The sequence below is a fragment of the Equus asinus genome, chromosome 3 (genome assembly GCF_041296235.1).
Source record: "Equus asinus isolate D_3611 breed Donkey chromosome 3, EquAss-T2T_v2, whole genome shotgun sequence".
NCBI lineage: Eukaryota > Metazoa > Chordata > Mammalia > Perissodactyla > Equidae > Equus > Equus asinus.
In genome coordinates this window covers 13,945,162-14,089,340 of record NC_091792.1, presented here as the reverse complement: position 1 = coordinate 14,089,340, position 144,179 = coordinate 13,945,162, and the positions used below count along the sequence as shown (strand labels likewise).

Genomic DNA, 144,179 nt, shown 5'->3' with positions numbered 1-144,179 from the left:
AAAGACACAGCACATTTCTTGTCATTGTGCTGGTTGTCCATTCTCTTAACACTATAATAAAATACATGGAAGAATCATGTGGAACCATGCCGCAGAATTTTTCTCTTGTCCTCTGTCACTTTTCGTATGTTTCAATTTAAGGTAAAGTCCTTTAACAATATGGCACCAAGATAACGCAAATTCCTACATGAAGCAATTGACACTTGGTTCCTACTATTTTCTCAAAGAACAGGTAAAAGTTTCCTTGGAAATGACAGGCAGCATTGTCTTGTAAAGCGGGTGATAAAGTGAAGACTGACTTCCTGCATCCTCAGTATCTTCCTAGAGGAATTTCCCCCGAGTTAGATCCAGTGAAACAGGGGTCAAATAACCAGAAGATTCCTAGAATCATTGGGCCTCTCCTGGAAATCCCACCACTGTGGAGTTAAGCTGTTGTGGATAGCTGCCACGGGTAGCATCAAACTGCAGTTGGGACCAGGATGGATCTGGATTATGTCTCCAGATCTCTCTTGCCAACTAGATGCATAGGTCCAACAGGCAATTCACAAATCTTGCATACTGTGATCCCACATTTTAATCTTGACTTTTTAAAAGCTTCACCTGTCCACTTATGGCAAGATTTTATTATCGTAAGTAAAAGACATCTCTTACAGCTCAGATGATCTCATAATAATGGTAACTTTTGTTTAAACCAGTTAAGAATTTATATTAATTTATTAAAGAATTTGAGTAGTCTACTTCATTTAAGTATAGTTGTAAAGAATGGAAGAGACAGACCAAAAAGCCTACAATACTTTCCCACATCATTTCTTTTTCTAAATAAGAATAAAGCAGGGGCTGGCCCCCTCACCTAGTGGTTAAGTTTAGCATACTCCACTTCAGCGGCTTGGGTTAGTGGGTTTGGATCCCAGGTGTGGACCTACACCACTTATCAGCCATGCTGTGGTGGTGACCCACATGTAAAATAAAGGAAGACTGGCAGCAGATGTTAGCTCAGGGTTAATCTTCCTCAACAAAAAAGAAGAAGAAGAAGAAAGCAAATTTTAGAAAATAAATATCTTTCCTGATTACAGGAACATTTCTCAATACACAAGTTAATTTGCTACAATTTTAATTGCAAATCCAAGTGTGCTTGCCAAGTTTTCCATGCTGCAGTGAGGAACAGGGACATCTGTGGTTCAAGCACTGTGTCCTTTGGGTGCTCTGGACCACAATCACAGTACTGTTTCCATTCTGACACATAGGACACTAGCAAGACTCCTTATTATAGCCAGTGTTAGAGCCTGCTAATATCTGGAGTGCTAATTTCAGTCAGTAGATTGGTTGATATCTGTTATATGCCATCACTTTCCAATCCTCCAGTACAAATCTCATTAATGTTATAAGGTTCAAAATATGATGTAAGTACAAAAAAAGTTGATTTTTTTTTTCCATAAACTACCTAACTTCCCCTACAAGTTTTGTCCCCTTAAAAAGAATCATGAGTGCTGGCCCGGTGACGCAGCAGTTGAGTTCGCATGTTCCGCTTCCTTGCGGCCCAGGGTTCACCAGTTAGGGTCCCAGGTGCAGACATGGCACCGTTTGGCAAAAGCCATGCTGTGGTAGACATCTCATGTATAAAGTAAAGGAAGATGGGCATGGATGTTAGCTCAGGGCCAGTCTTCCTCAGCAAAAAGAGGAGGATTGGCAGCAGATGTTAGCTCAGGGCTAATCTTCCTCAAAAAAAAGAAAATGGGTTGGGAGGAATGGGAGTGAAGGGGGAAAGGAATTGGGTGAAGGTGGATAAGGTATAAACTTCCAGTTATAAGGTAAATACTTTCAGGAGATATAATGTTCAGCATGATGACTATGGTTAATAATAGTGTATCGTATATTTGAAAGTTGTTGTGAGAGTTGATCTTAAAATTCTCATCACAAGAAAAAAAATGTAACTATGTGAAGTGGTGGATGTTACCTAAACTTATGGTGGTAATCGTTTCACAAATCAAATCATTGTGTTGTGTGCCTTAAACTTATACAATGCGATATGTCAATTATATCTCAATAAAACTGAGGGACAAAATCATGAGTCCACCACCATATTCCTCTGAACAGCCCTTTGAAAGAAGCTCTGTCTACTCAGACTAATACATATTGCTTGGATTTTCATCTTTGCTTGCTTATGGCAACTTTGCCCATACAGTGTGTGGGTTTAAGAAAGCACAGAACACCGTGGATAGCATGAATAAGGCTAAGTGTCACTAAAAATATCTTTGCTAGCAACGGAAAGATCAGTAACTATAAATTCAAATTCTATGCAAACTCAATTCCTTTTACTCATTTACTCTTAACTCCTTTTAATCAAATTGGACTGAGAGATAAATATTAAGTAAATATGCAAATTTACATAACAAGTTTTCTCAGTTTTGTCTTCTGTAGTGAAAAGCCGTGAACCACAGAGAGGGCATCTTCCTCTTTTTCTGTCCCCTCTCTCCAGTTTGGGTGGGAGGGACACTGCATTTTTCATGACAACCATGCATATTCCACTCTTGACCCAATTGATTATTTTCGTTATCACCAAAAAATATAACCATAAAACCCCTCTACACCACTTCAAGTTTTTTGTTCTGCAAATAAAAGTGGAAGGAAATTGTTTGAGTTCCCTATTTGCTCATGACTTAGATTTGGTCTTTGGAAAACCTTCCCAAAGATTCTCGTATCTTCAAGGATGTGGCAGCCCATAAACTGTAGATATCAGCCTTCACTGAAAGTTCTTTCTTAGACACACAGAGTAGTTAGAGTACTTACACCTGGTTTTGTCCAGGGAAATAGTAATAAAAAAAAAAAAAAAAGTCCTGGAAATTCACTTGAAGATATCAATACAAATGTAAATAACAAGGAAAAAAATATCTTCTTAGCCACATTCCAAAAGTTTCCCCTTAGGGGAGGTTCCATTTTGGAGTTAATGCTTTGACAAGCCTGTTTGGAGCTTCCAGGGCTGTAGGTTGGCTAACACTGGAGACGGTTGGAGAGGGATGAGAGAGAGCGCTACCATTGTGCTTAGAAGAATGTCGGGAGAGATCTGAGACTTCACGAGGGAAGGGTGGCTAGAGGGAGCCCCAGAAGCCGGCAATCAAGAAGAGAGACCGAGAAAAATTGAATGTGGCTCTGGAGTGAAATACTGTGTGTAGTGTGATGCAAGTTCTTTCAAAGACTCCTCTACAAGATCAGTAGTAAATTTACATTGCCCACTCAAGCTTTATAGGGAAGAATTCCTTTTGGGGGAAACTGAAGAAGCACAGAATCCAGCTTCAAAGCTGGTATGAGGCAAGAGCAGCTGTCCACAGAACAGACTACCTATGAGATGACAAAGGATTTCAGCGACAGGATTTTTGATGAGGATCAAGGCTGCCCTAGGGAGAGAAGCCCAAGGCGTCCTGCCCTACATACCGATCTATATCATCCTCTGGGAAGCATAGGACTTCCTGACCTGATCCAACCTGATTTCTAGCCAAAGTTATAGGACCACCCAATAAACAGACCCCACCTGCACTGATACCATTTTAACAATTTTTTTCATGATCCTTTTTTGTCTTGTAAAGAAATAACTCATATATCTATGCCTTATAAATTTAGCCCTGTCCTCAACCCATTGCAGCTCTTCACTGCCCATGGGTCCTGTCCCCATGCCTGCAGCTCTTTACTGCCCATGGGTCCTGTCCCCATGCTACTCCATCCTATTCTCTGAATAAAAGAGCACTACTGCCAGACCTTGAGAGTCCAAGAAATCCTTCTTTAGACTCCTCCTCTTGCCGAGCCCGCATCATTTCCAAGCTAAAGAATCACTTCCTTATCTAAGTGAGACCCTGCATCTCTCATAGTTCATACGGAAAGAACAGAATGTTGGGTTTTCTGATAAAAAGTCTTTATAGCATTTTGAAGAGACTACTTAGTGTGTACCACCCTGGGTTTGTCAGGGAACAAGGACTTGAAGACAAGAATATATAAGCATGGTGCCTCAAATGTCTTAGACCTCTAGAATTTTAAATTTCATAAACCAGTTGGTTTAGGTTGGTTTCGTCTGGATTTCTGTCACTTGCAATAAAAAATCTCCTGCCTTTCACGCAAACAGCAATTCTGGTTAGCATCAGAAGATCAGTCAAGACAAGGAGGGTGATAGGAACAAGAGAGCCCAGGTATAGTTAAAGAGAAAGAATCTGGTAGCTGAGGCAATTTGCTATCCTATCTTCCTGTGTATGATCGGTATCCACACTCTAATTTCAGCACTAGGTTTGGCCCAGAGGAAGAAATCAAAGGGCTCTTCAATAAGAGAAACTTTCTATATCAAACTTCAGCCATTCCTTGGCTGTTGAGGAGCTAGTCAGCTGCCAAGTTGGATGTGGAGGATTAGTTATGGAGAAAGTTCTTTATGGCTGGGATTGCCTTGGATGAGAAGGAAAGAAGTGAGTATTCCACATCAAAGTACACAACGAATTACTAAAGTGACTTGTGGTCTAGAGATCTGGGCCTCACTCCTGAACTAACATTGATCTCTCCTCCTTGGCCGTGCTTCAGCCAGTTTTTCCCACCTAGATGCACCTACTTCTCATTCACTACCCTGGTTGCAGCCACCTACTCCATCTTTGACCCTGTTAGCCAAGTCCTTCCTCTCATGTGGCTCCCTGGAGATTGCCTGAATCTTTTACCCATCGGGCTGACCATGCCTCCCTACCTAGCTGTGTTTGTGGTTGTGGGTTTGGACTCCTGCTATCTGTTCCCGTCTGACACAGGCCTGTAATGGCCTCATAGGTTTTATCAGGGCACCAACTTTGGCACTTTTGGGCTTTTGATCTCATTTGCTACTGTGAAAGTCCCACATGGAGGCTTGTGGGTGGCAATAACTGAATGCTTCAGTCCAGAGCAAAGTATAAGGGCAGAAGGAAGACACAGCATGGAAGAGAGTGGAAAAGCAAAATTAAAGAGGTTTAATAATATTGATTTTTACTTTCTCTCCGTTTTTTAAAAATCTCTGTTGTGCTTTATTCTATTTCCCAAAATTAGTGGAAGAGTTCTAGTCATGATTCACCAGGGGTTCTGGGTGAGTTGCCATGCTGGTTTCTACTCTTTGACGTCTGGCCCTTTGGGGCCTGAGTGAAAGGAGGTCAATCAGACAGCAGAATACCAGGTTAGTACTAAAACTCGCTTCAACTCCCAAACTTCCATTTGTTTTCTGTAACTCCTTCCAGCCTGGCCTTCGCCTCAACCCTCCAACAAAACAGGTCTTGTCAAGGTCGCCAAATAAACTCTACTTTTTGAAACCCAGTGGGAAATTCTCAAGCAGCTAATTTGACTTGTCAGGAGCATTTGCACAGCAGGTCTCTTTCCTCCTGGATCTGTTTCTGTCGCTTGGCTTCCAGGGCACCACACGCTCTGATCATCCTCTTAAGTAGGTGTTCTTCCGAGTCTTTTCTTCTGATTCCTCCTCTTCTCCATTCTTTTAACATTGGAGCACCCTGGGGCTCCATCACTGAGTTTTTTCTTTTCTCCACTCACTCACTGTGTTGGTGATGTCTCCTCTAGTCTCAGGGCTTTGAGCACCATCTATAGGCAAATGCTTCCCAAATCAGTATATCCCACCGGGACTCCCCTGCTTAACTCCCGGCTAATATGTACACCCACCTACTCACTGGCTCTACTTGGATGCCTAACTTGCATCTTAACTGTAACATATCACAAACTGAATTCTAGGTCTTCCTCTTTAAACCTCCAACCTCCTTCTCACACAAGCTTCCTCACCTCAGGAAAGGGCAACAGAATCCATCCACTCAGTTGCTCACAGCAGAATCCTTGAGGTCGTCCTTGAATCCTCTTTGTCTGATACCTCACATCCATTTCACCAGTGAATCCCATGGGGTCTGACTTCAGATTACACTCTACCAACACTACCCTGGTCTAAGACAGCAGAATCTTTTGTCCTAAGTAGCCTCCTAACTGGTCTCTGGTTTGTACCTTTATTCCCTTAGCAACCAGAAAGCGTCTTTTGAAAACAAAGTCAGATTATGTTATTCCCCTGCTCAAAACTATCCGGTGTCTTTCAGTGTCCTACAGAGCACAAGTCAGTGGCTTTTTAAAGGCCAAGAAGCCCCATATAATCTTCCCCTTTTTACTCCTCTGACCTCTACTCTTCTCTGCCTTCAGCACACTCCCTGCCCAGGGCCTTTGCTCTTGCTGGTCCCTCTGCCTGGAACACTCTCCTCCAGACATCCACAGGCTCCCTTTCTCACCTCCTCTGTATCTTGGCTTCAATATCACCTTGCCGTTGGGGCCTTCTCCAATTACGAATCCCAAACCCCTGCCCATTCTAGGTTTTATGTTTCTGCCTATCATTTACCACCCTCTGACATATTCGCTGTGTTACTTGTCTGTTACTGTTCTCCCTCTCTGTTTAATCTTATGTTCCACCAGGACATGAAATTTTGTTTTGTTCACTTCTGGTCCCCACTTGGAACAGTGCCTGACACAGAACAGGTGCTCAGTGGAAACTGGCTGAGTGAATGAATGAACGAATGACAAGGAATAAATTGGTATTTCTACTCTATGACTTTTCCCCTCCCCCCAAAGAGAGAAATTTCATTAATAATGCTACTCTGTAGGCAGTTTTAATGACACGGTTTTTTCCCCACTCATTTGTATGCATCATGGTTTTACTTTGCATGTTTCAAGACATTTAAGTATTTAAAATAAACATGGCTGATGAGGAAAAAGAGCTGATGAGAGCAAAGTTTTCCAGCATATTAAATATAAACAAAAAAAATTTTAAATATACAATGATTGTAAAAGATTTTGGGAAAGATCACATTTAGGGGATATAAATGTCAAAGCAAACATTTAAAAAATTTTAAACAGGTAGATTAGACGTGTTTTTAAAAATTGAAGCCAGACGGCAAATTTGCGTTCCTGTTGTTGATCTGCCATGAAATCTTTAGATTATAGATGATATAGTAATTCGGAGCCAAGAGAGTCTCTACTTTAGTGGAGAAATCCTGTACTTCATCTGCATTATAGCAATTGCAAAAGTTCTGAGACAATTACAGTGACATTCACTAGCCTCTGACCGACTTTAACAAAGTGTGATAATATGTCTGAAATGCTCACCATTTTTCTGATAAAACATTAACGATATGTAAGCCAAGGCTTTGAGCAAAGGGAAAGTTCAGTATTAAGTGGGGAAATTCCATTAAAGTATCATTTTAATCAATGGAGACATGAAGTCTTACTTTGTTGTATTAAAATTAGTTAAGGGGGTATATTTTGTCAACAATTTACCTATCCATGAGTTAAACCAATCTGAGATTTTCAAATATGATTTTGTAAAATGCAGCCTAGAGATTTTTTCTTTCACAAAAGGAGCATTTCAGATTATCCTCAAAGGACTAGTTTTCAATAATTTGAGATTGATGCTGGCAATCCCAGAGGCTGAGATGGTTGAATGTAGGTTTAGGTTTGCTAATAATGACTAGGAACAGAGAGGGGAAGATGTCAGATAAACCAGAGGGTGACATCCTCAAATGTCCTGGTTCCTTTTGACTGCCAGATCTGTTGCGGGGTTATACCGTCTACCAACCTCAGAGGCTCCCAAGAACTCAAAATACTCCAGAAACAGATGAGGCAGTGTCCTACTTCCCCTTGTTTACTTCCATTGTCTCACCCTTGGCCTACCCTCCTATCACCTTTTCCTTCCCTGTCTCACTGGAGTCATAGCCTTCCAGAAGCACTCTTAGTTAAACAGACACGCAAGCATTTTATACATGGCAACCCCCTCACACACACATGTGCATACACACAAACATCCTATCCTATGTTTATATATATACATTTTATACTACATTTATATATGGTGCTTCTATAATCATCAATACCAACAAACGAGTTTATAGATCTTAAGACCAACATTGACAAAAGCTGAAAAATGAAATGTTAAATCAACATATATCATAATTTTGTCAATTTTACCTCCGTAAAGCTGGAAAAAAATAAAATAAAGTACAAATTTTTCAGATTGAGGAATCAATCAATCAACATAAGATTTTTTAATTATATACAATTTATTAATGCCAAATCATTGAAGAAATGTTACTATATGCTAGGACATGAAAATAAATGAGACACTATAATCTGCTTGAGAATATTAATTGTTGAAATTATTTTTTTATGAAAGGTTTAAACTTCCTTTATCTTATGAATTTGGTTAATAGGATTTTTTTTCCTCTTTTTCCTTTGAATGTCTCCCCTGTCTCCCGGAAATTGTAGAAATTTATGTTCTACTCAATCTACTTACATTAGGAGCTTTTTAGAATATACTTTGTGAAAGAAAGGGGAGACTCACAGGGGGAAGTTTACATGAGAGTATGTGTGTTTCCCTGAAGCCACATTTGGGGCAGCTTCTCAGCTCAGCACGGGCTGAATACCAATTCTGTGTCATTGTCCTTGTTCTATGAGAACTATACCCCAAATGAACATCCTCACCCCTCAAAGGAAGTATAGACAGATATTTTCATATCTAACCATCAGGCTCATTTCTCACGTCAGGTTTTTATAAAATTGCTTGCATTTTAATTGCCCAAATTAAAGGGTTAGAACATAGTCATAATAAAAAAGTTTCCCACAAAATCATCAGTCATTCTTAACTTTTTCATTCATCAGAATGGGAGTTTGGCAGCCTTGTCTAAGTCTCCAAAGTTCTAGAACTGTCCTTGATACATGAACTAGTATATGTATAGCTTAAGTAGATTATGTTCATTTCTGTCGTCTAAATGTCTTCTGTTCCTTGAAACTCTTTATAACCACTTTTGAGTGTTTTCCACACGGTGGCCAATTTCGAAAGACCTTTTCTTTTTAAATACTTTTTTTAGAGGAAGCATAAATGTAATAGCCATCAAAATTCTCTGTCTCTGCAAAGGATTGAATTCAGAGAGTTAAGTGAAGTACTTCATCCAGAAAGTGCTGCTATGATGTGGACTAAATGAAATGAAAGCAATGAGATACAATGAGAAAACTCCAGCCCCAAAGAAGTCTTATAAATGCTTACTAGTTAAGTCTTTAAACTATGAGTCATGGCCCATGATTAGTGAAGTATTCCTCCTCAGTTTTCAGTAACCATGAAGGTAGTTTTTATAAAAGTAGTTTTTACCCTACCCGTAGTGATAGCTAGAAAAGATAAACTCCTACACAACGTGGTGGTGGGGGCTGCGGGGGAGGAGGTTACGATCTGTGTGGGAAGCTGTAGGTTGTCAGGGACGCTTCATAGTCCAAGATGGGTGCCCACTCATCTAGCTTTAGTAGTTACCAGCTACTTCTTAGTTGCTTGGTTGGTCTGTTCTATGCTCTCTCCCTCCCTGCCTCCTTCTCACTCTCTCTCCAATACAATACATAGGTTCAAAATACAGCTTGTAGTTCTTATTAAAACAACACACACTTATATCAAATTGCACCAGCAAATGGAATAAATTATTAAGATCTTTGTTTTTCAAGGTATGCTTTTTGGGGGCGGGGGGCAGGGGGAGGGGTGGGGGAAGGATGAGGAAGGTTGGCCCTGAGCTGACATCTGTTGCCAACCTTCCTCTTTGTTTTCCTCCCCAAAGCCCCAGCACATAGTTGTATATCCTAGTTGTAGGTCCTTCTAGTTCTTCTGTGTGGGACACCACCCCAGCACGGCTTTATGAGCAGTGTGTAGGTCTGCACCCAGGATCCAAACTGGTGAACCCTGGGCCACTCAAGCAGAGTGCATGAACTTAACCACTATGCCACCAGGCTGGCCCCAAATTATTCAGATCTTATTCACACATATTTTATCATTCAAGCCATGTGTTCCTGTAAGTGTCTTATTGAGTTGTTCCATTGAAAAATAAAGATGTTGTGTCATTCAATATATCAAATTCAGCATGTCATTTAAATTCTCCAAGGTGTTGGGTCACACTGTTCACAGTTTGTAGTTCATAGTTATTTTCACCAAGAAAATAGCTTCTATCTTTGTATCATTTAATTTAAGATTTATGACACAAAATTACCTTCGTAGAGAATGCACTCCCCCACAGAAGTGCTTACCAAACAGGAATTGATATTCTGAATTTCTTTTTTTTCTCATAAAATGGAGTGAATTAACTTTCAAATCTGTATACAAAATTTTTTAATTAGATTTATTTTATCAAAGACTAAACAACCTCAAAGTTCCATATTATACATGTTTTGTATAATATGTTTATATTGTTTATATGTATATCTCTGTCTGTGTATAGACCTGCGTATGTGTATAAACACACACTTATGCTCATATATTGAAAGGTAAATGAAATGAAAAATAAAACAAAGTCACAGCAACACATTACATTTTCACAACCTCTCTGTTATTTTTACAATCCTACCACCACCTAAAAAGGTCTCTGGTGGGCAACGCTAATCTGAAAATCCATAGTTTCCCTGACGAGCTTTGCAATGAGGTGAAGGCATGCCTCTCCAGCACTTTAGGAGCTCTTCTGCTCCTCACTAATACGGGCATTAAACCAAGTGCCATCCTTTCTTCTCCAGTCTCAACCGCCTCTCACCACAACCTGAGGAGGGGCTTCCTCTTTATCCACAATTTTGGTACAAGCTTCCTGGACCTAATTAACTCCTCTCAAATTATCACCCCAGTTATTTCTGAGAGCCCAGGGGAACCATATCATATAGCCTCCAGGAAAAAGGCCTCAGGTTTTCAGGTTCCAGCAGAACTGTCCTATAGTCACTCAACTGCTGTGTAAGCTGACCCTCGCAACTTGCAGTCCTCTGAGAACACCACCCTCCAGTGTGACTCTGCCAGTGCTCCCTTGATGGCCTTGGGGAGTATCACTGTTCTACCTAATTTCCATAGCACGGCTAACACCAGGATGTAATTTTTATCAAGAATCTCCTGAAGGATTGAAGATAACAGATACACAACCCAGAAAGTAGCTCACAATTGTTATTAGAGAGCCAAAGATAGCCCTTTATAACTCCAGGTAGCCTGAGCTCGAAGACAGCATATCCCCCGACTCATGGGAAGCTTCATAAATCCACACCTTAGGGTCCAGGCTCCACTGAGAGGAAATGTTCTCTGCTGCCCACGCTGCTTGACAGAATGCCCGCTGCATTCTGGCTACTTCATATGCAGCTTCTTCAATCCTCACAACAACTCTATGATAATGACAACGGTAATAACAACCACCATAACAATCCTCTTCACAGATGAGAAAAATAAGGCCCAAAGAGGCTAAAAGTCATCGTGCTCAAGATCACAAAGCCAAGATTTGAAAACCAAAAGTATCTGACTCTCTCATGTCAGGAATCTAAAGGCAACTAAAGCTCTGGTGCTGTTCAGAGCACTAACCTCAAACATGATTTAATGAAATTCTGACAGATTCTTGGGAGAACGAGCTGAAGGACAAGTGGCCATGAGGAAGGAGCCAGGCAAAGGAGAGCAGCAGCTCCTATTCAGGAGAGGCTAGGAGGAACAGCTGACTCTGAAATAGCACCTACTATGTTGGCCCTCCCATCTTTAGCGGTGTTACAGTTTATGCACTCAGAGTCCAAAGGAAAAGATGGTCCTCCAGCGGCACAACTGCCACAGCTCCTCACCTTGCACAGGAATCCCAACAGATCCTAACACTGCATGCTCAATATCATGTGCAGTAGGGAGGAAAAGAGAGAGAGATGATGTTATTCCTATTGTCCTTTGGGAGGTTTCCTTCCTATTCCAAAGACAATCCATATCTTACATGTATGCATCAGTTAAGCCATGAGTCATCTGATGTCTTGGACTATGAAGGTAAATATATATATATATATATATATATATATATATATATATATATATATACACACACACAGCTTGCAGTTACAATACTGTCTTGTAGAGTTGTGGAGCGTTATGTGGCCATCATAGAGCCAAAAACCACAACCTAGGACCTAAAAGCCAAGGCTACTCATCAGTGAGCCCGGCAAAATGCAAGTTCTACTCCTCAAAAATATGGACCGCAATTTGTAGTTGCACCTGCTTGACATAATTAAAATCACTGCAGATGGTATAATTCTTTGCATTGTCATGTACATTTTATAACTACTCTAAGACTATAGCAATTTTAATAGCCCATTAATTCCCTGTATCTGCTGTCTCAAATTATTTGATGCAACAGCTTCGTCTTTAGTCATAGCACTTACATTCAAGAATCTGCAAGCTCTCACCCACAACTACAGTGACAACAATTGCTGTAGAATGTATGAAGTGTGTGCTCAAATTGAAGTCTGAGCTGAGAAAGTGGAATGCCTTTATGAGATTTTGTTGCCGAAATCTCTATGCTAACAACATCATACCATATTTAAGGTGATTAATACAGGATGAGGATAGCACAGTTTTTCCCCAGTCAGGGTAGCAACATGATTACCAAAGATGTACAAATATTCTAAACAGCATATTTTAGCTCTACCCTCTAAGTATAACTAAACTTGACTTCGCAATCCTAAATTCTCAGACTGGCAGCTGGAGAGCACCTTTTAAACAGAGAATTTCCAGAGTTGCTCAAGCGTCACCAGCCAAGCAGCTGTTCTGTTGAGAGAACAGTGTCTGTATGTCCACTAGATTCTGTTCTACCTAAAACAACCTTCCCCTGGAAGTTACATTTTACTGAACTTTCCAGACTCTGACCCAATACAATTTAGAGCTTCTGTTCAACCGCACATCGTACATGATCTTGAGTCATCCTTTAATTGGTCAAGATTACTAACAAATGGCAAATGAACACAATCCTATTCACTGAGGGAACTTCTCCAGGTCAGAGATTAACTATTGTTCTCAATCCACTCCTGTCTCTTTTTTTAAATAATTTCCCATAAGTACACAATTATTTCATAGATTCATTCCAAGTATTTTTAAGCCTATTTTATTGTAACTGCCACATTTATGTTTACCTTGATCTCTCTTCTTTTTGTCCAGCTTAGTTTTGCTGTCTACTATAACCATCACTGCAAAGAAACAGAAAGAATTTTCTGCCCAGGCCAAGACCTTGGCTCTCCAACATGTCTGCTCCACGCCTGTGATGATGTGGACCCGAAGAAAGGCCCTGGGATGGGATGGTTACACTGAGGGCCTTTGACCTTTCCACCTTCTGCTGCTCATACTCAACAAGCCTATGCCTCACCTTACTCCCCACCTGGGGTTCTCCTAACGGTGGGGCAGGGACACACTGTCTAAATCTGTACAACCTTCCCCCCAGGCAGATACAGACCCCTTTTAGGAAGAAAAGAATCAAGTAAGATATTTTAGTGTCTCATCTCAAAGGGCTCTGGGTACAATGTTTCTTACTCCTGACCCTCATAGCTGATTCCAAGGTGTGATAACTGACTCGGACCCAGCTCGCTATCTGAATACGTTAGCTTGTTTACCCTTTGGCTTTTGTTCCTGAATTTCTCCAGTAACCTAATATCCTAATTCACAGTTTTAACTGAGTTTTCTGTACCAACTGGCAAGTCAGAACTCCTGGCCTCCCACAGGGAGCGCCTGATGCCCACAGTGCACCACACAGCACGCTCGGAGTGCTGTCAGCTGAAGCTGAACGTATGCTGAGACATTTCCCGTTAAGTTCTAGCAAATACTAGAACAGCTGCTTTCTGATTTCCTCTTGTTTTGGAACTACTTGCTAACTGGAGGGTATTATGTATATTTGTAAAAAATTATCTCCTAACTGTAAATTCTGTTTGCTCGAAGCCTTACCTCACTTTGTTTTTCCCCATTCAGCCTCTTAGTCTGGGTACATTCCTCAGGGATGACTTTGTCACTATGTCCAGAAAAAAGCATGGCCAGCGCCCCACGTGACAATGCAAATGATTCTCACACTCCCAGGCTCCTTGACTTCTACTGATCACCCCTAGAAGAGTTTGCTTAGGTAATGAGGTGGAGACATTTTTCTTTGGAAGATTTTTAGGTTTCTTTGTAAGAAAAGCAATCAGAGTGCAAAAAGAGCTCAGCTTTCCAAGGAGCACGGGCTACCGCTGTCTTTGTGAGCAAGTGAGGATGAGAGGACAGGCAGAGGCAGGTCCCTGGAGTCACGCCCTCAGCAGGCAGAGCAGCACAGCTTTGAGAGTGACAGGAAGAGAGGTGCCTGGGGGGCAGTGGGTTTGGCAGACTGGCTTCTGAACAAGGCAAGAAGGGCTCCAGACCTGCGTGAGGGATTACAGAGCAAACGATGGAGGATTGTTAGTGTTTTTTGGTTTATTTCTCTTGAAAGTGGGGCTGTGAGCTGTGAATTGGATGCCCTTTCATGTTTTTCAAAGGACAAAAATAAACTAGAATTAAATTTGAATATTAAACAGCTCTTGTACATTTTGTAGTAGCTGATAAAGCATTCTATCAGTCTTTGCTGTGTAGCAAATCACTCTAAAACAACCAATTATTTAGCTCACAATTCCGTGGATTGCCAATTTGGGCTGGTCTCAGGGAGGCATTTCTAGTCTCAACGGGACTGACATATATGTTTCCAGTTAGCAGCTGGCCAAGATAGGCAATTATACTTTAGGGGGTTGGTTAGCCATTAACTAGGAGGAGGGCGGGGGAAGAGCACCTGGGACAGACACAGGTCTCTCCTCTTGATGGGAAAAACTGTAAAATCACATTGCTTCTCCTATCAATAGAGGGTGGAGTCTATTTCTCCACTCCCTGAGTCTGGGCTGGCCTTGCAGGTTGCTTTGGCCAATATAGTAAGGAAGCAGAGCTGTATCATTTCTGAGCCTAGACCTCAAGAGGCAAGTTTGCTTCTGCTCTCTTTCTTCACAACTCTACCAGTTACCAATGAAACACTGATGAAATGGCATTGAGATCTGAATTACAATCTGAGGGTGAATGCATGGTTCAAAACTGGCTATTTCAAGTAGAGATCCAAACTTAACTCACTATTGCATTGCTTCAGTAACAAGGAAAATTCAATCTCTCTCTTGTGAAGTTATGAAGCTGTCATGAGTTTTCACCCAGCATCCACAAAGCAATAATTTTCCCGAGAAATGACAAGTATTTAGGTTGGTATCCTCCGTGCTTTGATTGTCACAGACTTAGTGCTCTGTTTCCTAACAGAGGCCAGATTCCTTATGGAGGTGGCTATCACTGTATGACTTGTAATCAAGCAAGCTTCGAACTACGGGCATAAGGTACTTCTACTGTCAACTGGAGAAATTCACAGAGAACGTGCCTCTAAGCTCCTAAGGAGTAGACGTTGTGTCTTGTTATACTATAGCAGTGACATAAGACAGGATGGAAGCCTCAGAGCCTGAGAAAAACCAACAGCCAAATGAGAGGTTTGTGATGTGGTTCATGGACTCAGAGACATACACACCATGTAGAACGACCTTGCCACCTGAAAACAAGTGATCCAGAGTAGACAGTAACATTCTCATGGCTTCCCATTCCAATTGGAAGGCAACCACAACAAATCAATTGGGAAAAGTGACAGGAAGATTCTTGACAAAGGAGAAACAGGCCAGGTCCAAGTGGAATATGTGTATAGCCAAGGATGTCTGAACAATCTTGATATTCACACATTGAGACGAAGTAAGAAAAGTTGAGTTGGCAGTGGCCCTCCAGGAGCTGGACAAACGTGGGAGACCCAATTCCAGAAAATGCAGTAGACTTTGAGAGCTGGGAATAATGCCACAGCTTCTGAAGTCAGACCCAACAAACAAGAAGCTGGTGGTTCTCGAATCAGGTTCTAGATTCAGGTTCCCCAATTCTAATCAGCAAACGCCCTACCCACAATTTACTCTCCGACTCCATATCCTCCAGTCTGCCTGGACTTTAGTTCATGACTACGCTCACTAATTTGACTTCACTGGGATGCGATGGGTCACAAATAGGAGGTTACTTGCCCTTGGTTATTCACAAGCCCTGCCGTAGTTGGGCAATTAAAAGGCTACTTTCTTGGTAATGTCTGCTTCTTGATCAGTGTGCTGGTTACACAAGTATATTCAGTTTTTGAAGATTCATCAGGCTGTATACTTATAATACACACACTATTTCTATGTATTATACATCAATAAAAAGCTTTAAAAAAAAAGGGGGGGATATGTCCTAAATCCTTCCAGCATTGAGGTTTGGACATAGCCCTGACTTTGCTTTGACTGTGTTGAGAAGGAATGTGTAGTCACAGCTTGTAACTGGCAGATGACATTTTTCAGACAAACCAATATTCCTTTTCCCATTACTTGTGGTCACAACCCTAGAAAGGTCGCATCCCTTTCCTCAACTCCTAGGAATGAAAGAAGGAATCCTCCAGACACTGTCGGCTGAACCTGGCACAGTCTCCTGAGAGACATGACACTGACCAGGGAAGAAGGAGAGGATGACGGTCCTGCTGGACTGTGAATGGAAGGACCCGGGGGAGGAAAATGAATATGGACTTCCTCGTTGCAGGAGATGATGTAGATTTTACTGGGGTGTCACCAGAAATACTCCATAATCACTCCTTGTGAGAAGAGCAGTCACAGAAGCAAAATGATTACATTTTCTGCAGAATCTTTGCAGTTAAATTTCCAACCCGTGGAATGTCAGATTCTATCCCTCCTTGGGGGCACAGAGCTTTGTGTCCTTTACTGAGACATCACATTTTGGCTCACTTGGGGCCTGGATAGATTCAGCAGAGGGGTTGGGCAGAGAGGTTAAAGTGAATGAAGAAAGGAATGGGGAGAGGGAAAATAGAAACAGTGAAATCTTTTAAGTTCAGCTTTGGATCCACTTCTCACCCCAACTGACCTTACAAATTTTTGGTTTATTTATGTAACAGTCATAATAATCACTGTGTGGGATAGCGGGAAAAGTATGTGTTTCTGAGACTCACAAGCCCGGGCCGAATCCCAGCTATTTTAATTACTGGCTGGGATAAGGCAGCTTAGACAGGAACTTCAGTTCTTGGCGGCACTGATACTGGATACTTACACCTACTCTTGTTCAGACTTCCACTTTTATTAGCTGGTGCCTGTGTTGAACCAGCTGTCAAATACTTTGAATATCAACTCTGCCCCTCTGAGCTTCATTTTTCCCATGAGAAATAGGAAGGTGGTGATACCTTACTTGCTAGTTCCTGTAAAGTATAAATGAGATAATGCAGCACTTCTCAAACTTTAAGGTTCGCTGGTGAGACTCCCTCTCATACCTGGAGACCTTGTTAAAATGCCGATTTTGATTCATTAAGTCTGAGGTGGGCCCTGAGATTCTGCATTTCTACCAAGTTTCCTGCGGCCCAAAGACTTCACCTTAAGTAGCAAAGAGATAATGTGTGTAAAGCATTTGATACATAATAGTTGGTCAGAAATTATTTCAAGTCGTTATTCCCAACCATCACCATCATCAAACATGAATACGTGAATTGCTTCCATTTATGCTTAATCATGCAACACAACAATGATGATACCTTATTAAACTATCCATGGTAATTTTTATTATAAACTTCGTTTAATTTCATCAGTGGGCTCTGTCCATGTGTTTACTCTTTTTATTACATGGCTCATTTATTCACAATCTTTAAAAACCAGAGAAAATGACAATGAAAGTCTCTTGAATTTATGACATTATTTTTTATTCTCTTCATTTTAATAGATAAAGGAGAGACTATAACTTACCAGACTGGGTGAGGGAGTTCTTAGTTTCACCCAATCAGAAATATTACCGCCAATAGTAAAACTTGTTAGCTTCATCCAGTAACAAAATATTATGCCTAATAATGATAGCCATTATTATGTGTATAGCAAAGAAAAAAATTGGAGGAATATGCACTAAATTTTCTGAAAATGGTTGCCAGCTTTGGAAACCACAGCCTAATATCAGAAGTTGCTTCTCTATATTTTTCTCTTTGCGTATAAAATAGTTTTATACTCAAACTTTGCGTAATTCCTATGTTTGACATTTGTAATTAAAGGAAAAATCATTATTATTTTGGATCCTTGGCTACTCTTTACTTCCCGGAACCCTAGCATCTTTGTAAAATAGAGAAAACTTTCTTAAGTGGGAAGTACTTCCCCTTACTGTCAAATGTTTTTACAGAACAGGAAAGGACATGATGAGAACAGTTTTTCCTAAGGCCTAGTTACCTCTTGGCAGTAAATTAGGCACTCAAAAGTAGATAACCTTTTAATTGTGCTGGAGTCCAACTTTTCCAGGTCTTTGATACTTTAAGAGCTGAAAGAGTTAATATAATTCCATGAGTAGAATCAACTCAAGGGAAACACTGTAGAACAATGTAAGAGTCAGATTTTTGCAATATTTTTTCTCAACTATACAAGAGAACTTAAAAACCATAAAACCAATCAAAATGGAAATGTACTGTTTGCTCTTTGGGGTGACACCAAATTATAGAATCTTTGACCCAGACAGGATTTTTAGGCATGATCTGTCCCAATCTCATTTTTATATTAAGGAACAGGAGCCTTCAGGGTTTAAATGAATCTAATTTGTAATGAAGCTGTTAAAACCAAGGCCACTGGAGAATAATGCATTGGTTTAAATTAAACTTTTATTAACAGATCTCCGGATTTTTCTCCTCCGTGTATAAAACGATTTCCAATATAAGCTTTAAAATGAGTTTGTGAGTTTCAAGGTGCTGGAGGTAAAGTTTTACATTTGTTATGTAATCTTCTGAGTCCTTTGGGATGAAGCAGTGAAGATCCTTTCCACACTTCAGCATAGTAAATGACTTTTCCTTAGAATATCCATAAAGCTGATCACCTTAGTAACTGTTTTTACAGTTTTAAAGTTCCTGTCTATTTCCGAGTGCACGAACCCCACAATGCTATAGATTTGGAGGTAAGATCTGAAGATCACGTGAAGACGACAGGCTGTAAACAAGGGTCATAGAGGGTGGAACTCACAGCTTAAGATCAGAAGTTATTTTTCTGTTTTATATTTTCAACCGAAAACAAGAAACTGCTGTAGGAAAAATGGGCCTTCACGTAGGATGCGTAGGGCTTCTAATACCCAAGCTCGGAGTTCACAAAGTTGGAGAACATGTAAATTACTCAATGTTGGTCTTACAGAATTCAGTCCAAAATACCTGACTTCTAAGTTAATGCTCTTTGGGTGGTAATTCCAGGAAGATAGGAACGATCCAAAGAAAATTTAATGTTGAAAGCAGGTGTGATTCCTGAATGGATGAGAAAATATATTCACGTGTATTGAAAACAGGAATCAATACAGTTATGGTGAGGGTAAAAGTCAACGGGGTTGAGGGTCAATGGGCTCTCCTGGGACGGCTCCACTCTGTCGACACCTGGGGGTGCCTTGTAAAGATCACCACATCTTTAGACCTCGCTTGCAGCGATAACTGGACTTTGCTCCCAAACAGCTGCATTTCTGATTTATCTACATCCAAGATGCATATCCATCCTTTCATCCTCTTTAGAAAGGAGATTTATGCCCCTTTTCCCTCCCAATTGCCTGCCAGATATGTCCCCTTTTTGGAAGAATTTTTCAGAACAAAATTCAGTTCCAGTCCTTAGGAAAAAGCAGAACTGTGATATTTTAATGGTTTAAGTCAAATGCTGTTAAGCACTTTGTTGTCCATATTGGAGTTAAAAAAAAAAAAAAGGCATGCTCGCTCACACGTAATGAGAGAGAACTAAGCAAAAGTGCAGAGAACTACTCCATTCCTTAAAATGACAGTTCTATTGGGGGAAAAAAGAATGGATTAAAAAAATCAAATTTAACCATTATATCCTGAATATAACTGTTCCCAGAGTTTTATGAATGGGTATTCAATTTTGCAAAATGATGACAAACTGTCCATTCTCTATGTCAATTTTCATCCAGATGAAATTTCATCAAATTGTGAAATCATTTATGCTCCTGGTTGTTATGGGAGTTTGAATCTGAAAGAAAAAGAAATGTCATTTTTTTTAATGAAGTAGAAAGCCCAAATTAACACTAAGGTTTGTTCCTAATAAACTAGGCTAGGAGACAGGAGAGCACAAATCATGACATGACCCTTCTAGTTTGGTATCCATCCAGCTGAGGCTCCTGGCACAGCCATCTCCGTTCTTTAAGTAATATTGCAGGTGATGTTCTGAGATTGTAATGGAAATACACTCTCTGTTTTGAATCTCTCATGAAAATAATAAGGACCACAGTTGGCAAGAAGCCATGGCCTCCCTCTTGAAGGACTCTGGAGGGCCATCAGATGTCCCTAATCCACAGAAAGCTCTCACCCAACAGACAGAATCTAGTTTGAACAACTCCCAAGAAAACTGTACTTTGATGGGACCATCATTGCCAGATTAGGTTTACCACATTTCCTAGAAAACCTGATGGTGGTGAAGCCTATGAAAGCAAACTCCTCTACTGTGGCATCTACAGTATTGTCTCTTGAACCTCCATTCTTACCTATAATTTGGAATCTTAGATGTTGGAAGGCTGAGAGGGAAGAGAGCCTGAGTTCACGGCAGAGAGGGAGAGGAGAGGCCTGGAACTGTGCCAGAAAGCAAGCATGTGGAAGCACTCTGCCTGTCTTCCTGAGGATTGAGGATGCCTGTGGACACACAGCCTACACACAAGGCGCAGCTGAGGTCCATGAGAGCCTTATTACCAAATAACATTCAGCCCATCTTTAGAGACAGATTGGATGTTCTCTTTCCCGAGCCTGAAGCTTGGAAATCTCTTACCTTAGGCTCTTCGATACTCTTAATATTACTTCTGGATAAAGGAAGAAACGTTGAATGTAACTTCCTTTCTCCCAAACTCAGCTCTCAATGGGCTTGTCTTACTTCACGGGTCTTATTTTCTCCTTTTTCCCTCTTTTCCCTCAGACGCTTGTACCTTCAACCATATGAAATTAATTTTGGATAAATCACTTTAAGCACTAGTCTTCAAGTTTTATTAAATTTTTTTTCAACTCATTTCCTTATTTTTCCCTGAAGGTAAATCAATAGACAAAATGCTCTCTTTTGAACAGTAAAAATCATTTGGTCGGCAGATAGCCAGCTTTTGCTTCCAATTGATGTGAAGTGGCTTAGATGTAGACTAGAGGTGATACAGTGCTTGATGGACCAGTAATGGCTTTATTTCACTGTGGTGTTCTACAGACAGTCCAGCTTCGCTTTTACAGTTAGAATGATAGGAGGTAGAAATAACAAGATCTGTCCTTGTGTTTTATAGACACTCTTCTCCAGTATTTCCATAAGGTGAATTAAAAATGATGTCTTCTTCCATTTTCCATTGACTAGCATCACTACCCCCACCATCCATCCCATAGTTTTTAACTTGAATAATCTTCCTGCTTAACCTTCAGTAGACTCTGAAACAAACTTCTGTGCTTTCTCCACTGTCTTTAATTTATGTGATTGTCAAATAAAGAGGTGCACAGCTTGAGACAAGACTGGTCCTCAGACACACTTTGGGAACACTTCAAAGTTGTAATAATGGCAATTACATAAGGCATTTGTATAGCACTCAGTAATTTTAAAAGAAATTTCTGAAAAAGGAAGACATTAGTTAGATCTAAAGATTCCAGGTTATAAGAATGGCTTAATTTTCCACTTTCTTGCTGTTGGCTGATGAATTTCTCCTTGCTTTTTTGGTATCACACTAAAATGGCATATTCTCATGAAACATTAAGTAAATCTTTTTCTCACATGAAAAGAAACTAACAGGGTAAATGTCATCTTGTGTTAATTCAAAAGACTTTTTAAAAGACAATCAAAAGACTTAAGGAGATCTTAAAACAACAGTATTTTCATATCAAATATATTTAATAACTCAGATTAAGGATACATTATTTACCTCCTAGTTTCTGTTTACATTTTTTTTTTAGGTTGACTGCATGTGCAAGCTACATTGTGTTATGGACTATTTTTTCTTCTGAAAAATTTTTGAAAATACAAAAAAGCATAAAGAAAAATATAACAAACCTTCATGACTTCACCACCCAGGATTGATATTTATAACATTTTGTCATTTAAAATAAGTTCCCTTTGTGATTCATTGATTTTTCCAAAGCCTGTTTGTAGAAGTGGAATTGCAGAAGTGGGATCATCTTTAACTCAGAGTGTCACTCCATTTTTCTACAGTTCACTTCCTGTTGTCATGACAGCTGAAGTGGACCAAACAAACTCTGATACAATCTATCTTCTCCGGGAGATTGCCAATATGCTATTTGCTGTTTACTTAAATACTGAATACCTCAGTATAAACAAGTGGTGTAAAAATCATTAACGATTACTATTGGGTACTTCATCAGCAATGATTTCATTCCTAAACTGGTACAAATTTCTTTATTACTTCAGAGAGATTTGCCACTGCTAATAAGTACATAGACTATTTTCTAGTATGATGAGAAAAATATACATGCTTCATATACCGTAATGCTGGGGAAGCAATAGAGAGACTATAAATATAATTTCCCCTCTAAATAAGAAAACACTCAGCAACTCCTTTTTTTAAATGTAGTGGGCTTATTTCTAAATTACTTTAAAGGATGAGTGTTTAAATGTTAACCTGGGTGCTAGCTCGCTCAGGGAAAGAAATAGGAAGATGAAGCAGAGGAACATTCCTAGAAATGAGTGTGTGACCTGTGTGGTCCTTACAGTAAATTATGCTAATTCTACATTTATGTTTTTGTGTTGTGGTCCTATTAAGCTGATATAACTTTTCCATTAAGTGGGCAGGTGGATTTCCTGTAGTACCCCCGATTGCCTGAAGAGGTATATTGTTTTCTTATGTTTCCATTACAGCATAGAGACTAAGAGGGAATCCTCTGTGGTATTTTCACATAGGTCGTGAATCTCTTATCTGTAGGTTGTATTTGTATCCGAGAGGTGAATATTAATAGCCAGCAGAGTGACTTTCTTAAAAAAGGGGTTTCCCTGTGCATGGGTGGATTAACCTTTCAAAATACATGTTTCTACTTAAACCACTTAGTTACTGTTTGATTCAAAGAGTCATAAAGACAGCCTCTCCACATCTCTCCTACACCTTGTAGTACGCTTGCCTAGATCTGAGAGGGACTTTCAGTCTAGAACATGGTGAGTAACACAGCGCTCTGCCTTTACTTTCATTTCGCTTCCTTAACGGAGTTTGCTGTAACTTAATTTCTTTTTAAAATGCCTAATGTTTTCCTATTAAAATGGCCTATGGGATTGATTATGAGTTTGGTAGTATTGGCACTTGAGATATGGTTTCATGTATTCCAGGTAGGAAATGAGACAGAACTTACAAAGTGTAATAATGTGCGATGTTCTCCTTTAAAATTTCTATAGGTTGTACCGGTTAGCCCCTTCGACCGCGTCAGATAAAATAAGCTTTTGAAATGACGCAGTTAACTATATGAATGTTATCCTATTTACTTTATTATTTCTAACAATTCTGTAAATAATCACTAAATTGAATATGAATCACTAAATCTCGTAGGAGTGGTTTTACTCTGCTTGCTCTCTTAGGCTATTATTAATTTGCTTAAGCAATGTGCACGGCTGGGGTCCAGGCGGATGTGTCGCTGCTACAGGTGTCCTGCATGGTGCTACATATTCACATTGATGGGAAGCATAAAAAGGTCTAAAAGAATGTATCTGTAAATATAAAGTCACTGGACTGTCTTATTTAAATAGTCAAATTTGCAAAAGGAGATTGGGAAATCAACTTCCCCGGGGATCATTTAAGTATAAGCGATCCGAGTGACATCCAAGGAAGATTCATTTTAAAAGCCAGCAGCGGACGAACGGGGACTAGACACCCCTGAGCAGAGTTACAATGTTTCACTGATCTAGCAACGATAAGTCTCTGGCTTAGCCACAAAATTTCCTGCTGTGAAGTGCTAAGGGACTTCATTCTTCTTGGGAATCTCAGGCAATGCCCTGTTGCAGAAACTCCGAAAGCCCCCTTTTAAATGGCATGGCATCCACGGACCTGCCCCGTGGTGTAAGGCTTCACAGGCCCTTAAAGCTATGGGGGACAAGCAGGTATTTGTAGAATGGGTCAATGTTAACAGATTGTTTTCAGATATCCTCTCCTCAGTTTTTGGAGGCTATTTTTTTTTTTTTTAATGAGAATTGTAATGTACTTTTAAAGTCCAGAAAATAAGGGAAAAGCTGTCCTCTCGTTTTCTCCTTCCCTTTTCACTCTGGCTCTTTCTGTCTCTCTCCCTCTCTCTGTCTCTCTCTCAGCTTGCTTCTGCTCTCTCTCTCTCCACTAAGTTTACACTTTAGTTAGTAAATCATTGGTTTCCAGTACAACTTTTCCATGGAAATTTGCAGCCGCTATACTGTTTTCCAGTTTTCATGAGATAAATGAGGAAGAAATAATCATTTTTAAACATGGGAAACTGAGTATTAAACTCAGTTCCTCCTGTTAAAGGAACCTGAAACACATCGGTGACAAAATGGCCTGTGGAACAGTGTAGAAGAGACAGGCAAGCATCCCATAGGCCTAATCAATCAAGGTCTGATTCCTTGACCATCCTCCTCCACTGGGGTTAGGCGTCTTTATCCAGAGGGGCAGGGGGAGGGGCGGGAGGGAAGATGCTTACTAAGTTCTTCATCAGCTGAATACTTCCTGCTGAGGATAAAACCTTAGACTTCGTTTTGTTGTTAACTTTTAAAATTTGCTCTTTAATGCTCTACTCTTTAGCACGTTATCAATATCTAAACTTTGCTTCCTCATTAAGATGAGATACTGACAAACTCTCAGAGGAAAACCTGTTAGTCACAGTCGTTCTCCCATCTGTTTGGGGTTGTGATAATTTGGATCTTTCAAGCATTGTTTTCATGAGGGTGAAGGATTTAAAATAAAAGAAAGGTGCTTTATAAACATATGTCCTCAAGTCTTCAAGAAAGAAGCAAGGATAAAATCTTTCTACTGAAATCGCACAGAGCATGAGTGAAAAATTAATTATATTTGAAAATACTGCCAAGATTTAAAATCCCCATGGTTTTAAAATAAAAACAACATATGGGTGAAAATTATTCTTGTGGCTGCAAAGCACAGTTCTAACAAACAGATCCCTTGATTGAAGAATGTAAAAAAGCTTGGATAACAGAGAAATAGTTCACGGTGGGGCAGGTAGCACACAGTTAATAGATTATTATGGTAGGTAATCAGAGTTAATTATTCTCTTCTTTCGCTAAGCTGACATGTATAAATTCTGCAAGAAGAAATGAATTAAGCAGTGCAATTCATAGAATACTTTGAAGGTAAATTAGCCCTTTCACAGTTTTAAGTTACATCTTAAATTACAAATATGGTGAAATGTTTTCCTTTGATGTAAATAAATATTGATAAAAGAAGAAGTTATGTCCAGATGACGATAAGACAGATTGTATACTGACAAGGTACATCAGTGTACATAGATTGCCACGTCCATTTTTTTCTTCAGTTTTAGAGAATACGTTATCATTTCACAAACTATCAGGAGAAGCTGTTCAAAAGTCTTCTGGGAAGATAGCTTACATTTTTTGAATTACAAAAGGCAAAATAACAGTAGATTAAAAAAAAGAAAAAAATTGTTCAGCCTAAACAACAGGAAAATGTGCTTACCTTTGAATTTTTCTTGTAGAGAGAAACATAAATTATTGGAACTGTATCAAAGCAAATCAAATTTGATTTATAATTGAAAAAAATGACTAGGAAGACTCTCAACTTTAAAGTGTTTAAGGCAGACAAATTTAATCCTGCCTAAATACACATTGAAAAATAAGATGAGGGGCTGGCCTGGTCGTGTAGTGGTTAAGTTCCCAAGCTTCACTTCAGCGGCCCAGGATTCACAGGTTCAGATCCCCAGGTTAAACCTACACACAGCTCATCAAGCCATGCTGTGGTGTCATCCCACATACAAAATAGAGAAAGATTGGCACAGATGTTAGCTCAGGGCCAATCTTCCTCACACACATAAACAAAAGATGAATTTCCAATTTGAGAATTGTCTGTTGCTTGTTTAAAAACAAGAAAAAGTATCAAAAAATGTAACCATAAACATTAAGGTTAAGATAAGACTAAGGCAGAGACTATAGAATTAGTCTGACAGGATCTTGAATTTAACATGTGAAAAACAAAGGATGAATTCTGTATCTGAAATTCCAGTGCCCAGGGGTCAAGTCTTATCTCAACTTTTCATTTACCCACAGAAAGCGTTTACTGAAATCCCAGGCTGAGCTCAGTAATTATTAATACTCATTATAATTAAACAGTCTTTCATTTATTTTCATTTGAGTCCTGTTAAGATGGCATAGTTCTTTATGTATATGTTTGTTAATCTGGGGATAATCCCCTGGATGTTAAAGTTCCAAGGTAATTTCCATGCCATGTAGTCATAGGTATTTTGATTTATCACAATTGCCTGATTTTAATAATAATAATATATTATTATTATTTTGAAAGTATAGTCTCTGACATGGCTTCTATTGCTAAAAATTTGGTCAGAATACACTCACCTGAAGCATATTCCAATAAGATAAATGATACACCTTTAATCTCACGTTTTCACGCTTATCAGCAAAACAATCAACGTTCTTAAATAATAACACACATTATAACACTCATGTCCCATAAAAATCACTTTTTCTGCAGGCTTTCCAGTAAGTCGTCAATGTTAAACAAGACTTAAATTGCACCATATTTAATGTGGAATATAAACAAGCACACGGACAAAGAAAACAGTTCAGTGGTTACCACAGGAAGGGGCTGGGGGGTAGGCACAGGGAGCGAAGGGGAGCACTTACGTGGTGACAGTCAAGAAATAATGTACAACTGAAATCTCACATTGACGTACACTATTAAGAACTCAATTAAAAAAATAATTGATATAAGAAATAATTAAAATTTAAAGAATAAATTCCACCATATTAATTTAGAGCTTACTATTCACCAGGTAACTCCAGGCAAATCTCGTAGTGCCGGTGAATTGTAAGTGCTTTCAAATGCAACCTCTTATTTAATCTCTGTATTATTCCCTTTGAAGAAAGGACATTATCACTGCACAGGTGAGAAACTCACAGAGTTTAAATAATTTGCCTAAAGTCACATAGCTTGTTGAGTCTAAGAGAGTGATGGGGACCCACGTCTTTGACTCTTAATTCAATCATCTTTCCCATACTGATGCTAAGAAAGGCAAATTTGTAATTTGGGAGACGTTAGTGAAATTCTTCAGTAGAAATCCACAGTACCAGAATATTTCCCAAAATAGAGCTGGATAAAGACCCAGAGTAATCACATGCTTGTCTTGTTGCAGAATGAGGGACCATTCTATGGACAACAATACATTCTTTGCAGGGTAAGAGTTGGCCATTGGTCATATTTCAGTGAGCCTCTAAGACGCAGGCATCGAGAGCAATACTGCCATATTCACAGCACCTAAGTGTGGAAAGGGCTCTTAACCGTTATAAAGTCAATCTCTTGATGGCGATAATCACCTTATCTAGGGAAAGACAAGTTTAATGACAGCCCCGGTGACAGAATCTTGGTTTCCTGCCTCCTGGTTCAGGAACTTTTCCCATTTTAGTCCCCAAATGTCAGTTTTTCATATAGAAGCAGTGCCGGTGCCCTGATGTGATTGAGCAAATCAGGAATCTGTGGTGTTAAGAATTTTACTTTATTGCTATAAAACAAAAAGACTTCTTAGAAGGAAATAGATGATAAAAGTCCCCTGATTTGACACCTTTCTCAGAAACATGAAATGGAAAAAAAAAAGAGCAGTTTTCTTGGGTATTTCTTTCTTTTGGTTTAGCCAAACGATATGTAGCCAAAATCTCTTGCTTATTCTCAATTTCCCTCAAGCCATTACTGTAAATGAGGGTGGTGTGTAATTTTCCTCTCCTCCGATTTCTTCCACACTGCAATCAAAGGGCCTTAAGCACCTGTTAGATACAGGAATCTTATTTGCTAGAGGAAATAAATGAACAAAAACTTAGAATATAGGCTTAAATGTTTTGAATGATATTATTGTATTCTTAAAAGCCTTGAACATTTGCCTAATTTTGCATATAAATGATCTGAAACATTTTAATGGTATCTTAGCTCTGTGCTAACAAATTTAGGTTGGCTTTATAGTCACCTGATAGGCTTTATATTTCCTGTTTCTAGGCTACATGGGTTCCTTTTTCTTTTTAAATTCTTTTGGAGATGCTACGACTATGATAGGGAGCTCTAGGGGTAAAGCTTCTGGAACATACGAACTGGCATAAAGAGTGTCAGACTGAACTAAGGTGTTACTGGGAAACTATATTCAAGATTTTGTATTAAAAATGTTACAGTTCCATGTTCAGGTAAGTGCTGGCGTAATTAATATTCTTCCATTCATGCATTGAATGTTTGTGGAGCATTGCGTGTATTACAGGCAGGCACTAGGTACTGGAGATTCAGCTGTGAACAAAACGGATGTAAAATCACAGAATTTACAGTCTAGGGGAGAAGAATGGCCTTAAGCAAATAATCACTCACACACCAAAATAGTGAAATTACAATTATGATAAACGCTACAAAGGGGACGTGAATACGGTTGTAAGAGTGTATATTAAAAAGAGTGGTATAATATGGGAAGCCAGGGGAGATTTACTTTGAGGGGAACAACATGCTAAGGAGAAGGAACAGCTGCTTCAAAGACTAGCAGAAGGAAGATGGCACCTTCAAAGAACTGACAAAAAGGCTGATGTGTAATAAGAGAAGAGGCTGGAAGGTGCTTCTGGATCAGTGGGGGAGAGGGCAGCATTTTGGTCATAATAATGATTGCCGGCCAGTCACATTAAGCATCTTGCCATATGGGAAGAGTTCTCACAAAACAAAGAAACAGTGCTTCCCACATCCAAATGTGACCCGTTTGAGATGTGCAGAGTCCTTCAGCTATGATAAGGACTTTGGTCACTGTAATGGAAAACTACGAAGGTGTTTTTATTGTGGGGATGGAGAGAGTGGAGATGACCGGATAAAATAACGTATTTCAAAAAGAACACTAGGCCTGCAATGTGGAGAGCAGATAAAAGGGAGCCAAGAATGGGAAGGGGCACACCAGTTAGGACCCTTCTCTAGTGGTCCCGGGATAAGTGAATGGTATGGTCGATGGTTTGCAAGAATTGGAGAGAACCTATAAAATGCTTGAAGTTATTTCTTCCCAGCCAACAGAATAGAACATTAAGCATAAAGAAAGGCTGTTTGACCCTTCAGCTTCCCAGCTCATTTTCCAGTTTTGTACAAGTCATTTCATTCTGTTTTAAGGAGAGCCAAACTTGGAGGACAATAGCACCCTTGTCACCCTGCTGCTTTAAGCATTAACCCAATAGTAATCCTGGTCACCGTCCCGAATGCTGACAGTCAATATTTGGCAGTGATAGTCATAAATTTTAGAATTCAAGGGGTATTAGAGAGAATCCAACCAGGCCTTGATTCTTCAGAAGAGGATTGAAACCTAGAGAAAATAATATGCTCAAGATCACACATTTAGTTAATTTAGGAATCGGGACCAAAAATAAATAAACAAATAAAACAAAAACAAAAAAACTCCTGGTTTCTAATCTGTGGGGGTCCTTTTCCTTCACATTTCTTTCTTACTAGTAATAGCAAAGATCTCAAAACTGTTGTGCATTATTATCTGCATATTGGCAAAAATAAGCTCATGCTATGGAAGTCACAAAAGGCTATGAAAAATAGACTCTTGGTAATTGCTGAAAGTAAACAGAAATTTTTTTTTGTTAAGAACATTGTGTTTTGTTTGTTCACTTTGCTTTTTTGAAAAATTGAATTCTAAAGCTGTTAGGTGGGACATTCAATCCTTATGTGTCCCAATAATGCCACCAATTATGTCAGCCGCCTACCCTGCAGGCATTTTCCCACTCTTGCCTGAAACCACTGCTCTTTTTCCCACCTCCACTTAGCAACTCAGCATGGACGAACCATGCCGTCCCTTCTCTCTGTAAAACAGACAGACCAGCAATCAAGGCACGCTCAATGCTGGCAGCTGAGGGCAGTCACTTATTTCTGTCTCCAAAAGCTGAGTGGGACATTTGCTGAGAGCCAGTCTTCTTTGTTCCCCCAAGCTATTTATGATTATCTTACATTTTCTGCAATTACATAATTTAAATAAAACTTATATAAGCTAATGAAACTTGAGTACAAAAAAGATAGAAACCGTTGTTTCCACGTAAGCTAATTTTGAGTAATTCAGAAATATCCAATAAAGGTGAGTTGACAAATTTAAATTGGGTGAGAATATCAAAGATTGGAAAAATATCGTAAAGATCTCAAAGCATTCTGTTTTCAGACGGCTTTGTAAATATCTTAAAATTTTCATTCCTTTGTAAAGAAACTAAAACTGGAATTCACAGAGGATTCATTGTGGGCCGGAATGTCCACATCAAACAGCATCAGCAGATCGCCACTTGGAAAAGGGGGCTTGGCAACTGATGTGCGCTTATGTATCTTAAGTTATAATAAATTACTATGCTGTTAATGTGTGATTCTTCTTGACTCCCAGGTTTAACAGTTTTTGGATTAACTGACTATAGGTCTCCTATGTGATTGATAAAGTTTTTTATGCATTAGATACCAAATATCATTTCTAAAAAAATCAATACAAGTGCTCTTATATATGTAAGTGTTACATATGTTTTTAAAGCATATTATCTTATAAAATCTTTATTATTTACTACGTATATGAATATAAGGATAATAATTTTCATGATGGTTAGTACTTACCTAGTATACTTCATCCTCAATATGTTGGACCTGGTTAACATTTGATTTTGAATTTTGTAAAGGTGGATACTGGAATGAAACAGAGTTTGTAGGTAAGGATTATGAGTTGTAAATTGTATGCCCCAGACAGACGAGCATTTTATGTAGATAAAAATCAGCTTAAGGTTCTTTCTGGCTTAAGTAAAGCTGTCGTGGCTTTGATTGCACATATATTTTGATGCATTCCAATGCTATAACATAGACTTGACCAACATAACAAACTTATACAATGGTAGAAGAATTCTTTGGTAATTTTTAGCATGACATTCTCAAGGTCTGTAAAACCTATTTTTACAGAGTTTGACTGTGACTGGTAATACTCACACCCTAGCCCTTGAACCTGACTTTAGAAATTCAAGTGTATTCAGAGCTGTCACCACAAACGGCAAAAAGTTCATAAAACTTGGTTTACTTCCAAAAGTAAGTTTATCCTCTAAAGTTGGGTTATTTTGGAACTGTGGATTGTGTAAACTTCTGCTTAAACAATCAAACAGCTTATGATCTTCACTGATGTACTGAAATCCATCCAAGAAGTCAGGACATCTTTTGGTTAAGTTAAACAGAAAGCAACAGCTGCTTCTCGAGCAGTAAGAAACTCCTTAAAAAGAAGAGGAAGCGGAGGAGGAGAGGAAGAGGAAGAAGAAAGTAACCAAATGATGGAAAGAAAGAAATGCTGTCAGCCAGTTAGGTACCCTTACTTCTGTGGTCTTTAATTGTAAATCTTTTGGTTCCCAGAAATTACATGTGGTTTACACTAGCCTTCCCCCTGGAAAAGAAAATTATAAAACACTTGAGGTAAAATTTTAAGCTGTCTTAATTTCAAATTTCCTCGATATAAAAAAAAGGCAAAAATAAAACAATATAAATAATCTAAAAGTATCTGAGGAACTGCTGTCAGCCATAGTTAAGTCTTATTATCCTCAAACTCTTCATTGTCAATACTGTTTATTTTTCATTAAACATCATTTTTCTTTTTGTTTTTCTTTTTTTTTGGGTGAGGAAGATTGGCCCTGAGTTAACATCTGTTGCCAATCTCCCTCTTTGTTTTTTCCTACTGAAAGCCCCCCAGTACCTAGTTGTATATCCTAGTTGTAGGTTCTTCTAGTTCTTCTATGTGGGATGCCGCCTTAGCATGCCAGGTCTGCGCCAAAGATCCAAACTGGCAAACCCTGGGCCACTGAAGTGGAGTGCGGAAACTTAACCACTCGGCCATGGGGCCAGCCCCTAACATCATTTCCCTTATACACTTAGGTATCATTCCTTCATTCTTCTGCTCTTCAAACATTACGTCCTCACTGTTATATTAGGTCCTCACTATGAGCTAGGTACCATGCCAGGTCCTGGGGATATGAAAATAAAAAACACATCTTATTTTCTCAACAAGATGATGAGTTCTTTGAAGGCAAACACCTATTTCTCTACTTGGAATCTTAGAACCATAGAATTTTGAGTCAAAGTGGCTTAGAAGTAATCAGCTATATTAACTCCCCATACACCATGCCATCCCAATATGAGCTCCCTCATTCACCATGAGTCAAGATGGTGAACTGACCACAATTATTTATCTCCTCCCTCCTAAATCTCCATTAAATGACAACCATTAACAATTACAGCGTACTAATTGCGCTCCAGACACTAGTGTATGAATTTTACATATATCAACATATTTAAGCCTCATTACAGTCCTAATAAGACACATACTATTACTATCCTCATCTTACTAAAGAGGAAACAGAGGTACAGAAAGGTTATAACCTCCCCTAAGAGTCACTAAAGGAGCAAAGACTGTACTGTGGCAGTCTTCTTTCCAAGCCTGCTCTTTTTTTTTTTTTTTTTTGAGAGAGATTAGCCCTGAGCTAACATCTGCCAATCCTCCTCTTTTTGCTGAGGAAAACTGGCCATGAGCTAACATCTGTGCCCATCTTCCCCTACTTTATATGTGGGACAACTGCCACAGCCTGACTTGCCAAGCGTTGCCATGTTCGCACCCGGGATTCGAACCAGTGAACCCCGGGCCACCGAAGCAGAACGTATGAAGTTAACTGCCGCACCACCAGGTGGACCCCCCCACCAAGCCTGCTCTTAATTGCTATGCTATCCTGCTTCTGCAGATCTAAAGAAATGTTGTTTTAAAAGTTTACCAATAAGGAAAGGAAGTCAGCTCTATTATTTTTCACCCTACGATGTTTTTTAAACCACTGGTATTCCTTAGCTTTACTTTCTTCACCTTATTTACAAAATTTTAACCTGATAATTTAGGTAACTTCCAAAAATTTTCAAAAGAATGTGCCGTAGATTCCAGAAGTAATTTCAGAAGAGAGATCTCAGTGTTTCGTAGTAGCTTTGTTGGTATAGACTGGTTGTGTTATGGTCCCTCCTCTCATCAACGATCATAGCATGCAAAGGTTCTGTGTCCCGTGGACTACATACATGAACATATCTGGGCAAAATAACGGCTTTCTAGATGACCCTGCGGGGTAAAGTGTAAACCTCACAGACATGAGAGAAAAGAACGATCTGCTGACTTTTACCTAAAAGCTAACAGAAATAGGAGTATAGGAGGCAGACACCACAATCAAGCAGAAAAAACTTGAGTAGTTATATTTTAAGTACTTCAGGATGAAAGATCTGAGAAATTCACCTTGAGTGGGCAAAGGTTAAGAGGGGTCACGTACTCCATCTTTCCTTTGTCTTTCCACTATTTGGTATTCAGATACAATTTGCTTTAATGAAAGTCAACCGTGTTCTTATGTCTCACTTGGTTGTCCCGTTTAGGATCTGATTCAAATGTTTAAAATGTTGTGCAAAGCAAAAATGTTGAATTACACATTTTACAAGAAATTAATCAACCACCATCAAAGGGAACTATAGCGAGCTGCTAGAATTGGGAGTTCTGACCTGTGTCTCCTGGTTTGTTGTAGTGGAAACTTTGCTCTTGCCTGTTTTTATGTCTTCACACCAGCCAATAAAGATCCATACCCCTCCTTCCAGAGTGATTTTGTGCTTTTGTTCAGTGAAAAACTTTTGGAGACAGAACTTCAGTAGAACTGCTTATCTTATGGTTTAATGTCAACTTGACTTGTCATTAGTGGTGATAAAGTTCGGAAAGGCACACAAATGCTTACTAAGTCTTATGAGACTTCTGAAGTTGTCTATTTTTTCTAAGATTAAAAAAAATGAAACAGTAGTATTGAGAAACAAAGGCCCTGTGTCTTCAAGGTTGGCTTAATTTTATTTATTTGCTTCCACTTGAAAGGGAAGCATTTTAATTGCTGAGTATCTTTCCTGATTGTTTACTTTGTTACTGTTCTGTTGGAAAAACATCTCCATTGGTGGAAGTGGATAAACTATTAGAAATTATAATTATGCCTGGGATATCGACTTTTCTGGTTATCACTAGTTGACATTTTGACTTCCTAGATAGAATAGTAAGAAGTGTAAAATTCCAGCCTATAAAAAGGCTATTTAGAAAGGAAATACAATGTCTAGTAAACTAAGACCTTTGAGGCAATACCTCTCTTGTCTGTTCCCAGTGCCTCAGAGGCATTTCTGTGAATCTTATACTATAAAACTTAAGTCTGGAAATTTCCCTCCCCACATGCTGTTTTGGGGGTTTACCACCAGAGTTCAAATAATACAGTGTCATTGCCTAAGAAATGTATTTTCATGAGATTTCATTTATAATGTAAAAATTTTGTATATTACTTTAAAAATATTTTTGTATTAACGTTAGATCTTGCCTTATTTCAAACTTGAAATTTCGTCTGTATAATGTTCAATTATGGAACAACATTAGAAAATTACTGACTAGCAGTCAGATAACTTGATGTCTCATCCTAGATCAACCATTAATTAGTCAAATTATTTGTGCTGTCTGAGCTTCTGTTCCCTCTCTTGTAAAATGACAGTGTCATAATCCTTTGAGTGTTCTCGAGGGTGTCAATTCTATGATTCTCTGATACTCCACGACTCTGTGTGTCATTTCAGATCTGCTGGGGAAAATGCTAAGCATTTTTTAAAAAGTAATTTTTGAAACCATCGGAGACATTTTTTTAAAACTTTACTACAAATTTATTTCATAGTAATTAATTAAAATTTTTAAAAACTCATCTTCCAGAAATTATAATACGGGCACTTACTCCGAGTCACTCATTGTCAGGTGGTACCTCGATTGCCTGCCTCTTTGGTGCATTTGCAGAACTGTGTCACTTTTCCGGGGTGCCACATAAAAGAACTGGGCACTTGTGCAGTTTTGTGTAGTTGAAAGATGGCTGTGCAGGTTGGTGGTCCACTTCCTACCACAGTCCTGGAAGGCATTTGCTTTCATCTAGTCCCCGGCTACCATGGTGGTACAGATGACTTTTAAACAGCTGTCATAAGCTGCAAACAAAACAAAATTAAAAAGCCACCCTCCCACGCTGTGTGCAGACGTCTTGCCAATAGCTGAAACAAATCCTTCTTGGAGCATTTTAACAAACAAACTTTTCTTTTGGTTGTTGTTACCATTAAATCATGAAACTCAGACAAAGCTGGCCTCATGTTTCCCACAGACCTGAACTGCCCACATTTTCTAATGGGATCACAGCAATTAGGGGTTTCCAGATGGATTTGAAATGTGTTAAGTGCCTTCAGGAATTGGCTTTTAAAACAGACACATGTCTTCAAATGCTTCAATCTCAACATTCTACTATAAGCCCCACGAGGTGCTATGAGGTCTGTGTAATGTTTGACCACAATTTGGTGCCTAAGTTGCAATTAATATGAAATAGAGAAAAAAAAAAGGGAAATGAAAAAAATTCTGTGTCTTAAACACAGTTTTTAAAATTTTCCTCCTTCTCTTTTAATGGTCACATTACCAGTTCCCTTGTTGTCCTGAAAATCATGGAAATAATCACTAACTCCTATTGGAGAAAAAGCAGAATGGATGGCGTTCTGGGAAGAAAGCTGTCATGCCGTTGGGTCGTTAAGGACTCCTGGAAAAGTCATTCATGGACTGCCGCTAATTGAAGTACAAACATGTCATTCTGACAACATGAGCAGTTTCTGATTGGAATGTTGGAATGTCCAGCTTTCTTTGACTTGCTCCTGGACAATTTCTCCCTGTCACGAGGCTCTTCCTTTACTGAAAGATGGAGTCTGTGTGTTTATACCCAGTGTTGTACCTTTGACTGAAACTAGGCAGAAGGCACATTTGTGGTCTGTCTTCTCCTAACTGGCAGTGTTGAAAACAAGACAGCAGAACAAAAACATGGCTTTTGATGAAAAATGCATTTAACAGGTGGTTTTCTCCTCCGGCGACTGACGTGGTTATCTTCCCTTGAGACACGTCCACACCTCATGTCATTTATATTTTTTTCTTTTAGATTCCATGTGGACAACTCATAAACAAAAACGAGAAATATGAAGAGAAACTGGTAATGTTCACCAATCAGTCAGAAGATTCTGAAAGGTAATAATGACGTTTATTTAAAGAACGTACACCTCTAATACTAATACTCTAATGATAGCGCTTCTGCTTGATGAGTCTATTAAGACTAGACGAGAACCTATCTAGATAGAACCAAGTAGAGTGAATAAGAAAAGATGGTGGATAACAGCGTGGACCGTGTGAATACATTTTCTTTCATCGCTATCCAAGGGGCAAGAATCATGATAGGTTATTGAGGTTGATTTTTAAAGTATTTGGTAAATATCCTTTGACAAGTTTGGCCCTTAAGATAATTTTTCTTGAATAGCACAAATATTCTCCGAGGAAACAACTCTATTTCATTAATAAAGTGAAGAAGTAATTATATATCTTCTCTCCTGTGTTATTAAATCCTTAGTTCAGGGATTGGAGGAGCAGTTTCCTAGGTTCTTTATCCAAAATCCCTCCCTCAGCCACTTTCCACATTCTATCAACCTTTAATGGCTTCTCTCAAGCTTCACTCTACTCATTGACCCATATAGTTATTTCTTTGACTTCTTACTTGGCACCTTTCACGTGCGAGACATGGTGCTAGCTGCTTGCAGAGGATGAATCAGATACAGACCCTATCCTCTAGCTGCTTGCAGTTTAGAAAAGCTATGCACATACCTAAGCATAATACACATAGGATGTTTTGTGCCGTAGAAGAGACACAGATGAACTGCCCTTGGAAGTCAGAGGAAGGTGAGATTCCTTGTTGTGAGCATAAAGAGATACATGAAGAAGGAGTTGTTTGACCTAATTTCTGTTAAAAAGAAAATGGAGGAAAAGATGGAAAAGGAGAAGGAAAGAGCATTCCAGGCTGACGTCAGAGTGTGCACAAAAATGTCTTCGTAGGAAAGTTGAGGACCTGTGTTGGAATAAGACAGCAGTTCAGTTTGGCTTCCATAACTGGCATGTAATACAAAAGGCATCTTAAGTGAGACTGAATAGCTGAGAACTTATTCTATAGGCCAATGTTTCTCTGTCTTTAAAGGCAAAACTGGTTTCAAGGGAAAGATAATTTAAAGAAATAATAAAACTCAGGTTCTTAAGTCAGTCAGTGTTTCTCAAACTAGGATTCTCATACCTGTTGATTTGGAGACATAGTCTCAGGGTTCTTGGTCTGTGAAAATCTTTTCAGTAAAAGGGGCCCATATGTACTTGCAATATGAGAATCATGACTGTGCACAAGGGGAGCCATCAAGAATTTTCAACAGGGCATTGACAATAGGCTAATTTGGCAACAGTGTTTAAAATTGGCAAGGGAGAAGACTAGAAGCTTGAACAAACAGAAATGTTTGGATTCTCCCACTCCTCTTAACCAGTTATATTCAATGTCCATAAAAAAGCATTTTAGCCTTTAATTGCATAAATTTAGCATTTTATTATTCACCACTCTTTATTATTCTTTAACTGTGCTGTGGGTATAAGCATTGTCTCTTTGATAAGATTGTATCTCTCTCAAGGGAAAGAACTCAGTGTAAAATATTATAACTCACTTTAACAATAGGTCTACAATAAGCATTGATCTATTTCACATAAATTTTTATAAAATGCAAGTAAAATATAAGTTTACATCACAGGAGAAGTTTGAGGATTAACTGATCATATTGACAACCTCTAAGATGCTACAGATATGGGACAGAAGGTAACATATGATGTTGAATGATTGCTAGACAAGAGGATACCCCATTCTCCTTTGGTAGTAGAGGTCCATATCTGGCAAACTTTACCAGTTTTAAACAGGAAGAGTGAAATAAAAGCAAAGAAAAAAAGAGAGAAAGGAAGGAAGGCAGACGAGCAAACTCATGCTTTTTAAAGATATGTCTATCCTTAGCTTTTTCTTCAGTACAGCCGCTCCGCAAAGAGGTAGGATTACCCTCGCCGGCACCCCGCCCCCCAAACACATGCACAGCATAAACCATTTCCCTCCACGTGGAGAATGTAGGAACTCTAAGCTCCTGGGTCCCCTTCTACTGCCTCCTCTCCTCAGCAATGCATATTAATGTTTAGATTCTCTCCATTGACCAATTATGAAAATTACACAGAATTTAATAGCTATATTTTTTTCTGCAGTAGTAAAATATTTGTATTTCTGAGAGAAAGAGAGAGAGGTAGGTCCTTTGGTAGTGATTTAAAAAACTGAGGGGAGAGTTTTCAAGTTAATCTTTAAGGTGTATATGACTTGTGGTCCAGAAGGAAGGATGAGTGGATGAGGCAAATGTTGCAGCCGTTATCTTGTCTCAGGGGAGGTGAGAAAGACGGAAGAGAGATGAGAGGCAACAGGGCAGGGACGCAATAGTGAGTGCTGAGTCATCCTTCTCTCTTTCTCTCCTGAACTGACTCCTTTCTAGTTGAACCATTTTAGGTTCTACAGGGATAAAACTTACCATCTCTTGAAGTATTATGTATTGATATTATGTCTGTCATACCAAGCTTCCTTTCAAAGTACAAGTAAAGAAATGGAGGAAATAACTTTGATCCCAGTAGGGGATTATTAAAGTAAATAGAGTATTTCATAGCTTTTATATTCTCCTTTAACAGAATCTTGAAGCACATTGTTTTAAAAGCAACCCCACTCAACACGTTATGATCCTGGGGTCATCCTTGTTCTGAAGCAGTCTTATAATGCCAGTTCCTCATTTTCATTTTTGTAAAGCAGATGTTTCCCTGTCCTAACGTTTATTTCAAGAAATGTTAAGTACTCTTAAAAATAAATTATGTGTTCAGAAAATTACAATTACAACCTATCAAGGAAACTATTATGATTCATTACAGCCTCAATAGAGCTGATCTCAGAGGAATAAAATGAATGTTAAGTTCTCATCAAGTGTCGCTGTTACCAGGCATTAAACTCGTTTACGTTAGCACTCATTGAAGCTGTGTATTAAACATGATCAAATACAATCTCAGTCATTCATTGCCTTCTGGGAACAATATACTGGTTTCAGATGCACTTAAGGAGCTCCTGTGTCTTTCCCCATATTCAAAGCATTCAAATGTCGTTATGCAAAGCGTCGGTGCACTTTAAGAAAATTAAACAATAGTTTCGGATTTTTTTCCATGTGAAGAGCACACTCTCCTCCAGATGCAGTATTTGGCAGCCCAACAGCTGCTGGCTATTAAACGCCCCTTAAAACTCCATTTTTTGCTCATAAAGGGAAGAGAAGTGTAGGGACGTTTATGGGGTGACAGGCAGATGTTTTCGTTGGAGCAAGACTATGTATGTGGTAAGCAAAAGCTAAAATGATCTCTTTTATGATATCATCAGCATTTTTACAATTGTTTTGGCCTCTTTATTTTTAACCTTCTTCTTACCTGACCCTAAATTAAACTATTCTGGAAAGGCAGAACAAACGGACACTTATATAATCGCTGTCCACATTTCAGAGAAGTTAATGATAGCATCTACTTTTTCAGACAGACATAGATTATCTTGTGTTCATTCATAGTATTTCATCAGGTAGAAGAGAAATTGATCCTGAAGTGCTGAATAAGTATTTTTAATGACTCACAGAACGTCATAGATCATTATCATTTTTTCTCATAAATATTACTAATTCTTAGTCATGCTGTAATCTGGTTTCAATATTAAACTTCTCAAAACAAATTTGTCAGTTTTTCAGAAATTGTAGTTCTTCAAACTAATAAACATCAAAGTCATACTGAGTTTCTGGACAATAGTCTAAGTCTCTTCTCTTTCCAAAATAAGAAAGTAGCGTTTCAACCATGTGTTTATGTATAATATATTAAATAAAATTAAGCTTTATTGGATGGATAAATTCAGAGATTTAAGATAAGAGGTTTTTGGAAAACTTGTGTTTTCAGCCAGACTATAAAGCACATTTCAGAAAAGCTGCTTCTGTGCAAACAATGTCCGAAGAATAAACACCGACTTTCCATTTTTTGAGGGCTAGCTTATACAGAATGCCCAAGAAGATATCTACAGTATATCTGCTTTTAATACTTCATGCCTGCATAAACTCTTTGTTTCATTCAACGTAACAATTACTTGGGAAAGACTGGTTCTGCCTCCCAGCACGAAATTTGTGTATCTGGAGACTAGATCTGCAGCTCTTACCTCAGTGGAAATGTCTTTGATATTAACGGTGGAGGCACAGAGCTTGCTTGGAGGTCTGTCCTAGGCGCCAGGCAGGCCTCACACAACAGGCAGCCAGCTGAACGAGTTGTAAGTCTGTTCTTTCCGTATGTGACAACTCTGAGACTTGCCATTTTTGCAGACGGCCTCAGAGTTTAAGCTAAAGGCATCTCCTCCAACGTGGTAAATACACAGACTGTTCTAAGGCAGGACATTCAGTTTCCAGAGCTTGAATTGATGGAATCCACAGTCAATTAACATGATGGAAGATACTGCATGTGCAAACTTCCAGTTTTCAGGGCAATTTGGAAACAACAAATTCGCAACTCTCTTAACGCTGCTCTGACCTGGAGTCATGTAAATACACTAAAGGGGGGAAAAAATGAAGGGACTTGAGTTTGGGAAATTCAATTTGGTCTTGGTTTGGATCTTTCTCTTTGATTTCTTCATATGAGTTGAAAATTTACATTTAATATAGTCAGTGATTTGGCTTTTTTTCATCTCTGGTAGGCATCTGCTTCAAATACTACCTATGTCTCAGTTCAAACATAAGTTTACTTTAGAGAGTAGGCAAGTTGTGTTCAGAATTTCTTTGAAGTAAATTTTTATTCCTTGCTTTTTGTAATTTATGTCATTTGCTAATTTTTATTGTAGACATAAGACTCTAGCCATCACTTTATGTTCTGGATATAGTGCTCAAATAGATAGTATTTTAATTAGTTAAGCCACACATCACCTCACTTTCCAAGGCAACTGGACCAGAGAATCATTTTTCCATTTCGCATCTGGGAAATATTTCCAGGCCAGGAACATCTGCTTTCCAAACGCAGTTACTTTCATTGTTCTCACCCTGTAAGTTCCATTACTCTCTGTATAGTACCAGACCATTGTTTTCAATTGTTGCAGAAAATACCAGCTCATTAAAGAGCAAAATAAAATTTATTTTAAGATTCAAAGCATTTGGGTGATTTAGCTTTCTTTAAATTTTCATTTTTCTCTGTACTATATCACACTTTATTTTAAGACACAAACAGGAAGGGAAATGTACCTGTGGTGACAAAACTTAGATGAATTTCACACCATAGTCATTATTATTAATACTTGACTATGACAGTGTTGGGGGTGCTACTATTCGTAATCAGACTTATATTTGTTTAATATTTTAGACAGGTTGGAAAGTCTTTTCACACTGATGTCTAAATTTAAAGTAGATTGAAAGCTATGCAGAAAAGTAAACTTCAGTCTGTGATTCTTGGTTATTTCCAATTGTTTCTGTGTCTTACCTGCTTAATGGTTAGTTGTTCTTTATAGGAAAAGGGTCGATCACAGTGAGCAGCACATGGCTAGTGCTCTGAAAATGTCTGTGGAATGAGTGGATAAGTGGACTAATTTAGCCTATAAGGTTTGACCCACTCTCTCCAAGCAGGACACTTTTCTGATCACTACAGATTAATCTGCCACCACGCCATGTTCTTCCTCCTTGTCTTTCTCTTTCTTTTTTAAAAGTAGTTTTTATTTTCTAATTAGAATATTAAACCATGAGTTACAAGTCAGTTCTTTCTGTGTGTGGCAACTTTAACAGTTGCTATATTTATGCAAAAGTATTTATGCAAATGCTTATTTGTTTGTGAAATACAGACAAAAAGAAAGGAAAAAACCCTCATGCTTAATCCCACCATGCAAAATAACTACTGATAGAATTTTTCAGATCTCTACCTCTCTTTATTTTTTTTCTTAAAGATGGGACCATCGTGAAAAGATTGTTTCTGAAACTTTTTTTAGTACGTGAATTATGAATATTTTCCCAAGTAAATATTTATCTCTGTAGTATCCAGTTATATAGCTGTATCAATATTTATTTAACTGATTCCCTGTTTGAGGCATTTAGGTTGAAGTCAGTCTTTTACTATTAGGAACAATGCTGCAACAAACATACTCGCATTTAAATCTTTGTGCACATTCACTTCTGTTTTCTTAGGGTAAATGCCTGAAATTGGAATTGTTGAGTGAAAGTATAGAAAAACTTAAGACTTTTGATCCGTACTTCACAATGCACTCCAGCAAAATAATACCCGCTTACCTTCTTTCCAGGAATAGAGAGAATAATGTTTTTCTACATTATCATTCTTGCTCCAAATATTAGTTGCTGTTGAACCAAGCACTTCACTCTGGTTAAAATTTCTTTCCTAAGAATGCTAATCCCTCCTGGAGTTAAAAGTTGCTTTGCTACTTGAGTTGGTTGGCTTTCTAGAAGTCCTTCTCATCAAATGAGACTCCTACCTATAGTATTTTCTCTGCAATCAATTCCATCAGTTACTTTTCTCCTAACACCCTCACTTCTTGAGTTCTCTGTCCTTCTCTCTGAATTGTTACTCTTGGGCCTGCAGTCCAGCTTTTTTCCTAGAACTTTCTTCACTTTGTCTCGGAACTTCCGATCTTGGGTCCTTTTCTAGCTGTTCAGTTTTACTAGCGAGGATTTTTCCAATTTGTAGTCTTGAGATGGATAACCGACTATAGGTATTTAGGGCAAAAGTGAGGGAAGACCTCTCAGACTACCACAGCCTACTGCATAGATTTTCATGCAAGCCCCCACCCCCACCCTAGTCCCTGTCTGTGCCTCCTGTCCCTGAATCCAGAAGCTTTTGGTTTCATCTTCTGTGAAGAATCAGCCTCTAGCCATGCATGGGGTATTAAAGATAGTTGCCTGGCCGCACGGGTGCATGTGAGAGGAGACCTCAGGGATTCAACTACTCCAAAATCAGACAGCAAATCAGTTCCCTTGTTTTCAACTTCTTCTCTAGTCCTTTCAAGTCCTCAGCCCCTCAGAGATTCTGTGGGGCGAATTGTCCTCGCTTCTGGGTGGCTTCCCTCTCGAAAGACATGGGTTTTAACTTCCTCCTCTCCAGTAATTCAGTTCTGACTTCTGTTTTTCTTCCAGAAACTGATTGAAAAAACCTCATTTGCTGTCGTCTCTTCTCCCAACTCTCTCTGTTCTTCTGGGTTAATGATAGTTTATATTAAGGATTCATTTCTTGGGATTTTCACAGGGCTTCAAGAAAAAGAGAAGGGTTAAATTCCTATGTGCTTTATACTTTATTGATTTAATGCTTATCTGCTTATTACTGAAACAGAATAAGTCAAGATCAATTTGAAGAATTATTTTGTAAGTGAGACTTGGTGTTTTGATACTCTCTGAGGCTTAATGCTTTCTGATATTTTCAAATTAATGGCCAGAGACTTGGCAAATCATCAAGTGTATTTACTCCAGTTCATAAAGTGTTAACCTGTCTCATCGAATGCTCTCGCCCTGAATTCTACCTTGCTGCTTTCAACTTTGGCATTCTTCTTGTTGCTTTCATTTGTCTGCTGTGCCTGAGCTCAAGCCCTTATTTTAGCCTCTGAATTGCTTGGTTTGGGAGTGCATTTGCTATTCAGTGTGGATCTGGATTTGGCGTTGTAAGCCACAGTGAGAATCCTGTTCATTAAATAGCCAAGTTAAGCCCATCCCCATTTGTTGATATGACCTGTGTGTTCATTCTTAATTCTGCCTTATTATTTGATGTTAATTTTAACATTAGATTTAGTATGTTTCTTTCTCTTCTTGATCTGTCGTCTCCGCTTATTTTTAGTACTTATTTTTGCATTTAAGAAAGCTTGTATTTATGTTTTAGTTGCCTAACTCTATGCCAATAACTCTTAAAATTCCCTTGATCTTTTTTTTCCCCTTAATTAGGCTTCTACTATTTGGTTTGTTAGATTTAAATGATATTTTTTGACTCCTATCTGTAACCCATGCAGCAATCAATGGACTTATTCTAATTTTTACTTTTCCCCTTCTCCTCCAATTTTTTAAGTTCCTTTTACTTTGTCAGAACATGTATTATTTGCATAATACTGTGTCACACTTGTTCTCACCTTTGTTTTAGTCTTGGATATAGCCTTAGATCTACTATTTTAATACTCATCAGCAATCCTTTTGCCAAAGTTTCCTTTTTTTTTTTTTTTTTCCTGCTTTATCTCCCCAAACCCTCCCCGTACATAGTTGTATATCTTAGTTGTGAGTCCTTCTAGTTGTGGCATTCCTTTGGTTTTGATACATGTAAATCAGCTGAGCTGGATACAAAATTCTTTACTCATACTTTCCTAAAATTTAAAAAAAATACTGTGTCATTTTCGTTTTGCTGTGTAGGTTTCAGTTTAAGAAACTCTGTAAGTTTCTGGGTATTTTTTTTCCCAGAGGACCATATTTTTCTGGTTCTTTAAAATTAAACAATTTTACTAGGCTCTGTCTTATAATCTCCAAGGTAGATGATGGGTACTTTCAACAATAAGATTAAGATTTCATTTTTTTTATTGTAGTTTTAATAGTAGTTCTACTCTACTGTTTTATTTTTCTTATTCAGGAAAATCCCATGCATATTAGATCTTTTTTGCTGTTCTGTATCCAGCACTTTCTTTCTGATTCTATTTACTTCTTGATTTTATTTTTGCTCCTCTCCTTAAAACGTCTTCTTAGACTTGCACTCGCATCTATTCTCCCCTGGATACTTTGTAATTTGACCTTCACCTATGGGATGATTTTTATATTTTTCTTCAATTTCTTTCCTGAATTGTGTCGTATCTCATTTTAAACTGTGCTTTTTGTCCACTCCTGTCCTGGGTTTTTGAATTTATGGTTTAAGGTCCTCTTTTACATCTAATATTGCTTATTTAGAGATGTTTAATGCTTATTGGGTGGATATTTTGTAACAGTTTTCCTCTGCTTCATGTTTGGTTTTTTAGAGAATATTTTCATCAGCTAAAATCTTTTGATTCTTATTTCCTATTTTGTTCTTATCGTTTTTAACGGATGTTGCCTGTCATTTCATAATCATTTTCCTGAACTGAGAATAATAGGTGTTTCTATGACGATGGGGTGAGAGTGTCTTACCAGGTTTCTTAGTTCAAGAGGCCCCTCCTCTGTTGGTAAAAATAAATGCTTTTTCTTTGGTAGTTGGCGTATTTGAGGTATGTATCTTCTGATTCTGCTTCCTTGGGGTTCAACTCCACAGCTTGCTTTCTTATATCCTTCCACCAGCAGACCCCGTAGGATGCTTCCTCCTTCCAAGTCTCACCCTCTCCTCCACAGCGGTGCCCTCCCAGAGCTGTCACGGTTAGGAGACAATTCTCCATTGGTCTCTCACGTTCATACATGTCTTACAAGCAGAGGCACTGGCTGCCTTTGTTCTGGAATACCAAAGATATTTATTTTAAAAATTCTTGGAACACAAAAGTAATGTCTTTTTCTGGACTAAAGGACACAATTGCTTATAGTCTTGGAATACAGTATCTCCCTTTGTAGCAAGGACAGGCATATTTACTCCAGTATAAAATATTCAGATTCCCTAAGATCAGGGTTCCTCCTCTGAAAAGCAATGCACCTGGTTGCAAGGGCCGCCCGCCTGGCTGGGCTAAACTGTTAGCTAGCCAACAGGCTAGATCAGACGCTTCACAGTTCTTAGCAGGTGCCTTTTGATCTTTGGGTCGCCAGGAGCCAGTTCTCAGACATGTTCTGAGCATTTTTCCCATTCAAAATGGACTTACTCTCTCCTCCTTTTTTTTTCCAAAATATCTAGTATATTCTTTAAAAAATTTTTTTTATTATGAATATTTTTAAACGTACACAAAAGCAGAGAGAATATTATGATGAACATTTTAACCATCACAGCAGTTTTATAATATTCAATACATGGGCAATCTTATTTCATCTATATCCACACTCACTCCCCCAATTTTGGATTATTTTGAAGAAAATCCAAGATGTTATATCATTTCATCTGTGAATATTTCAGTATTTCTAAGACATAAAAATTTCTTCTTAAAAAACCCCACAATATCATGACTACACTAAAATATTTAGCAATATTAACAACTCCTTAACATCACAAAATATCCAGGAAGTATTAACATTTTTCCAATTGACCTCTTTCTTTTCTTTTTTCTTTTTGATGACGAAGATTGGCCCATAGATAACATCTGTTGTCAATTCTCCTCTTTTTGCTTGAGGAAGATTGTCACTGAGCTAACATCTGTGTGTCTTCCTCTACTTTGTATGTGGGACGCCACCACAGCATGGCTTGATGAATGATCTGTAGGTCCACGCCTGGGATCCGAACCCATGAACCCCAGGCCACCAAAGCAGAGCCTGCAAACTCAACCACCACACCACTGGGCTGGCCCCTCCAATTGACTTATTTCTAGTTAGAGTTTATTGAATTCGGATCAAGCATTTCAACGGATTGATTTAGCTGTTAATTACCTTTTGGTCTATAGCCTCCTCTTATCTTCTTTTTTTTTGCGGTTTTTGTTGTTGCTGTTGTTTGCTATCATTGTTGCTCTTATTGAAGAAACTGGGTAATTTGTAGAGTTTGGCAACTGCACTCATGTTGATCATATAATATATGTTCCTCTCTCCACTGTATTTATGATAAATTATTCCTTAGATCTAGAGGCTTGATCAGAATTAGATTTTATTTATTCATTTGGCAAGGCTAGTTTATAGGTGGGTTGTGTACTTCCCCCAGGAAACACAATGTTTGTTCATCTCTTTTTTTGTGACATTATTGGCCTCTGATAATTGCATACATCTATTAGTTCTTTATAATTAGTATAAAATAGCAGTAGAGTATTCTACCATTTCTTTTTTATTATGTAGAATACTTCTATAAATAGAAATTGCCCCCAAAACTATAAGACTATCCTGAGATGCAGATTATATAGGAGAGACAGTATAAATAACTTAATTCTTTGACGTACCGTTTTCTAAATAATGAGGACTTTTTCTTTCTAGAGGAGATTTTATTGATATTCATCCCCACTAGGCCCCCATGGTATGCTTCTCTTTTCAACCCAGTCTTCACCAGACCCTACTCTGGCATGGTTTCCAAAACTAACTCTGTGGGTTTGGGATTGAAATTTGTAGTATTCTGTCTCCTAGTGCTATGGACTGACTTGTGTTCCCCTCAAATTCATGTAATGAAGCCCTAAATCAATGTGACTGTATTTGGAGATAGGGTCTTTAAGAGACAATTAAGGTTAAATGAGGTCATAAGGGTGAGGCCCTGAAACAATAGTATTAGTGCCCTTAGAAGAAGAGACACCAGAGAGCCGGCTGGCTCTCTCTCTCTCTGTGCATACACACACAAAAAAGAAGAGATTACATGAGCACACAGCCAAAAGGCACAATCTATGAGCCAAGAGAAGAAGCCTCAGAATGAAACATACTTTGCCAGCACTTTGATCTTGGACTTCCAGCCTCCAGAACTGTGAGAAATAAATTTCTGGTGTTTAAGCCACCTGGGCTGTGGTATTTTGTTCTGGAAGCCCAAGCTGGCTAAGATACTTACTTACGCTACAGTTGCTATTATGGATTTTATTTGCTTTTCTTGCTGATCTGTGAGGATTTTGGAGGATGCGTGGAGAAATCCAGATTAGGCAGCTGCTAATATCTAACCGACATCTAGAAGTCCACACAACATACTGGGAAGTATTCCGCTAGAGGACCACAAGTACTTCTATTATCAAAAATATGTTTACCAAACCTGCTTCAATTCAAGCCTCTTAGAAATGTTCCAGAGCACAAGGATTTATTTTATCTTTAAATAGTGGTAATCTTTCCTTTCTTTATTATATGGTATGATTTATTAAAGGATGGTGAAGCCCCTTCTCATCAATGCTCAGGGTAACTCACACCTATCTTGTTGTGCAAAGCTGATAGCAAAAGTTCTTATTTATTGACAAGTACAGAGCATCCCCTATGTCAATGGCACCACTTAGAAACAGTATTGTGGTTAAGAGTGTGGTTTCTTGAGTCAGACTGCCTGAGTTCAAATTACACATTTTAGGCAAATTACTTAATCTGTCTAAAACCTACATTTTCTCATCTTCCTGATGGGGATAATAATAGCTGTACGGATTAAAAAAGATGATACATATAGAGATCCTGACACACAGTTAGCATTCAATTATCACGCAGATGTATTTAAAATAACCAATTCAGGTTATTCTATAGAAAATGATTTGTCTTAAAAATATTTCAAATTTCAATAATTGTCTCTTTATTTAGAAGCAGTCATGTAAAATTAGGTACAATTTTATATATTGACCAAAAATGTGTCACTGACTTGTTTCTTACAATAAGAAATTTTATTATAAGGGCATCTAGGACAGTACTTGGCCCATAGTAAACTTCGATAAATATTTATTGAGGCAGTGAATAAAAATCACATAATAAAATGATGTAACTGATATTTTTCTCACCCCATTTGGGATCAAAGGATAGAGCATCTTGGTTCTTCTGCAATTATTTTGTGGAGCTTCAGAGCCACAAAGGAATATGTGTGAGACTTGCTATAACTCTATCACTCTGAATTTACAAGGCTAATCTGGAGCTTTGTTATTTCCTGTGGGCTCACTATTCCTTCTATGCATAATGCTGCTTGGATTCATGTACGCATCCCTTATACCCGCTGTGACATCGTTTTTCTGACACCAAATGAATGATTTTTTCCCACAGTTAATTCTCCAACACCCGCTGGGTGTGCAATAATTCATGTGCAATAATTCAATTCAATTCTAAGACTAGCTACCTGGGGTTAGCACAGGTAACCTGGAGACCCCACAAATTAATGGCTCAGCCTCACAAGACTGCCCCCACTTGGAGTCCTAGGGGTCACCTATACTTCTGATTGACTAGTTATAAATTTGGGGGTCCCATAGGCCCCTCCTCAGGTTCAATAATTTGCTAGAACGTCTCACAGAACTCAGGAAAACAATTCACTCACATTCACCAGTTTATTATAAAGGATACAACTCAGGAACAACCAAATGGAAGAGAGATGTAGGGCAAGGTATTCGAGGGAGAAGCTGGCAGTGAGCCTCCTTGCTCTCTCTGGGGACACCAGCCTGAAGCTATCTAGGAGTCACCTCCTTAACATAAACTTAGGTGTGGCCAAAGGAGCTCCTTGTGAATAAAAAGACATTCTTATCACTCAGGACGTTCCAGGAATTTGAGAAGCTCTGTGCCAAGAACAAGGGACAAGGACCCAGTATATATTTTATCATACCATGCGCAGTTTTTGGCCTCCTGGTCTAAACTGCCCTGCTCCTTGTTGTGGTCAACTATGACGCAAATCTGCATGTTCTTTGTCGTTTTCATTCAATAATACCTTAACTCAGTGTTAGAGCAGTAAAATAGAACATTTAAAAAATCACCAGACTTATGAAGTAGTGTAGAGACTGAGATTTAAAGAAATATAGCATCTACGTAAACCACATATTGATGTATCTTGGTTTCGACTAAACTCGGATAGATTTAACTTTAATGGAACTTTCTTTGATTTTCCCGAGATTTGTTAATTTCTCTTTGTGATTTAGAAGCTCCTGCTTTACTGCTGTCAAAGCTTAATGTCTTCTTTCTGTTCAGAGTTAAAATACATCATTGACCATCCTTTTTTGTTGATCTTGAGGCTATTTTTCTCCGCACTTCTGAACAAGTCTCTGAACATTCAGGGTACCTTCATCTTTTCTCTTCAATTGCCAGTAGTTAACACCACCAACAAACAAAGAGCAACAAAACAAAACAAAAGAAAACAAAAAACCCCAGACCACACACAAGGTATTTTCACTGAAGTGACCCTCCATGACTATTCTTTTCCAATGAGAAGATTTTCCTCTACCTGACCACCTCTTTTTGCTCTTAGCTCTTTGCCCTTTGGAGTTAATACTTAAGCTGATTTCTCTTTCGAGTCAAAATGTCAAGAGGCAACCCCCAGAAATATAAAATTAGCTCTACACTGTCAGGGGCTTCATACGAGAAAAAATCCAGGATATATCTAAGTGTAACATTTCAACGCCTCTAAATAAATTTGCATTTAAAAAGGCAGAACACTAAGTAATGCGTGTATGATAAAATGCCTCTGACAATAACGAATAATTTGTAGATTATTTTTAAGGAAGGAGTTGATCATCGTTGTATTTAACTTACCGTCAGATCAGGCAATAACCACAGTTTCCTCATTGTGTCAACATGAGGATTAAATGAGAAGACACGTGTTAAGTGTTCAGCAAAAAGCTTACTTTGATCAAGTCTTGCATATTCTGCTTACTCAACATGTCTAGGGGATGTCTTTATGAGGATGTCTAAAAGACATCCCAAATAAGAGGCTCTAAAAAACTCTTCATTTCTCTAACTACCCCAAAGTTACTCCTCCCTCAGTCTTCCTTGTCTCCATAAAGGGCAACTCCATTTTCCCAGTTGTTTAGTCTAAGGGAACTTAGAGGCATCCTTGAACTAACTCTATCTCTCTCTTTCCCCTCCTACTGGTTAAATTCAGATTATACCCAGAATCCAAACTTTTCCCTCCATATGGACCCCCCACCGCTCCTCATCTCCTCAGAGTAAAAGCTAAGATTTGTTTAATACCTCCAAGCAAGCCCTCCTTGAGCTGCTCCCTTCTACCTCTGGTCGTATCGGCTACAACTCCCCTTCCGGCTCCCTCTCCTTCTTAGACGCTCCTCGTCGCTGTTTGTTGGACACACCAGACAAGCTCTAGCCTTAGAGTCTTGGCACTGGCTGCCTTGACAGGGAATGCTGTTCCCCCAGAACTCCACTGGCTCACTCCTACCCCTCCTGCAAGGCTTGCTCCAATGTCATCGTCTCAGGGAGCCCTGCCCTTGATCACCTTGTATGAAATTGCAATCGCTACCTCCCCAAGCCAACACCCTAGAGTCCTGATCCACTTCCCTTGCTTTGTGTTTTTTGTATAACACTGTTATTCTATAACATTGTTTTCTATAACCTATTCAAATGCTAACTAGACAAAGAACTACTGCACATGGGAAAAAGAAAGTAGACCCATAAGGAAAAGTCAGTCAAGAACCAGAACTAACTACAGAAGAGAACACGCAAATGACTAACAAACATACTGAAATATGATCAGCATCATTGGAAATTCGGAAAATACAAATGGAAACAACAGTGGAATATCCATTATTGGCAAAGATATTAATACATCTAGAGCTGACGTCAGTTGTGGGAAAATAAGAATTCTCACACATAGCTGATAGAAATGACAATTGCTATAACCAATTTGGAAACTAACAGAGAAGCTTTATTAAAAGTTTAAACATTCACACCCTTTGACCTGACAATCTAACTTTGGTAAATCTATTCTATGTAAATAAAGTACCAGTATGTAAGAATATATCCAGAGAAATATTTCTATTACAGCATTGATTATAGTGACACTAAAAAGAAAAGATAATTAGAAACAACTTGGTATTCTATCATAGAGAAATGATTAAATAAATTTTGTGCATTCATAATTTTCAAATATTATTCAGCCATTAAAAATAATTGGCTAGAGCCATTCATATGAACCTGGAGGAGTGTTCAGAGAAATGCAAAATAACCAAATAATTAACAGAGTAGTGTATAATATGCCTATATTTTTGTTTTTTAAAAAAAGAAGAGAAATATCATATACCATATACATATACTTATATTTGTATGAGCATGGAGAAAAAATGTGGATTACTGTTGTTAATACTAATTGTCACAGTAAGGTGGAACTGAGGGAAGAAAAAGAGTATTAACTTTTTCTTTTTATCTTTGTAATGTTTGCCTGTTAAAATAGATGTACTTTTATAGTGTAAAAGTATCCAATAAAGAAAAAAATAAAATAGGCTATTATTTAAAAATACATAGCCCAAAACTTTGATAAACATATAATAAAGGGGCCCGCCCTGGCCCCATGGCTGAGGGGTTAAGTTCACACGCTCCACTTCACCGGCCTGGCGTTTGCCAGTTTGTGTACTGGGCATGGACCTACGCACAGCTCATCAAGCCATACTGTGATGGCATCCCATATAGAAGAACTAAAATGACCTACAACTAAGCTAGACAACTATGTGCTGGGGCTTTGGGGAGAAAAAAAAAAAAAGAGGAAGATTGACAATAGATGTTAGCTCAGGGTCAATCTTCCTCACCAAAAAAGAGAGGAAAAAACAAACCATAATAAGTTTATGTATCATATCAGAAGACCTAGATTTTTATCTCAATTCTCAAAAAAAAAGTGACATTTAAAGTCAATTGTTTGATTTCCACGTTGAGTTGATCTAGGAGAGTTTCTTTCATTTATGTTTGAGAAAAATGAGATCCGCACGCACATTGTGGGTTCTTAACATATGGCCTTGGAGAAATGAATGGACGTATTAATTACTAGACAAAAAATGAGCTGAGTGACTGCCAAATCACAGCTAGCTAGTGGAAGAGGTCCATCGTGAATCCAGATCCTCCGATTCCAGGTCCGGGACTCTTTCCATGACGACATAGGCCTGCGAGAGCAACATGGAGAAAGACATGTGTGTCGCCTGAAGCAATGATAGGCTTGCCTGGAACACTCTTATAAACATTCCAGCTCTAAATTTGCCTAAGGCAAAAATCATGATGCTCACAGGGAAGACCCATATTTTTTTTCCTCTTAGAAATCTTATTATTTTTTGGTTTTGGTTTTGTGTTTTGTTTTTTGAAGCATACAGAATAATTCTTAGAAACTAATTTTAAACACATGGTACATAAAGCAATGCCTAATAACCAGATGCTCTGCTCTGGAGTCTGCCACTCTGTCAGACGCAGTCCAGTGACCACACGCCATCTTGGCATGGAAGGACCTCGTGGTTTCTGGGCTGAGTCTTCCTCTGGTCCTTCCAAGCACTACGTAAAGCATCAATATGGCTACCCTGTTGTTCCTTTGTGTGGAACATTTCATTAGCACGTTTTCTGGACTTTCCTCACACCCCAAAACTTCCTCTCCTGCCCCCTACTCATTCAGGCTCCTCAGAAGTATCCACTGACGTGGCTTAGGGTCCATTCATAAATTAACCATAGCTCTTGCAGCCACCAAATTTCCCCATTGACCTTCAACTCCTACTCTCCTCCCCACCACACAGTTCCAGTTTCACTAACATTCAGAGTCTCTTACCAACAAGTGACCTTTACTGTCACTCTCACCTAGCAGATCCAAAGAACCAGTTTCACTTTCTGACACTTCCCTCCCGGTTCATTCCCACCTAAGGTACGTTATTTTCCAGTACAGTTCTGTTTTTTCTCTTACTGGAGCCTGAGCAGAAGACTTGAAATAGCCAGTTGGGCTGGGGTTCCAGAAACCTGCTGGATGAAAAGGAAAAAAAATGCTCTCTGAGGGAATAACAGCAAAAACAAACAAACAAACAAATCGGGTGAGGAAAGGATAGCCAAACAAGCTGGTTTGCTGGCAGTAATTCCCTGATCGTTAAATCAATCATGCAGTGTCAGCCACCGTTCTCTTTGAACCGGAATGTTCTGTCATAGGAAAAGGACGTTTGCTAATCAGCATTTCATTGGCAGTTACCAAAAGCACCACGGGACCTTGGAGCCGTCTGGTAAGGGCGCATGTGCTCAGGGGTCTCCTTAGGCACCCAGAGACCGCCAGTGGCCCAGCAGCTGCCAACTGCCAAAGCTCTGTGTAAAGATGAAAAACGTTGCTCAGAGTGTGGAAAACCCCCTCAGTCTGACAAGTTCTAATCAGGTACAGTTTTGAGAAATTGGGTCTAAATAAAGACTGCTGAGGGGTCTACTATGAAGCCGTTGAGAAAACTTGGACTCTTAAGTGTCCTCTTGGTAATTTAAGATTATGAAAAGGGAATTTGTAATTTTTATAGTGTCTTCTGCCTAAAAACTCTTCTGCAGTTGTCCTAGCCCTGTCATCCCCCTTTCCTCACAGCGGATGCGTTCCAAGACCCCCAGTGCATGCCTAAAACAGCGGACAGTACCAAACCCTATCTAAACTATGTTTTTTCCTCTACTTACAAACCTATGATAGAGTTTAGTTTCTAAATTAGGCACAGTAAGAGATGAACAACAATAACTAATTATAAAATAGAACAATTATAACGATACCTTGTAATAAAAGTTACCACAGATCTTAACAACCTCAGCATACCATTTTTTTCTTTCCTTATTAAGTTGAAAACTTTCACCTTTTCACTTAAATGAGGTACTTATGGCTTCTCTTTGGTGTATCCCAGTTGCCAGCATCACTGCTCTTGCACTTTGGGGACATTCTTAAGTAGAATAAGGGCTGCTTGAACAGAAGCCCCGCGATGCTGCCACAGTTGATCTGACAACCGGGAGGGCTGCTGAGTGACTAAGGGGTGGGTAGCGGATATAGCACAGACACACTGGAGAAAGGGATGATTCACGTCCAGGGCAGGATGGCACAAGATTTCATCCAGTTACTCAGAACGACACGCAATTTAAAACTTAGGGACTGTTTATTTCTGGAATTTTCCATTTAATATTTTTGAACTGCTGTTGATTGGGTAACTGAAACTGTGGAAAGTGAAAACGTGGATAAATGGGGACTACATTGGCACTCTCAGATGTGGTCGTATTACCTATTCGGGTGAGAACAAAGGCAAGAGGAAGCTCCTTTAGCATGTCTGTGTCCATTTGGGGACAGTAAAGGAACCCATTCAAAGTGGTCCCAACGTCTCAACATACAAACAGAAGAAATGCCAAATGCCACCCACCCCAACGTTGCCAGGTAAGAGCTCTGCCTCTGACGGTGGTTTTGGGCAGGGACACTAGCCCTTAGAGAACCTTTGTGTAACTGAGAAACAGGTGCTCCTACTTCTGGGTGTACACAGCCCCACACAAGGGCTCTGGGCTTGGCAAGTGGAGAAGGGGTGAGATCTCAGCCTCCCCCTCCCTCCTGGGTCAAGTGCTCTTACACTGCACCCTACACACCTGTACTCAGTTTGTGACCCTGACAATTTACCTGCTCTGATGTCACCTCAAAAAGGTTAAGCTTCCTTTCTTATGTGAGGGTTTCAAAGGGATACCTCACCTCTGGACATTATGAATTTGGGCTTACATGATCCGTTTTCTCTTCTCTGGGACATTCTTCTCTAACCATTGCTGCTTGGCACAGCTAGTCGGTTCCAGTTGAGCGTAGGGGAATTTGGCAGATAAAAATCAGCTCAGTTATAAGTTTCATCTCACATCTCTCAGCTTGTCAGGGGTTGAAATCTTTAATCAATGCTTCCCAGCTATGGCTTCCTTTTCTCATCCATTGCCCCCTCCTCATAGCCAGGACATGTGGAGTCCTTGTCTTCCCTGCCCATTAACCTCTGCCAGGCAGGGGTATTTCCAAGCTACAAGAGCAGCAAGATTCTTTTCATGCCCCACTTTCTTTATTTTTAAACAAAAGCTGCTGTCAAAGTAACAGTGAGCTTTGTAGATATATCTTTAAGCTCAATACTTAATAGATATTACAAATATTTCACTAGACTTTTCCCAGTTCTTGAGTCCACCCCTTGTTGGTTTCCCGAGGTTGTGCCTCCTCCCATCTCCCTGAGGACTTCCCGGGGTTCCTTTTCTCTGGATTTTCTCCAGATTTTCTTTTTCTGGTTTTGTTTTTTTGTTTGAACCATCTCTTCTCTTTTGTCCTTGCTCGATGCTTTCAATCGGGCCTGCCATGTCGCATCTGGGATTTCTAAAGTCTTTCTGTTTGTTTTGTTTTGGAGTTTCACTAAACATCTTCTTAATTTTTCACAGTTTTCTATCTCTAACCATCATCGAGGATCTATACCTTTTTCGAAAGATCTCTTTAAAAGTTTCACATGTTAAAGATAATTTCTTTCTTATTACTCTCTAAGTCTTCGTTTTTATTTTAAAAGTTGAATTACCTCAGAGCTCTATGTGTATTTCGTGATGTAAAACTCCAGGGTCACATTGCTGCCCATAGCCACTTTTGAGAGGAGGGGTTGCTCTCATAACAAATTCCACGATTTTGTTAGCCCTCTCTTTGAAACTGTTTATATTTTCCAAATAGATACACTAAATTTTTAATTCCCTTATCGTAGTCGGTCTTCACTAGATCTTCCGAGCCACGTTTATGAATGAACTTGACGGCAAATTCACTGTAAGTTTGTTCTTGGCAGGATAATGTTGCAGTGGTTGTTGTTTTTAAGAAATCCTGGAATGTAAGCTCCACAAGAGCAGGGATATTATTTTCTTTTTTATTCATTGATGTAATGGACCAATCACCGAGAAGCCTGTCTGGCACATAAGAGGTGTTCAATAATTACTTGCTGAATGGGTGAATGATAAAATCCAGTCCTTTTTTTATTTTGCTTTTTCACCTCTGTGGCACCGTGAGGAGGATTTCATAAGCAAACAATCTACAATGTCTTGTGAACCTCTTTGTAACTGAAAGTTTAGGCCGGAGATAGGAGACTCATATGTTTGGGGTCATTTTTCCTCCGAATACAATTCTTTACAATGAAGGTCATGTATATGCCCTATTTTTTCAGCCTATTTCTGTAAGCTTGTGTATCTTTCCTCTCGGTCATTCCTTTTGCTTTAGCATTTTGCTTTGAAAAGGCTTTAAAAATGTCATTGTCATTGTTTAATTTTTCTTTCCTGTAGTTTACAAACAACCAAAACGAAATCTTTCCTAGCCCAGACCCCTAAGAGAAACCAAATGTTTATACTCACCCAGAAATATGTCTGTTATCTATACCCTTTTGTTCTTGTCTAGAATCTATTTTTTAAAACATGACAAAACATTTTCATATTAACTCAATTTTTCAAATTGCGTTTGCCTATCATCTTGGTGGAGTTTTCATGTATGTATTGATTCAGTCAAGCATGATGTGTCCTTACAGAAACTTGTTTCCACAGCTTAAATTATTTACATATTAGTGAATCTACGTCGTGAAATTCCACTGCTCACTGATAAGGTCTTTGACTTTCTTATGTGGCTCTTCTTGTTAATTAAAATAATATTAGCAATCCTCATTTCTCTTTCAGGGTGGCTAAAATATTTTGAGGAAGATTCCTAAATTTGCCCTCAAATTCCTTCAGAATTTTCGGGTGAATCCCAGTTTTTCGTTTATGTTTAGGTTTATTACTCGGCTTAGAGTAGATCCTGTGCATGCTTGAGCTTGGACTTAGGTGCGAAGGAACACCCAACATCTTTAAGAGTAAAGTCAAAAATCAAGTTTCTTAACTCTAAACAGCCTTCTGCTTGTCCTTTGTGAGTGCAACTTTTACAAGGCTCTGATAGGCCACTGCTTTCTGACTGCTTTTTGTCTGTCTTTGGTGTACTTAAATGTATCGTATTTTGTTAAAGTTCATTAAGCCTTGCACTTTGAGCCACATCTGTTCATGTCTGTTCTCGAATGCTTTCAATTGAATTCCTATTCTACTCATGGATCTCTTTATAAAAGAAAGGCCTTTCATACTCTGATGATACATTAATCAGAAAAAGTAAAATATAAAACTTTATATACCCCAATCCCAATTTACAAAAATATACATGTGTGTATAAAGAAAGTAGGGTAACTCTACCATAATTTTATTCTAAATTTTCTACATTAACGTTGTATTATTATAATAATTATTATAAAAATATTCATTGCAAAAGATTAAAATATTTGATTCAGCATTTATTGAGCCTCGACTTTGTGTGATAGTCATATTTGGTATGAATGTATATTTTTAAGCAACTATTAGTTTTATTTTCATCTTCAAAACTAAGTACTTTCCCCTGAGTATTTTATAACTCCATTTTCTAAAAATAAGTCTGATTGGTTCTTTGGTTTTCCAAATCTCATTGGAATGTTAAATTTAATTGTGTTATGATCTCCATTACATAGTCCACCACACACAATTACTTCCCATACCAATTCCGGAGTTTCAGCTCTTTGGGACCAAATATTGTATATGGCCCTTTCTTTTCTTACTTTAAAAAAAAAAAAAACTTGTTATAGAAAAAAGAACTATTTATTGAAAAGATCTACCTCTACTGGTCTCACTAGTTGATCTGTTCTAATTCTTTACCTTTGGTGATCTACACACAATCCCTACTCAATAAAGAGCAATGGTGAAGAGCTCAGCCCGGGCAAATTACTTCGTCTCTGTGAACTTCAGTTTCCTCAACTGTAAAAGCGGGGAGCAGTTCCTCCCTCCAGAGGGCCATCTGCAGATTGAACGAGATAACACATATACAGTGTTCAGTGCAGTGCCCAGCTCGAGAAAGGCTGCACCGCTCTGACTAGCCTGGCCAGGACTGTGTGTTTGTACATAGTTCAAGTGACAGCTGAGTGATGAGGAATGCCGTTTCCTTAGTAGAATGCGACTGTTTCCCATCCATCCTGTCATCACTCATAAAAACACTGTCACCTCACCCCCCTGCTGGTCCTTGTTTTTACTGTAGAAATCTACCTGGGCTTCTGAGAGTACCCTTTCCCACCTGATCTCAGACGTGCCAGGTAAATGTGAGACTCGCTTCTGCTGCCAAGTGCTCTAACCCCCTCAGTTCCAGGAATCCCTCTTCTAGTCTTTGAATAGTCACACTTACGCAAATACTAGAGGGGCTTTTATGTCAATCTGTAAAGATGTATGAAGCACAAAACACAATTTTATACCAAATAACTGTTTCACTTTGCTGATTTCTCACACAATCATGACCCTTGACAATTCCCATCTGAATTCACTGGTTTGATATTTTATAACAAAGAGGAGCCAGTGTTTTTTTCCATTTCACCTAGGAATAAATGATCACTCTCTATATTCAGAAATAAACAGACGAGGGCCATAATAGTTTCCTTTTATAGCTTTTGTATCTAAAAATAATACTGTGATAAAAATCCATTTTAAACGCCCGTGATGTTCTCTGACATCAAAGGTCATATCATTGTCTAAAAGAAAGTAATTAATAAAAGAAAAAAAATCCCCTTTTATATACATTTTTCTTTTGGAATCTCATCCAAAATCATGAGGACACGGGTTTGGTGGATTTTGAAGATTAATGGGCCTTAGAACAAAGAAGTTTTAAAGAAATATTTGTTGAATTAAATGAGAAAAAAGCCTTTCTTAGTTTTTGGTTTTTTCTATAGTGCATGGATTTTAGCACTAACCCACATGTCCAAAGGCAAGCCTCTATAATCTGAGATGGTTTCAGCAGAGCCTCTATGTTTATCATAAGTGCACAGGGAGGCGAAATGCCAGCCATGGCAGAGCAAAGTGAAGATATTCAAGGTTTGACGTTTTTCTTTGTTTATTTTGTGTTTTTCCTATTAGAGCGTCAATTATTACAGTGCAAATAGCTTCTGTCATTTTCTGGAATCCCTGGGCTAGAACAGACCATCTAGTAATTTGATTCACACAAATGCTCTTCCTCCACATTCTTTTAAAAAGGCAAGACAAAACCCAAAATCGTCTTTGCTTTGTTTTGGTTTGTACTAATTTCACAAATCTCAAAGACTTATTGGTCTGCATCTTAGTTTCTGCTACACAATGAAATGCTTATTTCATTTTTATAAAATGATTTCTATATTGAACCTAAGATAATTTAAGTATCAAATCAGATTTTATTTTTTAGGTTTAGTGTTTGGGTACTTTTTTTCTATTTTAAGATAATTTGAAACTCCCCCCAAATTTCTAAGAAGTGTACAAAGATCCATTCAGAAATAAGCTACGGCTGGATGACTTAGTGTGTGTTTCCTACAACCAAGCGCATTCTCCTCTGGAACCACAAGATAACCATCTATCAGGGAGGAAAAACTTTTCCTCTTCCCTCTTAGGTTCAGTGTCTGGGGGCCTGCTAATTTAACTGGCAAAGATCATTAGCAGGAGATAAGAAATACACATTAATTAATATTTTTACTTGCACAAGAGTTCACAAGAAAGCAGTGAAACTCAAAGAAACAGCTAGACATGAGAGTTTGTATATCGTTCTTAACAAAGGAAGGAGGGCTTGGGCTTCAAGAGACGATAATTATAAGGAAGTGACTAGGAAATCTATGTGGAATCGATAGAAGATAAGGGCCGTTTCAGTAAGGTTTGTTTGTGCAGACTCATCTCGGCGCTGGCTCTCCATCTGCAGTGAGAAGAGTCACTCTCCTCATCCTAGTACAGGAGAGGGGCCAAACTGATGCCACTTCACAAAAAGAAATTGATACCCTGCTTCTAGGCGGACCAGGGGAGGGCAGAGAACTTTTCCTGTATCTGTTGATTCTTAATTGCCTTCAGCTCAAAATAATCCTTCTGTCAAAGAGGCGTATTTTGGAGTGGCCTCTCCTGATCCCCTTTACGTCAAAACCCGAAAATGAACATTGATACAGCACTGCCTTCTAATCCTCAGACCCTCTTCAACTTTTTGCCAATTATCCTGTTCATGCCCTTCATAGAAAAAAAGGACCCAATCCAGGCCCTAAGTTGCATTTAGTTTTCATAATTTTTAGTCGCTTTCAATCGGAAAAGTTCCCCAGTCTTTGCTTGATTTTCGTGACCTGCTACTTTAGAAGTTTACACGCCTGATATTCAGTAGATTGTCTCTCCATTTGCTTTCACCAAATGTTTCCTCATAGTTAGATTCAGAATATGTATTTTGGGCAGGAGTACCACAGGTGGGAAGCTGTGGTTTTTAGTGCATCCTATCAGATTGTCAAACTTTGGATTTTCCTTATTACAGGTGGCTTTAACTTTGATCGTTTTATTAAGGTGTAGTCTGCCTAGATTCTCCAACATAAAGCTACTCTTTAGTATCTCCTTTAGTATTCACTAAGCACTGGGGGAGGGAGGTCGTGTGACGTCATGTAAACAGCCCATTCCTCAACTTCAGCTACTAGTTTTAGCAGCCACTGATATTTCTTATTTGAATTATTACTGTGATGGCTGCCAAATAGTGAGTTTCTAATACCTTAATTTCCTCTGCATTTGTTAGTAAGCATCCCAATGTAAAGAAAAGATTTCTCCTGTCCCCATTTATGTTTATTTTAAAATTTTTTATAAGGATAAATAAATAAATTCCTATTTTTTTGGTGAACTATAAACACTCTTATTATTTATTTTGATACTGAAATTGTCCCTTATTTAACCAGTTTCTTCCTAATTTCTGGCACAAAAAGAAATTTCAAGCTTATCCATTTCACATGCATATGAACACGGCAAAAAAATGAATGAATGTGGACTACTACAATCTTTAATAAAATCTACTCACCACACTATAGGAGGAAAACTATTTGATATGTCTACTACATAAATATTAACAATGACTGCAACTTAAAAAAAACTAGAAAATAAACATAATTTTTATTATGTTTTAAAATAAACAAAACAAAAATATTAGCTACAATTATTACACACATATACACCACACATTTCTCTCTCTGTCCTGGAAAACTCAGAATGAAAACCTTAGAAAATGTGAGCAACATCAGAGACTGTTTTCTACCTGAACTGAATGCAGAGTGCCCTCTAGAGGCAGCATCTCATCAACGCAGTATTTCCAACTGCAAATGAACATATTCAATTCTCTGTAGAAGGTTTCAGAAGCAATTCTCATTAAATACATGGAATTACACTACGTGTAATAATAACGGATCCTGATTTGATTTGGCATATTACGTGCCACTCTAACAAAACTAATGCAAAGGATCCGAGAAAAAGTGTCTCACACTTTATCATCTAGAGGAAAGAACTGGGAACATGCCAGGGGAAGATAAAAAAAAAGATATTAAATTGTTATGGGTCGGTTTGTGACCTTCGGTAAAGCTGTTATGACATCTCCTAAAAATTTCCTGCAGAAGGAGTATCTCATAATTTATTCCATTATTTCTTCAACATCCGCAGACGAATCAGGTGTAGATTTAGATGGGCAACCCGCCTCACTTCTCAGCCTTAACTCAGCTCTGTACCTTTGTATAAACTGCCGCAAACCCGAAAACTGCTGGTGAATTAAAATCAAGAAATATAATCATATATTGAAATGAACCTCCAGAACAGATGTGAAAAACTGATATTTAAACTGATACAGTTTAAATAAATATTATTTAGTGATCAATTAAATAGAAAGGTAAACTATTTCTACTATTATAAACTTTTTATAACAACTCTCAAGTATATGTTATATAAATTACTTAATACCTCAGATATAGTTACTAAAAGCATCTCTTTCTAACCATCTGTTCTATAATTCAAAAGAATTTGAATAAAATTATTTTACCAATGGCTGTTCCTTAAAAAAAGTTCTTTCAAATATTTGTTCTGATGAAATGAAATTCAGCTTTAACAATATTGACTTGTGTTAAGAGAATACTTTTAAGATGATATTGTTTTGTTATTTGATGATAATTTTTACCTAAGTACATAGTCAATAAATAACAGTAAGACACTATGAAAAATATTAAATATTATGATTATTGGACATGATTCAAAATTTAGTCTTCTAATCTTCCTAAACAACGTTGCAACTTGGTATTGTGTAAAATAGAGATTTGAGAGATACATTCTGACAAATTAGAGGAAAACTATAGTTGGCACAAGAATGTGGTTATATCAAATGAGTATACCAGATCTAACTTAACTACTTTGCTTTTTTGATATAGTCTCCACGGTAAAACATATAGTTTAATGTTCCTCCTGAAATACTTATTTCCGTAACGCTGTAGGGGAGGAAAATCTCACCCACTTTAGGTCTCTGCTGAGGCTCTGTCATGAAAGAAAGCTTAACAAGAGAAAAGCGTACTCACTTAGGTTTTCTGCAGCACAGGAGCCCTCATATGCAAATAAAGACCCAAAGAAGTGGCAAAACCTAAATGCTTTTGAACTGGGTTGAACAAAGAGAAGTTTTTGTGGAAAAGTAAAATATATGGGGAGGCTAAAGGAAGATGCGAATTATTTTAACAAGGTCTGTTTGTGCAGAATTCTCTTGGTCTTAACCTCCCGTCCTGGATGAAAAGAATGTTTCTTTTCTCCTAGTATAGGGAGGGCATCTTCCACATGCAGTTTTCTCTCCTGTTTTCAGGAAAAAAAAGGGGAGATCAAAGCGCTCTTGCATCTGCTGTTTTTTAAGTGCCTTTAGCTCAAAATAATCCTGATGCTGAGGTGGCATATTTTGGGGTGGCATATTCTGCCACCCTTCAACATTAACAACAAAATATACAACTTTTCTGTACATGCATGGCTAGTTTAATTTTGCTTTCTTCCAGATGTTCATCAATAAATCAGTCTGAGTATATTTGCACTGAAGAACAATGGTGCAAAAGCCTTAATCAGGTCATGCAAACGCTAGAGTAACTGCCAAGATTTTCTCAACCTAAAAGTAGGGGTTTAACCTGTTCATCATGCTGGTAAGGAACGAGGTTTCCTATCACCTCAATCTTTAAGATTATTCACTTTTTATTGTCTCTGCTTCTTCAAGAGAATGAAATTTTAAATAAAAATCAACCTTGATGATGCCATAATAAAACAATAATAATAACAAAAACATCAAGAAATCTACCCCTATTGACCCATAAAGCTACCAAGCTATGTCCTTCCCGTATCCCTGTCAGAGGGGGCATTTGGTGTCATTGTAATAAACGGTGGGAGAGGAACCAGTTTGCACGACTTTATTTTTCTCCTTTTTTTCTACTAGGGTCCCTGCTCCCTGGAGTAGAGAAACTCACATCTTATCATACCTTGGTCTTCTGGGCTCAGCCTGTCCATGAGATCTAATATGGTGTCATTTTTCTCTTAATAAAAACTCAGAGAGCTCCTTAGAAGAGAATCGTGCTTAATACCTGCCTTTGGATAAGGCTTTATCCTTATTTATATTTCTTCTCAAGTATCAACCCGACTATAGGTTTAATTCCAGGGAACTGGGGAGAACTTCTTAAATCCAAAATACCCCCAGACCCCTGCTTCTTGATGCCTGAAACCCTATGGCTTGTAGCAGAAAGATGTGTCCCCTGTTACGATACACAAAGCTGTTCAGCCTTGTAGGCTCCTTTTCCCAGAGGCAGATGTATTGAGAAGAGGAAGGAAGAAATACCATGGAGAGAATGCATCTGAAGAGGACAGAGGAGCAACCTACACCCTCCTGTTTATTATAAGCTTCTCCTCCTTCAGACACCTTGTGTCCTTATTGACCTCAAAGCTAGTTGTTCTTGACTATTTGTTCTCTTGTCAAGTATTTAATGATCACTGAGAGGCTCTGGAGATACAATGATAAGCATGCTAAACCTGTTCTTGACTCCAGGGGTTTATAATCTAATGGAGAATACATACAAGTAAACACGCAATTACAATTAAGTGTAATAAGCTGTGTAATGGGGAAATACGGGTTGCTATGGAAATACATAGTTGGAACATCTCATGCAATCAAGGGTTCAGTTTCCCTTCCATATTTAAGATGAGAACTGTAGGATGACTAACATTTAGCTAGGCAAAAAGATCAGGGTATGCCTGTATCAGAATATTTTCTGTCGAAACAGTGTGTGTTCATAGACGCTATATCCTTTCTCTGTCTCTCTGCCCTTGCTTCACCTGAGCAGAACCGTTCCAATAAGGAGGCCAAACCCATCTCAGGAGGATAGCTGTAGGAGGATGTGGTTTCTAAAGAACTTTGCTCACTGGTAACCTTTCACAGCCTGAACAGCACCTGCAGCATCTCTGCCCCAATCTGGCTCCTCCACCCGCATGTTCCTCCTGGGCGCAGCCACGAGAGGGGTGGCTGGGGTGTGCAGCGGCAGTTCAGCGACCTGGCACATCACACGAGCTGAGAGGAAATAAACAGGGATCCTGCCAAGAATGTGGACTGTGGGCAATAACAGAGACCATGTTTATAAGAAATAGCTCCCATTCTCTGGGCTTTCATTTCAGACATGCCAAGACCATTTTTAGACACATATCTAAATTATTAAACCACATAGCCTTGGATTAAACCCTAGAGATATTCATTCTTCCCAAAGCCAATGCAACTTTGAAAATTCTGTGAGCAAATCTTTTCTTTTCCACCATCTTCTTAGGTCACAACTGTTAAAGTTCCCAATAACTAAAATAATTAAGACACCATGACTTATTGATCTAATGCACAGAGTAATTTCTTTATTGAGTAACTTGTTTCTCACCAAAATAGCCAGGAGCATACTCAGAGAACTAATCATAATAACAAAAAGTAAAACCTAAAAATTATAGCTTGATTATAGTTTTTCAGACAATACTCCTCATTTCAGGTCACCAAAGGCTACAATTCCTCGTCTTTGGACATCTAGAAGCATGTCCATTAGAGAAGAACCTGCTACTGATTTTTCCTTGTCTTATATTTGAAAATGGGCTTTGTTCTCCAGAATCTTTCCTAAAAAGACGGCTTATGACATAAGATCAAAGCATCAAATGAGACCTTGGCAGCAGGCTGGGAGGAAATTGTGGACATTTGAGTGTGCGGAGGAAGGAAGAACGCAAGTGTCCTTAATTTTTGCCCTGACTTGGCTATCTGTCATTGAATCCCTCTGAGCCTCATTTCTCTGTCTTCTAAATGCAGGAGATGAATTACATGATCTTCAGGTTATTTCCAAGATTGTGGTTATCTGTTTTGCCTATTGAGTGTAATTCTTTTCTTCAGGAATTTACACTACTTGCCAATACTGATGAGGCAACCATAGCTTGTAACCATATAAACCAAGTCTGGTGGTTTGGGGTTGCATGCTCACCATGAGTCATTATCAGCAACTGGAAGTTCAATGGTCTTAAATACAGATATCCAGCAGTGTTAATGTACAATACACAAAAAGTTAAAACATGACTCTCATACAAATATAAAATAAGAAGGTTTTAATTCAACTCATTAATTAATGAGGTATCCAGAAAGATAAGAAGCCTCATTCAAAGAGCATTTAAAGAGCTGGGTATTTACAGGCAATTTGATAAAGGAATGTTAGAAGGATATGGTTAGATTAGATACAAAATTGGTCAATGCCCCACAAGGCAGTAAACCATAAGCTTTGAGATCATCTTTTCTGCTACAGAGGATTCTACAAATTAACAGTGTCTAAGTTCTAATCAAATAGTAAAATCTAAATAAATAATCCTTGGATAAACCTATTAAGCAACGACATTCAAAGACATGCTATATGTCTTATTGGATAATTTTTTGGAGGCTTCTGTCCTGGCGACCCTTGAATACATAATAAAAGTCGGAGGCTCCAAACATACCTGAAACCCATTCACCTCATTCCCTCTTCTCTCAGTTGCTCATTGGGTTGCTGGGCAGATCATTGCTTCCCAATGGTAGTCTCGGGAAAACAGCTCACACATCATATATAACTTAGGGGAAACTATTTTAAATAACCTTCATTGTTCCATTGGCTTAACCTACCATCCTGTTGGTAAAATCTAATTCATATTAATATCATTTCTATTTACTTCCTATGTTGACCTATTCTTGTGAGTGAAGGGTAGGAAGGAGGGATAGTAAGGAAGGAGATTTATATCCACATGAGTTTAAAATAAGCGATAAATAAGCCAAGGGTCAATCAGAGATTTCAGGATTTCTTTGAATTCTGTTGCCTTCATCTTGGAGAACTCTTGGCCTCATAGCATTGCCTCTATAACTCTCTGTTCACTAGCAATTTAGTAAGGAGGCTACCCTAAATAAAGATTTTAGTAATAGTGCTTGATTCAAAGAGTCATTTCTGAATTTTCATAGTTCTTCCAAGGTAAAAAAAAAAAAATTAAAATTAAAGTGTACTCTTAAACAAAGAAAACCACAATGAGATTTGATTTTAAAGTAGTCATAGGGCTGGCCCAGTGGCTGAGTGATTGAGTTCATGCGCACCGCTTCAGCAGCCCAGGGATCCGCCGGTTCGGATTCTGGGCACAGACATAGCACCACTTGTCAAGCCATGCTGAGGTGGCACCCCATATGCCACAACTAGAAGGACCCACAACTAAAATATACAACTATGTACCACGGGGGCTTTGGGGAGAAAAAGGAAAAATAAAATCTTTAAAGTAGTCACAGATGACACTAACTTAAGTTGGGTCAGTGATTTTTAGCTTTTTGGGGAGGTCAAGAACTTGATAAAAACTATAGACACTTTCTTCAGAAAGGAACAATAAGCATATAACACATATGTTATTTTGTATTTAATTTCGTTTGGGATGACTCATGGGCCCCCTGAACCCATCCCAGTCCCTGATCAAGAACTCACAACTTAGAAAAATAAGGAGCCACATAAAGGACAGACCAGGGGTGAAACACCTGATCCTCATAGAGTGCCTCCCAGGCCTCTCCTAACACCTGACTTTGTAAGTCAGCTATATAAAATAAAATAGATTATTTTCTTTGGAACCAAAGCAGAAATGCCAATCAAAGTGGAAAACCTGAACCCAATTTTTGGGAATGACATAGCCCTCTGTGGTCCTAATGTATTGACAATTCCTAAAATGACTATTAGCCCAATGGTAGAGTCATGGGCTTCAGAGAGCATTCTTACCCTGCCCCTTATAATTCATGTGACCTTAGGAAAATGTACTTGACCTCACTGAGGTTCAAGCTTCTTATCTGAAAAATAGAGATGATTAAGGGGTAGGGCCCAGAGCATAGATCATTGGAGCCATAACCTTCACCTAATCATCTGAGTAGAATCAAGGAACAGATCCCAAGGCGAGGTTAATACATCCTAGTAAAACTAATGCAAGGTTGTGTAGGATTGTCCTACTCGTGTTTAAAAGTTTGGTAGAGTGTTTTTCTTTCTTTACTCCAAACCTTGGGTCACAATGTTATGTTAAGGATATAACGATGTTGCATGCAATTATTTAGTGATCTAAGGAGAAAAGCACAATTTACAAACTTGAATTCTGCCTCTCAATTGTCAGAATTTTGAGCTTTATAGTAAAGAAATAAACCTTGACAAATACCATTTCCTTTTATAAAATAAATCTAAGACCAATTGAAATTCACGAAATATAATGAATTTCACTAATTAAAAATAGAATGTAAAATTATTTTCATCCACTAAATTCTTATATTAAAGAATAATCTTAAAGATTTGCTAAGAATGTTATAAAACCCAAGTAGGTGGCCCGGCTGTCTTTTATCCCAGGTGTGATTAAACTTTTTGATTATTTTTTGAACCAAACTGAAATTTCTTTTGTGCTTTTTGAATTATTTTTCTTTTCAGCAATAATGCTAAATTCATGTTCCTACTCTCCAAACTCATTTGTTGGAACATTTGGTAACTGTGCCAAACCCTCAGAATAGTAACAGTGGTATCAATTATTGAGCATCCACTGCATGCCTGGCCCTGTGCTGACGATTGTACATATGTTATCACTAATCCTACTCACAGCCTCACAATATAACATCATTTCATCTTTTTATAAACCAGGCCAATAGGGTTCATAGAGATTAAGGGACTTATCTTAGGTCCCACTGTTATGTTCAACTCTAAAAGCTCATTTGCTACTTTCTACTGCATCTCAATGCTTCTTTTTCAGAGGTTTCAGATGCAAGTTCTGAGGCAAACTCACTATAGTGACAGGACAATGGCTATAACAATGGCAATGAGAAGAGAAAGTGAGCACAAGACCTAAGAGAGGTGTAATCTGGAGTTCCACCCCTCCTGCATCATTTCAGTTCCCAGCTGGGTTCCTGAGGGCTCGAGCCCTGTCCCTGACACCGTGGTCAACACTGAGACCCACCATCTCCATAGCTGTGACCAGAAGCTTCCCACCTCTAATCACCACCACATGGTTCTCTTCCTCTTTGCTGATATTTCTCCTCTTTCTGTAGTGGCCAAAGTCACCAAACTGTGGTCACCACACTGAGGCTCACTCTGCACCTAGTCCAGGACTCCTCCCTCCCATGAAGGCCCCTTCCTTTTTGGCCATCGTTCTAGGGACATGTGCCTAGCCCCGCTCTCAAGGGAGGGAGCACTCCCCAACTCTGAGGAATAACCTTCCCTCACTTGTCCAAACGGAAAAGAGAAGAGTGGCTATTGGCCTCTAAGCAGATTCACCACGAACGTTGGAACAGTTCAAGAACCATCACCGTGTGTGGCTATTAGTACCCTGCAATGGTGGATACTCGATGAATTATTGTTGAATATTGAAAAACACACATAATTCAAGTATAAAAGAACAAAGCAGGCTGAGGGCAGTAATAACTGAGCTCAAACATCCATTCCAAAGTCGCTGTTAATGTTTCCTTGCTTAATGTTTTGCGTCCCAACTTCATCAGTCCTACGAGTTTGAGGTTATTTGCACGCATTTTAAATAAGCTTCTAATTTAATGGTTAGATTTGAGTTAATGTTTTGAGTTAAACTTCATCATGGAGTCACATTTATTCAATAACAAATATTTATTGAGGTCATACTATATGTCAAGGGACAGAGCAGTGAATAAAAACAGACAAATGTCCTCCTTCTTTTATGGCACATATATGGGGCCTATATGGGGGAAGGAGAGAACAGTAAACAAATAAGAAATCAAAATATTAAAAAATTCTAAGAAGAAAATAAAACAGAATTAAGGGACAGTAGTGATGGCTGTGAGAAAGCTATTTCATGTAAGTTAGTCAGAGACTTACTTGATAAAGTGACATTTGAGACAGGACCTGAGTGGCATGGGCGAGCAAGTCTTTGGGAGGTAACAGCAGACACCAAGACCCTGGAGTGGGAATCACGCTTGGCATGTTCTGTAAACTGAGATGCGGCAAGTGTGCCTGGAATCAAAAAGCAGGGAGGAGGGGAGGAGAAGATGAGCTCAGAAACAAAGCCACAGAGGAATGTAGTACCAGAAAGTACTGTGACCTGTTGGCAGGCGAGTCGGGTTCTAAATTGGTCAGAAAACTGCCTCAGGGGCTTAACATTTAGTCCAGTCCAATTCTAGTCCTACTTGAGAATCTAATTAATTTGAAGGATTTGGGTCAGTTATTAAAGAAATTTTGCGACTCTTCTCAGAGGATTGTGGGAAACCTTGAAAATAGTCCAGACTCATCGCTATCCAAATGCAACCTTTTGAACCATGAAGGATTTACTGCAGACCCAGTAGCTTGTAACTTCCAGTGGCATAATACGTGGGACATGAGGTACAGATACTTCAGAGCCTGAACAAAAGCATAAATATAAATATGAAGGTCAAAGTGTATTAGTTAGGGATTTTATATTACAAATAACAGAAACCAAGCAAAGCTAGCTTATAAAAAAAAGAGATCATTCATTAGAAAGGCATACGGTGGTTCACACAATGTAGGGGTAGGAAGGCAGCTATGCCTCAGAAAGGACTTGTTCAGAACAAGAAGATTGTCAAGATTATCAAGACTGTCTGCATTTCCCTACCCATCTGCTTCATTCCCAGCTCCCTCTGCACACAGAGGAGAATCTCATTGGCCAAGCCAGGATCCGTTGTTTACTCTTGGTCCAATCAGTTATAACCAAGGAAGTGATGTCAAGTGGCATCAACAAGCATGGCTGTCAGAGCCTACTCCTGGGAGTCACTCTCAAAGAAGGTAGTGGCTGGGCAGACAACCCAAGCAGCCTCTGCCACACGGGCATACCATTGGGTCTTCCACCTACATGTTGATTTTATTTGGAGACAACTTTGAGAAGTACTCCTGAAAGACCTTCTATCCCAGTCCAAGGGGTTATTTTTTGGGATGGGAAATAACAAGGCAGGCCAAAAATTATGTACAGAAAAGTCACACAATGAATGCGTTTTTCTTGTGAATTGTATTTTTACTGAGAAAATTTCTCCATCATGCCACCATGGTGAAACGGGAAAGAAAAATGAACTTGAGTCAGAAAATCTGGCTTAAACCTTGGCGTTATCAGTTAGTGGTCATGGGATGTGAGCAATTCATTCTGGTTCTCAGATAAATGATGCAGTTGGACTAGATTCCCCTTAGGGTGGCTTCCAGATACTCTTTGACTCTAGTGTAATATTTCCATTTGATGGCAAACAATTGCTTAGGGATTTGTTCTCAGGTTAATTGAAGACAGACAGCAAAAATGGTTAAGAGATAGACTATATAGTATTATTTACAATTGCCAAGGCATGGAAACCACCTAAGTGTCCATCAATGAACGAATGGAGAAAGACATTGTGATATATGTACACACAATGGAATATCATTCAGCCATAAAAAAAAAAGGAAATCCTACCATATGCAACAACGTGGATGGACTTTGAATTCACTATGTTAAGTGAAATAAGTCAGACAGAGAAAGACAAATACTGTATGATACCACTTATATGTGGAAGCTAAAACAAAACAAAACAAACACCAAACTCATAGAAAAAGAGATCAGATTTGTGGTTACCTGAAGCAAGAGGTAGGGAAGAGGGTGAATTGGAGAAAGGGATCAAAACGTACCACTTTCCAGTTATAAGGTAAATAAGTACTAGGGACATAACGTACAGCATGGTGACTACAGCTAACACTGCTGTGATGTATAGGAAAGTTGTTAAGAGAGTAGTTCCTAAGAGTTCCCATCACAAGGAGAAATTTTTCTTTTCTTTTTATTGTATCTATGTGAGATGATGGATGTTAACTAAACCTACTGTGCTAATCATTTCACTATATATGTAAATTAAACTATCATGCTCTGCACTTGAAGCTGGTACAGTGATATATGTCAATTATTTCTCAATAAAAGTGGAGGAAAAAAACACATACACACATGCGTGTGAACAAGAGACAGGTTATAGAATTCCACAGATCTGAGTTTGATCTTGGCCCTGCTAATGTTTTGCAGTTTGACTTCACATTAATTAGTAAATTAGTTAACTTCCCAAGCTCAGGTTTACTCACCTGTAAAATGCAAGTGAAGAGGACCACTTTAATGGACTGTTGTGCCCGCTGAATAAGAAAATGGATGTAAGTCACCTGGCTCACTGTGAGTGCTCAATTCTGGTCATTGTATCACACTGCAAAAATCCCTGAAATTGTCTGTTCTTACTTATCGCTCTGTATAAATGTTCAAGTAAGGGAAAATTAAACTCTAATATCTTTAAAGTGCTCTTGTGGCATGAACTAATGAATACAAAATGAGATTAGCCATCTGGAGATTTCAGAGGGGTATTGTACCCAAATAACACCTCCATGTCATTTACAAACTCACTGTACCCTTAAATACCTTTTAATTACCTTTGTAAAATGTGACATTCCCATGTCCCCCTGGGCAGATGTGAAAGCATGGAGCTGGACGATAAAATCTGCGATCTGATTGAGAGGCACGCCTCTCCTGATCTGAAAGCGGCCATGCAGAGTCACAGAAATTCGTGTTCTCCGAAGGTAAGAAAACGCGTTCTTTCTACTTTTTCTCAAAACAGCCTTCAAAAGTGTGTTCACCAAGAAGAATTTATGGGGACAGTCCCCAGATCATTTACGGTAACGTACTTCCTTGATGGCTAAGAGGATAAAGAGCACCAGCATAAAACTTCTTTCACACAGTCACTTCCTGTTACTAAAGAAACCCTTGGGCAGAAGCTGTCTCCAGTTTAAAGTGTGATACAGGCGACTGCGACCACAGGAAGGCGCAGAGGAGCCCCTGCTATTAGAAAGAATGTGTAATACAGCGACACTACTTTTTTTGAGGGGAGGAAATAGCCCAATTTATGTAAACCTACTTACACCGGGTTACTAAAATCAGTACAACTCATGTCCGTTTTTTAAAGAAGAAATGAGACTTTCCTGATTAAAGGAGTTCGACTTTGAATTTCCTCTTGATTCAGGATATTTGTCTATGATGCTTTATGTAAGCAAATAAAGTTCAAGGGTAAGCCCGAGCTGGGAATTTTGTGAATGACTTTCTAGAAATGCATCATAAATGACAACATAAACTCTTAAGCTCTGTGGCCTTCCTGATTAGAAACTGTCTCTATTGATCATTTCAAAAAAATCGAATGTAAGTTTGAGAGCATGGCTCACATAAACAAATTTACATAACTTCTACTTTGGTTTCTTACTTCTAAAGGAATTCGTGCTCATTGTGGATAAGTTATACTAAGCACAGAGAAAACTACAAAATCCTGTAGAGACAGATTTACTGTGGAGCTAATGAAGCTTGAATCCCCTAAACAAATATTATTTTTGTACCTAATTTGCATTCATGAATTTGTATCTTTTTCTCTTAAAGGAGGCCCCAGGATTGTATAAACCTCAGGCCTTCATAAACAAAGATCTGCCTCTGAAATTCTCTCTAGGCTCCCCCGCCCCGTAGAGAGCATCTTTCGGCATTTCTAGTCTCTCTGTGTTTCTCTTTCTGTCACACACACACACACACATATGCACACACCCTGTTTTGTTAAACCTACCTTTTTTCACTTAATAATATGTTGTGGATACTCCTGTAGCTCTTTCTTTCATTTCTTTAATAAACAAATAGTATTGCGTGTGTTCTGTGCACTTTTTCCTGTTTAGAAACTCACTTCTTCCTGAAAAAGTAGTATTTATTTTCAAAGTTAGAAATGAGTATCTGCTAAAGCTTAGGAGCCCAGGAAGGCTTCTATCTCCCCTTCTTTTTTCTCTTCTCATCCAGGTTTCCAATTCTCATACATATACATCTAAACCCCAGTTAGGACTTTCTCCCTTCATGGATACATATGCTTTTCTTTAGTGGGCTTCTTGTCTAATCTCAGAAAGCAATTCAGTGACGGGAATTTTGATCCTCTCCAGTACCCTGACCCTTGTAGTCTCTGGTTTGCCCCTAAGACTCCTTTGCTCGTGATTGACTTCTCTCCTGATTCTGTTCTTTTTGCCTTCTGGGTTCCTCCTTATATGGTAAAGACCTCTGTGACATCCTCATTGCCATCCTCTTGGTAATTAGTTCCCTCTATTGTGGGGATTTAACTGACACTTGTATCTCTCTTTAAGATACTCCTTCTCCTACCACTTCCATGATGAAATTTACTTGTTTTCTACACTCCACACATCCAGACAAAGGAGAGCAGGTTCCTGGCTGATTTTTTAATTTTCCTTGTAAAGTGTGAAGTAAAGACCTGTATAGAGAACGGGAAGGTAAGAGGTGAGATCCTGTGTTTAAGGAAATTGGGGAAGATATGAAATGGCCATTGGGAGACAGAGAGACAGAAGAGAGCTGCTGAGTAGCAGTGAGGATGGAGTTGAGTTTGAAAGCTACTACTTCATGATAAGACCAATCACTAAATAGCGTTTGAGCACCCCTGTCTTCAATATCTCCATCACCTATCACCAGCTTAAAATATGCTCAATTCTCCTGCACTTTTAAATATATTTAAGATCCCAAGTTATTTCATGGGTAATGTTCTAACTCACTCTGACACATCATAGCCAAGCTTATTGAACATGGCATCCAAGAATTTCCAGCCCCTTATCACACCACTAATAAGCTCTACCTTGATAAATCCAACGGTCATTTTGCATCTGGTTTTTCACTTGTCCTCTCATTTGCGTTTGACATTATTCACTAATTTAACTTTCTTAAGATGTCTTTTTCCTTTAACATCTATAAAATTAATCCCTCAAAACCTCCTCCCAACTTTTTTCTCTGATGTTTCCTTCTCACTCAACTTCATTGGCTTGTCTTACATGATCTGCTTGTGTTATATTAGTGTTATCCAGAGATCTTTACATAGTCATTGGCTCAATAAACTACAAAATACATGCTGATGACTGCAGACACATCTACTTACTAAACGTGGAGCTCTTTTCTACACGCACGTCAATTTCACTCAGCATTTTCAAAAGTGAATTCAATATCTTTCCTGCTAAATCTGATTAGTTTTCCCCCTCTACATTTCCTACATTGGTTAATAGACCATTATCATTATTCACCCAGTCATCCAAATTTGAACATAATCTTGTATTCCCCTAGGGCTACCACGTTGCGCAACTCCAGGGGGCACCATTTGTAGAATAGTGCCATCTTTCCTTCACCCTGGACCCTCAGGGTCTTGCCTATTTTACCTTCATAATATCTTTGGACTTTGTTCCTTTTCCTTCATCCTTACTACTGTACCATGGTTCAGATTTTTGTTATCTCTTGTCTAGACTATCCCCAGGAGATGCTTACCTGGCTGACCTTCAGTTTTGCTACACACTAATTCATATTTACCAACATAGATCTTGCTAATGTCAAAGTACTTAAAACTTAAAAGTAGATTTCCTTTACCTGTGTCATAAAGTCCAAATGCCTTGGCTTATTATATAAAATCCTCCGTGATCTAGCCCCTGCCTACATTTAAAACAAAACATTAGGATCTAATATTTGTTGGAAACCTGCCATAACAGGTAAGGAGGTAAATATTTTATATTATGTTCGATATCTGCAACAATACTTAAATATAGCTATCTTTATCTTCATTTTTCAGATGAGGAAATTAAGGTTCCCAGAAATTGTTGAATGCTACCTAAATTCATAAAGTTGTAAAGTTCTAGTCTCAAGATAGGAAGCTAAGCTGGTGCATATTTTTCTTACAATGTCATGCTGTCTTCTATATATTATACCACTTCTCCAAATGAACCTTATGTCCTAGCCATCACATAATCCTTTAACAGGCCATGCAGTTTCATGTGCTATATCTTTTCACATGCTCTTTATTCTTTACTGAAAACTTTGCCTCCTTGCCCACTGGATGAACTATCTTTTTTGCCAACTCAAACCATTCATGGTATCTTTAACCATGCTTTCTAGTCCCACAGAGTTTCTCAAGCCACTTCCTTGCTCTGTCCTAAACCTTTGCTTTCTTTATGCCTCATTCATAGGCTTTTTCATCTTGGTTTTGTAATCATTTATGTATAGATCTGCCTTCCCCACTAGTCATGGACTTCTTGAGGAGGGGGTTTAAAATGTCACATTAATGTTTAAAGTATCACAACATGGATTTTTCTAAAAAGCACCAGGGTTAAATTATGTGCTTGATTTCATGAGCCATGGTAAAGGTAGATTTACAATCAACTTATCTCTAGAATCCCTCCACAAATAATTCTCACAGTCTACAGGGGAATAGCAAATGTATACTCCCCCAGTCTCTCATCTCTTGTGTGGAAACCACTATTTGGTCTTGTCCATTCCGGTCTCTAAAATTATTGACTGTCAATGGTTGTCACAAGCACACACTTCACTCCTGCTTCTAGATGTCAGCTGTACCAGTCATAGGAACACTGTTGTGGTACCACCCCCTGCCCCAAGTATGCTCAGTATAGGATATGTCCTCCAGAACCCCAGATGCAACTAAACACTATTGTTCTCTGCACTTCAGTGGAGAGATTTTTCTCTTTTCCAGTTGTGGCTACAGAGACCCCCAATGCTACCTTATACATCCAGTGTTTGCTAGAGATATGTGTAACAGTCTTTTCAGTTTCCCATGGTTTGGGTTTTAGCTACCATCTATTGAGTGACTACTGTGGGCCAGCACTTTGCAAAGCGTTTCTATACATTAGCCTATTTAATCCTTACCCTTCTACAGATGGGGTAACAGGTTCTGTGAGGCTGACTCGAACCATTGCCCTATACTTCCTGCTCTTAATTCCCCCTCCCTCACACAAGAGTCATTTGGTGACTGAGCCAGAGCTCAGCTGGTATCAGGAGTGATGCTGTTTTCCAAGCAACCCCTCCTCTCTGGACTTAAAGCATCACCCTTGGATCAAGCCACTGTGCCTTTCCTTTCTCTCCCAGACACAACCTCTGGGAGTCTCTCTTCATCCCAATAGACTTCTTGCATATCCTCCTCAATTGTTGTCTGAAGGTATCTTTAAATATTTGATCCCCTAAGTAAACACAGCTTAGTTTCCAGCTGGAATCTCTACTGAATTACTATTTACATAATAGCACTCTGCAGAAGGAAATCCTACTTGCAAAACAAAAAAACTTTCACATTCTCACTGAGATATTGATAGAACTGAAAAAAGTAGAAGAAAATTTCTTTTTGGGTAAGACAAGGGTGAGCCAATGACAGAGGGACTGTGGAGGGCGTCTCGTTTTCCCGCTGAATGAAGTAAGCACAAGAACAGTAAGGTAGACTTCCTTTCCAGGAGCAGGAAATGAATTTCTTTATGACTTTATGACATGGGAAGAGCGCAGCTGAAAAAAAGAGATATGATTTAATGAAAAGGCCTGAGACATAAGTCAAGTTCCCTTTTTGCTCAACTACCTTTGCCAAGGAAGCAAAGAGGAAAACTACTACAAGAGAAAATGAACAGACTGACTCACTGCTTTGAGAAAACAGGAAAACATTATTGATGAACATGAGGAACTCCATCCGTATGAAAGCGTACTTTAATACTCTGAGAGAGTTGAAGTAGAAAGTTGGGGAACAAAGGGTATTGAAGATCTTGTAGGCAAAGAAAAAATAATTGCGAAAGTGAGAATAACATTCAGATTCTGAAACGAGTGTCAAATGGAGGTTACACTAAACCAAGACGTGGTCCTAACACTACGAGAAAATTAGTATGTGAACGTTAATTTATGACCCTGTAATCATATGTCTTCAAATACAAAAGAAAGTGATAGGAGGCTTGAAATGTATTTTTTGGATGAATACATTTCCAGTAACGCTTGGAAACAAGGATGCACCAGGGGAATGAAAAGAAAAGGTGTCCCAGTTTTAAGCAGATCCACCAGAATTGAATTTGCTTAAGAATCTTGTCTTATCTTTGTACTCTATTTTGTTTTCCTGATTTTAAATAAGAAGCAGTACCCGAAATTGGCTTTTAATAACTTTGGTACGAATTGAGGTAGGATTTCCCAGCAACTGAGGACAAATTCTAGATCTGGAAATTCTTTCCAAGGTAAAAAGCCTTGGCAAAATGCTTTAGATGATTCAGAGAGTAATATGAACTTATGACACTGAAAGATTATGAAGGGAAAACTTCTTGCAAACTACAGTAAATTGACACAGGTTTTCTGTAACCACAGTGTTAAAAATAAAAAAGATCTAGTTTCCCTTTCCTTATTTCTCTTTTTTGAAAGCTAAGCTGGCTATTCTTGATCAACATGATATTTTTTTCTTTTTTGAGGAAGATCAGCCCTGAGCTAACATCTGCTGCCAATCTTTCTCTTTTTGCTGAGGAAGACTGGCCCCGAGCTAACATCTGTGCCCATCTTCCTCTACTTCCTATGTGGGACACCTACCACAGCATGGCTTAGCTGAGTGGTGCCATGTCTGCACCCAGGATCCGAACCGGTGAACTCCCAGCCACCGAAGCGGAACGTGCGACCTTAACCGCTACGTTGCTGATCCGGCCCCCAACATGAACTTTTGATTACCAAAATCTTGTTTCCTCATCTTGATGATGATTTCTCATCAACAAATGGGTTGCAAATATAAAGTGAGTGAAAATGTAAAAGCACTTTGTAAGTATAAAGGGCTAAACAAACACAATGCTATTTATTATCATCACCATCATTATTATCATTATCACTATTATAATACTAGTAGGATTAGCTTCAGCATGAAAATTTTCTTTAATATTTTTCTCATACAACTACTGGTTTCCACTTTGAATTCCATTATCTAATTTCAGTAACTGTGGAATGTTATTTTTTTTTTCTGTTAGAAAAAAATGTTGCTTTATTGTGTAAGGATCTGTTCACTCTTCATTAGGAAGCATTTGAATAATTGGCTAAAAAAGCTCTGCCTGCAAGTTCTCAGCCAACGAGAAGGCCTATTTTGGCTCAGCTGCCTCCACTTGTGGAGTTTGAAGATCACAGTTGGCAACCTGGGTGAAGCCCTTTAAAAGAGATGTTATCTTTCTCTTATTTATAAGTTCAGCTACTTATTTTTAGTCTCCTCATTCTAAAAATTAGTGGGTAAAGGGGCCAGGTTGTGTTGGCCAAGATATCACCAGTATATCAGCAGTGTTGATCGCATTGCTAATCTATGACATATTCTTCCTTCCATACATTACAAGGATCTTAAAGGGCTTCCACTATCCATGAATACCAGGTATATTTCCAGGTACGGAGATCTTGCTGAGTATGCCCAACTTGAACTCTATTTTATAAGGTATACCATCAGATACCACAGGAAAACAGACACACAAGTCTGTAAGCTAAAATTGCCCTCTAAAACACAAGAATTAACTCAAAAAAGAAGAAAGATAACAACTAACTTTTGAGAGACATCCACTTGTTGGACAGAAGGACGTCTACAGCATCGAAGAAACGATGCAGTAAACTGAGGCTCCCTCTTGGTTGATAAGCGAGGGACACTTTTGAGTAGAACACTTTCTTTCGTACTCAAAGATTGCTTGTTCCATTGCTAGGAGGACTTGCCCCAAGTTCCACAAGAGAGGATTCACAGAAAACTGGAAAGTGCAGGTTGTCCTTCAGAAGATGTAAGCAGTAGGAGGAAGAAGATTCCTTCTGCTTCATTGAAAGGCAGCTTCAGTTCAGGTCATCTGGGTGGCGCAGCATGACAACACTATGCAGGGCTTGGAAGAGGAAGCCACCGAGTCTCGAAGTGAAGAGCGACAACTGGGTGGAAATCATAATTGGTTTTATAATTTTAACTGATTAAAAGAATATAAGGCATCCAGGAGTCTGTACAGAGCAGAAAGAGGATTCAGAGTCTCAAGGTTTCTACTGAACAGGCACTTGAAGTCAAAGGTGTTATGCTTACTTTTGGAATTGTTACTCTGCCTTTGACTGTCTTCTCCCAGACTCGTATGGCTTGAAGGTAAACTTGAAAAAGCTTTAGCTATGTCTTCTTTATTATGCAAGAAGAAGAATAACATAAGCCTCTGGGTTAAGAAATTTGTAAACTCGTGACAATATTAAGGAAGCAAAATATTTGCCTTGGGAGATATTATGAATAATATGTTCATAAGAGTTGTTTAGCAAATGTGTTCTTTACGTTCTTGATGTGTTTATCTTTGTGACAGCATGTGAATCTCTGATAAGGACTTCCAAACCCAAGCTGGGTTTTGGAATCTGATGCCTCTATAAGCCTTCTTTCTCAAGCAAGCCTTCCCATTTCCAGTTTGGTCGGAAACAATTTCTCTAATGGGTGTGGGAAAGTACTGGCAAAATGGGCACTGTCAGCTCTCACTGAAGAATGCTCATATCTTTCTAATGTCTACCTTCTAGATGAAAGTATTTTAAGACTCTGTTTACCTTATCTTGTACTTGTAGGGAGAATGAGACTTGATAAAGAGCTTTTTCTATGGGATTCCAGATAAATAGCCAAAAATGAGATCAATTATTTTTTTTTCTCCAGTGAGGAAGGTTTACTTTTTAAAATAAATTTTCTTTAAATCATTAAGACTCAGTTAGCAAATCTTTGCAATTTTTCAAGTTAGCACATTGAGAGATTTTCTTTTGAATCAGGCTTGTTTTCAGACAAAACACTGCTGATATACACTCTTTGTATCACCTGTTTCCACTGAGTCCTCACCATAGGCCTCTGTTATTCCTACATCATCTTTATTTGCACACGCTCTTTCTTAATTATCATGCATAGTTATAATCTTTTGTTATTTAAACATATCTAAATCCATGGATACGATGCTGAAATGTATTGCCTCAGGAAGGAAGTGGTCTCTTTCACCCGAGGTACCTAAGTTAACCCCTCAGGAGAAATGACGCAGAAAGGATTTTATCATCAATGGAGTAGTCCCCTCGAATCTTCGGATTTTATACTCAAAAGGCAGAAAATACAAGAAACACATGTCTGGTTTGGCTCATCTTTATATCCTAGTACTTAGCACAGAACCCAATCCCAATCCATAATCCATGAATAGTTATTATAAGAAGGCACACATGAAGGAAGGAAAGGTCAGCACATGGCAAAGTACAAGAGAAAAGCAAAGTGATCTGCATCGATACTGAGTGATCAGAGATTATTGTCCTTGCAGAGAAGAGAACGTTTTTAAAGGCTCAATTTCTCTTTTCTGACCACGAGTCATTGGGAGTAGAGTCTCTAGGCAAATAGTGGTAGGGCTTGGTACGATTTTGTCCGGGTGTGACCTCGGAGGTCGAATCAGCTCATATCTAGCCCTCAGGAAAGCTCAGTCCCCTTGAAACTCTCCTGAATTATATTCCTTAATGGCTCAGGCTCCTGCATCAAACGAGTAAATGATGCTTTATCCAATAATTTTTAGCTGTGTTACTCATATCTGCCCGCATAGGTGAAAGGTTCTTTGTGGGGAATAAGCCAGGGGGGCTAAGTGAGTTCTGGCATGGGTTCAGCCACTCGCTCGTCATGCCACTTGGGCATGTCTGTCACTTAGCATCTCTGAATTTCAACTTAATCGTTGCTAACATCAAAGCTGCCTCTCCTAACAAGCTCACAGAGTGGTCATAAAGTTCAAATTGAAGCAGATGAAAAGTTTCACACCACAGAATTCATGTGTGCTACATTGTGATTTTTCTTTGTTTTCTAAACTGAATTTCGTTTCAGTCTAGGACCCCCATGTTGACACTTAAAAGATAATCGAATCTATTGATTGCAGGAAATCTCTGTCACTTCAGTGTTTTCTCAGGCAATTTATATTTTCCATGCAGTCATACTCAGGAATTCTCTGCTCTCTCTCCTTCTCCCATAACAGCAGCTAGGGTCTGTGAAGCAGATTTTGTGAAGAAACCCAGGTGAAGTAGGGTTGCCAGATGTGGCAGGTAAAAATACAGGATGCCCAGTTAAGTCTGAATTTCAGATCAACAACTTAATATTGCTTGGGACATACTTATATAAAAAAAAAATTCACTGTATCAAAAATTCAAATTTATCTGGATGTCCTGTATTTTTCTGGCAACTTTAGGGTAAAGGCATCTGGGCTACAATAATCTACCACCTCACACTGCCATTGGCATTGATATAATCTTCTCCTTATGGTCTTTTCATTGGCCTATATCCTTACTGGCAATCACTGAAGCTTCCAGGTCACTCATCCTGTCTCCTGACCTCAGGCCATGTGGTAAATACTGCATCCTCCTCAATTTGATGGTGAAGCCTCCTTAAATCTATTTAACCTCTGTTAACCACCTTGGCATCCTTCTCAGGAACATAGGAAATTTCTGGCCTGTTCCACACCACTTTGAGGTTTAGCTATCTCAGAACCTCTCTAACTAGACATCCACAGGTCTCAGCTGTGTACCACGGTGGCATGGAGAAATTCTCTTCAAGACATGCCCCTTCCCCACACTTAACCCCGGGGGTGAGGTTGAAACTCCCTCTGCTCTTCCATGTTCAGTCTGGGCAGTTCCATAGATGATGGATGAGTCCCCAGCAGTGGCGGAGTAGGGCTCAGTTTCCTTACAAGGACTCAGGATGTTCAAATACTCTTTTTCCCTGAGGCTTTTCTCATTTTCTCTCAGGCCATCAAACCTTTACCTGCTCTTCTAAAGGAGAGAGGTTGTGGAAGAGGTAAGGAATAAATTCAGCTACCCTCTTTTCTATCAGTTGTTTATGGTATAAGTTTTTATGCCTTGATTCTGATTTTTTCTCAAACATTTTATCATGAAAATTTCAAATATATATATATAGCAAAGTTGAAAAGATTTGTGATGCACACCCATACACCCACCACCTAGATTTTACCATTAATGTTTTCCTCTGCTTGTTTGCCACATATCTATCCATCCACCTATCCCTCTTTTCATCCATCAATCCATTTCAAAATAAATTGCACAAAAGGAATTAGTCTTTAAGAAAAATTTTTTTAATGTATTATTTTTAGAAACACCAGCTCTTGCAATTCAAAGCTTTGGTTTTCAAGGTGGTCTCTAGCGTTTGGAGAGTCTATTTTGAAATTCAAAGGCTAAACAGGGGCTATTTTTCCCTTTGCATTCTCTGACAAACAGCCCCAAGGCAAAAGATATCTCCCACTGAGAAAAAAAAGGAATAGTTACATGAAACGAAAGGCAGTGTGTGTTTGGGGTAGGGAGGGTCATCAGTTAATATTTCAAGATATTAACCTATCGCTTATCTCAGATGTAATAAAGCACTGTGCAAATATAGGCAATATTATTGAAGACCACATTTATGCCTTTTAAAATTTCCCCTATGGCATGTATAATTATTTATATTGTGTATTCATTAAATGTTAACCAAGAATAGGAGAAAAGCAACTTCTAAGGGGCTTTGTATGGAGACGAAATAATATTGATCACATAAACGAAATAGGAAAGGGTGAAATATTTACCTATAAAATGAACAAAAAGAAAATACACTGAAACAGAATGGGTTTTGAAAAATGGATTGGTACTCCAACTTGATCCTTCCTGATTTGGAAACAAAACATAAAGCTTTCTGTATCTCTGTGGTCATTCTCCTCTTGGCTGTGTCCTGAGAAGCAGAGATGTGCTATGATTTCCTACTTAAGATTCCTACATAAACAGATTCATTCAATAAAAATGTGTGTATCACTACTCTGTACTCTGAAGGTACTATGTTAGTTCCTAAGGCTAAAACGATAGATACTGACCCTACCTTCAAGAAGCTTACAGCCTCTCAGGAGAGACAGTTACATAGAATTCATGACTGTTTTACAATAAATGCTGGAATTGGTGTTTCACAAAGCGCCCTGGTATCACAAAGGAGGAAGTAAGTACCCTGCTCTGGAGAACCAAGAAGACTTCACAGAAGGGCTGATGGTTACGTTGGGTCAGATTGTTTACTGCTTTGTGCAGCGCTGAGAAATCTTTAGACATGGAAGTTTCATGAAGACTACAGACTAGTCAGCGAAAGCCAGTTTGCCCTAGAATGTATCTGATGTGCACGAAAACTACAAGCGTGTAGTGGAAACAGACTGCAAGCAACATCTCTGTATTGCATGGGAGAGCTGCTTCAGGGCTCCAAGCTGCAGGGACACAAGCTTACATGCCCCATGAGGCTACAGAATTGGGGACATGCCTCTCACATGACTCTCCTAGTCCAAGTCCAGGCTTCAGGTACGAAAGAGAAGTGATTTACTAGTTTGCAAGCCAAGAAGGTGAAGTTTCTGGTCTTCAGATCTTTTAAGATCTCTTGAGAAGGTACCTGATTCAACAACATTATCGATCTAGTTTTGGGTGGGGAGGGGGTTTTATGTGTCAAAGCACTATGTGTACATTCATAGGCTCTAAAATAATTGGTGCTATTTTAGGTTCAAGAAATATAGAATGAACATTTACAGGCAAAAATTGCTATCATGGAGTTTATAGTCTAATGATGGGAGGTAATGAACAAAGAAAAAGCATATAGTGTATTTTATATAGTTCTATGGAAAAATGCAGCAGGAAGAGTGGATAGAAAGTACTGGGATAGACAGCAATTTTAAACAGGGAGGCCAGGTAAGGACTCAGTAACAGGTGATGTGTAAGCAATTACCTATTGAAGGTGAGGGGCGGAGCCATGTGGGTATCTAGGGGAAGACCTATGCAGAGAAAACAGGGAGTGTGTATGACAGGTTAAAGGAGCAGCCACTGAAAGGTTTTGAGCAGAGGAGTGACATGAAATCATGTATTTTTAAAGACTCACAATGGCTACTGTATTGATAATAGATGGAGGAGGAGCAAGAGTGGAAGCAGGGAGGCCATGAGGTTATTGCAATATTCCAGATAAGAAATGATGGTGTCTTGGTCAGTCCAAGGATGCTAAGCATCTCGCCAAAGGTCACAAAACTAGTAAATGATGGAACTAGGATTTGACACAGAGACAGATATCAGTCACTACTGGATGCTCTCTTACAAATTTTCATGTGAATAAAATCAAGAAGCAAACATTAAAGTTCCTATTTTGAAAAAGTTATTAAAAGGCATGTTTATTTCACCTCACCACTCTCTCATTAAACTGGGAAGCGCCAAGCTCTTGCGGCAATGTACTGTTCTTCTTTTGGATGTATTTTCAAAGCACCTACAAAATGTTCAGATTGACTGGATACAGGCTGTGAGAGAAAAAAAGGAGTCAAGGATGACTCCAAGATTTTGAGCCTGGAGCATGAACGTTGTCATTGATTTTGACGGGAAGACGAGTTTTGTGGGGATCAGGAAATAGATTGTCTGCAAGCAAGGAAGGAGTTGCGTATTAAGCATCCAAAGAGGGACAGCAAGTAGGCAATTAAAACAGGAGTTTGGGGTTCAGAGGTGTGGTCCATTTTGAGTGCCCCAGGTGAACCGATTACCACAAGTCGTTACCATATTTTGGTTACCACGAGTTGGTAAGTATTTCGAGTACTCCTTTTGATAATATCCATTAAGTGGTATTACAGTTGTCAACCTCACCCATTTAGTACACAATGCACATATTCAGGTTTATTTTTACTAAAAAGCCACTTTGATCATGTAATCCCTTTGTTCAAGGGATAGCTCCCCTTCAGTGGTTCCCCATGGCCTATGGAAGAAAGTCTAAATTTCTTCATCTGGAATTTAAAGCCTTGAACAACTTGATCCAAATCAACTTTAGATATACCACATAGACCCTACTCTAGTTACACTGGGCTTACTAGAATCCTTTGTACTTAGGTTTGTCCATCTTTGTTCCCTTTTAGGTGCTCCCCTCATGGCAATATATCTCAGCTTTCACCATCTATTAGAATCCTATCCACCCTTCAAGGCCCAGCAGAAACTCCAACTTGTCCCATTACGATTAAAGCTGAGAATGAGCTCTCTCGCCTCTGAATTCTTACAAGCAGGCACATGCACACACATTTGTGTATGTATAGGTATATCTATATTAATTTCATTGGAGGCAGGAACTTTTGCTTAGTTTCATTTGGAACCCACTCGGTGCCAAGCACATAGTTAGTGAGGCATAAATGACTGATGACCGTTCTCATGTGTCATATTATTTGTTGCATAAGTAATTTGATTGATGGCCCTATCTTTAAGGTCATATTATTACTAATATCTAAGCTCTTTATATGTATTATCACAGACTGCAACCCTGGGAAGAGGACACTATCACTCTCCCCATTTTACAAATGTGGAAGTTGAGGCTTAGGGGCCTTCAACACCATGCCCAGAGTCACAAATAGAGAACGGCAGAACTGAGATAGGAATCCAGATGACCTGATTCTAGAGTTAGTCTTTCAGTAGCAACTAGATACCCTCTCTCTGACCTAGATAGTACATTCACCTAAAAATTCATACAAATAGATTCAGGAAGCAAAGGAGGTTTTTCAACCCCCATTCTAAAAGAAAATTAAAGAAAAAGCCATGTTTATTTTACGTGCCAAAGAATGCGTCCAAGTATGTACAGAAATGTGATGCTCTCCTCCTGGACTAATTTTGAGAACTATCAACTCGAATGATAGTTACAGACCAGAGATTGGCAGTTCCTTCATCCTTTCCTTCACCATATTTCTCTTTGCTGGTTATTTTGCTCTATATGAGATTTTAGTCACTTGAGAAATGAGGACTCTTCAAAATCGCCTTGGAATCATGGCGTGAAGTGTCTGTTTCTCTGAGAGTTATTGCAGCTAGTAAGACTTCTCGTGAAACAATGCTTGACTACAAGCCAGACTCTCAAAGTATACAGCACATGTGAGGGGGTGGAAGTGAGGCGATGGGGGCACATGTAACAGAAAATATCCACTGTATTCCTAGGACTATCCTAGTGCAAGTTCCTTTTTTCTCAAAGCAAACGTGGGGCTCTTCAGAAGAGTTACTGTTTATTCATAAATCACACATGGCTCTCTGGAGCTAACAGAAAATCTGTTCGCTGTTAAACTGCATTGCAGAAGAGGCAAAGAACTTGTAATGGAAAATGCAAAGATATAGGATTTCCGTTCAATAGAAGCCATCACACCATGACGTGCTGCAACACTGAGCACACGTCAGGGTCCCTGCACGGAGGAGACCCAGAAGACAACAGTGGCAAGGACAGTACTTCCCGGCAAGAAAGTGTTCTTTCAAATCACTTCTCTAGGTCAGTGTTACCACATCCACTGGGTTACTATTACCAAATACACAGATAAGGCTGAAGGGAACCTTGAACTATATTTTTACCTTATTGTCTTTTTTTTTCTTTTCTGATGAGCAGATTTTAGTGTTAATGAAGTGTCAGTCTCCAGGAAATCTCTGCTTATATCCCCTAAAATCAGATCATATGTGAGTCATAACTTTTACTTGTACAACTCTGAACAATTTGATTCCCACTTGTATTTTTGGATATTGCCTTAAAGGAAACATCACTCCATTTCACTCAAGCATACCCCTAAAACAGACCAAGAAATGAGCAGAAAGTAAACACGCGTGCACGCACACGCATACACACACACAAACCAGCAAAAAGTCCATAAACTTGATATGCAGATATTCATCAACTTGTTCCTTCAGCAAAACGTGTTGAACACCTACTCTGTGCCATGGTATTGTGGACACAGAGGTGAAGACATGGACATGTAAATAGGCTATTGTAAATAAGCTGTTTTAAATAAGCTTTGCTTGGCTGGTTAGAGGAGGTCAGATAAAGTCAGGGTGCAAGAGAGACATGAGCTAGGTGTTCCAGGTTACCAGATAGGAGGGAGGCCCAGAGAGGACAATGTTCCAGGCAGACAGAGCAGCACGTATTAAGCATGCCTGACTCATTTCAGGAAAGGGAGGGAATTCAGTAACGGCTGGAGCACAGGGAGTGTTGGAGAGTGGTGGACGACACGAAGGAGGAAAGGGAGGGCCAAATCTTGGACACCCATTCATTCCCTTTTAAAGAGTTGGAATTTCAGGAGTTTTAGGATTTATCCTGCTTATACGTGGATATCTCATAGGGAGGTTTAAAGAAAAATGTAAGTTATATGATCAACTGTAAATTCTTTCCTTTCTCCTTTCAGCAGCACATTCTTTCCTTTTTGTATTCCTGCCTTTTCTTTTGCTCTCTCTCCTCCAAGTCCAGAGAGAGAGGTCTCCTGCTCCATCCTGGCCCGTTCGTGTAGCTCTGAGCATCCGTCTTTCTAGCTTTTATCTGCACTCCCTATCGAGTGCTCCACTACGTCAAGGCGCTGTAAAATGACAAGGCAACTAATTAAAGCTAAAATGTTAGTGCGGAAAAAAATATTTAACTTCCAATGAGTTGTGGGAAAAAATCTGGACTTGACCTATGGAAAAGACAATCTTAATCTCAAGAAGCAAGTTTAAACTTTCTGCCAAAATAGAAGATTAGTTTTGCAAACAATGCCCATTTTCTTTGTAATGGATTTGTTTCTCTTTTAGTTCCATAAGAATTAGTAGCACTTATAGAATTATGTATGACTCATTCAGTTTCACACAGCTAAGCTCACATTTATAAGGCATTGCCAGAAAATCCTGCCTTTAGAGAAGCAAGTAACCGAGTTGTCAAAAAGTCAACAGTTACCTAATTGCTCTGGGAAGTACAATGAAGTTATGGCAGTTCGGCTACTGAGGAAAGACTTGGTTTTCCCAGGCTCTCTGCAGTAACTTCCTCCTCCAGCTGGAGAAACTGCCAGTAAAGGAAGGACAATTTACATACCATAGCAAGGCTTATGTGCCTGTGTCTTAGTCACAGCCTGCCTGCTTGGGACATCCTGGGAAATCCCTATTTGGAAGAGAAGAAAAGTTAAAAATCACAGTTGCTGCGCCTATAACCTTATTCTGTGTAATTCACACCCAGAGTCACTTCTGTTCACGTTTAATGAAAAACTATTGCTATTATTTTCTATCATGACTTAACCGTCTGTGTGGTCTTCTTAAAGTTTTGTATATTTGGTCTCACTGTAAAAGACACCGTCAGAGACATTTTCTTTCTTTTTTCTTTCTGCTTTTTAAGACTCCAGGAAAAACAGCTTCCATGGCACATTTTGGACAGGGCCCAACTAGAATGAGTGCAGCAGAAAATTCTACGGAGCACGCAGAGGTAAGAACACTTTTCTAGAGGATTAATTGACCATGTCTAGTATCGACAACATTTCTAATGGCTAATTATGCGATGATCAGTAAGAGTAGAAATGGCTGGTTTGCTTTCCTTAGCTAAGATCTTCTCTACATTTTTAAACAATGTTATTCAGCAAAGAAACAATATCTGGTGACCACTGCATTTCCTCTGACACTTCAGAGCCTCATTTCTTCTTTTACAAAGTGAGAAACTAAATCCTATCCTTTCAGCTTCCCCATTCTACGGGTTTCATATTGGGCTCTTGTTTTAGAGGAATTTGGTTCAATGTAAAATTTAAAAAGAATATTATATTAGTATGGTTAGAAATAAATATATTACAGCAATAAAGTATCCATAGTAAAATACTTACAATTAATACCATAGTCTTTGTTTGGTTACTGCAACAGATACTTACTAATTAAATGAATAAATGAATGAAAGTGCTTTCTTTCAAGTTTTTTTTTTTTTTTTTTTTTTTTTTTTAGAGATAACCAAGATATAATAGGAAACTGAACGAGGCTCTTTTGTTCATTTAGGTATTTAATTTAGCAGTATCAGAACTTGAATATCTTAGAAGCTGGTCTGGGTCTTATGGTAATTGAGAAAGAAATGCCCAGATATTTTGAACATAGATTGCATTTTAAGGGAGTAATTGTTCTATAATTGGGTCCTTGGTAGGACCAGTGACTAAACATCTTTGTATTTATTGCAGTATCAGATGCCTTCATTAGCAACTGGAAAGAAAGCAAATACAAATGAAAAGTTCTCCCCACACTTTGTGTTTAATTGATTTTGCTTCATTTTAATACACACCTAAATCATAGGAACCATGGGAAAATGTTGATTAATCTCCAGAGAAGCCCCTGGTGATACAGTTATGGCTTACAATCCATTCCTATTATCATGTGCACATGCTCTCTTTTGCAGATTTAGTGTCTAACTTCTCGATAATTCTTATTTATAAAATAAAAATCAAAGGTCAAAATATTTCATAATTTTTCCAGAGAAAATTATATATGGGGAAAAAATGCACACTCTCTGATTACTCCTAATCTGGATTCCCAGAAGGCAGGGTCATAGAAATGTTTGCTGGTCACAGATTTTTCGTTCATATCCCAAATAGAAAAAAGACTTTTTGAGGACTCCAAATCCATGTTCCCAAACATGGTGTGCAATGGGAGAATCTTGAACTTTAGCATGAATCATGATAACCTGTGAAATTCATTAAAAACAGAGATGGGGTAAATAGGTGGAGTGTAGAGGCTTTTAGGGCAGTGAAATTATTCTGTATGATACTATAATCACAGATACAAGTCATTATACATTTGCCCAGAGCCATAGAATGGACACCACCAGGAGTGAACCCTAATGTAAACTGCGGACTTGGGTATAATGATGTGTCACTGTGGGTTCATCTCTTGTAACAAATGTACCACGCTGGTGGGGAATGTTGATAATTCGGAGGGCTACACATGTGTGAGGGCAGCAGGTATATGGGAAATCCCTGTACTTCTACTCAATTTTGCTGTGAAACTAAAACTGCTCTAAATAATGAAGTCTATTAAAAAGAAAACAGAGTTGCTATGGCTCCCTTTTCAGAAATTCTGATTCAGTTTCAGAGTACCTTATGTTTAGCAAGCTCTCACGGAGACTCTGATGCACTCTTGCGGTGAGAACCACTGGTGTAGAATCCAGTCTCACTGCACCTCTGATTTGCTAAGCTCAGGACACACCAAGTAGGATTGGCTCACAGTGTTTTCCAGGTCAAAGATACCTAATACTTAGTCTTCTGATCCAGAATGAGTCCAGTCTCTTGAAAGTCTTCTTAAAGAAGGGAGAGCCCAATTATACCTGTTCCCTGGATTTTGATGTCACTTCTAGCACTTAGCCAAACCAGCTTGAGGTCAGAAACAAGTATAAACATTCTGAATTTGTTGACCTACAGAAGAATGTCTTTTTTTTAAATGTGGTCTTAATATACATGGGTCTGAATAGAAAGAAGCTCAGACAACCCAGAATGGCATCTATAGAGATGTAAAATATCATCAAACTCTAAAACATTGAGCGAGACGTAGGTAAGTAGAGAAAAGATAGAAAAATCGTTTTGTAAATCATTTCTAATGAAAAAAGTCCTTGAAATCCCAACTTGATTGCAAAAGAGCATTTCCTATAAACGTTTCCGGGAAAGGCCAACATCTTTTGAAAATATTTCTTAATTGTTCGTGGATATCTTTAAGCAGTTTCATGGTCCACAGTAACTACTGAGCCTGAAACTGAACAGCAGATTCAGGAACTAACCTCTTCAAATGCTTCATGGTATTACTTGTATGACTCAGAGATGAGATGGTAACAAGACTCTTGAGTTAAAATAGAGAAAACAGTACTTAAGTGAGCTTTGTGGGTGGTCCATTTCGACAGATGGCAGGCAGTTTCCAGAGCTTTTGTGCTTCTTTAAATGAATACTCCCACCCCTGAAAAAAAAAAAAAAGAAACTGAGAAGAAAGTTGGTTAACCTTTTCACTGTGCCAATGATTTATCATTAACCTAAATTTGTAACCTAGTGGCTTTATTCAAAGGGCTAGTTAACATTAATTACACAATACCAGATAATCTATGCCCACCTCTATAACATATTTGTGTGATTGTCATTGAGGTAGCTAATTTATTGTAGTTTTAGAATCAATTTGCTGCCTTTTAGTTGTATGTCTTAGTCTTTTTTTTCTTGATGGTTCTATCAGTCCTCTGACTTTCCCCAGGACTGCTCTTCAGATCATGGGCACACCTACAAAAATGATTTTTAAGAAATGTTTACTATGTAAATACCTAACAAATGTCCATGAAACTGACCCAATTTCTATATGCATTATACTCTGAATTTTCATTTTCTTGGAAAAGGATTGAAATCCAAATTCATGAAATCCTCATTTCTTGCTTAAGTATTATATAGATACATTTATAATTTATTAGAGAATTATTTTGGTACTTAATTCATATAAAGGAGTCTAAAATATAATATAAATCATATTCATCAACAGGTCTCTATGAAGGGCTATATCATGAAGATTGTTACTGCTAGAATAAGATATTTTTTATAAATCACAACATGAGAGTTGACCAAATACATGGAGTTTGTGAAGGGCAGCATTTCTCTTGTTTATTTTTTAGACTATTTTGTTTCACTCTTTTTTTTTTTTTAAAGTGGACTCAATCATCAAGAAGAAAGAACTTGACAAATCCTCTTGAGGAAAAGATAAGGTGCTTGGAAAAACAAAGAAAAGAGGTAATTTAGAAATATTAGTTAAAGCAACATGTGCCATGGATTAATGCTGAGAATAAAACAGAGTGAATCACCTGGTACCTTTTATTTTTGTTCTTGGATCACAGTATTTATCTCTAGGATACTGGACTGTATTATTTTGAGAGTACATGCTTTTGTCTTATTCGCCTATATATCTCTTACTTAGTCTCTCAGTGTTCGTGCAAATGAATGAAAAATGACAGAGTCATAAATCTGATTATTATAATCTCAGTTTTCTCAAAACTTAGATGTTTCCTCCACTTGGACCATATGAGATTATCACTTGTGCCCTTTATGTCTTGCAACTTGACACACCTTGAAGCTTATACTGTCAAAGACTTTAAGTTCAGTGGACTTAGGTGCTATGACTTCATGAGTTAAGCATCCAACCTCATAGGGGTTAAGAAGCTTTATCATAAAAAATGTTTGTTTCTAAAATATCATTGGGAATGTGATGGGTGTTGTTTTGAATTTGTTTTTCTGAGTCAAAAGAATGTTAGAATCTCTTTATTCTTCTTAACAGAGTAAGAGGTGAAAAGCGTAAGGATTTTAGCACTATGATATCGACTTTGTAATTCTTCTAAATCATTCTATATATTACATCCTTCATGTTCTCTTCTATGATGCTTTCTACTCCTCTTTGATACTGCATAAAGTATTGTGCCTTTCTGGAAAATTACTGTAGCAGAGTAATGTTACCACAGCAAAGAAATTTTAATCTCTAAAATGCCAACAGATCTGCTATCTTTATATAACAATATTATATAGTCTTACACTAAATACCCATGTCTATTTCCAATATAAGATTTACCTAGCTATGTGCAGGGCGGGTTTGGGGAGATAAAGCAGAAAAAAAAAAAAAAAGATTTACCTAGTAACTGCCTTTCTAGATTAGATATTTTGTTTTGTAATTAGGAGAAAGTCTTGCAATTTTTTAGTCATTTTGACTGTCTTCTGAGCGTCTGTCCCATATTGAAAAGTGTTGGAATTTCTCTTGATGTAGGAAGTTGCAGACTTCCCTTACGACAAAACTACAACACAGGTCATAGTGTTCTTTCTTCCTTCTATTTAGCACATAGTTCAAAAACTTCCAAATTGGTTGCAACTTACATTATTTCTAAACAGTGTTTTATGACAAAACTATTATTCTTTGAAAATCTGTACTTTCAAAAGGGTGATATTATCTATTTGTTGAGTATACATTACAAATCATGTGTTGACTTTAAAAAGCACAATACTGCAAACAAATGATGATCAGTTAATGGAGTTTGGAAGTTGTTAATATAAACTACTCTTCTAAAGCTGGAAGAAATAGTTCATTGAAATCATCAGTGTAAGCACATAGAAAAATATGGAAATGATGGGAAAAAGACCCTTTGTATATTAATAAATCTTATAGAAAATCATCAGTACTTACACATTTTTACCAGATTATGGTTGGATTAAACAAAGAAGATGCAAATTCCAATAACCAAGCAAAGTTAAATGTTGTTGATAAACCCTTCATCTGAGTAGTTAGGATATACCTAAGACTTAATAGTTTTTCATACGTGAATCAATTATGAAAAGGGGAGAGTGTGTTCAGTTAAGTCATCTCAGCCCAGCCAGAACTTGGTGGAAGGAATACTGTCTTCACCCATGGCTTCCAAAATCTCAGCAACCGCAAAAAGTGACTTCATTTTGGCCAAATTTCCAAATGGACAGAATCCTTTGTTGATTTACCAAATTTCGATAATTTCAGCTCCTGGAAGTTAACCAGCAATGGGATCAGCAATTTAGAAGTATGAAAGAGTTATATAAAAGAAAGGTAAAAACTTCTCTCTGTTGGGTATTTGTTTTTAATCAATAATCTGGTGGGGCCAAGTATGTGAAGATTCTCGTTGATTTCAGCTAAAGGAGATCTGTGGGTAGACAACCGCTGAAAAATGATGGGGGGGAGGGTGCTGAGTGCATTATTGGCCTCTTGGTGCTGAAGATTAATGAACGGTATCAGTGAATCATCTTGAGCTTGGCAAAAGAAAGATACTAAAAATAGCCTCTAGAGATGTTTCTAGAGTTTTTATGCACATTTATCACAGCTCACAGAGTATCTTGGCCTCGGCCTTGTTGCTAGTGTCATAAACACACAAGGTTACATGCAAGGTGAGATATGGTTTAAAGTTCACAATGTTTTATGCCAGGCTAGTTCTAATTCTTTAATTAGACAGCAAGGGCTATTTCCCACAGATAAAGAAACAACAGTGCTAACAGTGAAAGTGGGAGAGAAAACGGGTGTCCCAGCTTCTCTCTAAAGCAAGTCCAATATCAAGAAGCAGATGAGAAAGAAATTTTTTGGAGAAAATATCTTTTAATATGTAAAAATCCATTTATAATCTTAAATCATTCCATGTTCAAAGAGAGAAAAGAGAAAGTAAATTCTCCTAAATAATTCAGCATTAAGAAATCTGACCACAAGTGAGTAATATAGCAGTATTGCTCTTTTCTTCCCCATTTTGATACACAGAAGTATTAAATTTAGAAAGTGCAGGACACTGTTCCTACTACAGAAGGCCATGGTCAGACCACCTTGTAATATTCAGTCTGGGCAGCTCTGGGGTCTCCAACTTTAAAGACCATGATCCCAGAGAAAATGTCGAAGCTGCCTTCCTGAATGACTTGCAGACGTGTGCAGACCTGGGGTTAACAATGGGTGTAATTCTCATTTCTGATGAAGCACCGTCTCCAAGCCTTCTTTCACTGGACGTTGTCACTGTGACCTCTAATCTGGCCTTTAGTAGCAGTTCAAGCACTGCAGGTTACTGATGAGTTAAAGGCCAGGTCCGCTCTGGTGTAAGGCACATTGCCTATCCCCGACCCCTAGAATCAGATCAGGCACGGAGCCTCTTGAGGGTTGAGAAGAGAATGACAAGCTTGGAAGCTCCCCAGTCTAGGGGCTAAGTCTATGCTCCCTGGAAGTGGTGTGGTTTAGAGAAGGGAGGAAAGAGCTGGAGGCTGTTTGGTGTTTGATTTATCCGGTAGCGGAAGCTCCTTTTTACATGCAAATATCCTGATCTTTGTTAGGGGCGGTGGAAAGTAGAACCTCTCCTCTGGGGACGCCCAGGTGTGGGGCGTTTCTGTCCCCAAGGGCATGGTCTGGGAATAAATCTCGGGGTGTGTGGGCTTCCGAAGAGGGACCTGCAACTGCCTGTGAACGACTTCCTCAGGTCGCAGAGCTGCAAATGAAACTGGTCGCCGCAGAAAGATGCCTCAGCACACACGAGAAGGAGCGGCAGCAGAGTCAGAGAGAGAGCGACGGGCAGCGCGACGCGGCCCGGGAGCGGCGACAGCGCGAGGAGGTGGGCGGGCCGAGCGCCAGCCGGGGGCGGGGTTGCTGCTCAAAACCTACTGTTAGGAAAATCAAGTCTGCCGAGCAGAGACCACTGTGCGAGGGTGTAGTGGTTACGCAAGGCCCGAAAGCCGTAGATAAGGGCCCCTTCTCTGGAGTCAAAGGGAAGGAGATGCCCTCTCGCTTCCTCCTTTGTTGCACAAACAGGCAAGCCACGCTTTGCCGGGCACCGCCAGCAGAGAGCTGATCCGTAGCTTTGCTGTCTTTCCAGGGCATTTCAGCCTAGGAGGAAATTAATTTTTTTTCTTTTGCTTTTACTCATAATTATTATTTTTATTAGTTAATAGTAATATGATAATACCTTGCATTCGTATAGCTGCTTTTCAGGTTACAGAGAGCTTTGCAAATAGCTATTGCTTTTGTAATCGTAAAAGTATAACATTTTATAAAGTACTTCAGCCTCACCATCTGATTTGACATTCTCAGCCCACCTGGGAGGAAAATATTTTAGCCATCTTAAAGATGAGAAAGCTGAGGAGTAGAGGTCAGATGGCTTGCAAAAATTGATAACTTGGTACATGGGAAAATGCACTGTGGCCGCTGAGGAGGCAGTTTCTCCTAAGGAGGATTCCTGATTTTACTTTCAGTTATTGGACTTAATGAATATTGCAGAAAAAAAAAAAGTGGGAGGAAAACCTTAAGGGTCTCTCATTTTTTTAGGTATGTTAAGAAAAAACAAGAAGTGTGAATATTCTCGAGTGAAGTCTTATGACTGATGTTGCCAGGTTTTGGCTGTGTTTTAAAACTGGCACGAATCTTAAGGCAGTGTCTAAAACCCTCAGACGGTGTCAGTCCGGGTTTTCCTATCTTGCTAAGGACATCTTTGCCACAGCGAGTCAGAGGAAAACGAGGCTGACCCCCTCCCTCTGTGCCATGCAGCCACCCTTTCCTTTTCCATTTTCACCCTGATCAGGAATCGTGGCAATTTTCCCTCATGCACTTGGGACCATTTTCTAGTTGAAGTAATTTTCTCTTAAATTATGCTAAATTAGAAAACGATTGATTCATTTTCTAAGCGTATAGGCTCTCTATTTAAATAAAAGAAAATAGAAATGTTTTCACTTTTAAAGGAAACGAATCCCCAAAAGTAGATTTCTTAAATCTCATTATTGTATTGGGAAATATTAATTACTAAAATATCATACATTAACATATACATTAACTATTTTCTCATTTTGATTTAGCTAAATTCTGGAATATTTCTTTTACCAGGTTAAAATCTCCATCTCATTAAGAATCTAATTCACTCCACAAAAAGTTTTCTATTCAGAATATAAAACTGGATATACAATATATATTATATATAATATGTAAAATAATATATATAATAATATATAAATATTCAGATGCTGTCTGAATCCAGAGCCTGTTAGTGTCTGAGCAACTAACTTTGTTTCAATTATTTAAAACACTGGATTCCTTTTTTCTTTTCACTTTTTTGTGGAGGGTGAGGAAGATTGGCCTTGAGCTAACATCTATTGCCGATCTTCATCTTTTTGCTTGAGGAAGATTGTCCCTGAGGTAACATCTGCACCAATCTTCCTCTATTTTGTATGTGAGACACTGCCACAACATGGCTTGATGAGCGGTTGGTCCACACCCAGGATCCAAACCCGTGAGCCCTGGGCGGACAAAGCAAAGCACACAAACTTAACCACTATGTCACCAGGCTGCCCTTGGATTCCTTGAAGGTGATCTGAAACATGGTAGCCTGGTGGCAGTTGGCCTAGCTGATTTCTGCCTTTTAAAAGTAATGATCACAACAAAACAGTGCTCCAAAGGGTCTTTTTTGCCTGAAGTTTTACCTTCTTTTCTCCCTCTCTCCATTCCAGAAGGATGCAGGACTGGGGTGCAAGATATTTAGTATTTTTTGTTGCAGTGACACTTTTTTCTTTTTACAACTTTCAGTTACTTTTACCGAGTCACTTACCCGTCACCTTGTACATGGGAGCTAGCTTGTTCTGATGACCCATTTGACCTTTGAACGAGAAGATTGGGGGTTTTGGTATCTTCTTCTGGGATCACAAGAGTTAGTGGCAGTAGGGATAAAAGGAAGGTTTCCTCTATCCTAACCCCATCCTCCACCCACAGAATATTGCTCAGATGGAATGTTGTGTGAAAATCCAGCAGGTCCTGTTCTTACTGTATTTCAGAAGTATTCCTACAATATCATCTCATGTGAATTTTATTGATTTTGCTTTTGTTTTCTTGCTCTTTACTTCAGAAGGAAAAGGAGAGTCTCAATGAAGAATTACACGAATTGAAGAAAGAAAATAAGCTCTTGAAGGAAAAAAACGCTCTCGCGAACAAGAAGAAGGAGCATTATGAATGTGAAATAAAACGCCTCAATAAGGTATGAGGCCCGGTCTGGCTGGGAGATCGGGGGAGAGGTCCCTGTATGAGGAGCACATTCCTGACTGAGAGTCACGACAAAATCTATGCTGCAGTGTGGCTCCCGGGCCCGGGGGCTTGCCCAGGAGCTTCTCGATAATTTTATAAATGACTCCTGTCTGCATCTTTCAGCCATACTTGGCTAAGGAGGCTTCAGGAATCCATGCCCATGCAAAGAATCATCATGGAAAAGAGACATGAGGAGAAATTATAGAAAACAGTAAGAACACTTTTTTAGTTCGAAGAACCACATAAAGCAAGTGGGTGTTTTCGAACAGTAGCGTATCTCTTGGTCAACCGCAGAAGTTTCCTGAGGAAACAGGCTGCTCTTTAAAATCGTCACTATGGAGCTGGGCGTGATGTATACTCTATGGAAGCATGCTAAATGCCAACCCCAAGGCTGAGAGGGCTGCCTTCCTGAGAACAAGCATAAAACTCACCTTTAATGGGGGGAGAGAGGGCCGGGGTGGGGGCGGGGGAGTACGTCCATTAGGAAAACCCAAGTGGTTTAATGCCTTTGCTCCAATTTAACTATTCAGAGGACCTACCTGTGAAATGCTGCAGAAGGATGATGCATGAGTGTCTGTGTGTATACATGTTGTTTTACAGACGAATAGCTTAATTTTCTGGGGAAGGGATCACTGGCTTGTTCAGGGAGAAAGTTAAATCCTTTGCTGTTGCCTTTCCAAGAGCCACGTCATATGTGGCCCACAGGAGTACTTGCAGCTTATGCTTGAGTTGAGATAGGCATCTCTAGAGATATCTAGATAGCTAGATATTTCTTAACCAAAGTTATAGAAATTGCTTCTAAAACAAGAGTAGGTGATTGACTGGCCTTGAAAACGTGCTCCATGCCTGTATTTTGGACTGTGCCATGTTGTAGTTAACTAGTGATCACAGGTGTCATTTAAAGATCCCCAAAGTGTTAAGCATGTATGTGTATAGTTGACAAGGTGCTTCACAAATGCAATGCTGTATTTGACCTGTTTGTGGGACAAGTTATTCAGGAGAAAATGGGAAAGTGGAGACTGACTTTGAAAACAATTTACTTCTCTATCCTCTCAGAGAGAAAAACAACGTTCAGAGATACAAACTCAGGGCAAATGAATTTTCCCTTTTATTCTCTGCTAGAAATTCTCCACAAATCAGAGGAACTAACGTTAACTGAGATTATATTTGAAATCTCTCCCATTTTTGATATATTGTTTGATAAACTTTCTTTTATCCTCTAATTTACTTCTTTAAATGTAGACATAAGGATATAAGGCCTGTAGAAATTAGAACAGCCAAGAACTCTGGTTTTTTGCTCATGTCCATGTGCACCCTTCATTTTTGTGTATCTGTATTTATAGTCAGCAAAAATTTTTTGAAAGTTAGTAAAAATTTTATAACCCTTATGATTATAATCATAAAATCTCAATGAGAAAAACTGACTTGAGCAAAATTCAGATCTTTATACAAAAGTCACCTTCCCAAAGAGGATTTTTGTATAAAGGACTCCACCTCTAGTATTTTTTTAATTTTTCTTTGAAATTTATTGCTAATGTATGTTTAATATCTCATATTTATTATCTTATTTGTTTCCTGTCTCCCCATCTTGACTGTAAGCTCTATGAGGATAGGTTTTTTGCAGGGTCAACTTCTCTGTCAGGCATTTGTAGGCACAGTGTTGAGGGCCCACAATACTTTTAGTGGCCCATTAATATGTTTCATTTCTCTTAAAATCAGAAGAAAAAAATGAACTTTGATGTTGAAAAAACGTTTTTGAGGTTGGCCTGACCTAGTGGTTAAGTTGGTGCCCTCTGCCTTGGTGTCCCGTGTTTGGTTCCCAGGTGTGGACTTACATCCCTCATCAGCAGCCATGCTGTGGTGGGTACCCAAATACAAAATACAGGAAGACTGTCACAGATGTTAGCTCAGGGCAAACTTCCTCAACAACAACAACAAATTTTCATATTAATATTAATATATTCATCTTTAAGAGAATGCAGTTAAAAAATATAATTTTCATATATATTTATTTGGGGGAAGGGACTTTCAAAGACAACTGTCATAATGTGTCCCTGGGTTTTTCTCATTTGTTCACTCCTGCATTCTGAGTGCCTAGAACAGGGCCTTGTTCATAGTATGTTCTTAAATATTTGTTGAACAGATGAATGGCTGAATCAATTAATTAATTAAATTAGCTAGTGCATAGTGTGTGCAATAGTCAATTCTGGCCCTAAGATTCACTCTTTAACCGGCATAAGACATTACTTATGAGTAGTGAGGAAAAATAAAAAGGTGCTTCAAGCCAGAAAAGATTTCATCCCAGACATCTATACCTTAAACTGTCACTTAGAAAACGTAGATATAAAGTGATGAGCTAGGATAAGAATTATTTCTCATTTAGCTCATGTATTTGTGTCTAATGAAATGTAAGAAATTATTTTCCTATTTTAGACTGTAGATTTTTCTTTTCTTTTTTACCACTGTAATAAATAGAAGTTACTCCAAATGTCGATTTGGGTAGCTGATTGTGCTCAGTGACCATCACAGCGTGGAAATCGGGGCCCACCCGACTTGCACAAGTGGACTGTCTGCAGGCCCATTCACTCGGCAGAAATTTGTAGCGTGTCAGTTTAGTAATTAACATATGGTTCTCAGAAGTTCACACAACTATGTGCACTCAATTCAACTTATTTGCTTTGAAGGAAATACCCAAGGGCATTGTTTTCATCAAGTTCTTGAAGAGAAGCCAGATGTCTAACCAAAGTGAGAGAAATTACCTGAGGCTAGTCAGCCAGTGCCACCCATGGGCAAAAGTAATTTGTCTAACATCTCACCACTGTGAGATGGGTAGATCTGTTTAGCATATCTGTGCTGATGGTAAATTACTGTTCTAGAATAGGTTACAGGTGTTTGTTCAAGGAAATTGGAAAACCCCAAGGTGGAATAAACGTCTATTAGACTCACCTTTCATTTATGACTCATTTGCAAAATTACTAGAAGCCTAAATAGCATGAAAAGTATACCAGGAAATTCAAATATGACAAGACCCACAAAAATAGTCTATTCATAAGTATAGGATACAGAAGCAGCATATTTAATTGTCTTGACTCGCTTGGCTTCCCCACCCTAGATTCTCTCGGCTAATACTAACACGTTTTTTTAAATTATAACTATTACGATACTTTCTATAACTATATAGCTTAGCAACAAATTCTAACAAAACAAATTGTTAAACAACTTTTGTTGTTTCTTTAAATTCTTCTTGGAGAAGGAAGAAAGTTCTTGTTTCTCTTACACAACTTCCTGAAAAATGATATTTACATCAGGCTAGACAGTATCCGTAGACTATAAGATATTCTATTGGGAAATTTCTAGTCTGTCTACACATATTCGAGCCCATAAATTTGCTTTTATTTTCCTACCTTTATGAACATATTGTTTAGTAATGCAGGGATGTGAGTTACTAATAGTATCATCAAGCAAACATCATTGAAACTATTAAAGAAATTCTCACCAAGGAAATGAGTTCTTGGAGCCCTGAAAGTGAACCTTTTCTATTTGTATAGAAGACTCATTCGATAATGAGCAAGTAGCCATACCGTGGGTGGGCTCTGAGACCGCACCAGGATGAGGTGTGTTGTATTACAATTTTTGGCAGCCATTTTATTGAACTCATCATGAACCAAGGTCTTCTGAAGAGAGGAAATGTCTTTTATATCTGTCAAACTATAGTATATGTAAGACCACCATGCGCTAATGAGAAGGATGATAATCTTGTCGGTGAATCTAAGTGTCTCTTAATGTCTTTCACCTCCTCACCTCAAGGTGAAAACACCAGGTTGTACTGGATGTCAAGAAAGCAGAGTACTCTTTCCACCCTGTCTTGAGTTAATGGATGTTTTACTGGCTAGTAAATGTGACTGTAGCTGGGCGGGCACGGGATGGCGAGGAGGGAGGGTAGAGGAGCAGCAGTGCAGCAGCTCTAGCGGATTGTGAATCTGTCGGGTTCACATTGCTGTGGGTTTCCCTCTCCTACTGGGGACATGGTTATATAGCAAAATACTACTCAAAATGTCATCTGAGACTAGCAGCATCAGCGTTTGAGGAAGGCAGACTCTCCGACCTTATCCCCAGACCGCCTGATTGAGGGTCTCTGGGGGCGGGTAGTGTCCAGAGATGGGCACGTTTGCTCCCTGTCCAGGTGATTCTGGTGCTCCCTAAAGTTTGAGCATTATTGATAGACTGTATATTTGATTGAAGCAGAAGATCTAGAGAAAGCCTGAAGATATGTTTTCCTTTCATGATTGGTTCGGTGGAGGGGGCTCGACGTCAGAGCCCTCTGAAATAACAATGAGAGTTGAGCAGGGGAGAGCAAAAGGGGTAAAGGGGCACATATGTATGATGATGGCAAAAAACTAGACTCTTGGGGGTGAGCAAGATGCAATCTGTACAGAAACTGATATATAATAATATACACCTGAAATTACACAATGTCGTAAACCAATATGACCTCAATAAAATAATTTTTTAAAACATTTTTTGAGGGGGCTGGCCCCGTGGCCGAGTGGTTAAGCTTGCGCGCTCCGCTGCAGGCGGCCCCGTGTTTCGTTGGTTCGAATCCTGGGCGTGGACATGGCACTGCTCATCAAACCACGCTGAGGCGGCATCCCACATGCCACAACTAGAAGAACCCACAGTGAAGAATATACAATAATGTACTGGGGGGCTTTGGGGAGAAAAAGGAAAAAAATAAAATCTTTAAAAAAAAAACAAAATATTTTTTGAAAGCCAATGAGAGTTGAATAGCATAAGCATCATCATGAAGAAAAGACAGAGATTCTGGGGAAAAACAATAGATCTATGCTAGAAAATCAGAAAGAAGAAAGTTATTCAGTCATGAAAGTAGCATTAAAAATGAAATTCTACTTTGCAGGTGCATTTGAGATGATTGCAAGAATTATAGGGGAATTCGTAGGATGTGGTAACTCTTAGATCAACTGTGTACTTATCTTAAACATAGGCTCTTCAGGAAGCCTTGAATATCAAGTGTTCTTCATGTCCTGAGGACTGTTTGGGAAAGTCTGAAATGGAGTGCTGCCATGAGGAGATGAGAACAGAAATGGAAGTTCTCAAACAGCAGGTGAGAAGTTGAAAGTGGCACGATCGTGTGGAGAATGTAGATCCCTTTGCTCATGCTCCTTTGGACATTTTGGAAGCTTTGCTGTTCAAAATATGTCACAGATTTTTGCATTTATTTTCATTAGAATTATCTAATTTTAAAGCTTGATGGGAGAATATAGATCAGTTAGCCCAACATACACTTTATAAAAGAGGGAATTGAGTTTCAGATGGGTTACATGGCTTGCCCAAGATCATACAGTTAAAAGAAGGGCATATTAATTAACCTTTCGGTGAGATTCTCTTGACACTGGGTCTAGAGAGATTCGTGTAGACGTGATTTATTTTGGAAATACTATTAACCCAAAGTCTGGACCTTTTCAGAAAATGGTAGAAGCTGGCTGTTATTCTGTGGCTGCTGTCCTCCAGGCTTTTGAACAATGAGGGCAGTTTTAAAGGGAATACTCTGCGTTGCTCATAATCACTGAAGAGACAGATCTGTTCATCTACCCAACTCATGGATGGCACCACCTAGCAATTTACTGATGCGCAATGGTTTCGCCCTCCCCACCCCCTCCACCTCACTCACTGTTGTCAAGTGGACAGCCAGAATAAAGGCTGCCCTGTCTTAGCTTCTGCATGTATCAGCCGCACAGAGCTGTGGGGATAGAGCCCTGCCTAAACTATTTGAGTCTAAATTTAGTTCAACCAGCTGGAGCTGACTTAGCTGAGGGGCCACCCATGCATATCATATCTCCTTTCTTGTGAGAGGTTAGATAAAGCAGTGTAGGTAAAGGGCTGGAACAGTTCGTGGTGATATCGATAAATACGGGATATATGTAGGAATTCTGATCCGTGAAGCACACATTGTCTGTAATACATTAGCAATGGGCATGAGGGTGTCATAGAACACAGGGCTGGGAAGTCTTATTTTTCTGATGTCCCTGGGTATGCTTCATTGGCTGTTTTGCTCTGAACAAGTGCCAATGACAAGGATTCTTGCTGCAATACATGGAAGAATTGAGCAATTGTGATACTGTTGTTGTTACTTAGTTATTACTTCATAGGAAATAGCCTATCTGTAAATCTAAAAAAGTCAGAGCACTTGATGGTAAAGGTGGATTTTCTTTTTCTATCAACTGCATTTGAATGATCTGCTCTCTTACATTCAGGATCAAATATATAGCTTAAAAATAAACCCTTTAGGGGAATGGGGTAGTAGTCAGAGTGTTAAAGCTCTGCCAAATTCTCCACCCCTAAAGTACCATTGATGCTAGCCAGGATTCCTCCAAAAAAAGCAGTGCTTATGTTCAGACACTTGAATCATCTTCGATGCTCTCACATAATGCACACCACATGTGAGAGAGTCACTCTTAGACATGGAGTTTATGGTAATGGTTTAGTTTATATTTGATACAGACAATGACAGGAATTCTTTTACCAGAACCCATCTCCTTAGTGTTTGTGTGGCTCTTTTGCTAACTTTCTGCGTACACATTTTAACGACACACATTTCTAGTTGGGCACCCACAATCATTACATCACTAAGTACCATGTGAAACACTAAAGGATTTAAATTTATGAAGAAACTGAGCTAGAATCTTGGCCAGCTGACTAAAGTCATGAGATCACTATCACTGTTGTGTGTGATAAAGTGTTCAGCTCTGATCAGATAGGCTTCTCCCAGTTCAAATGCCTCTGGAAATTGTTTACAGAGCATTAGTTTAACTGTGTCTGGAATTGAACCTCAGCTCTCAACCAAAAAAAAAACCCCAAACAAAATGTGAGCTTGACTGGGTATAGTTCCCTTACAATGCTTCTGGTGGATAAAGCCTTAAAATTCAATATTTATATCTGCATCTAGATCTATATTAAATGTTGCATTTCTTCCTCTCTTGCCTGTTACATTTCCTTCTATTTTTATTGACTTAAAAGTGATAAACCTCTAGTTAAAATTTGTTGCACTGTGGGTGATGATGGTACAACATGCATTAGTGTGAATAGACAAAAACCAGCTAGGAGTTTCCAAAGTAAGTTGTCATTTAAATCATGGTTTTAGAGAAATTCCTTTGCTTCGTTCCCTAAGTTTCATTTGGTTGCGTAGCTCCACATAGTGGTCTCCAAGCCATCAGTCAACACTATGTCAATTCAAATCAACAATAATTAAATCTGTTTTTCTTTTTGGTTTGGTTACTTGTCTGGTTTCTTTGGAGTACCTCTCGAGAGGCATTCCACTAAAATATTACTCTTTCTTTTTTTATGACATACCCCCAAAATTACTTATAAAGGGCAACACTTGTGAATACCTTTTAACAATCATGCTTTGCTTTTTCACATACATGAGCCTTTCATTTCTATTTTGTGTTCAACCTATAATTTATATTTGGAAACCTTGCATGTCAACATTTAGTGGCTTCACTTAACATCTGTTGTCAGTGAACCGTGTTTTAGAACTTCAAGCAGTATTCACATGTCAAAGCGTTGTTTTGGGCATGAATAATTAGCTCCCAAACAGTACAGTGACGTTTAACGCTAGGACAGGGTTGGGAGGGTGAGGGTTATCATAGTAATGGAATATGCAGCAGAATAATGGGTGAGGGGAATTTTTTTCAAAATATCCATCTTATTACTTTACTTCTGAATCCCTGATACATGCTCAAGGAGCCAGAGTTGAGAACTGCCACTCTAAACAATGTGAAAGATAAAATTATAGTCATATGTATCAGGATGGAATCTCACCATGAAGAAATATTCATGAAAAGAGGATAGGAATGCCTCAGATTGGACAAGGCTGCATAGCACCTCTTCTGAAATCATTTCAATGACTTAAGAGAAAAGGACGCTGACAGTAACAGCAAGTTAATATTTCCTAGGTACAAATATATGAAGAAGACTTCAGAAAGGAACGATCAGACAGAGAAAGACTCAATCAAGAGAAAGAGGAGCTACAGCAAATTAATCAAACTTCTCAATCCCAGTTGAACAGGCTGAATTCTCAGGTATAAGTCAAAACAAAATAATCTTTGCCAGCACGTGTGTGTTTTATTTTTATTTTCTCATTTAAGAGGAAATCAAGACTTTTTGGCTTCTGTTAATTGACATTGGCTTTTTTTGGAGAGATTAGCACTTGGGATGAAATCATTCTTAAACAATCTTGTAAGAAGATGAAAATGACTGGAGATTTCTTTTAATTTAAGTGTATTAAGTAGTTACACAAGAAATTGGATTCCAAAGTCTTTTATAAAATCCAATTCTTTTGATCTTTTTCTCATATTTATCTTGGTGGAATGGGAGTTGAACTACCTCACACTCAAATTTAAAAACAAAACACTCCAGTACAGTGAAGTTGTTTGTAAGTTCTTGTCATTTTCTTTGAAGGGCTGTGTTGGAAAGTTCCTGTCTTCTAAAAACATACATATTTCTAAATGTCATTTATATATCTAGTGAAACCAAGAATTTTGTTCAGTGGGTTCCCAGATTGAATGTTCCTGGAGCACTCTTGAGGAAGCCAGATAATGTTAGCCAGTTTATTGAAATAGGATATATTAAATGTAAGCATACTAAAATTAAGTGTAATAGAATAGATTAAAAGTAGACTTGGGAAATTGCCGTGATGGATAAATATTGATGTTAATGAGAAAAATGTACCTAACACAATTTTGGCTTAAGGAAAGAAAACGAACCACAAAATTTTTGATTTACAAAATCATGCAAAGCTTTCAATAAATAGGAAATTGTTGTGGCACATGCTGTGACAGCTCTGTAGCTTCAAGATTCTCAGTCTTAAAAGAAATTTTAAACTATTTGTCATCTTCTTCTTCCTAATACAAAGTGGATTGTGAATTAACTTTAATTTCTTCTCTGACATGTTTTTCGAGGATTGACTTGAAATTCCTAATTTTACATGGAAAAATTATTTGGCAGAACCATTTCCTTTCTAAGAAATTGGAAAGAATCAATTAGTGGTAAAATATAATAAAATTCTTTTCTGAAAATAATTCATGCAACCTACTTTATAAAACAGTGGGTGAGAAAATGTTCTGATTACTCTGGGTGAGAAAATTACTGGTTCAATTTTTATGTCTTACATGCAAAGCTGCCTTAATTTATTTTGTTATCGCTGCAGAAATTATTTTATTTCCTGCCATATTTTAATTTTATTCTTTCTATTACATTAAGCTCAAACTGATGATAAATTGTGTCTAAGATTGGCAGTGTCCTTGCCATTATAGAAGTTTTTAACATAACCAGGAATACGTAACCATCTACTTATGTTGTAGACTTTGTTCCACAAATAGTTTTCATTCCTGTGTCATCTATAATTTTTGATTGATATCAACAAAATAAATGTATCGTCTAAGTACACTAGGATATAACTGTGCTTATAAACTAAGGGAAGATCTTGGTGACATCTCAAAACCATCAAAATTTTCTTTAAAATAATGATAGTCCAAACATTTATTTTTCAAAAGTCTCCTTCACTCTGGTAAAAGGATGACAGAATTCACAAAAAGATGTGGTAGATGGTTTAACAATCCATGTTAAATGTATTAACAGCAGATTAAATGGCATAGTCTAGTAGAATTGCCATTACCTTATTTGAATAGCATATTATCTGTGGTCCAAATGGACCATTTGACCAAAAAGGAATTTTTAGGTCAAATTATTCTGGTACTAGTTGCCTACATACCAGAGTTTATTCATTCTATCACTAAGGACGTTTTAAGCCAATGATTTGTAAGTTGGCAGTGTGGCGAAGTAAAAACTAATTAGGGATACTCAGGAGTAGGAGGGATTTAGGGGTAAAAGTCCCCTGTTGGTGCCTGCTTTGACAGTCGATGATGACCTTGAGAGAGTTAGTCAGCTTTTCTGTGCTTCCTTTTCTTTATCTGTAAAGTGACAAAGTTGGACTAGATGATCTCTAAAATGTTTTTTATAACTCTAAAACTTCTGTCTCTAAAACAAGTTACCTCACCTCTCTCAGTACACTCACCATAAATATAGATAACGATACCTACGTCACGACTCCACAAAGTTGTTCTCAGGCTTGAGTGAAAAAATCTATACAAAACCATCCAGCTCAGGTCGTGTCTCACAGGTATTTCATAAATGATTGTCATCTATTGGAAGGGGACATTTTTGATTGTTTCATTTAGTTGTATAAGTAGTATGCCACGTTCAGTTCCTTGTAAGGTAATTTTGATGCTTTCTTTCTGCAAGGCATTCTGCTATAGGCTGTAAGGGAATAAAAAAATGATCCTTGCTATTCTTGTCTCAGCTCTCATGCTGTAAAAAGTGTCCTTTTTATGGTCTATTTAGTGCCACAGTTTTCGCATTTTTGTGCTTTTTGTCGATGGTTGCATTGTTTAAAATGACCCCCAATGATAGTGCTGGAGCCCTGTCTCGTGTTGCTAAGCACACAAAGGCTGTGATGTGCCTTACACAGAGGTGTTAGATAAGCTTCATTCAGGGATGAATATAGTGCTGTTGGCCGTGAGTTCAATGTTAAAGGATCAACGATATATATTAAATGAGGTGTTTTTAACAGCAACACACATAAAATAAGATTATATATTGATCAATTAATGAAAAATGGAATCACCAGAAGCTGGTAGGAACCTAATGCTGCATTTCCCTTTGAGCAGTGATTCAGGATTCACTACTTCAGTGTTCATGGTGACTTTCTAGAACTTGTGCAAATAATGAGCATTGACTGTACATAGTACATATTGGACTGTAAAAAGTTGCATAGTAAATGTATAAAGCTGAATGGGACGACCAAGGAAGGAGAGAATAATTCTGATAGGTGGGACTTGGCAAGGTGCCATGTAGCAGGGGACGGTTGACCATGACTTATAGGGTGTGGGACATGGGGTGTGGGGATGACAATAGCATGACTGAAGAGTCAAAGAAAAACCAGCTTTCTGTAGGTGTGTCAGGTGTGTAGGGAACCCAGGGTGAGTGACTCTGCTGGACGAGGTTGGGCCTTCGATAGTGAGAAGCCATAAAGTACAGCAGTGTGACTTTGAACCAGTTACTCAGCATCACATGTCTCAGTGTCCTCATCTGTAGAATAGGGATGAGAATATGAAGTATCACATAGGGGTGTGGGGAGGATTCAGTGAGTTATCATATGTAAAGCACTTAGATCAGTGTCTGGCATGTATTAAGTACATGTAAAACTTCTGGGCTAGCCCCGTGGCCGAGTAAAGTTTGTGGCTCAGGGTTTCACTGGTTCGGATCCTGGGTGCAGACTTGGCACCCTCATCAGACCATGCTGAGGCGGCATCCCACACAGCACAACTGGAAGGACCTACACCCAGAATATACAACTATGTCCTGGGGGGCTTTGGGGAGAAGATGAAGAAAAAAAAGAAGATTGGGAACAGATGTCAGCTCAGGGACAATCTTTAAAAAAAAAAGTTAATATAAAACTAAAATTTATCGTGGAAGCCTTTGAAAGCGTGGCTGACCAATTCCAATTACATTCACTAAATGATGGAAGCTGTTTCTATATCCATATCTGTGTCTATATCTGTAACTGTATCTAACTATATCAGCCTAAAACTGGGAATTATAACAGCCCCAACAGGTTGGAATAACGGTTTGAAACTATCCAACTTTCCAAGTTTCATTTGGGAATTTCAAGACAGAACCAACGCATGTCTGGAAAATCCCAAACTTGACTGTTTTTGTTGGCATTACTGCTGTCAATGCTTCACCCCTTGGGCTTCTGAGTCGGTCACTGACGGCTGGGTCAAGAATAGTGTTAGAACTAACCATTCAAACTCTTTGATAAACAACTGCTTTTATTTTGTCCATAGATAAAAGCTTGTCAGATGGAGAAAGAAAAACTAGAAAAACAATTAAAACAGGTACGTTGATCCTTACCTAAATTCACCAAGCCCTCTTGTCATGGTTGAAATGGCAACTTTTTCACCCACACGTTTATTCCCGATTGCAACAGTTCCCCATGGTCCCAGCTAAAGGCATCTTCAGGCTCTGCTACAGAAGGCCTGGAATAACCCATGCTTTTCATTCTCGACTAAAATGTCAGTGGACAGAGAGTGCTTGGGAGCTGCCAAGGCCTCTCCACCCTAACGCTCGTGAAAAACACGTGCTTTACAGAACGTTACCTTAGTGTGGGTTCATGCAAATGGGGATTCCGTCATAGACCCACAGACACCTGGGAAATACATTTCCTTGGTATTTCCTGCAGTTGCTTACACAATTTACAGTGGAAACTACATCAAAGATGTTTGCCTTTTGAGAAAATAGAATATTTTCTTGGGCACTGAATCATTCTATCCCACTGGTTCTCTAGTAGCCTTAAGGAATGAATGTTATTTCTCTTAGTTCTTAATTTCCTTTCTGGACTTAGTTATGCCTTAGGAGTCTCTGGCTGCAACTTAAGAAGCTTATTTTATTTTATGGCTCAATGGCTGGTTCTTCTTAAACGAGGACCCTCTGTGAAGATAACTTGGAAACATAAACTTAACTCTGTATGCCTTTCAAGTGTTTCTAGTTTCTTCAAAATGGAAAAATAATTGTAGTTTCATCTTCAGTAAAATCTGGCTAGTGAGCCCCACCTGTATCAGTCCCAGAGTCTATATTGACATGCCTACTATTTTGAGTTAGGATTATGCCAGGTTTAGGCTAAATCTTAGGATTTAAACCAAACCTTGGGGTTGTGTGAAGCAAGTATCGGTGTGTCTTCCCAGTTTCACCCACTTCCAATGAATCAACAGCCTTATTCTCCTCAGATGTGTTTCCCAACCTGTCGCTGCAGCCTGGGTTTCCACCTGCAGGATCCATGTGTTCCAACGGGGCCCAGGGCTGTGCAGGACCTACAGAAGCACCCAGTAAGTAAGAACTCTCATTTCAACAAATAAGTGCTTAGTGTTCTCTTTTGGTAAAAATGATCTCTGTTATTCTGGGATTTTGGCACATAATATTGTCTACAGAAAGAGCCTGTCTTTCATGTCAGCCTCTAATTTGCAGTTACAGTGGTCAATGTACCCCATAATTATCTTTGGGACACTATATTAACTGAAAGCTATCCAATTGAGCTATAATTCCTTGAACGAAGATAAAACATTTTATGTGTGTCGTTTTTAATAACATACCTGACTCTACCAAAAGAACATTTTTGTATATAAAAAACAGCAAAGTGAATCCAGCAAAACAGTCTGGGAGATGCCTTTTTTTGTTGTAAACTTATATTGAACTACTACGGGTATCGCCACCTCTGTGCAAAATAGTTTTTGACGTTTTCGAATTGAAAGGATATTCTTAAAGGATCCACGAAAAAGTGACCCACTTAAGTTGCTCTCTATGGCCGTGTCTACCGAGGCAAAATGAAATGAACAGTGGAGCAATTATTTATGAGTGGAATTGATTTGGACAGTCAACCTGAATAAGTCAGACCCAAAGCGCCCGCCCCTTCCTTGTCAATAGCTGTAGCCCACCCTTGCCCGTGCTCTGGATGCTTGTTTCCACCCTCTATTTGCCTACATAGACAGAATCTTTATACAGGAAAAAAATTATGCATTTTTCTGCATTTTGGATTTGCTCAGACAACCTCCCTCCCCCTTAGTTTTTATTAATCGTATTTTTAATTATGCAAAGAATCTGAGATTTTCACTGGAATTTTCCTCGCAGAGCATCAATGGACTGCATGATTCTCTCGGTTGCCTGACACTTCTCATACTTTGGTATTTGAGTGTGACTCCAAGCCCTTTCCCAGGGGAGGAGATAATGTCTCTTTGGGTGGCAGAAAGATGTCAGAATTTAATGAGCTTCTCTTATTTGACCCTGGTGTGACACAGCGCCCTGCTGAGAATTTGGGTCTTTCTGTGTTGTTGCTGGTTACTACTGTCTGCTCACCCTCCCCCATTTTTCTTTTTCTTCACATTTGCTGACTTTTCAGTCTTCGCCAGAAGCAATTCTGGGAATCTCCAAACGCAGTTACCATTCCTTAAATTTTTTTCTTTTTCAGAATGTAGAAGTAAATTAAGATTGTGAGAAACATGAAGAGATAGAAATTTACTTAGGAGTTAGCTCCCACAGGTTGGGGAATTGGAGAAATATTCTTGTCAAAGATTAACTATAAAACCAACGAGTCATTCAAGTTTATCTAGAAGTAAAAGGAACTCTTTTCTTCAAATCTTCATTTGTGGAAAGGAGGCAGAAATTTGCCTACTATAAAAGCTCATCAAACTTGCCCTATGACTTGTAAGATCATGTATTTGAAAAAAGTTCCAAGCCATGTAGAATGGCCTACATTTTCAAGCAGTCATCAGTTACACAAAATCTTGGTGTTAACAGTAGAATTGACGAAAACTCCCAGGGTTAACTTTAGAAGAATATTTCACGTTTCACGCTTATTTCTAAGGCAGAATGGAAGCACTTGCAATAGTGTTTGTAAAATTACAGTATTTTCACCTTCTTTTGGCAACTCTTGTGGAATATAAAACTGACGTTCACGTCACTTATACTATGTGTTATTTGAGACATCTAAAAATAAACGAAGAGATAGAAAACAGAGGTGATCTCATTTCCTCTGCTAGCTTTTACATGGACAAAAGGAGCCATGAGCCTAGGTGTCTGAGTCGGGGTGAAGTGAGGTCAGACTGTACTAAATACAGCGGCCCTTAGTGTCCTGTCCGGTGATGGAAATTGAGGGGTAACTTCGGGGGTCTGGTGGCCCTGTAAATGCTCCTTATTGGCTCATTGTCAGAGAAATTTTCCTGTGTTATTTTCAAGAAGTAATTGAATAATAGAACAAAAGGTCTATGTTCTCTGTGTCTTGGGGACAAGTAGGAGGCAGAGGTGGGCATTGGGAGCAGGAAGACAGACTACCTCACGGGCAGGTAAAGCTGAAATTGCTCCATGCCAAGTGGTTAAATGCAGCGATACGGGCCTTGGAAGTGTATCTTGAAATTCCAGTTTATAGCTTATGATTTAGTCCATGCAACTTGTTTGAAATATTCCCTGATGTTCAATATCTAGCTGTTCTTTTTTTTTTTTCTTGAGGAAGATTAGTCCTCAGCTAACGTCTGCCAATCCTCCTCTTTTTTCTGAGGAAGACTGGCCCTGAGCTAACATCCATGCCCATCTTCATCTACTTTGTATGTGGGACGCCTACCACAGCATGGCCTGCCACACAGTGCCATGTCTGCTCTGCACCCGGGATCCGAACCGGCGAATCCCTGGCCGCTGAATCGGAACGTGCATACTTAATCACTGTGCCACTGGGCCAGCCCTCCAGCTGTTCTTAACTGGTGTAAACCTAGAAGAAAATCCCAAGAGAAGAATCCAGTCTGCCCTGCCCTCTCACTGCCTCTCTAGTCTAAACTCTCAGAGCAATCTAGAGACTAGTTTCTGCAGAGGAACAGTACCAAGGGGAAGGTCTGTCCCGCTTCACCATCCTGAGCCTCTCTAAGCCATGTCCCCACTTACTGGCTTAGATTTCTTCGTTAAACCACCAGAAAACCTTAAACTTCTTCTTTTTTTCCTGGTCTTCCTGTTGCCTCCCGTGTGAGGGTTTTAAAAAGAGTCTTTGTTGATGGTAAATTGCTTTGTTTGATTTATGGGCTCTAGTAAGTTTTACAAACGTGTTTATACTTCTGCAGATCTCCAAAACACATCTGTTTGAAAAGAAAGAAAATATGCCACAATCCCAAAGTAGTAGAGATCCTGGCCAAACACACAGCAGCTTTAGGAGGGGGTCGGGAGATGGTGATGGTGATATTGATGAGGGAGGTAAGAGAGATGAGCGAGATTGGCCACACGTCTGGGTAGAAACTACTTTTGTGTTGTCTGCATTGTAAAAGCCACCGAGACAATTATATTTTTAATGTGCCTCCATGTCCTGTTTGAAGTCCATATTGCTACAATAATGTTTTATTGTTCCACACAGCCGGACTATCAGTGGTATGCTCCTGACCAGTTTCCGCCAGATGTGCAGCAGAAGGCAATTGGTAAGGCCACAGCTGTATGGAGCATTCTTTCATGTTTACATTTTACTGGGATCTTTTGGGGAAGTTTATTCAGCATACATTCATTCGGACTCGGGGAGGACCTGCTATAAGTTGCGTACACAACTTTAATTTGATGCACCTGGGGTTAAATTGAACTCCTTAAGAAAAAAAAAAAAAAACTTTTGAATGCAGAAATGCATGCATCTCAGTTCTGGCTTCTGTTCCTATTCCAGCCTCAGAGTGAGTATTCCATCTGGGGTTAGAAATGAAAACTTTAAGCAGAGCTGTATCATAACAACAACAACAAAGCTCTGGGGTTCTCCTACAAAGGACAGATGCACAGCCACTATTCCAGGTGGCGTTTGCTAGACAGATGTTTTAAATGTCACTGGCAGACAGACAGAGGAAACCAAAGGCTCAGAACTGTGTTCCCTAATGACTAAATGTCAGACTCCAAGCTAGGCCAGGGTTGCCCACAACCCACCTCCAAGTACGCTGGGGAAGACTAAAAAGTCACTTCTATAAAGTACTCACAATCAAGAATACTCTTTTATTTTGTTTTTCTTTGGTTTAGCATTCTCCTCCTTCTTTCTAGAAACTGCTTAAATTCTCTACTGCTTGTTTCTATGGTCTCATGAGACCACCCAGGAGTGGGCTGTATAAACTGGACTATAACCATAATCCCACTTCGATTCTCATCACATATAGACGAAAGTCAGCAATGTCTGCTACATGTTTAAAAATCAATATGACACTCACCTGGGACTCTCAGTTGTTAATATCCAGAGATTTGAATCTATGCAGAAAAGCTGAAGATGAGCCATATTCCAGTTTTAGGCCATACTTGAAATTTGATCTCATTTAGTTCAGATCTGAGATCATAGAATTCTACTTTTCAGTACAAGGAGTCCTCTATGGAGTAGAGGAAAGGAGCCAGGGATGCTATGTGTAGTTCTGTAGATGGTGAACTTCACAAGTCTATGTAAATGGAGGCTCCTAGGGTTGTGCAGTACACAGCTTGGACAGCTGCACATGACAGCACTGGGAGTGGCAAAGTCTGCAGCTTACAGTAGCATCATAGAGAATAAAGATAAAAAGTGAGAACTCTATAATAAAATGTCCAGGTGTTTATCAGAAAACTATGCGACTTGCTTTTTCTTTTGCTTCTATTATAAACACAACCACTGGTTTTAATGAAGTTCTTGGGTTCCAGCTAAAATGGAGAGCTTTTATTAGAAAGGCTTACTATTAATCATAATAATTGTTGCATATCTGTGTTTTTGCAATCTATTGCTATATGATAGCCAAGTTGCCACCCAATTATAATTTTCCATTTTATATCGGTCTGTCATGAATATTAAAGATATTTTCTCCCCGAGTTGGAGAATTCAGTAATATCATAAGGCCATTTATATATCACCATTGGATTCTACCAGAACCAATGTTGCAGAAGCTAATAATTATATAAAATAGAAATGAATCGTGATGACCTTCAGAAACGAAATAAAGTATGCAAAAATAGAATTTTATAGTCAGTGTGTAAGATCTACTGATTTTTGTCTAGTTGGGGAGAAATATAAGAGCTTTGCCATGTAGAAACATGCTGTGTGACAGTATCTACAGATGTAAAATCCCAATAAAAAATGGACCTCTGGGGGCCAGCCTGGTGGCACAGCAGTTAAGTTCACATGTTCTGCTTCGGCGGACCAGGATTGGCCAATTCGGATCCGGGGTGTGGACATGGCACTGCTTGGCAAGCCATGCTGTGGTAGGTGTCGCACATATAAAGCAGAGGAAGATGGGCACGGATGTTAGCTCAGGGCCAGTCTTCCCCAGCAAAAAGAGGAGGATTGGCAGCACATGTTAGCTCAGGGCTAATCTTCCTCAAAAAAAAAAAAAAAAAAAAAAAGGCCTCTAAAATGTACCACCCTAAGTACTTTTAAACCATTGTTTTAATCTTCGCAACAATGCTATAAAGTAGGTTTTATTCTTAGATTATCCTACAGATGAGGAGACTGAGGCTTGGAGAATTTAAGTAGCATGCCTAAATTCCACAGTTAGTAAGATTTAGCGCTGGCATTAGATTCCAGATGCACAGGACTCCAAAATCTGTGCTTTGAGTCTCATCCTATAGTGCCCTTGAAATACACGGGTTGCTATATTAAAATTTTCTAAAACTCTAGCTATAAAAATGAGAATGAGGGCTTTAGCTTGTTATTATATGACTAGTATCTAACCCTCAATAATGTCTTCTTCCTGTGAATTCCTAACATCTATTATCTGTGCTCCTCGCTTGACGTTCAGAACATCACAGGGAAAAGATACAGGACTCTGTAAGAATAAGTAGGTAATAAATACGTTGTGAACTAATCTGTGCTTGGGCAGCCCTGGTGGTCGCTGGTGGGCTATGTTGCCATTTGAAACCTGTCCTTCTCCATACCAGCACAGCTCTGCAGCTAACTGCAACTGGTCTACAGCAGAGAATAGCACTGATCATGGCTAGGGGACCACCACAGGAAGAAATTCCTTGCTCAGAAATCTACCGGTTTGGGTTTCCTATTGCTACTCTTCTAGCTTCCAAATCTGATGCTATTTCAAAGCTCAAGTCAGGTCCTAAGAATTGGGAGAAGATCTGAAATCACCCTTGGCATAAATGTTTCGTGTGCCATTATTTAATTTCAGTAGTGATTCTTGCTATTTTTTGTTTCATTTAATTGGAAACCTCCTTTTAATCTGGAGATCCAACCCAATTGCTCAGAATTCTTAAAAATAATTTTGCGGTATTGATTATTAAGCAAATATAGACTTAGAAATGTTTTGATTATACAGACATTTTTGTTCTGATACTAGTCATTGGTTTATTGTATAACTAATATATTTATTCTCCACTTTCACAAATATACTGCTAGCCAATAGACCCTGTGGTTTTGAGAAGAAATACCAAAATTCAAGCAATGGAAGGAAAAATGAGTGGAAAAAATAGACTGTTGCTGATAATCTATAAACAGAAAGTATTTCTTTTTGTTTTTATGTATTTTGTGTGTGTGGGGGGTGGTGGGGAGATTGTCCCTGAGCTAACATCTGTGCCAGTCTTCTCCGCTTTATGTGGGATGCTGCCACAGCGCGGCTTGACGGGCGGTGCTAGGTCCACACCCGGGATCCAAACCTGTGAACCCCAGGCTGCCAAAGCAGAGCACACAGACTTAACCACTGTGCCACTGGGCCAGCCCCCAGAAAGTATTTCTTAAAATTCTTGCAAATTTTATTTCTGTAATAAATACTTAAGACGTTTTACTTTATATTTATAATGAATTTACTTTATATTTATATTTAAATGAAAATGACCCTTTTCAGCATTGTGGATATTTAAATTAATTTTAGCTAATCTGTATGCTCTATAGATTGTCCTATTTCTCAGTTTTTATTAATTTCTTATCACTTCTGAGAAATTTACTTTTCTGACCCCATTATATGTAGCACATTATATTTTTATCCTAGTATCTTCCCTTTTCATTATTCCTCTTATGACAATTTAACCTGGAATAGTGGCTCTGATGTCTATATGTTAAATGTTTATAGAGCAGCAGGCTTGTGATTTTTAAAAGGTACAGTGGGTAACAGATGATTAAATGTCTTTGACGCCAGTAGACCCACCTTTAACATTCCTGGGGCCTGGACCAAGAATCCATGGAGAACTGCATCCTCTATGTGTAAATATTTAAACTTTATGAATCAAGCTTAGAAACTGTTACAATGTAGTCTGTCCTCCTACCTTGATTAATATACCTGGAAGTTCAGAGTAAAATTTAGAATCAGGCTCAGATTCCAGCCACTGCTGTGCCAGAACACAGGACACTGGGAGACCTGAGCTGTGGCTCACTCCCTTGTCTTCTCACCTTCCCACTGTGAGGGGTCTTGAGTATGAATCTGAGGACAGCCCAGCTGGCACATTCCAATTTCACCCATATACCCCTCACCACACTACAAACAGCACCTCTTGGCCAGCCTTCAGGCCTGGGGAAGAGGACCACATGAGGCCTGGAAGCAGACCCAAGGTCACTTAGGCAGAAACTTTTGGGGTCTGTGTGTAGGTACCAGGAGCTTGTCTGAGGGGAAGACAGGCTCACATTGTCAAGGAAGGTATGGCTGGAGGAGGGCAGAGCAGGGTCCTCTAAAGAGTGGGGACCCGGTAAAGGTCTCCCTGGCCAGGGACTAACGTCGGTAGGTACTGAGTACAACATAGAACAAGTTGCAGGTCGATTAATTTCCATCTTTGTGGCCAGTTACTGTCTGTGGTTATTTTAGAGTGCTTTGGAGACACATTGAAAATCAACTATTCTTTCAAAACCTAAAGATTTAAATAAAGGTTTTCAAGGCATTTGAGACTTGCTTGGCTTTCTCTCTGCATAGCATTAAATACTGGTGTTTTTATAATTAAAGTCCACAGATGTTAATAGGTTACAGTTGTGTGATTTTACAAAGAACATTTTGACCTCATTTCATCTGTTATCAGAATGGGATGCAAAATGACTTCCATGTTTCTAGAACAATTGCGGCATAGTAGAGTTCATGTAACCTTGAAAACATGTTGTTTGCTTCCTTTGTGAAATGTCAGAAATCTGTGTTTTCTGACTATATTGCATGCCAGTCACTTCTGTATCTTCCAGATTTTTCATATGGTGCAGAGTTGACCTTTGTCTAATAAGTTGGAGCTCGACTCTTACATATTCAGAAAGGCATGAAATGTAGGCATTGAAATTGTGTTGTGAGCAAACATAATTATTTCTTTACAATATAGAAGATCAAAGCCCAGCTATTATAATTAGCCTTTACTAGTGTCTACTAATAACTAAGTAATTGAATACTGACTGAATTCCTTTCCTGTGGCTGCCATAACAAAGCTCCACAAACTAGGCTTAAACTTACTCTCTCACACCTCTGAAGGCAAGAAGTCCAAAATCAACGTGTTGGCAGGGTCACGCTTCCTCCAGAGCCCTTAGCGGGGCGTCGTCCCTGCCTCTTCCAGCCTCTAGTCGCCCCAGATGTTCCTTGGCTCGTGGCACATAACTCCAATCTCTGCTTCTGTCTTCATGTGGCCATCTTCCCTCTGTGTCTGTCTGTGTCAAATTTTCTCCTTATAAGGACATCAGTTACGTTGCAGTAGGCTAATCCTGTATGACCTCATACTAACCTGGTTATATCTACAAAGTCCCTATTTCCAAATAAGGTCACATTCACAGGTGGAAGGGTTAGGACATAAACATCTCTTTTGGGAGACACAATTTAACCCATAACACTAACTGTATGCCAGAATCTATCTTAGGTGCTGTATGTATATTTTCTCACCAACTTTATAGCAAGCCTATGAAATGAGTACTGCTGTTGTCCCTGTTTTATAAATGTGGAAACTGAGGCACCGAGAGAGAATGTAGCTTGTCCAAGTCCACACAGCTGGTTATCGGCTGGAACGCACACAGCCCAGGCAGTGTGGCTCCAAGCCCATGCTATGACCCCTAAGCAATATGGACTACCCCGTGCTGTACGTGGAGCAACATATAATAGTATCATAGTTTGCGTATTTTATTCAAATAAACTCTGATGGTCTTGTCTTGAAAGCCAGTCTGTATTTCACAGTTTGTGTCTTTTTATAACTGTCTTTATATCTAAACATTGCATTGTCAAAATGGCTGCCTTAGTTGGAATTTTCAGTTCCTAGTACTATGAGGAGATAAAGGAACCAGGGCAAATAGTAAAAGCTGCTTAAGAAATATAATAGACAGAGGAAACTTAGGAACCGTACTTAGGATAATTTTCGGTACAGATGGACAAAGAGTTAAGAATATTTTTCTTTTATAAAATACACTACTTTCTTAATTATTTTTCCAGTGGTTAATAGACAATATGAATCAAAATTTAGAGTTATAATTTTATGCCTATTTCTAGATTTTTAGAGAAGAATTGCAGGAGAAATGCCTTCTCACCTTATACTGCTAGAAAGGTCAGCTTCTCAGTAAACTCAGTGATTTTGCTAAGGGAATATTAAATAAAGTGTAAAAGTATATTTATTTGTACATGAATATATGAAAATATAGGTGGTAAATATGCTCCTATTCAAACATGGATTTTATAAGCAAATACTAAGCATTCTAATTAATAACTATATATATGGTCTATATATGTATATAGACTACATGTGACTAGTCTAGACATTGCATGCATTTTTCTCATCTAGGATCTATCCATCTGTATACTTATATTGTATAAATTGTATGCTATATATAGTGTATATATACAGTATAAGTGTATATGCAAACATATAGTATGTATGTGTATGTATTATATGCTATATATATGCGCTATATATAGTGTATATATACTACATATTATACATATAATATATATACAGATATATATGTACAGATAGATAGAGCCTAGATGAGAAAAAGGCACACAATAGATCTAGACTAGTCACAATTCCACCAGGTAAATAAATTGCAATAATTCTCTAAATGGAAGATAGACATCTATAGAGGAAGAAAGCAAGGTTTATAGAATATATTGCATCCCAGCTGGGAAGAATGTTTCCTCACCTGGGTTTCCTTACCACTCCTGCCTCAGCGCCCACATTCTAAGAGGTCAGTGCGCTCCTCGAGAGCAGAGCCCCTCCATGCTTTTGACCACTCTGCTGCATCGGTTCCGCCTTCCTTCTTAGTAGCAACTGAACTTCCGATTCTGCTGATCCTGAGTGTAGTCTCAAGACATGGCCTCTGCCACCATGTAGATCTCTGGGTCCTACGCAGATCACAGCAGCATCATGCTACGTAACCTGCCCTCTCATGAACATGAAAGCATGGAGTGTAACAGATACCATCAGTAAATACCCAGGCACACAGCTAGTGAGTGGGATTCCTCACCGACCAGTAAGGCAAAGCCGACTCTCGCTAGCACTGTGAGGACCCACGATTCCCTTGGGGTATCTCTCTTGTCCTAACCTTATAACCACGGAGCCCGGTCCCACGACAGAAGTATCTTCCCACCGTCACTGTATGGGGACACTCTGCCTTCCCTTCAAAAATGAAGACCTGTCTTTGCTTTTGCTCAGATTTCCATTCTGCCATGGATTATGTTGTGGGCCAAAGTCTGTCTCCATCTAAAACATGGGAATGATGGCCCTTGCCCCTATACCTGTTCCACAAGGGTGCTGTAAATACTGCAAAGGAGTTGATTTTTCTCAGTGTCTTAAGATACCTAGTGGTAGGTTTCATTAATAGAGTAAATCTAAACTTCAAATTGGTCATATCAGTGGATTAAGCTTCTGGGCCCAAACTTATGTTCTCCTAATATTAGATATCTTTTTAATATGATGGTCACAGTTCTCAAAAGCTATTTTTTAAGCCTGGAAAAGAACTTATTCTCTTCCTATTACCAAACTGTTTGTTTAGCATGTTTTTGAAATACCAAATGCAGGGCAGCAAGTATAAAACATTTAATGTATTCTAAGTTGTTTTCATAAATAAGGAAAAAACTTTATTTCTTGTCATTTATAAGACTTATTTTCTGTTGCCATGAATAGATGTCTTTGATTTTGTCTGCCTTGTGGTATTTATTTGTGGCACTCTATCCAGGTCCTACTAAAACATGCCCTATTTTTCATATTAATCTTCAAGATGCACTAACACTTCTTAAGAACTGTGATCTTTTCTATGGCTTTGACAATTATGTACCTAATACAATGTTTTAAAACTAGTTCAGTCAGCAAGTTATCTTTCCGTGGGGTCAGCACCAAACAAACTAGCAGTATACATGACTTACTTTCCTAAGCAAATGCCTGAGCCACAAAATGCCAGCCAGAACGAGATGTCCTATAGAATGTTCCTCTTCAGGCACGATTAGAACTAGGCCACAACTGATTTCACAAAATGGTAAGCATATGTCAATGCTTAAAATAATAACCCGCCATTTCCCACTTCTTGATTTCTCAGTGTAAACTTGTGGGAGCTCATGAATAAAATCTTTCTTTTTTTTTTGCCTGCCTCGACGTTTATGTTAGCCCTAAGCCAGAAGAAGAGAAATGAATTTTGAATTTGTAATCTGAAAGATTTTCCTGCTGTTTTTCATAGGTTTCTCCTCAGAGAAGAAAGTCAATCAGTAGAAGCACACAGCAGAGGAGCGCGCGGACAGAGGGAGAGCTCAGCGGAGGGCCCTCGTTTTTCTTTTCAGTGTGGCTGGGTCTGCCACAATTGCACATCGTCTACTCCATTATTTGTGTCTGGTAATGTTTCCCTCTGGCATGGATAGAGGAAAAGGCTTGTGACAACTGAGGTCCTGATCCAGTCGGAGGAGCCGCTATTATTAACCAGTTGTCTCGAAATGAGATTTGGCAGATGGATTATGCGCCACTTCTTGAAACTCTCTTCAGCACATTGCCGTTGGATTTGCAGAGATGATTTCACGATTTCAGCAACTCCACTTCTAGTGCAATGCTATTGTATGTTGATTTCACTGTATATTCCCTGGGGGAACAGTTTCTGGAGTTGTAAATTTTTGCTCCCATTATATTGAAAGGGGGTTAGTTCTTTAGCCAGTTTAACTGCATAGCGTGTTCATCATTGTTGGCCTGGTGAGCGTATAAATAGGCTGCAAGAGTGTATATACTTCCTTAAACTAAATGAGTGGTTCAGTCTGAATAAAATGATAAACTTGAAACTATTCTTTAAACAAGTCATTTCTTTAAGATGATGGGAAATTGCGGGCCCACTTCATTTTCAGGTGGACTGGATTACGAGAGAGGAAGTCCTAACGTGATGGTGATGGCTTTGCTGTATCCATATATACTTATAGAAGTCGTTCAGAGATAAATCGATTTGAAGTTAAATTTGTACTTTTCCTTCTTATGAATTCGAGTAATTATTACTGAAAAACATAACTCTGACTTCTCAAACCGATTAAAATGGAAAATGAATGTATCCAAATTTTATTGCACTTAAATTACACAGTGGCATGACAGATGTCTAAAGATTAAGCAGATTTAAAAGTACTAAATTCATCCATTTAATAAAGATTCTGCAAAAAGCAACTGGAGATCCTGTTTGTGAGGAGTTACGTAACAGGAGTGTGCGATCCGTACCCCTGGAAGCACCTAAAGAAAACCAGGAGCGTCGGCTGAAGCTGCCGTGAAATAAGACCCTCCAGATGCACCACTGAGACTATCCAGCTCCGACTTCCAGAAGTTATGCTGCTTAATTCCAGCTCAGATTATTTTCTTTTAATTTCCCGAAATACTTGAAGCTTCCTGTAATGGAAAGGTGAAAGGGCCTTCAAAAGTTAAATAATTTCAGCCTCAGCCTTCAACTACTTGAACATAATTCTTGAGAAAGAATTATCCTCCTCTTGCGTTAATTCTCTAAAGCTTTGTTCCTGCTACTACTGGTTAAGCAGACGAATCATCGTTGGGCAATACTTCAGTGTCAGAGAATCAGAAAAACAGCAGAGTTAACAAATCAGTTGCATTGAAACGTTTTGGCATATTTTTTTAAATTTCCAGTTCCTCAGATTAGTGAACAAATTCATTGTAATATCAATTTCTAGTGGTGGATTAAGTTTGCCAACTGAGGTGTGCCCACCAGAATAAAAACTGAACATAGGTACAGGAAGTACACCTTGGCAGGCTTGTTATGGGTCAATTCAACAGCAGGAAGACATGATTCAACCAACATATTACTGTTACTGAAGTCATCCTATGACTAAAATTGGCAAGATTGTGCAAATGCTAATGTGATGGGAGAAAATCCAATTTCAGTGAGACCTAATTTAATTTGAACTCCCAGTGCATGATGACAAATGTGAGAAGAAGACCCCTTGCTCAGAATGCAACTGCCCTTCCATGAGGATGGATTTCTGCAACCTTCATCTGAGAGTCACCCAGGCCCTCCTGTGTCCCTCTCCCCATGTCATTTGTTTGGGGCCTTCTCTGTCTCAGCTCATTATAAGGGTCACACCACTCAGTACTGGCACTTGCTTCATCATCACACACAATTTGTGGAAATAGTGTGGGAAATAGTTGTCTCCCTATGAAAGGAGAAGTCCCACCACACGGTCTCTTTTACTTAGAAAATGTAAGACTAGGGATATTTTAGGTGTTTGATGACCATGGAGACTGATCTTTGACTTGAAGGTATCACATGAGAAGAAAGGTGTATTCACTTTGTCCTGGCTGTGATGAAGAGAACCTTCCCGGAGTCTGGTCAGGTCTGGGAATTAGGCCAGCCTCCATTGCTTGCCAGCATAGATGTTTTTTGGAGCTCATTTTCCTTATCAACAAAAAAGATAATTTGGACTAAATTGCTGTTATTAAGCATGGACTAACTTCCAGATGGTTTTCCCTTAGTTTATTTACTGAGCTCCATCACCCAGCAAGGGAGTGTAATCATCCCCTTGTTACAGATGATTAATCTAGGGCACAGAGAGATTCACTCATTTCCCCCAAGGTCTCACAGCAACAAAATGGCAGAGCCAGGATTGAAAACTATCTGAACCAGGGCCTCCCAATTATGTGCATGCTGTAATTCTGCTTTCTGGATAACTCCCAGCAAGTTCTACTTTTTTTATGGTTCTTTTGGGTTTTCATCAGATTGCGTTACAGGAGCATACTTCTTAGGAGGAAATATTTTGAAAAGAAAAAATGCTCTAGGCGCTGGCCCAGTGATGTAGTGGTTAAGTTCATGAGCTTCACTTCAGTGGCCCTAGTTTGCAAGTTTGGATCCCGGGGCAGACCTACACATCACTCATCACCCCATGCTGTGGTGGCATCCCACATACAAAGTAGAGGAGGATTAGCATGGATGTTAGCTCAGCGACAATCTTCCTCAAGCAAAAAGAGGAGGATTGGCAACAGACGTTAGCTCAGGGCCAATCTTCCTCACACACACACAAAAAGATTAGACCAAACACTGAAAGGATTATCATATCATATATTACCTGAAAACACAGGGTTTAGTAGAATGAGACAGGCTAGAAATACAGAAAAGGAAGTACATTCATAGGGTGGGTGATACAGACCCTGGTGGGACAGAGCACATTTCATTCTAGGCAGAAAGAATCCAAATAGAAGCCTATCCAGACACATTCTGAAAAAAAAATTTGTATTACAAAGATAATAATCATAAACTTAAGAAAGATTCTCATGCAAGTTTCCAAGCTAAAAAAATCAATTGGTCTGCAAAGGAACACTAGAGGGACACCAAGCAGTGCTGGACAACTCAACATACCACAAGATAATGGAGCCACATTTGTCTTGTTTTGACATTATACTTTTATTTTTCATTTACCTTTTCAGTCATCTTTCAGACATCAATGTATAAATAATATACTGAAATTAAATTACGTTAAATTTTATATAGATGGCTCTATAATGTCTTAATTTATAATAAAGCAATTATAAATACCTTATTTCTTAGTAATATATATCTGCATTTTAAAAAACACATAAGAGTGCTCCTACGTCTAGGATTAGTTAGACTGTAGCAATGGTACAATGCAAGGAGCCTGTACCTCCTTGAGAGTTTATCTTTCACTTCTGAAAATCTGAAGGTTTATTAGTTTCACGATATATGGATCACAGTTCAAAGCCGAGGGCTACTTGAGTCAAAAGGGTTTACCTTTAAAACCTAAGAGCCTTTCACATTTTGGCTATTGCACAAAATCCTTTTAGTAATTTTTGTTCTATCTTGCAGTTCTGAAGAATTTCAACTAAAACTCAGATTCCTGTTTTTCACATTTATCTCCTTTAGAAAAACAAATTATATCACTCAAGGAGAAGCTAAATCACAAGTGTGGATGTTGAGTTAGCAATTTGCAGAATGACAAGTTTTTAGATCGTATCCGAGTTTGTAGGCATCCTGATGAAGCCAAACTTACATACATCACTTTATGTAGAGAAATTTTGGAGATCTGACAATATTCCAGAGTAAAGCAGCTTCGGGCACGTTCTTGATATTAATGTCTGCAAGATGCCTCCAATTCCCAAAAGACAGACAGATTCTCCAATAGTTTCAACAGGATATGCATCCTAGCTTCTAATTAGATTATTTCAAAAATTGGAAGCACAAATACTCTAAAGATACACCTGGAGTGATTTCTTTAAGTAACAGGAAATTAAGAGTAAGAAGCATATAATCCAAATGTTTTTCCTTCATAGTTAATCTGTGAAAACAATTTACATATGATTAATACATATTAAATCATATATATATAAATTACTAAGTATAGCATAAAATAGATGGACAATTAAAGTAGTCTAACAAAAATTTAACAATGAAAAAAGAACTAGGCTTTAGATAAAAATTTTTTTCTTCTAACTTTTTGAAAGTTCTTTTGCACCAATGAACATGCCACTCGAGTGCGTTTCAGATTCTTTATTAGGGACAGCCCAATTGATGGCTAAGGATGTTATGTGCCACTTGTCAGCTTGTAAAAGTTCGCAATAGTCATGCCAGTGTGGCAGTCACTTGTTCTGGGACTGAGGATTGCTAGAATGAGAAGCAGAACTCAGAGAGTGATAAGCTTCAAAAAGTTATTCTCCCATTCTCATCTAAGCTGGCCTCTTCACCATCTTCTGATTTTACTCAGCTCTAGAAGTAAGGAGTAAGAGGGAAGGTAAGGGGTTGATTGGTGAGATAGAGGAAGGATGACATCAAAGAACATCCATCATCTGACACTCTGTGAGCAAAACCAATCAACTTCACTTCACCGGGAGCCCAGGAACATCACAGCCACAAGGCAAATTAAGTATCAATGTCTTTGATGCGCTGGAGTCATCTTTGGTAAATTAGCAGCCACTAGAAGCTTATCATGACCACCAACCAGGCCAGCAGAGGACACTTTTCTGAGAAATGTCATCTTTTATGTCTCCTCATGGAATAAGAGTCCTCAAGATCTTTTCTGGAGTTTCTCTTAGTTCACAGCCTAAGAAGTTTCTCTGTGTTCTTCACTCTCATCAGCTCAGCTCTGAGAGCCCACACAAAAAGGGGCTGTCTTTGCTCCGCTATCCTGGCACTCACTGAAATTACTGGATTTTCTTCTTTTACTCTTCATGAACTTTCTTGAGAAAGAAGCTGCTTTCTTTCTTCACTTTTTCATCCACCAACAATCACTGTCTTGGGTCTTTTGAAGATGATTCTTGACTGAGGACCTTCTCATGCTGACCCAGTACCAGCAATGTCGGACCACGTGGTTCTTCCTCAGGGTCAGGGCTGTTTTCCTAAACCTTCCACATGCCTGAGAGCACCTCTCTGAGCCAGACCCACTCCCAAAAGTCAGGATCCTCAGAAAGGTTTGAAGAGAAAATATTGTGAACCAATGTACTTGCCAAAATCTTACACCATGTGCCAATATATGTATATAGTGCCATATATATATAGATATATAGATATATAGATAGCTATAATGTACTTTTAAAACATTTTTGTTTAGAAGTTCACATGGGTGATATATTTTCTAAAAAAAACCATTTTATTTTTTTAAAGAGAAATCTTTATTTTTTAATTTTTTTGAGGAAGATTAGCCCTGAGCTAACTACTGCCAATCCTCCTCTTTTTGCTGAGGAAGACTGTCCCTGAGCTAACATCCGTGCCCATCTTCCTCTACTTTATGCGTGGGACGGCTACCACAGCATGGCTTGCCGAGCGGTGCCATGGCTGCGCCTGGGATCCGAACTGGCGAACCCCAGGCCGCCAAAGTGGAATGTGTGCACTTAACGGCTGCATCACCCGGCCAACCCCTAAAACAAAAACATTTTAAAGACACATTGTAGCTGAAGAATATATTCTAGATGGATTATAAAATAAAAAGAAAAATATAAAACCCTAAAAATGATTTCACATAATGGAAGAAACAACAACTGGAAATATCAAGATTTGATCTACAAGATAGAACCATAATATGTAAATATAAACTAGAAAAATATATATGTGAACACCACAAACACCATATGTGGTATTTTCATGTAATACATATACTATTTTTTAAACAACGTAAGTACATAAATGTAAACTAGGAAAACATACATCAAATATGACGGACAATTGACTAACATGCTTAATACATAAATAGTCTTCATAAAGTTTTAAAAACACATTTATTTAACAAGTATTTGTTAAGCACTTACCTATTTCTATTCTATGCTGTCTAAAATGAGCCTGGAGTCTTCATATAGTACTATCTACTTCATCTGCCATACTTCATATACTACATCATGTGATATCCTATCACATGTAAATTAGCTCACTTCTTCTGGAAAGCAATTAATGCAAGGTATCATATCATAACTGACACCAGGTCTTAATAACGTTCTTACTCTTTGATCTGGTAAAGTCCACTTCTAAGAATCTAAAGGTTTATATGAGAATAGCTAAATAAATTAAGAAACATCCATGGAATGAGCTATTTTGTCATCATTATTTTGTCGAAATTGTTTACAAAAATTTAACACGACAAAATGTTAATGTAACTGTAAAGAAAAAACACCATTTTAAAAAATGTACTGAGATTCACAATTCATTATCTGAAATTCTGAAATCTAACAAGCTCAGAAGATGAAAAGACCATTTTGTAACTCAGTTAATAGTAAAATATGACCTTAACTCATATGAGCCTATTTCTAGTCTTTCTTCACCTTATTTATTGTGAGCAGTCAGACATTTCAGTATTAATGTATTTGATGGCAGAGTCCTGCCACAGATCACACTATGGGTATTATGTGACATACAGTTTATACTAAATTACATTGTAATAGCCAATCATTTTGCAATTCCCAAACACATTTTGCTTGCAAAGTTTTCAGGTAATGGATTGAAGACCTATGAATAGCCTCAATTAAAAAAAAAAAATCTATTTGTATAATTATTTTTAATTCTATCCAGATGAATATAAGGAAGGAAAGAAGGAAGGAAAGAAACAAAAAGGAAGGAAGGAAAGAAGAAATGGAGGAAAAAACGGAGGGAGAGGGAGAGAGAGGGAGGGAGGAGGAAGGGGTACAGACACAAAGGAAGGGAGGGATTTTTCTAGAATATTAGTAGTTATCTGTGAGCAGTGGGATTATGGGTGATTTTTATTTTCTAGAATATTAGTAGTTATCTATGAGCAGTGGGATTATGGGTGATTTTTATTTTCTAGAATATTAGTAGTTATCTATGAGCAGTGGGATTATGGGTGATTTTTATTTTCTTTTTAATCTTCTGAATTTTCTAAAATAAGCAAGCTCTTAGAATCATGGAAAACAAAAAATATTATAAAAACATTATTTTTGAAGTGATTTTACACTATTAGAAGCTCTTCATGGAAAACACAATGACAAATTTTTTAACGAATGTAGGGTTTGAATTATCACAGATTTAAAATTAGTAGGAAATATATTAATGGAGTTTCAGTGTAAAAATACATATATACAGATATATAAGTTAATGTTTTAATTTAGCTTGCATTTCTATACCCGTGTAAGTATATATTATATTATGTAGAGAGACACAGCTTTATAACATATGTGCACAACTTTCCCCACGAGGTCTGGCCTGTCCACCTCATTTGAAAAGGTGACATGTCTCATGCTCTAGATTCTCTGCCCCTGCTCTGTTCCCCCATTGCACTCTTACCCTCTATCAGAGTGTATCTATTAACTTATTATGTTTGTCATTCATTGTCTGTCTTTCCCCAGTAGAATATAAGCTCACACGGGCTTGGGTCTTTCCTCTGTTTTGTTCACAAATATATCCCAAGCACTCAGACCAGTTGCCTGGTACATATTACGCACTAAATCAATATTTGTTGAATTAATGGATCTGATATAATTTTGAAATCCTCAATAACAAAGAGAACAACAGCAGTAAGTAATACATAGGATCCCAGAATTCTCAGGATCATGCCAGATCTAGAAGGAGCCTGAGCTCTCTTTAGTGTCTCTAAATATGGCCTAGCTAAATATGACTTTAGGACATTAATTTCTATTAGTTGGATATCCAAGTACAGGATTTCTCTTATGCTAAGAAATGTTTATAACCAGTTTTCCAATAGAAAATCTTCTTGAGCTTTGCCTTTCTTTCATGTTTTTCATTTCCACAGAGAAAATTAGGAACTCTCCTTATAATGATTTTATCATGTGATTCTGGCTTAATGATTTATTAAAATAATATCACTTTGACCCTTTTAATCTTGTCTGAGAAAAACAAAATCCTATAATCTAGCTTCCAAGGATAATGGAGAACATCATAAAAATATGCAATATGGAAAAAATTATCTACACAAACTTCCATTATATTATATACATAATCTACGTTGTTTGACAGAACCCTTAAATTGAGTTCATGGAATCCAAAGAGCTCATGACTCCTTCCTGAGAACAAATGCACAGGAGACCACAACCCTAGGATCAGGCACACAGTAATGTCAGATACAGCCGTCATGGATTCGCGTATGTGTAAGAACAAAGAACTCATGGAGTTGTGCTGGGAGACGAGGCAGCTTGATCAAAACCCTTTATGCTCTCCCAGTATCTGCAGGACAGGTCTTTATCCTTCTTGCACTTTTGTACACACTGACTGTGGAAAGTGGCCATAAGATGTTAGGCTGCCTTTGCCTTTGGTGATCTGGAGTCAGAAATAAAATTTCCAGATAGCAGAAAGGATGGATGGAAACAATGACCTGATGTGTTTTCCTTTCTTTAGACCCTCTAAACGTATATTTTGCATGTATCTTCTATTTTAGCTTGGTACCTTCTGTGCTATAAGTTTTACCCCATTGGTCTTTGGGGATGTTAGTTTCTGTTGCTTTATGATGTACCGTGTAGGAGACATTTGGTTGTCTACCAAGAGCCCTTTTTCTTAATGTAGAACTCATATTTGGTGTGGGATTAGGTCTCAGGGAAGATTAGTCCCATCCCAGTCTTAGCCCCAAGGAAATCTTGATTACTTTCAACCAATCATAACACAGTAGTTCCATTTCCCTTGCCATTTTGAGATTGAGCTCGAGAGAGGTGCTTGATCCAATTCTAAGTACTAAGACATGAGTGGGAATCTGCTGGATTAGCTTCTGATGAAAGATTTTAAGCTCTTAAAAATAAACACATGAGAGAGGGCTTTTGTGTTTGTTTTGCCCCTGGACACTAATGTGTGAGGATGTAAGGTTTGCAGACAGTCATTTTGCAAACATTAAAGGGCCCATCCAAGATGGCAAGACTGATAGAACAAAAATAATGACTCTGGGTATTTAACGGCATTCTTGAGTTGCTGAATTAACAAACCTTGGAGCCTCCCTATGTCTGAAACACCAGTTATGTTTGACAACAAAGTTTCCATGTTGACCAAGCCACTTTGAGCAAAAGCCAAGGGCATCCTCTTCAGCAACATGGTAGCAGCTAATCTGCACATTTCGAGCCAGGCTTGGTTATTTGCTATGGTAATGCAAAATTACATGTTTTCAGTTCTTATTTTTGCCAACCTCAGTCTATGATTGCATTCTGAGCAATCACTTGGAAATTTTGAAGTGGGCTGTCTATTGTTAGCCTACATCGAAGTCCCTTTGCTTTCTGATAAAGCAAAGCAGAACACAAAAGGCATGTATGAGAAAAAATCTGGAGCTCTAACTAGCTACAAATCGAATAATAAATAGACTCATCTGTGGTCTTATTTCAAAGCTATTCTTTGAACTTAAAATTTAGCCTAAATTTGAGTATCCTTCATTATATGGACTAGAGCTCTTTCAGAATATTGACTGTTATAAAGCTAATGCTGGTGACTTATTTGTTGGTTTACATAATAAAATTAAAGGTATATTCCCAACCCAAAACTCCTCCAAATAGAACTGAATTTAAAAACTTGCAGCAAAAAGAGACTGATTAGCAAGTTCAAAAACGTGCATGCTGTTGGACGGCTAGGTGTTCACAGCTGTTTGAGAATCTGCGGCGATTTCTCACTTGGGAGATTTTTATTCTAGCATTGCCACCAATTTTCAGTGACCCCCAGGTTATGGAACTTCTCACATTCCCCAAATTCTTTTGACCATATGTTTGTGATTCCTGCAATTGAACATTTCTTCTATTTTTGATTGGGTATATACTATACAAATGGGGATCCTGTGGTGAATTCAGATGGAAAGAACATAATATAAGTCTGGAACTCTGTCTTCCCTGAACTTGTCTCCGAGCGTAGACCCAGAGCTGGGACATCATTTTCTTCTCCCTCACACAACGGGGATGAGCTCGACCCAATTTTTCTAGAAGTTTCCCACTTAAGAGTCTCTAATGGCAAGACAAAATGAACGTGTTTGAATCATAGAAGCTTTTGGAAGACGTCCATCATAGGTAAAAAGTTCAGGCCAATTTTGCCATCTAAGTCATGATATATATTTGTTTTCATATATAAATATTTAATAAAATTGAGAAACACGTGCCATGCATATCCTGTGACTGCTTATACTGTAGACATACCATATTTCTACAGGAAGATGCATTCTGTAGTTTTAAAAATTGACAAAACAGCTTCCTCCTATTCTAAAATCTTAAGAATTTGTTTCTAGTGATGTTAGAATGCAATATCATAGATCGTCAGTAGGTGCCACCACTTAACATAATTTACTAGAAGGTGAAAACTTCCTTAGTCAACATCCATAAACTAATTAGTACATTTTAAAATTGGTGTCATAAATGTAGGAGATGCATAAAGTAGTTTTATTTAAAATAGGGGTATTTTCCACTAGGAATCTAGAAAAATTTTGATTCTGGAGATGACTGCTGTAAGAAAGGCTATGTGAAATCTGTGGGGGATGATGGATGCATCCTTTGGAAAGGCAGCCATGATTTTCCTGGAGTTTCGGATACCAAACTTGCTATTATGATAGATTGTGTCCCTATTCAGCCTTGAAAATTTTTAAAATAAAAAGCTAAGACCCTTTTCAAATATATTAACACACTTCTCTCTTCATGTTAAAGAAAAAACCTAATAATAATAGTAGTGCTGTGGTGGAAAACACCTCAGATTTGGAGTCAGACAAACCTAAATTTGAGCCCAGCACTTCCACTTACTACTTGAACAACCTTAAAGCAATTTACTTGCCTTTTGAGGGGGAGCCATAGAGTCCCTACATCTTTTTTTTTTTTTAAAGATTTTATTTTTTCTCCCCAAAGCCCCCCATTACATAGTTGTCTATTCTTAGTTGTGGGTCGTTCTAGTTGTGGCATGTGGGACGCTGCCTCAGCGTGGTCTGATGAGCGGTGCCATGTCCGCGCCCAGGATTCGAACCAACGAAACACTGGGCCACCTGCAGTGGAGCGTGTGAACTTAACCACTTGGCCATGGGGCCAGCCCCGAGTCCCTATATCTTAATTAAAAGGCTTATATATCTGATAGAATTTTTGGAAGATGAATAATGTATGTAAGTCACCTGGCACATAGTAGGCATCAACACACAGTAGTTATTAGCAGTCGTCATGTTTCAGCAAAGCCTCAGAAACCATGCTATCACCGTGGCATAGATACAGTAGTGTTGAGTATTAACATTAATAGCAGTAATACTAAAGTTAATTTTAATTTGTTCTAATGCACTATGAATCTAACACTTTAGAGGTAAATATATTTCCATACCAAATCAAATTCCACCTAACTTTTCTAATTTCTAGTTGGAAACTAAAAATGTGCTTAGATTAGCTAATCTAGTGGGCAGAACTTGGGGGCAGGAAAAATGACGATTTAATTCAACATGCCTGAAGAAATGGTGCTCAAAGCAATAGGCCTCCACCGCTCTGTGCATGTGCTCCTGCTCCAAGGAGCCCCCCCGGCTGGGTCACTGGGCATCAATGTGGGTCAAAGTTAGAGGGCTGAAGGAATAAAGAAAAAGAATATTCACCCCAACCCTGGCCCTGGCCTAGTAAACAGCTCCAGTCTAGAATTCCTCACAGAATTTTTCCCAGACCTGGAGAAACTAGGAAACAAAAACACCTGCAGAGCTGACATCCTCGTATAAGGCTGCCTCAGAAACTTCCTAGCAGCCTTGGACTGACCAAGGTGAGTAGGAAGAACCCTGCCCCCTGCTCCTGAGGGTATCATTCCCAACATGCTACAAGTCACAGCCACCATGAGCAGAGCAAGTCCTGATGTGTGGCTGATTATCCAAAGCACAGCATCAGCACGAACGAGGCACTGCTAGGTATTGGCGCCTGTCTTGGTTTGCTAGAGTTGCTGTAACAGAGGACCACAGGCTGGGTTAAACAACAGAAATGTGTTGTCCCACAGTTCTGAAGCCTAGCAGTCTGAGATCATGGTGTTAGCAGAGCTGTTGCTTCTGAGGGCTGTGAGGAAGCATCTGTTCCATGCCTCTTCCTCAGCTTATGGTGCTTAGTTGGCCATCATTGGCTTTCCTTGGCTTGTAGAAACATCACTCCATCTCTGCCTTCATCTTTGCAAGGCATTCACCCTGTGTGCATGCCTGTGTTCAAATTTATCCTTTCTATAAGGACACCAGTCACACTGGATTAGAGGTTCATCCAACTCCAGTACGAGCTCATCCTAACTTAACTAATTATATCTACAATGACTCTATTTTCAAACAGTCATATCATGAGGTGTTGGGGGTTAGGACTTCAACATGTGAATTTGGGGGGACACAATTCAACCCGTAACAGTGTCCCTTTCTGGCTTAAAGATACTCTGGTGCTATGGTATGAATGTTTGTCACCCCAAACTTCATATGCTGAAAATCTAATGTCCAAGGTGATGATATTAGGAGGTAGGGCCTTTGGGAGTTGATTTTGTAAGTTCCCTTATAAAAAAGGCTCCAGGGAGCTAGCTCGCCCTTCCATCACGTGAGGACACAGTGAGAAGTAGGCAGAAGTTCTGCAACCCAGAGGAGGGCCTTCCCCAGAACCCAAGCACAATGGCACCCTGATCTTAGACTTCCAGCCTCCAGAGCTGTGAGAAATAAATTTCCGTTGATTATAAGCTACCCAGTCTGTGGTATTTTATTAGAGCAGCCTAAACGCACTAAGACCCCTAGTGAACACCACAGGGAACACAGCCTTGGAGCAGGCCTGCAGCTGGGATGGCTCTCCCTTCAGCAGAAGTCCTGCCAGCGTGGAAGGTCAATCAGTGATGGCTGGAGAAGGTTAGGGGCAGAGGGTGCTCTCAAGGTGATGACTCAGGGAATCGCTGGTCCAGCTCATATTGGACAGTTAACCAAACCATGTTGAGAAAATCTGTCAGGAACCACCTGGCAAGACAATGTGATCCTGACATTTGAACTTTCTGAGCTTCATTTCTAAAGACTCCATCCTAAAGTCTTTTCAGATGTCGTTAGGAATGGCTGGAACAACAAATAGTTAAGATCTTCATGCTTAAAGTGATATTTTGAAGTACGAAACAAAAGCCATAGGGACTTTTGGTGACAGTAGGTTATGTAAAACAAGGTTTTTTCCAATACTTTGTTTTCAGTCATTCCAGAATCTTCTTATTGGAATAGCTTGTTTATTTTTAGCTCATGACCTTGAAACCTCCCTATCCCCTAGTATTTTGTGTTGGTGGGGGTTTTCCTTTGCAGATGCTCAGGTTTGTCTAGAGCAAGATGGATAATAATTCCTGGGTCCTGAGAAGCAGTCTACCTGGGAAATACACAATGTCATGACTCAGGATGTTGCTTTCCCAAAACAGAATCATGAATGACATTCCTAAGACTGACCCCCAAAAAGCTGAAGACAGTTTGTTTAAAAAAGCAATGTCAAGAATAACTTTTTCATTGAAAGACGGTTGAAATGGAAGCAGAGAGGAAACACGGATGGTTGGACACAATACTACCCAATAAGACCAAGACCAAGACCGCTACAGCTTTGTAATGAATTGGCATCAGATCACTGAACTCCTGGCACTGATTGAAGATAAAGAGAAAAGCTACTTTACAGATGCCAAACATATGGCAAGAATTCTTGTTTGGCAAATTGAAGAGTCAGTATTAGTGTAGATAATAGATATTCTGAAAAGTCAGCTGTCTTGCTTTGATGCAATACACAAATCTCTTTAGGGAATCCCTTCAAAGCAAGAAAAATCCTGAAGCTATCCAGGTGGACTCTGCAAATCGCCCTCACTGTTTGTGTCATCTCCAGCCTCCAGGACCCTCCTCCTGCAGCTTGTCTCCAGGTTCTATCCCATTGGTTCCACAGCACTTTTCAAAATATTATTTGGTCTAAAAGAGAGAAACAAATTTGTACATGATTTCCTCAGACTCTCCTTGTGAAAACAGTCCTGCAATAATGACTATCCAGTTTTGCATCTGATCTTTTCCTTGGACTCACTTACAATGACCACACTTTCTGAAGGCCAAGCAGTAGGGGATAAACCTTAGGGACAAGGTCATCCTCCATGGTGGGGAAGCCCAAATGCTGACAAACCCTGAGCCCATAAGGGTGCTGAGCACATCCAGTGCTTGAAAGAACACAAGCTACTTGACCAAAGTGGGCTATGATGAGTCCCTCCCTATCAGTCCATCTGGGATTCGTGGTTACCTGGCTGTACCCCATAGGCAGAGCGGAGACTGACAACCATCAAAATACTGACATCATGGGAAGAGGGCTAATTGAGGCACTTTGTGTGTGTGGTTAAATCATGCTCTACATTGGTCTTGGCATTTCGCGTTTATATGGGCACATTCAACACACTCACACCACACAAGCATAGCATGTAACGAGGAGGGGAACAAACACATTTTTTCCAGTATGACAGAGCCATAACAAAAGGGTGCTGCACAGTCTGTGTCACATTGATCTCAGCTAGTCTTTATTTCACCATCTGGCTCCTTTTCTAGGGCCCCTCAAAAGGGATATCCCTAACTAACCCATCAGGGCCCTCTCTCCCATACATCAGTCCACGTAGAAACAACAAAGGAAGTCAATTGTGCTGATTTTCTGTGTAAGGCCCCATACCAGGCTTGTTAGCAGAAGCCCCCTCCTTCACCTAGCCTGGCTGGCCTCCCTTCGCAGTCAGGAGTCTTCATTTAAGTACCTTTTAATGAGAGGAGCTGAGCATGAACTCAATAGTCCCAACCTTCCTCTTAAAGGAACTGGGCTCCACCCTCCCACCACAGCTACTTTCAACAGCATTCCTAATAAGACTCAGTAACATTTGCCTATGACACTTATTCAGAGCCTACCCGTTTTTGCTTTCAGGACCAACAGTGCTACTTTTCGGAATAACAGTATTATGTTAAACTTATCCCACTTGACACGGGACTCCATCATCTACTGCTTTCCCAAATTAGCCTGTAGCTTGAAGGTTACATATTAATAGACTAATTTATATAAGTTATATATACTAATGAGACGCTTTGTCACTCACTGGTAAATGTTGGAAACCCCTTGACCAATTCGAGCTCATTCCATAGTAGTTCTGAGCCACTTATCATTTCACTGGGTGAAACCTGGTTACTGAAGAGATGTGTTCAGCAGTCAAAGAAAGAAGGGCAAAATGCAAAAGCTAGTCCTGCTTCCAATTATTTCAGTGATTTATTTGGGGCTAAATAAGGCACTTAATCTACGAGTGCTTAAATAATGCACGGGTGCGCTGTCACTTGCTGAATCTCAGTGGTGGCTCTTTTGATTTAAGATCCGCACGAGTTCCCAGACGCGCTGGTGGACATCGCTAGGAAGTCTATTCTCCGCTGTTCTTTTTGTGCCTATTTCTAAACGACAGCGTTCTTCAAATAGGTGGTGGCATGTTCAAAGATATATGAAGCACAAATTTTGCTCTGATTCGTGATTGGAGCAAATATATGCCTTCAAATTTACCTTGAGGGAATCTTTTTATTATTTAATAGAAAATTCACAACTTGTCTGTATTTTTCACATCCTCCACTTACTTGGCACGATCCAGTCAGCCTTGCCTAACATTGTAATTAACTCTCGTCCACAGAGGTAAAATCTGTGAACCACTTCTAGATGGCACCTGTCACTTTGTGGATGGAGTCTTTCATCAGCAGGCTGGGCAAAATTGGCAGTGTCTCTTTGGGTCAGAGGGAGAGGTGCACACAGTTAGTCAGGTGTTGTGTCAACTCAGTGGCTTTACCACAAACCTTGGTGAACTGTCCAAAAGCTGTGACTTTTGCCGTCAAAACCCTGATTTCCTCATTGCAAGAAATGACACTAGTAATGTTTACGAACAGTGGTTCTCAAAGTGGGGGTCTCCAGGCCGGCAGCATCAGAGTTAGAAGGGAATTTGTTAGAAAGGCAAACTGTCAGGTCTCATCGCAGAGGCTGAATCAGAAACTCCGGGGGTGGGAGCCTGCCGATCTGTTTTAACAGTCCCTCCCGGGGTGCTGGTGCATGCTGAGCTTTCACGAGCGAGATGCGTAACAGACGGCAGATTTTACCTGCATATTAACTGAATAATGCAGAGAAGAATCTCTCTTAGGCTGCTGAACATCTTAACACAGCACTATATAGAAGACCTTAAATCATCTTTCCTAAGCCTTTTGCCTTTACTACAGAAAGGTTGAAATTTCAACATTTTCTTTCTCATACCCAAATCCATCTTACACATTTATCATATTCCCTGAAACTGAAAGCCCGGTTGAGAAGAAGGGAGTGAACAATACTAGGCTGTGGAGACACCATGGATGTGTGCAGCAAGCATGGTTCCCACAGAAGAAGGTGCAGGCTGTGTGCCTCTTAAATATTTTTAAAATAAGAGTCTTCATCTGTAGGATTTTCCCTTTCTTCGTTACTGAAGCTAAATCTCTTACTCAGAATGTTACTTTGCCCAAGGACTCTAGCCTTCTCCTAACAGGCTTTCTTCTCAAGCAAAGTTTTTTTTAATCCTCTCAGGTCAACTCTAAATACAGCCACTCTAATCATCTTTTCTGGTGTTGTTTATTGATTTGACATGTCCGTAACTTCCTTTAATCTTCTCACATTAATCCCCAAGTTCATGTCTTGAGCCCTCACGTCCTCCAGTCACCTTTGCCAGGCTTTTTGATCCTGTGTGGTCTTCTCTTTATTCATTCATTGTCTTCCACCCAAGTCATTATTTTATTAGTTTCCTTCCATTGGTCCTTCCAGTCCCTTATCTTTGTCTTTTTCTGGTATCTATTTACCATCTGACAGCATCACCTGGCCTGTAAGAAGGTAAGCTGAGGAGCTATCCAGAGTGACAGGATGGAGCCAAGACAGGATGAGATGAAGACAGTCCCCTTTGGGCAAAACATTTTAATAAAGAATCTATCTGTGGAGGAGGGTCAAGGTTGCTGAGCATGAGAGACCCCAGGTGAAGTCGGATTGGCCAGCTGGGAGCCATATCTTCTCCATCAATTGTGTCTTTTGGGCCATCTCCAATTCCATTGCACACACCTGCTTTGCGTGTCTCTTCCAGCCTCTGGCATTCCCCATTTCTTTGTGCAAGTTTCAAAAAATGGTCCCTCGGACAGACCAATGACAAAAAGACACACCCACAGGGCAGACATCTTATAAAGTGGCCCCTCTGGGTGGACAAAACACAGGCAGGTGGCCCTTGCCTTGGGCTGATGTAGACCTCAGGGCTTAACAAGTGCAACAGGGGCTGCATTTCAAGGCCGATTCCAGTCACAGCCCATCCTGGGGCCTTTGCTTCATTCTAAAAGGGCACAACCTGACCCGTGGCACTGCTTCTCATTTTCGTTTCTTACTGCTTTGTCTAAAGCAATGGTTCTCAAAGTACAATTCTTGGACCAGTAGCACCATCACCTAGAAACATGTTAGAAACACAAATTGTTGAACCCTTCTACAGACCTCCTGCCTCAGCAAGCAGCAATGTGTGTTTAAACAAGCCCTTCAGGTGATTCTGATGCAAACGAAAGTTTGGAAACATTAGAATGCCTGATACATAATATAGGTACTTAGTAAATGTTTGTTGGTTGAATGAATAAATGATTGTCTCCATCAAAATTAAGGTCAAGCCTCCTCCTCTTGAGAACAGCTCCGCCAGCCTCCCCCTCATTTGGCTACGCCCCCTCTGTGTTCTCACAGCCTCTGCATCACTGTGCAATGGGATTTAATGCACCGCAGGAAATCACTGACCGACTCAGTTCTTTCCATGACTTAAACTGGTGCTCCTTGAGGGCAGGAACTGTGTTCACCAGACTTCATTTTTGTACCCTCAGCACAGTGCTTGGTTCACAGTAGGGACTCAGTTCAAGTGGAAGGAAACCAAGGAGGAAGGTGCACACCAGCAAAGAGGCAGAGAGTAAAGCAGTCAGCAGGCTGGCAACTGCCACCTCCCCAGAGGGCCTTGGGCTAGAAGTTTTCTTTGTATAAAACTCCAATCAATTCAAAAACCCATGCTCACAAGATCTCTCCTTATTGTGCCTGAAATAATGTACCATACCCTCTTGATCGATTGTTTTGCTGACTCACAGTTTAGTAACAAAATTTGTTTATTAAAATATTTAGGCCACTTGTTATTTGTCAAGAGCAGCATTTATTTTCATTTCTAGGTCTAATGGAAACAGCACCAGGGAATGAATAAGCTGGATCCTTAAGATGCGGATCCAGTCAGCAGCAAGAGGCTAAGGACATGGGAAGTTGTCCTCATAAGGGTGAAGCTCAGGGGAGAGAAGGGATGACAGCTGTAAAAGATGGTCCCAGCACCCTCCTGTCTAGGCAACTGCGTCTCCAGCCCCCCAAAGACCATTTTTATCAGTTATACTCCTTGGTGCGCTTCTTCAGCACAGCATATGGGGGATTAGCTCTTACATCTATAAAACTACTCTACCATAGAACAAGAATACCTCAAGAAATGAGTTTTATATGGTATTTTAGTCTGCTAGGGCTGGCATAACGAAACAGCACAGACTGGGTGGTTTAAACATCAGAAATTTAGTTTTTCACAGGTCTAGAGGTTGGAAGTCCAGGATCAATGCATCAGCAGATTTGGTTTCTTCTCCTTGGCTTGGAGATGGCTGCCTCTCACTATGTCCTCACACAGTCTTTCCTCTGAACATGAGCATCCCTGACGTTTCTTTGTGTATCCAAATTTTTTCTTCTTATACTATTGGATTAGGGCCCACCATAACAGCTTCATTTTAAAGTAATCACCTCTTTACAGGTTTTATCTCCAAATACAGTCATAATTGGAAGCACTGGGGTTTAGGGCTTCAACAGATGAACTTGGAAAGGATGTAATTCAGCTCATAATATATGGGAAAGCAAAGTAACACGTCTCCTGTTCCTGCGGTGCATTGGGAGCAGGTTCAGCCCTCAGTCAGGATCCTAACAGACGGGTGAGTGCCCTTTCTCAGGAAGGCTGATGCGCCGTTTGTCTCCCCTCGCTTCATGGCTTATCTGTACCCAGACCTGGCGGAGTCCCTCCATCCCAACTCATTTCCAGAAACATTCAGGATCCGTGCCCTGACTTTTCTGGATGTGTGAGCCCCCAGTGAACTCCCCTCCACTGCTCCTGAGTTTATCCAGAATCTTTGATCATTCCTCGAATCTCTCTCATCTTCAGTAAGGCCTCCCTTGTTCTTTTGTGTGTGTGTGGTAAAATATACAGAACACAAAATTTACCAGTTTAACCATTTTTTAAGTGTTCAGTTGAATGTCATTAAGTATATTCACAACATTTTGTAACCATCATCACTATCTATTTCCAGAATTTCTCATCCTTCCAAACTGTACTCATTAAACAACAACTTTATTTCTATTTCTCCCCTAAACAAAGTAACACTCTGTCAAGTGAATAAAAAAATCCAACCATGCTAATATTTTGAAATCATCCAGATGATTAATATTTGAATGAAACCTTGAATAGATTTGTGCTATTGTGTTGCCAATAAGAGCCATCATCAGAGGGCGGGTTTTCGTATCTCCAGTAGTCCACTGCAGACCACAACTGATGTGGACAGGCAGCCCGTCTCGCGCTACATGACGAAAGCAATGGCCAGTGTCACAGCTGTAGAAAGAGACCAGCATGCAGTTGAAGTTGAAGCCCAACAAATGTTGCTAAAATGAATAAACAAATGAATGAATGATCTCTATTACTCCGTATTTTTTTAAAACATTTGTACCAGATCTTTTTTTTTTTAAATCAAGTTATAGTTAGTTTCTCATCACAGTCACTGCAGTGTCGGCTAGCTTGGCTCTACACTGATCAAATTAGCCAAATTTTTACCAAATTTCTAGTGTGTTCTTAAACATCGGAAAGTGTTCTACTTACAGGTAAATATTTTTGTTTGTTTTCCAACTTTAATCATTTGGTTCATAGCTTGTTCATTGTGAATTTAACATTTTAAACAAATTATCTCTGCTATTATCCTTGCCATTTTCCTTTAACGCTGATTTCATTAAAAGAAACACTCTTTCTGACATTTGGAATCAAAGGTTTGTTTCTAAGTAAAATGTCCACTAGATGGAACTATTGTTTCAAAAGAACGAGGGCGATGCCTTGGAAAGGACCCACCTCTCAAACTTTCCCACTGAAAGTTATATCATAAAAACTGATAGATAAGGCCTTTTCTTTCTTTTTTTACTAGCTTTTTTCATTTTATAAAAATGACATTAGCATTTAAAATGAATGCCATTTGACAGCTTATATTCTGAAAACTTTTGCATTTCTAAGACTTGAATTGGTTAAGATGTCTCAATGGGGGTTTCTCCTTCTAAAACTTTTTTGTTTCCTGTATGCTTCACAGGTTTAATGACAACAAATTAAAATATCTTAGCTATAATATGTGCCTTAAAATCAGAGTGCTGGGAACTTGCTTAATGAGTCAGAAATAAAAAGCACAATTCATAGAGGTTAAATAAAAACCCTAAAGCTACTGTACTTAACAAAAAGATAAAAGCTCAAGTGTGGAAACACACACACAAAGATGAAATGTGAGTGCCTATTAGGTGTGTCTGTTAAGTTCTCAAAGAAACAATATCATTGTGTATTGACACGTTTTTGCCCAATACACACAACTGTATTTAAAGTGCATATTTTACTACTTGCTAGTGCAAACAGCATAGTAAAGTTGCAAATTACATTCCATTCCTGTTGCAGTTGTTGACATGAGTGTAAAAATTCTCTTTAACTGAAATTTGTCATGGTTTGCCCTTAGTTTGATATACTCAAGGCAGCTACTAAAGCAATTTTTTCTTCTTACTATAATGTTTGTGACTAATGTTTTTTAAAGTATTTAGTTAATGTCTTACAGCATATTACGTTTTATAATTAAACAGGCTTTGGAATCAATTATTAATTTATTATCCTTAGAAAGTACAGTTCTGGGGAAGGAACGATATGATGCAATATTAAAGCATTTTCATTGGAGGCTTCAAATCTCCAACTTAATGACAAGCTTCTTCCACATGTCTTCCCACGAGTGTGTACTTTCAACAATTGATAAAGAGAAACCGACCAGCCCCTGGGCAAACTCTTTGAGGTAATAATTGGAAATGTCCGAGAGTATTTAAGAAAGCAAGCCTGGGTCACCATGATGTCATTGAAAATGATGTGGTTCCTTTTTTCTCTATGAAAGTTGAGGGGAGGTTTTCTAAATGAAATTGAAATAGTTATAATATTTTCTTAAAGTTTTTTTCAAAGCCCTCACAATTGAAAAGTATTTTTTAAAGTTTTGAGAGCAAATGTTCTTTGTTGCATAATTTGCTTAACTGTAAAATTTAGCAAATAAATCAAGATTTTCAAAAACCAGCAGTCACTTTATATTCTTCCTTTAAATCGTTTGTCAAAAGGAAGTTTCAAACATTAGATTTTTTTGGTTTTTTTGAGGAAGATTAGCCCTGAGCTAACTACTGCCAGTCCTCCTCTTTTTGCTGAGGAAGCCTGGCCCTGAGCTAACATCCGTGCCCAACTTCCTCTACTTTATATGTGGGACGCCTACCACAGCATGGTGTGCCAAGCGGTGCCATGTCTGCACCCGGGATCCAAACCGGTGAAACCTGGGCCGCCAAGAAGTGGAATGTGCAAACTTAACCGCTGTGCCACTGGGCCGGCCCCTCAAACATTAGGTTTTGATTTAATATTGTATTGTACATACAAATACGAAAGCAGTTCACACCCTGTAAATTTTACTTATAAAATCTTTGTACTTTGAAACATCTA

General features: G+C 38.9%; 1 protein-coding gene across 8 annotated transcripts; it reads left to right on the top strand.

Moving 5' to 3' along the window:
- The first annotated feature begins 23,000 nt into the window (after positions 1 to 23,000).
- Positions 23,001 to 122,799, top strand: TNIP3 (TNFAIP3 interacting protein 3). 8 transcript variants are annotated; one of them, XM_070504692.1, is made up of 14 exons: positions 23,001 to 23,037; positions 36,091 to 36,176; positions 72,315 to 72,423; positions 88,809 to 88,895; positions 92,113 to 92,193; positions 93,953 to 94,018; positions 95,415 to 95,546; positions 97,821 to 97,949; positions 102,999 to 103,118; positions 105,970 to 106,095; positions 109,921 to 109,971; positions 110,845 to 110,958; positions 114,018 to 114,078; positions 122,199 to 122,799. In XM_070504692.1, the coding sequence occupies exons 1-14, from the start codon at positions 23,035 to 23,037 to the stop codon at positions 122,228 to 122,230; spliced, it is 1,197 nt and encodes a 398-aa protein (XP_070360793.1). In that variant the 5' UTR covers positions 23,001 to 23,034; the 3' UTR covers positions 122,231 to 122,799. The 8 variants fall into 8 exon arrangements, with proteins under 8 accessions (XP_070360793.1, XP_070360794.1, XP_014721967.3 ...); XM_070504693.1 differs by having other exon boundaries at positions 23,014 to 23,037; positions 110,860 to 110,958; XM_014866481.3 differs by lacking the exons at positions 23,001 to 23,037; positions 36,091 to 36,176 and adding an exon at positions 54,528 to 54,899 and having other exon boundaries at positions 110,860 to 110,958.
- Positions 122,800 to 144,179: the final 21,380 nt, after the last annotated feature.

What these genes read in the sequence shown, in the direction of transcription:
- TNIP3 (XM_070504692.1), top strand. An exon ending in GAAATTCGTGTTCTCCGAAG is followed by an intron (nt 72,424 to 88,808) that starts GTAAGAAAACGC and finishes CTGCTTTTTAAG; the next exon opens with ACTCCAGGAAAAACAGCTTC. An exon ending in ATTCTACGGAGCACGCAGAG is followed by an intron (nt 88,896 to 92,112) that starts GTAAGAACACTT and finishes TTTTTTTTAAAG; the next exon opens with TGGACTCAATCATCAAGAAG.